Consider the following 113457-nt stretch of genomic DNA (forward strand, 5'->3'; position numbering starts at 1 on the left):
ACAATGGGCAGGGGTGAGTGGGGAGGGGACAGTGAGGAGAGGGGATTACAGGAACTACTGTAAAGGACACATGGACCAAATCAAGGGGGAGGGTGGAGGTCGGGGAGGGAGGTGGGTTCGGCTGGGGTGAGGTGGAGGGATGGGGAGAAAAGGTACACAACTATAATTGAATAACAATAAAAATTTTTTAAAAAAAGAGCATAAAAAAAAAGAAAATGAAATCAGTAACGAAGACTCTGTAGCAAATTTTGTTTTTTAACTGAATCAAACAGACCTGGGTGTGAATCCTGCGTTTGTAAGCTTAGTACCTCTGTGACCTTGGACAGAGCAACCTCTCTGAGCTTCAGTTCTCTGTAGAACAGAAGAGAAACTGAAAATGTAGCTAGAAGAGAGGACTTGGACATAGTTTACATAATTGTTGGAAGAAGTAGAAACAGTGCAAAGGGCCCACCCTGGGTGGACACCCAAGACATGGTGGCCATTGTTATTTATGGGTGGATACAGCCCTTCTCCAGGTTTCCTTTAGTCTCGGGATCAAGAGACCAATGTGCTCTCTGGGGGTTCAGCTTCAGTTTATTTGCCCAAGAGATGATTAGTTGTTGACATATCTAAGCAGGATTCTGCCTGCCAAGCCTCTCCCCATTGTGATGGTGACAAAGTTCCCCTCCTGTCATTTGTGCTGACCTTAAAGGCTGGCTGCCTGGGAAGGAAGCAAGAAGGCCTGTGTTTGTAGAGAGTGGAGCCTTTTGTGAAAAAACTTTCACTGATGACTGCAGGATCTAATCTAATCGGATTGTGTTGGGTTTGGGAGCAGTGATAAAACTAACAGAGAGGTCACAGTGGATTATGGAACTCTCTGATGAGGAGAGCAACTGGAAGGCTGCCGGGGAGAAGAGGGACACCCTCTCAGTCCTTCCTGGGACCAATGGGTCTTTGCCCTCCTGCCAAAGAATCTTCCACTCCTCGAAGCCTAGAAGCAGCTTCCAAGAGGCTAAGGAGGGAGGAAGGGCTGGGGTTCTGGTCTCAACTTCCACCCGACCTCTGCCCTTCACCAGCTGTGCCACCAGATCTTGGTCTGTCTGAGTCTCAGGTGCCTCATCTCTAAGATGAGCGTGGGAAAAACCCACCAGGAAGGGCTGGTGTGCGGGTTGTGTCAGAGGATGTAAGGTGCATAGGAGGTTCTGCGGCAAAAGTTGGTTTCCTCCTTCTACCCTTCCTCATAAACGTCTGGTTCCTACTCAGCTCTCACCTCCACTTGTTCAGGCATCCACCTCTCCTGGCTAAACACCCTCAGGGCGTGACACGTCCCCCACTCCCACAGGGCTGAATAGAGCCTTGACTTCTGTGACAGGTGGCCCTCCTCCATTTCCACTCCGTGAATACTCTCCCCATTGCTCAAGACCAGACCACACGGGCCACCCTTGCCGGACGTTAGAGCCCACATTCTTCCCAGAATACTTTTAGAACATACTGGTTACCCTGTTTTTTCTTTTTTTTGTTTTTTTTTTTTTAGCACAAATTGCGCCTTTTAGGGTAACATCTGTCCCTGACAGGTTCTTACTGGACTGTCAGAGCCGGAGGAGCAGAGTGGGGATCTGATTTACATGTCTGGGTTGGTAGTTCAATGTGTGATCCAGTGCTCTTCCCTCTTCTAGGAACAGAGGTCTAAAGACCTACTTCCTTCAACAAGCTGTCAAAGAAGAACCCCTTACCAAAGGTATCGCCCTGGCCAGTGTGGCTCACTGGGTTGGAGCGTTGTCCTGTAAACCAAAGGGTTGCAAGTTTGATTCCCAGTCAGCGCTCATGCTTAAGTTGCGGGTTCAGTCCCTGGTTGGGGCACGTGCAACTGATTGACGTTTCTCGCTCACATCAATGTTTCTCTCCCTCCCTGCCACACTCTCTGAAATCAATAAGCATATCTTTGGATAAGGATTAAAAAAAACAGTATACAGGTCTCTAGAGTGGGTGTCGAGGTTGTTGCTCTGTGTCTGTCCGCAACTTTGACACTCTTCGCATTCTAGATAGATGTGCTTCCTTAAGGGGTCAGAAGAAACTATCCCGACAGTTCGGATCACATGGCTCTGGAACAACAGAACTGGAAAGGAAGCTGGAGACTATCCAGGTCAATTTTATCATTTCATGCTGAGGAAACTGAGACTCAGAGAAGTTACAAGACTTTCCAAAGGTCACACACATTTAGCACTTCCTATACTAGAATGCAGGCCTCTTTCTCTGTTAATTTTACTCCAAGTGTTCTGCCAACATTAACGAGTCTCCACTCTGGGTCAAGCCCTAGCTAGGCCCTTTCATATTCGTTCTTACATTTAATTCTGCTTGAAGTGGCTATTATCATAATTGAACAGAGGCAAACTCAGGCCTCAGAAAAGGGAAATGACTGGTCCAGAACCTCATAACTAGTAAGTGGCCAAGACAGAACTTGAACCCAGATCTTTCAACTGTCAGCTCAACACCCTTTCTACCAAGCCTGCGGTCCCTTCTCGGCCAGACTGAAAGGATGCCAGGAGAGCTGCCATGCACCCTCGGAGGGAAGGGTAAGGGTTAATGTTCACTGGAGACACGGTGGGGCACAGGCGAAGGCAAGGGGCCAGAACAACCACCTTCTGGAAAACTGTGACCCTGGTTGGCATAGCATGCACTCAGGCCTCAGACTCCTCAGGAATGCTGCGGGACAGCTCGGTATAGTTGAGAGTAGGCAGAGCCCCTGACAAGCGCGGCTGCCCCTAATAGCAGCTGGGTCCCACACCCTCAGCCCAGGCCCGGCTCGAGTCTCCTGCTGGCAATGCAGCATCATCCACACCCAGTCCTTGGGTTAATACTTTACCTCTTTGGACCTTGATTTCCTGGTCTCAAATGGGGTGGTGATGATAGCGGTCCATCTGAAGATTATTTTCCTGAAACCACTTTGTGGAGGTCAAGGCTCCATCCGTATACCTTTGGTCCCCACGAACCTCATAAAAACATCAGTTTTAATTTGTTATTAAGCACCTAGAACATTCTGGAACTTATTTACATCTTTACAGCAGCCCATTTTGCAAATAAAACTAAAACAGAAGTTAAATCAGTTGCCTAGGTCACACAGATAGTAAATGGCAGGGCTGTGATTTAATCTCAGGATCATCTGATTTCAAATCCAGGGCTCTTTCCATGACCTCATGCCACTCTTGTTATTTGCTATTCAAAGTCCTTCCTCCAGCACCTGCCTGAACTTTCCTTTCCAATCCCAGCTTCATCTGCCCAGCCCCGCTCACTAGGCTCCTCTATGCTTCTCCATCTCTCCAATGGCCTAGATGGATGTGCTTGTGTTTGAATGTATGTGTATTTGCGTGAGTGTTTGGAGACCTGTATTTATATGTATAGGGATTTGTGATTACTATATAGGCATATGTATATGTGTATGTATAGTGAGAATAGTGCATCTGTATTTGTAACGTGTTTATGTGAACACATAAATGCTAGTGTTATGTGGTGGGTGCATGCATGTGCATAGTTAAATGCATGTGTCTACATATGTACTGTCCAGTGACTGGGTAGGATTTGACAAGTATTCCATGAAGTACCATTATGCCTAATGAGAAAGATGAGAACATCCTGGCAGCTGGCAGCTGGCCAATAAGGTAGCCAATTGTCTAGTTTGCCTAGGATTGTCTCAGTTTTAGCACCAAAAGTCCTACATCCTGGGTGAGTCCTCAGTCCCAGGCAAACTGGGGTGGCTGATCACCCTACTGGCCTGGCGACCAACCCGCTGTTTTCCCTGCTGAACATAAACAATTTCACAGAAGCTCAGCATCAGATGAGGTCACTTTGTGACCCTGATGGAACAAGACAAAAGTAAAGACAGCCACGCTCCCCTCAGCGCCTGCTGCCCAAGCCCTGCAGCCAGTAGGAAGATGGAGCTTCGTGAAAGTCAAAGGCTTTGACGAGCACACGAACGAAGGAGGAGGAACAGCTGCGCAGAAAATGGGTGCCGTGGCCACACCAGACGGTGGCCTCACTTCTGATGGCAAAAATCTCACCATAAAAACTGGGAGCACGTTGAAAATGACACAGTTGTCATGTAACCGGGGGAAGAAGTCTAAAGAAACCACAGCTGATGGCAGAAAAACTCAGACTGCTTGCAAATTTATAAACAGCACATTGATTCAACGTCAGGAAGGTGATGGGAAGAAAAGCACAGTAACGAGAAAATTGGAAGATGGGAAATGAATGGTGGGCTGCATCGTAAACAAGGTCACCTGTACTCGAGTCTATAAAAAAGTAGAGAAAAAATTCCATCATCCTTCTGAACAGGAATTAGCTGTGAGGATAAACAAGTTCATTTCAACGGAGAAATCTCTTCATGCTTTTTTTTTTTTATTGTGTTCCATTATCTTTATCACAAACATTTTATACGCAACTATTTCTGAGTGTTGGTTTAAATGGAATCAACCTCTTGGTTAGTAAATAAATATGTTCATGCTAAAAAATACATATATAAATAAATAAGGACACTATGCAATTCAAAAATGACCAAACATCTTTCTCAGCTAATAGGAGTGACGACTGCTTCATTACCAAGGACAGCTCTAGCCTTGCTGTGTTCCTCCTGCCTCCTACACAAAAATTAAGAGGCCTAATCATCAGATTTCCCTTGCTTCTTGACAGCGTCCAGCCCCGGACAAAGTTTTGCTTCCTTAAGTACTCTCCAGCATTGCCCAGCACAATCTCAAATCCTGTAACGAGGCCCTCCTGTCTCTTACTACGATGTCACACAGTTCCCCCTGGTGTGCATGCTCCTGCTGCAGGGAGTCAGTGGCCCCGGCCTGGATGACAGCTGTGCCCCTGGTGGTGGTTAGGTCCCGAGCTTTATCACTAGGTGAGAGTCTAGCAGAACCTCCTGTGGGAGAATGTAAAAAATTCACCTTTCATTTGCTCCACGGTAGCTGCTGAGCACTTGCAGCGGGTCAGGCGCTGTGCTGGGAAGTGGGAACACACCCAGCCCTGTCCTCAAGAAGCTTGCAGCAGGTGAGTGAGGCAGACTATCAAACAATGACAAAAATAAGTATGCAATTAGAAGGCATGCTAAGAGCCAGGACCCACGTTAGATGGGTTATGGGATATTTAACAGTGTCTAACTCAGCCCTGCCAGTCAAAGAAGTACCCTATTTAAATCTGGATTCCCCAGGCCTGGCCTTGCAGCCCCCCAGAGTGCCTCTTGGCTTGTTAAGAGTCTACCTGCAACCCCAGATGTACTTGGGGTAGAAGCACAAAGAGCCAGAAATCTCCTTTCTCTTCTCAAGTTTCTTCCCTAAAATTAGTGTATTGGAGCCCACGTAGTACACCGCCTCCTGGGAGGAGTTCCAGGTCCTGGTAGCAGCTGGAGACTGGGGAGTGAGTCTCTGTAAGGTAAACCCTGATGGGTGGGAGAGGTTATCAGGAGTGCCTAGGACCTGAGCTCTTCTCAACAGACTATGAAAACACCTGAGACCTGAAAATAAACTTATACTGACACCAAAATAAAAAAAATCAAATTACAAAATAAAAATGAGTAACTCAATTAAATGTTTTCCAAAAAAGTAAATTCTCAGGGCAACTTAATTTAATATGCAAAGTTTATTTATGGTGGGATGGACATCTGCAAGCTGCCCGTGCGAGGCTGGGCAGGACCCAGGGATCACTCCACCCAGGTGTGGTGTTCTCCACGTGCTCCTAGGCCTGCTGCAGGGAGGGTCGGGGGGGGGGGGGGGCGAATCCCATCATAAGATAAGATTCCTGGGACATTCTGTCACCCCTTATATCTCTGAGTCACTTCCCAGAGGCAATGCCCATCATAGGATTCCTGCCTAGGACAGCTCTGGGGTGGGGTGGGGCGTGGAGGAGAGGCCAGGGCAGCCTCCCCACCTAACACGTGAGAGAAGTACCTGGCGCAGGGCACTTGCCTCCACCACCGTGCCAGCCACAGCCAGGACTCCCTGAACAAAGGTGCGAATTCTTTCCAGACCACATGTGGACTTGTGCTGCCCCACCTGCAGGCCTTTGTGACTACAAAGCTGTCTTGGGGTCACATCCTTATGTTCCACTTTTAGTCCATCTTGGCCAGGTCTTATTCTCATTTTCAGTCTATGATGTATTCTTATAAGCCCTCCAGATTCCTTTTGAAACGATAAAGTAAACAAACTTTGGACTTAGTCTGTACTTAATAACAAATATTTAAAATTCTCTAAGGCTAAATATTGTATAAATAAAGTTGACACAGTGACCAGCTGGGGAGAAAGATATATGTATAAAATAAATGTTCTCTGTATCTGCCTGTCTGTCTATCCATCTATCTATTTATCCAATAAATATATAATAAATGTTTTTTGTATCTATGAGTCTGTTTCTCTTCTGCTTGTTCATTTGTTTTTTAGATTCAATTGTTGACAGATATGTACTTATTGCCATTTTACTGTTCATAGTTTTATCTTTTCTTCTTCTTCTTCTTCTTCTTAAAGAAGACCCTGTGGCATTTTATGTAATACTGGTTTGGTAGTGATGAACTCCTTTAACTCTTTCTTGTCCAGGAAGCTCTTTATATGTCCTTCCATTCTAAATGATAGCTTTGCTGGGTAGAGTCATCTTGGTTATAGTTCCTTGCTTTTCATCACTTGAATTATTTCATGACAATCCTTTCTGGCCTGCAAAGGTTCTGTTGAGAAATCAGCTGGAAGTCTTATGGGAGCTCCCTTGTAGGTAACTAACTGCTTTTCTCTTGCTACTTTTAAGATTCACTCTCTGTCTTTACACTTTTGCATTTTAATTATATTGTGTCTTGGTGTTTGGGATTCTGTACTTTCAGGACTTGTATGTCTATTTCCTTCACCAAATTTAAAATTTATCATTATTTTTTCCAAATAGGTTTTCAATGTCTTGCTCTTTCTCTTCTCCTTCTGGCCCTCTCATGATGTGAGTGTTGCTGCATTTGAAGTTGTCCCAGAGGTTCCTTAAACTATACACATTTTTTGTTCTTTTTTTTTCCTGTTCTGATTGGGTGTTTTTGCTTCTTTATATTCCAAATCACTGTTTTAATTATTGGCTTCATCTATTCTACTGTTGCTTCCCTTTAGGTTATTCCTCATTTCAGTTAGTGTGTACTTTCTTTTTTTTTAAGATTTTGTTTATTTATTTTAGAGAGGGGAAGGGAGGGAGGAATAGAGGGAGAGAAACATCAATGTGTGGTTGCTTCTTGTCCACCCCCTACTGGGGACCTGGCCTGCAACCCAGACATGTACCCTAGACTGGGAATCAAATCGGTGACTCTTTGGTTCGCAGACTGACACTCAGTCCACTGAACCACACCAGTCAGGGCTGTATACTTTATTTCTGACTGGTTCTTTCTTATGTTTCCCATGCCCTCTTTTTTTTTTTATGCTGTTGAAGTTCTAAGTCAGTGATTTTCAGCCTTTTTCACCTCATGGCACACATAAACTAATAACACTCTGTGGCACACCAAAAATATGTATTTTTTGCTGATCTGACAAAAAAATAGGTATAATTCTGATTCATTCACACTGGATGGCTATTGTTGTGTTGGCTGTTGATTTTTTTTTTTTAATTTGACAATCTAAGAGAAAATAGATCCGTGGCCTTGACTAAATAGTCAGGTAATTATTCATGTTTTAAAAATTCTTGTGACACACCAGTTGAAAATTGCTGCTCTAAGTTCATCTACTCTTCTCCTAAGGTCATTGAGCATCTTTATTATAACCATCTTGAGCTCCACATCTAGTAGATGCTCGTCTCTGCTCTGCTTGGTATTTTTTCCGGAGTTTTATTCTGTTCTTTCCTTTGGGACATATCTCTTTGTCTCCTCGTTTTGGCAACCTTCCTGTGTTTGTTAGATACAGCTGCTACATCTCCTGGGGGCTCACTAGAGTGGTCTAATGTAGTAGGTGTCCTGTAGAGTCCGGTGGCACAGCCTGGACAAAAGTTTTGTTCACCCTAGTTGTGCTCTCCAGGTGCCCCCCTCCCCTATGTGGACTGTGTACACACTCCTGCTGTAGTTGAGACTCCATTGCTGTTGGTACATCAATGTGAGGGATTTATCCCCAAGCCAACTGGCTGCAACCACTGTGGATGATCAGCTGTGGAGGGGCCAATCCCATGGGACAGGACTTACTTCAATGGGGTTCTGGCGCCCTCTGTGTCTGCCCCTCAAGTGTGTTGTACTCGTGGAGGTGGTTGGGTGTTGCTTTGACGTGGTCTGAAGCTGTCTACCAGGTGTGCTGACTTGGTGCCTTGCTGGAGGTGGAGGTCAAGATCAGCCATCACCTGTGTTCTGCCTGGAGCCAACCAGCATGAGTTACAAAGTGATCAGCAGGTGGCTGTTACCATGCCGGGCATGGAGTTGTCCAGGAGAGGCCAAGCTATGAGCCAAGGCTGGCTGCCACTAGTGCCAGGCCCGGGGCCACTTAGTGAGAGGTACAGGACACACTGAGGCCAGATGCTGCTTGTTTGAGAGATTTTAGGAAAGTCTAAAGCATGAGCCAAGACAGGCCATTCATATAAAAAAAGCCAATGGAAACAGCTTGGGTGGGCCTGAAAGTTGGGTGGGGCAGGGTCTCAGGAAATCACCAGGGCAAGGCAAACAGTGATAGCCAGGTTGATGGAGATCAGATATGGTGCCCACTTGCTGGTTCTTTGGGGAAAGGGCTTAGAAAAGGAATAATGGCCTTTGCCAGCACTTCTGTCTGGGAAAAAGTTGCCACCCCAGCTCTCACCCTGAAATTTCAGGCAGTTTAGTTCCTCCACAAATGTCCCTGGTGACTTTTGAGCTGCTGACCCAGCACTGGAGCGCAGAGTAAGTCTGAGTAAGTCCATGCATGGGCCCTTTAAGAGGAAATACCTGAGCCCTGGACAGGTGGCTCGGTTGGTTGGAGTATTGTCCTGTACACCAAAAGGTTGAAGGTTCATCCCTGGTCAGGGCTCATACCTAGGTTACGGGTTCAATCTGCAGTTGGGGTGTTTGGCAACCAATCGATGTTTCTCTCTCACATCAATGTTTCTCTCTCTCTCTCTTCCTCTCTCTCCAAATTCAATAAACATATTCTTGGGTGAGGATTAAACTAAAAAGGAACTGCCTGGGACTCCAACAGCCCTCTGTCTTACTCAGCCACAATCCCTGCTGGTTTTACAGCCGGCAGTATGGGAACTTCTCTTCCTGGCACTGGAATCCTGGGCTGGGGGTCCTGGTGTGGGGCTGGGACCCCTTGCTCCTCAGGAGGGACCTCTGCAGCTAACATATTTCTCCTGATTTTTATCTGCCACACATGGGTTTGGGACTAGCCCCTTCTGCATCTCCGTCCCTCCTACCAGTCTCCTTTCCTACCAGTCTCATTGTAGCTTCATCTTTATATCCTTAGTTGTAGGACTTCCATTCAGCTAGATTTCAGGCAGTTCTGAATTATGGTTGTTCTGTAGTTTAGTTGTGGGAAGATTGAGTATCACATTTACCTAGATCACATCTTGGCCAGAAGCCCCTATGTGCTTTCTGTTTTATCACTTGTTCTAATCAATTTCTGAGAGAGGAGGGTAAAAAACTTCAACTATGGTTGTAGATTTGTTTATTTCTACCTTTAGTTCTTGACATATATTTTTTTATATGTTTTGAATTTGTTATTAGGAGCAAATATATTTAACATGGTTGTGTCTTCCTGATGGATCAATCATTTTGTTATTATGAAAAATCCCCTTTACTTCTGGTAATACTCCTGTCTTGAAGTCTACTTTATCTGACATTAATATAGTCATATCAACTTCCTTATGCTTATGGTTAACATGGTATCTTTGTTTCCATCCTTTTGCTTTCTTTGTATTTAAAGTATGTCTCTTGTAGATAGCAAATAGTTGGGTTTACTTTTTTTGCCCAGCCAGACAATCTCTTGCCTTTTAATTGGAGTGCTTAGTCCATTTATATTTAATGTAACTATTGATATGATTGAGTTTAAGTTTACCATCTTGCTATTTGTTTTCTAGTGGTTTTTCAATTTCTGTCTTGACTTATTTTGGGTTAATTGAATATGTTTTTGGTATTTTATCTGCCTATCCATCCCTCTATCCATCCATCAATCTATCTTACTTGTTTGATGGATTTCAACGTAAATTGTACATATCAAAATACTGCATCCAGACAACAAACTCACAGCTATTAACAACCAAACCTAAGACAAAAACAAAAACAAACTAAGCATACAACCAGAACAGGAACAGAATCACAGAAATGAAGATCATATGGAGGGTTATCAGCAAGGGAGAGGGAGGGAGAGAGAGGGGAAAAGGTACAGAGAGTAAGAAGCATAAATGGTAGGTAGAAAATAGACAGGGGGAGGTTAAGAAGAGTATGGGAAATGTAGAAGCCAAAGAACTTATATGTACGACCCATGGACATGAACTAAAGGCATGGAATGTGGGAGGGAGGGGGTGTGCAGAGAGGAGGGGAATAAAGGGGGCAAAATGGGACAACTGTAACAGCATAATCAACAAAATATATTTTAAAAAATAATAAAAATACTGCATCCAGTAGTATGATAGTAAATGTTTAACCACTGATTCTATGAAAAAATATGTCTTGATTTGTAGTATTTATCAATTTCCATTGTGTACGTATTCCCATCAGGTCTGAGTTCAAACTATCAGTGTGGCACCACTGAACACACAACTGAGAAGAGAGGAAACACTATCATATAGTATTTCCCTCAACAGATACAACGGATGTAAGTTCAAGACCATTGATTATAGTAAAATATCATAACATTAATAAGAGGTGTTGAGTTCTAAGTACTTGTTATCTTCATTTTTAGTATAATTTATTTAATTTAAAATGTTATAATTTAATTTTTAACAATACTGCACTTTATAACTGGCTGTCTACAGAAAATGTTTGCTGACCCCTTCTATGGAGTCTCTAGATAGAATGTTTTAAAAGTTTCTTGTTACTAATTTCTGACCTAATTGCATTATAGTCAGAGAGCATTATCTGTATGTTATCCCTTTTAAAAACATTTGTTGAAAAAAACTTTATTGTCTCATACATAGTCAATTCTCAGAAATTACTCATGTATACCTGAGAAAAATTCTTGAATTTTTTATTCAAGAATTTCTTGAATTCTTGTATTCTTGAATTTCTGGTATAGTGTTCTAAATATAATGTCTATTGGATCAAGCTTGTTAATTGCACTTCTCATATTTTCCATATCTATTCATTTTTTTGTTTCCTTGATCTATAACTTAACTGAGAGATATGTGCTAAAATACCCTACAATGATGGAGATTTATCTTTGTCAGCTATACTCATTTGTCCATTTGTCCTGGTAGTTCTGTTAACTTTTGCCCCGCATCTTTTGAGGCTACATTAGGTACATATGAGGCCATAGGTGGATCTTCCTGGTGATGGAACCTTTTGTCATTACATAGTAATTCCCTTTGTCCACAGAAAGGCTTTTGTGCTCTAAAGCCTATTTTATTTGATATTTTCATAGCCATACCAGCTTTATTTTCATTGATGTTTGTGTGTTATATATATATATTTTTTCCATCCTTTAATTTCAACATTGAGGTGTTTTTATGTTATAAGCTTATCTTTTGTAAATTCCATATAACTGGACTTTAGTTTTAAAAAATCTAATCTCATACTCTTTTAACTAATGATTTTAGTCCACATATATTCACACTTAGAAATATTATGATTATTATACACTTGGAAATATTATCATATTATTTTGTCATTATATTTTCTTGATTTTTTTATGTTTTGTTTTTATTTTTTCTCTGTCATTTTAGGGCCGGAATGGCATTGCCATATTAGTTTTTATTTTATCAAAATAACATATCTCAATCGTGCGGCGGAAGCCCTGACAATTGTTGCTGGAATGCAAGTACCTGACTTAGCCTTTGGTTGCTGAGGCATCACTTCAGGAAAGGCTATGCCCACCAGATAAAGAGCGGGTGCCCGCCCCCCCCCCACCCCCCACCACTGTGGCTCCTTTCTTCTAGAGATCTCACTGATTTCAACAACTGACCATCTGGACCACTTGTTTTTTTCTTTTTTTTCTACCCTCACTTTAAATTCCTGCTTTTACTTTTAAATTCATCAATAAAGAGTGAGCCTGCCAAACCGCCAGCCCCCCAGCCTCAACCACAATAAAAGCAGACCCCAGGCCTGTCCACTTTCTCGGTACCTGTGACCTTGCTGGGTGCCCCAAGGTGCGCTGTATAATTTCCAAGTCCTATAAGTAATAAAGCTTTATTTTTTCAAAGTTTCCTGATGGTTATCGCTGAGGGGCATCTTGCAATCATAGTAAGAACCACAGGGGCTGTTCAAGCCAGTAACATCGGTTACTTGTAGGCTGAGGCCAGCACAAAACAACGGGCGTGGTTGCAGGACTGCATGACTGCCCTTGCAACTTACTGAAGGGAATGCCCTTTGCTTGCACCTTGCTTACGAACCGCCTAACTCACATGAATGACACCGTCAGGGAAAGGGGCACCGCGCGCGTGTGCTGGGGGTCGGGAGATCTGTTTCGTTTTCCTATACTGCCTCTGTCATGTGTTGCCTGCGGTATCCAACCCCAAAAGTCATGGCTTTCGTAATAACCCAACCACCTCCCCAGAGCAGTGTAATCAAGGCCCTACGGCCTAATGAGAATAGCTCACTAATCATAAAGGCCTTAATTCATGAGGGTAAGGGCCACACACTCCTCAAGGCTAAGGAGAGCTGAGGAGGGTGGATTGGCTGGCAAGGCTCCTGTCACTGCTCAAGGCGAGGCTCTGGGGTGAAGGCACAAGGAAAAGGTTGCAGGGGGTGAGGAGGGTGGGAGACCTCTGCTGTGACCACTGAGTAAATGGGTTGTGCCCCGACTATGTGTCCTGGTCTGCAAGAGTGAAATAGCCTGGCAACCCGAGACCAGTGGCACTGCCAGAGGGAAAGTGCGACAGAGGCCTATGATCTCCGTCACCACTCCACCCACTGTGTCTCTCCATCTGACTGATGGGCTATTATGGGTCCAATCGCTGGGGTGACAATGCTAAAAAATTAACAGACAAGAATAAATGTTCTGAACATCTGGTGCCAGTGTCTCCTAAGAACGTTGAAGAGGTAGGTACACCAGCTCCTTGGTAAATGGAAAACTCCATGGACACCTCCTGGGCATAGCGGTGCCACAAATACCAACAGGCCAGGACTCTTAACATTGTGCCCTGGGGGCCTAGGGGTTTTCCCAAAGACCCTGTGCACATCACACCAGCGGAAGCAGACCCCAATCACAGCGTGGCCTCCTGGGACACCTTGGAAAGGAAATTGGCCACTTACAAAGAGGACTCACAGCGACATCATCCAAAATTAAGCTTTGGTTGCCAAGGCACCCACTCCAAAAAGACATCCACTTCAATGGCGGCTCTCTCAAATGAACACGTTGCCTTTAGGTCTGTAGTTAAAATATCAATTCTTCTCAATGACCATTTTTAATGAGAATTCCCAACAACAAAAAAGCCTTGAAGTCTGAGAGGAATGACAGTCCTGGTAGGATTTCCTGCACAAGACTAGTTCAGTGGGCGCAGCCGTTTCGCCGGGAAACCTCCCACAGCCCCTAAGGCCAACTCGTTGTTAATGGTGTTCCTACCGCTCGCTCACTCTGGAGTACCTGGGCCTGCCCTGTGAAGTGGGGACGTCCACAGGTCTGAGTTAATACTGTGAAGTGTTTAATCTAGTAACTCCCTCTCCTCCTTCTCCTTTTCTTTTTTTTTAAATTAAAACAAAATTTTATTCTTGTTCAGTTACAGTTGTCCCCATTTCCCCCTCCATTACCCACCCTCTCCCATTACTCTCCCCTGCCCTACCCACCTTCAACATCACTGTCCCCATGACTACCAAGATGCAGTCCAGCCAATGGGTGACAAAGTGTCCATGGTGGATCAACAGGAAATACTACGGAATGACCTCCCACCAGCGGCGTCCCCAGTACTGACCTCATCTTGCTCTTCCCCCCACCACTCCCCACCTCTTTTGCACCCCTCTCCTTCCCCCCCACACAAATACACTGCTTTTATTTGGGGGGACATCACCACATACCCCTTACTGCTGCCAAAACCACATGGGCTGGGTGGGGGTCAGGGCTGAATGGACAGACACCTCCCCCTACCCAACACCCTTCTGGTAGGTGGTTGGAAAACTTTTCTTCTGAATAAAAAAGATTCTAACAGACAGAATTAAAACAGACAGAATTTCTTTCTTTTCCTTGCCAATAGAGAAAGCCAAGTCACACGGATGGGCTGAAGCTAACAAGGTGACATTACATGTAAGGGATATAGGCCCAAACCACCTGTACAGGGGCCGGATGGTGGAAATGGACCCAGGCAGGAGCAGAATGTGAAGGGAGCACTTGGGATTTCAGGAAAACACAGCAGGGGCCAGCAAGGCCCTTTTTACCCCAATCGTGGCTTCATTGATGGGGCCTATGCCCCATTTGGACAAGCCGGGTCACACTCACGTGGTGTCCTGCAGAATGCTCAGGAAGGCCATGATGGGGAGGAATGTGGAAATCCCACCAAATAAGAGGAAATTGAATAGACAGAGTTGTTCAGCCTGGAGCAGAGAAGGCTTGCTATCTTAAAATATTGCTTTCTCGGTCATCTGACAAGTATTCCTGGCATGTAAGGCATTGCTGGATAAGGCAAGACACACGTTGTCCTTCAGAGAACTAACAGCTTGGTACCCTGATGGGCGAAGTACAGGGCTCTGCAGCTCCAGATGGGAAGTGGGGGTGGGGGTCTAAGGCGAGTCCAGAGCATGTGTAGGAAAGAGTTACTCTAGCAAATCGGTAGGGCGGGTGGACATAGGATTGGGACCTTCTAGGCAAGGGCAGGAGGAGGCGCCCATGCTCTATGGGGAGTGGGCATACTGTCTTGCAGGGAGTGGGGACCGAGTGTGAGGGATCTGGTACCAGGTGAGAAAGAGCCTCAGGTGTTATGCCAAGGAAACCACTGAAGTTTTTAAGTAGGAAAGTGACAAAATGAGATTTGCTTTTTTTTTTTTTTTTTTTGAGATTTGCATTTTTAGAAGATCACCGTGGAAAAAGATTTGGTAGCAGAGCGAGGGTAGAACGTGTAAGAGAAGTTAGGTTAGTTAGAATAGTCTGAGAAGGGAAGGGGGCTGGCTGGTGGAGTGGCAGTGGGGACAAGGAAGGAATCAACGGGAGGGTTATTGGGGTGGTAGAACAAGGGGGAGGAGCGGAAAAGAAGAGGTCACAAAGGACCTCATTTGCCAGGTAAGACATTTGGTGGTGAGGGTGGCAGCTGGTCTTCCAAAAGAGCCATCCTGGCCACTGCAACAGAGCCTTGGGCTGCCGAAAGCCACTCGTCAAGCCAGACTGTCTGGTTGTCAGAGGCTGACACACGGTAATCACACCCGTAAAGGACAGCCTCATAGTTCCAAATACCAATGGGTTAACTCCAAGTAGAGAATCAAACTTCAAAAAATCGTATAGATCTTCCCAGAGGGACCAGACTACACGTGCCAGTCAACAGGGGCCTCTACCCAGGCAGCAAGGGCCCTGCAGGTTGCAGGGGTCATCAGAAGTCACAGCAGGAGGAAGGGAAAGAAGGGGTGTGTGGGGGTGGGGTGTGTGGAGACTGCAGGCTGTTTATGATGACTGTGAGCCGATTTATGGCAAGAACTGTGGCCCACTGACGTGTCCCCGCTGCCTGTGACGTGAGTGCTCATGTCTGCTGATTCAACGCCTCCCACCTGGGGGTGAATAAATGACCAAATGGCATCTTTGCTTTGGATCTCCGTTTTCTGCGCATCTCCCTAACCTTATTTTGGACAACTCTTTTCAACTGATGCACTTTTCCATGACAAGCAGTATCTTATTTCTTACATAATGTGGAAGTTAAATATATAAAAGCTGAGCAATGACTTACACGTCCTATTGCGGAGTCCTAGAGCTTCTACATGCTACAAAAGCCCCATTTGTTATATAAATGCCTATGGGTTATTTTTTTTACAATGTATTATTATTCAATTTCAGGGAAAACATTCAAACATTGATTTTGCAACAAGTCGATGGCGTGGAAAAAGGCCAATGTGGGGGACAGAGAGGAATGGAGAGACCGTTCTAGAACAAAAAAATTAAAGAGCCATAACATGCCCTTACAATGTATTGTGTGGGCTTGTTTGAAGTCTCATTCAAGCACACAAGTCGTAAAGAGACATTTTTGGACACAGTTATTGAATACTCAGTATTAGATCATGTCAAAGAATTGCAATTAAATTTTAAGGAGATAATAGCGTACTTATGCGAGAAAAGGTCTATATACTTTAGAGATGTAAAGTGTGGGGTACAATGACGGAACGTCGTAACATCGTAACATCTGGAATTTGGTTTAACGTGCTTCAGCAAGTGACAAAAACAGATGAATCTGTGGCCAGGTTTTCATAATTGTTGAGGCTCAGTGATGAGTCGGGAGTGTTCATTGCACTACTCTTTGTTTAGCACGTGTGTCAACATTTTCATAATCATTAAAAAGTTAAAGATAGATTAAACAGGAGAAACAAGAAAAATTAAGTTTCCAGAGTAATGTCTTACCCCCCGGGTCTCCTTCTGTCCTGTCACTTAGGAGACCAGGGAAATTCATTGTAAGGTTGGGAACGAGGGCCTGCTGACGCTGATTTTTCAACAGGGATTTTGTAGAAGACTGAGTAGGAGAGTGGGAGGTGGATAGGTTTTAGTGACTTGAACATTTTCCAGAGGCTGTTGAATGCTAGTTTCTTTGCTCGAGGGAGGGTTCTGTAATGAGCTGTCTGTCTGCCAACAGTGTACACACCTGGGAGGCAGCAGAGGGCAGAGGTGACAAGTCTGGCTTTAGAAGCAGACAGATGGGCTTCCAGTCCCAACTCTGACCCTTAATTACCCACAGGATCTTGGAAACGTCACTCAACCTCTAAAAGCCCCGGTCTCCCCCTTTATAAATGGGAACGATAATAACCACCTTGTAAGGGTTTATTAGGATTAGTTAAAATATTTCTGCGCTTGGCACACAGTAAATACTGATTAATCATTAGCTACTATTATTATTCTTGCTGCATTTGGGTCACCAACATTTCTTTACCATTATTTTTTATATGACTTTTCAGTTTCCTAAAAACATATGCATCCAGAAAAAGGTGGGGGAGGTCCCACTGTCCAGAAGCTGGGTGACTGCTCACATCAGTTTTATAAGGTCTCTGGTTCCCACGGGGCTCTCCCGGGACCTCTCCACGCCGCTGCCACCTTCCCAGACGTTGTTTCAGGGCCCACACCCTACAGTGGAAGGCGACTTACCCTGTGCTCCCGGTGGATGTTTTCGATTGGTAATTCATCCTCTAAGACATCTCTCATTTCTCCATGTTTAGACACAGGCTTGGATACACGGTCTCATCATTTCACAAGCGCTCTTTAAGTTTTCCCTTTTCCTTCACTGCAGAACTTCTGTCATCCACCCTCAGGGCAATGAACCTGTGACTCAAACCCATGGCTTTCAGGGGCCTGGGACATATTTTTGCCTGCAGTGTATAGCACTAGGGTTGGCCCGTGCTTTCTTTCTTCCCACCCAGGCTTATAAAACAGGGGCCAGTGTCAACCAAATGCCAAAATAACTGCCTAGAAAAGCTAAAAGTGGGGAAGGTGCAGTAGGAGAGCTGAAATGTTGGTTTGGCGGGGCTGTGAAGGTGTCCCCGCTTAGCTAACTGCGACAGGCGACCTAGGCGTATTGGAGTACACGTATGCAAGTGTCGGAGCTCCGGCCGTCCAGAGAAGCTGGCTGCCTTGACAGGTTAACCCTGTGGAGACTGCAAGGACACGCCTGCGCTCTCAGCCGCTTAACCAGCTGGGTTGGCTAACATCGCGGCGTTCGCTTGCTCGTTCCCCTAAGTTTCAGCCTCAGATATGCTTCTCTGGGATTCCACTGGTCACGGGATTAGGTCTGCCCGTCCCTAAAGCTCCTCAGCTCCCCCGACTTGGAGAGAGGAGCCAGTGTCTCCCCATAACGTGTTGTATCTTGCTTTTTACATTCCCCAAGGGTGAGCTTGTCAAGGGGCAGCTTTGTGTTGTTGCTTGGTATTAAATGGCCAGCTTGATACTTACATAACCCATTGTGATCCAGTTTCTTTCTCTTTTTGTTTTAAACTTTTTTTCTTTTCTTTTTTCTTTTTAATTCTCACCCAAGGATATATTTAGAGAGAGGGGAAGGGAGGGAGACAGAGAGGGAGAGAAACATTGATGTGAGGGAGAAACATTGATCCGCTCGCTGCCTCTCTCTCGCTCCCTGACTGGGGACCGAACCTTCAACCCAGGCATGCGTCCCAACCGGGAAGCAAACCTGCGACCTTTCAATTTACTGGACGATGCCCCAACCAACTGAGCCACACCTGCCAGGCCTGTGATCCCATTTCTGTGTTTTCCTCCTCTTGTCTCACTTGTGAAAACTTCTGGGGTGCCCAGCCCTGACCCTTGATTGCCAACGCTTCCCTAGACCTCTCTTTAGTGACCAGTGTGTCACCCCCTTGCCTGCAAATTCTGTTCTCTTGGCTTCAGTTGCTCTCTCCTGATTCTTCTCCCCCTCCCTTTCCGCCTGCTCTGCTTTCTCTGTCCATCTGAATCGACTGTGCTCCTCCCTGGCCCCTGCCCAGGCTCCCTGTCACTGCTCATCTGTCCACTCCTATGACTCTACCACACATGTGTGGGTGACTCCCAACCCGCCCTTCCTGACCCCTGGGGACAGATGCTTATGGGAGCCTCCCCTCCCACCACCAGGACATCACACAAGCACCTCAAGCTCAGTAACAGCCCTGTTGAACTCCCTAGAGGCGTCATCTGGTCCCTGCTGACTTCTCTGGCTTCACGCTCTCTCCATTGCTATGAGGTATAGCAACACTGGATTGGAAACTCGGGTGATTAGATCAGAGCAAATAAAATCAGCCTAATATGAGAGGAAACAGAGTGTTTTTTATTTTTATTTTTATTTTTATTTTTTTCAGATCAGAATCACCTCAACAATCAGCATCCCAGGACAGGCCTGGCTTTGTCTAAGTCATCAGTTCATCACTTCTGCAGAATGCTTTTCAGACCCTTGGAATAGCAGCTTGGCATACCGTCACGGTGATTTCACCTGCTTCACGTTCACGAAGCCTTGGCACAGGCCTTGTGGAAAGTTCGGGGTCCTATTCGCAGGCAACAGCCGAGTCCGGGAAAGGGGCAGCAAGCTCCACAGCCTACAGGGCCAGGCAGTTTTTATCTGAGTAAAGGGGAGTTGTGGGGGGTGGTGAACTGGAGGACACGTCCCACCTCAAGGCAGGGGTGGTCCCTTCCAGCTTCAGCCCGGCGTGGGCTTGTGTGAGCGTTGCCACGATTTCTGAGTTTTCAAGAGAATCCAGAAATCTGAGTTTTCATGTGACGCTTCCCATTGGCAAATGTTGGCAACTAATTCCAACGTTAAAATGTGCTGTGAGCCAACTGATTTTTTTTAAAAACACTGTGTGAATGGAACAGAACATACCCGTGGCCACAGGCAGCCCGCAGGGCGTGCGTCTGTGAGAGTAGAGTGCTCCGAGGCTGGGCAGCTGGACAGACACCCACCCCAACCAGTTCTCTGCTCTGGGGCCCTGTGTCTTTGTGCAAGTCACATGACCTCTCCAATTTCCCCAGGTGCGAAATGGGGATGACAATTCTCTCATTGGGTTGTCATGAGGACAAGAGATCATAGCTGTAAAATGGCTAGCACAGAGCAGTTCCCTCAACAGAAGCCGATTAAGGAACGCTATTGACACAGGAGCACCGTCCTGTACAGCAAAAGGTTGCAGGTTCGATCCCAGGTTGGAGCACATAGGGGGGCAACAGATTGATGTTTCTCTCTCTCTCTCTCTTTCTCTCCCTTCCACTCTAAAATCAGTAAACATATCCTCAGTTGAGGATTTTGAAACAATGACATGTTCGCCTGATCAGCACAGGGAAACAGAGTACACCAAAGGTTGTGGGTTTGATTCCCAGTCAGGGCATATACCTAGGTTGCAGGTTCAATCCCTGGTTGGGGTGTGTAGGGAGACAACCAATAGATGTTTCTTTCTCATATAGCTGTTTCTCTCTCTCCCCGCCCCTTTCCTTTTTCTCTAAAATCAATAAACATATACTTGGGTGAGGATTAAAAAAAAAAAGAACGAAATGTTTAAACTGAAAGCACAAGTAGGAGCCCCAAGACAGGAAGCGGTTTGGGGACCCTCCCCCGTGGGGCACATGGTTAGGGAGTACATCTCCAGTCCTGCACTTCTCGGGATTCCGACAGCCTTCCTCTCCAAGGCTCACGTTGGCCATGGTGTCTGCCTGACCCTCATCTTGTACAGAGACATTTCCTTCCGGTGAAATCCCTCCCCACCTTCAAGCTCAGCTCAACAGCAACTGCCACCTCTGGCAGCTGGACATGCCACACAAAGCTCAAAGCCACATGCATTTTCTCATTTGACCCTAATACTCATCCTCTGGGTAGACATTATTCCTTCACTTTTCACAGACCAGGAAACAGAGGCCAGAGATTATTTCATAGATGAGAAGAAAACAGGGGCCAGAAAGGGATTCAGCCCAAGTCTCGCAGTGAGGCGGATGTAGCGGCTACTTCCACTTCAGGGCTATGAACTCCCTCAGCGGTGACGTGGGGCTGCTTTGACTTTTAGAGCTGGCATGTGAGAAGCAACAAAAAACAGGAATTAGCTTTCCCCTCATGCTCTCTCTTCCCCTCCTCTTATTGACTGGTTGATTTTAGAGAGAAATAGAGAAGTGGCGGGGAAGTGGGGGAAAAGAGAGAGAGAAAGACCGAAACCTGGTGTATCAAGGCGATGCTCTAACCAAGTGAGCTCCCCAGCCGGGGCCTCCTCCCTTCCTCTTAACATCCCCAAACACGGCCAGCAGTTTAAAAGCGGCGGTAGGCCCTGTGCAGAGAGGAGGCACAGGCTTTGGGCCTAAGCTATTATAAGACACCATTTGAGCGAGGGAGCCATGCTGCGATCGCCTCTCTCGCTGAGGCCGTGAGGCAGTCTCCCACAGGCGTTCGTTACCCAGCTGGGAGTGGAGGAGCCATTACAGCTCCCAAGCACTTCCTCAAAGCTTTGCAACGAAACTCACCAAGCACATATTCCAGGGCTGGACAACACCGTCATTAGTGCCAGTACTTTTCATCCCTGAGACCATGGCAGACATAACCAATGGATCCAGGACTCCTTCCCACCAAGCCAGAGAAATAACCCATATCAATGCAGCAATCCAGGCAACTGCAATCATTAACAGGAGTTGGTGCATGCCATCAAACCATTGCATCTTATTGCATGCCAGGCCCGTTGCTAGGAGACATGAATAAAACATGGTTCCCGCCCTCAAGTTTGGAGGTAGGATATGGACATGGGTTGGGAGGAGACAAACCTGTAAAAACATATTTATTTTTTGTTGTTTTTAAAAAAAGATTTTATTTATTTATTTTTAGAAGGGAGGGAGGGAGAAAGAGAGGGATAGAAACATCACTGTGTGGTTGCCTCTCACACGCCCCCTACGGGGGACCTGGCCTGCAACCCAGGCATGTGCTCTGACTGGGAACTGAACCAGTGACCCTTTACTTCGCAGGCCAGCACTCAATCCACTGAGCCACACCAGCCAGGGCTAAAAACATATTTATAATCAGGTTACGTATAAAACTGGGGTTAAATGCATGAACACAGTATTGTGGAAACATATGACGCAACGACTAACTCTGCCTCGAAGTACAACACGGCGGTGGGTCCTGAAGGTTGAATAGGAGTTGAATAGGCCGAGCGAGTCGGGGAAGGTGTTCCTGGCAGAGGGACTGACTTATACTAATCTTGGGACCCAGGGAGCACCGAACAGGTATAAGGAGAAAACTATACCCAGAGCAGGAAGGAGCATTTTCCGGCACCTCCCTGAACCATAGATGCATCACCGTAAGGCTGTGGCGAGCAGTGAGAGCGGGACTCCCACAGTGCCTGGTAACAAAGTCCGCTGCCACTGATGTCTCCGAATGCTGGTCTTTAGCAATTGAGCCAGAATAGGCGTCAAGCAGACGAACATCATGAGGTTTTAAACATTTGTACAGTTTCCATGATAAAGATACATGTTTATATTAGAAGACTTGAAAATATTTTTTTTAAAAAAGGAGAAAAAAATCTCACACACCCGCCCCCCCCCCCCCAGATCGAACCACTGTTAATACTTGGTGCAGTGTCTTCCCGTCTTTCCTCAGTGCCACTCTTTGCTGCACCTAGAAGCATACCATATGAACAGAAAGTCCTCTGGCTTTTTTCATTTTCAAGTTGAAAGCTCTTTTTAATTATAATATAGTTGGCATAAAATCTTATATTAGTTTCAAGTGTACAACATAGTGATTTGACATTTAGGTACCTACGTACCTTACGAAGTGATCAGCATAAGAAGTCTATTCCCAATCTGTCCCTGTACAAAGTTATTGCAATATTATTGACTGTATTCCCTATGCTGTACTTTACATCCCCATAACTTGTTTGTGCCTCTCAATCCCCTTTACCTATTTGCCCACCCACCGCCACCCAACCCTCTAGCAACTATCAGTTTGTTCTCTGTATCTATGAGTCCATTTGTTTTGTTTGTTGATTTGTTCAGCTTTTTACATTCCACACCTAAGTGAAATTATACAGTGTTTGTCTTTCTCTGAGTTATTGCACTTAGCATAATACCCTCTAGGTCCAAACATGTCGCAAATGGCAAGATGTCATTCTCTTTCATGGCTGAATAATAAAAGTCCTCTGTTTTTTATTTCACATAAAAGTAATGACATAGCCCTGATTGGTGTGACTCAGTTGGTTTGGCATCATCCTCCACAGCAGAGGGTTTGATTCCCAGTTGGGGCACACGCCTGAGTTGTGGGTTCAGTTCCTGGTCAGGGCGCGGTTGGGGCACATACAAAAGGCAACCAATTGATGTTTCTCTCTCACATCTGTTACTCTCTCTTTCCCACTCCCTTCCCCTCCCTCTTTTAAATAAATAAAATCTTTTAAAAAGGTAATGACAAGCAGTTTTCTACATTATTACAATCTCTTTGAATATATTGTTTTACTGGCTAGCATCCAATGAAGGGATCTATTATAATTTATTCCACCATCTCCCTCTGGTCTACGTTTTTTTTTACTATTGTCAGTAATGTTATGGAGAACATCTTGGCACATAAGGCTTTTCTCTGTAATTCAGATTATTTCCCTAGGATAGAGAATCAAAGGAATTAGAGAACTTAAGGTTGTTTTTTTTTAAATTTATTGTTGTTCAATTACAGTTGTCCCCATTTTCCCTCCATTACTCTCCCCTGCCCTACTCATCCCCCAACTTCCGCTTTCAATCAACACCCCCACCCTCGTTGTCTTTGTCCATGAGTCCTTTATACATGTTCCTTGACTTGACCCTTCCCCTTCTTTCCCAAGAACTTCAGGGTTTTGATGCCATGCTACCAAACTCTTTCCTGAAAGGTGCCCTGGTACTTCTTCGGCAAAGTGTGCTTGACACAAGCCTTACCAGCCTGGGGCATTCTCATTTAAAGTTAATCTCTTCTACTGTGTTGGCCCCAAAGAACAAAAGCAAAGGCACATTTGCTTTATTGAGCATTTCCTTTATTATTGGGAAGTGGGAGAAGAGCTCACATGTGAGTCTTCTACTCGGTTCTGTGTTTCAACCTCTCAGGGCTTAACTTTTTTATCCAGTTGTCGATGGATGGGGGAGAGATCCTAAGTTATTATCAAATATAAGTAAAATACTAGCCCTTTGTCATATTTTAAAGGAGTATTTTGTTTGTTATTGCCTTTTAATTTAGGTTTCTAATTCTAATGGAGTTAAATCTACATCTTTTACCTTTCAATCACTTCTTTCCTTTAAGGATTTGAAAGGGCAGCGATGTTTAGCTTCTCCTGGATAAAGTCACCTCTCTCTCTGGACATCAATTTCCTTATCTTTTAAAAGGGCACTCAGGCCAAGGTGTGATCTCTCAGCTTTCTTCTAGGTCTAGATTCTTGGACTCTGGTCTCCACAGGTAGCTCCACACAGGCAAGCCTCTCCTTGTGCTCTGGGGCTCCAGCCAGGAAATCCTTTCTCCTTGAGGGGTTCATTTATTCATTCAACTACCACTTTCTGAACATCTACCATGTGCCAGGCATTTTTCTAGGTAGTGGAGATGCAGCAGTGAAGAAAACAAAGCCCCTGTCATCAATCAGGTGGATATCTGGGAGAAGAGCATTCCAGTTAGAGGGAACAGCAGACACAAAGACCCTGAGGCAGGAGACTGCTGGAGAAGCTGGAGGGGGAGCAAGGAGGCCAGGGTAGCTAGAGCAAAGGGAGCAGGAGGGATGGAGTAGGGGAACAAGTGGGAGAGGGCACATGGTCTTAGGGCCATCCTAGTGACCTGGCTTTCACTGAATTAAATGGAAACCACTGGATGGTTCTGAGCAGAGCAGTGACCTGATCATAGCTAGGTTTTAAAGGTGTTAGAAGGGGCCTCTAGTCTAGTGGGCTCCATTCTGGGATGAGTCACACCCATTCCCAGCTGACTGATCTTGACCTTACGTCTCTCAGTCTTAATTCTTTTTTTCTTTCTTTTTTAGAAAACGCTTGGAGTCCCACAACTCCTCTCCTTAAAGCACTTGTCGCGGTTGAAATCTTACATGGATTAGTGGGGTTCTTTGGTGTCTCTCCCTCACCATTCTGGAAACCACAGGGCCTGGTAAGGGCTTTGCCTGTTTCCTTCGCTGCTGTGTTCCCAGAGGTTCCCCAGCATGGTCCCTAACACATAAAAGGTACTCAATAAATGCAATGAACGAAAAAATAAGGGAGAAAGATACCGCCGTTCCCTTTTACAGGCGATAAAACAGGCCCTTCTTCTGGCCCAATTCCTATAGTGGGAGCTCCCAGGAACATAGGACCACCCCCAACAGCCTCCAAGGCCCTCCTCTGTCTTCTCAGCCTCGGCCTCTCCAAGGGCATCTCATAGCCAGCCCCCAGCCCCAAAGCAAGACTAATTTCCTAGGAAAGGCGGAGCTAAGGACAGCTTGTTAGTAACAATAATAGTACTTACAATGTACCAGACAACGTTCTTCCACAGCGACTCTTTGAGGCAGGTTCTGTTAGCATCTCCACGTTAAAGATGAGAAACTGAGGCACAGGGAGGTAAGTGAGATGCCCAAGAAGTAGCAGAGCCTATGTAATGGAACAGTCAGTAAATGAAGCTGGAGGGCGCACTCTGACCTACTCTGAGTTCCAGCGCTGAACACCAGCAGAGGTATCAGAAGTCAGCTGTTTTTTCACTCAGGCCTTGAGGGCCCCATGTCCCTGTTATCTCATCCCCAGGTTGGGATCACTCATAGTGGCCAACCTATAGGGCTGTTGGGTGATTGAAGCACACCGTTTAGTACAGCGCCCAGTGCACAGTGAAGGATCAATAAATGTTAAATACTGCTATTCTCGTTAATGTTCTGAGTGTTTCTGAGCCAGGGAAGGAGGGCTGCACAGTTTACAGGTCACGTGACCTTCTGAGCTTGGCGCCAGCCCTCGCCTGCCCAGACTGGGAGGGGAGAGAATGAGCGGGACCAAGGCCCTGGACCCGCCCGCTTGGACTTTAAAAAGAAAACAAACGCTTGGCGCAGGCGCAGAAAGCCCAGTCCTCTGCCTCGCGGCTGCCCTGCGGTGCATGTGCGAATGGAGGGACGCGCGAGCTCCCCGGGCGAAATCCGCATCCAGCCCGCGTCTCGAGTGCTGTTCCGCGGCCCCGTGGAGCCGCTCATCTTCCTTGCCAACTTCGCCTTGGTCCTGCAGGGCCCACTCACCACGCAGTACCTCTGGGACCGCTTCAGTGCCGATCTCGGCTACAATGGCACCCACGACAGAGGTGGCTGCAGCAACCACAGCGTGAACCCCACCATGCAGGTAGCGGCGGCGGCGGGGAGAAGCAGGGAGCCGGCCCTGAGCTAAGGCGTGGGGGCAGCTGCGGGGCGGGGCGGGCGTGAAGGTGGGGCCGCCAAGGGGGCTTGGGGTATTGGGTGGTGAGCCTGACCGAGGCCTGCAGTATGGGGATGCTTCAAGTTCCTCCAGCCTTGAGAGTTAACGAAAGGGGGTAAAAGTAAGGGAAGGGACCTAGGTCCAGTTCCCGCAACCCCCTTCCAGGGCCAGTGTTTGAGAGTTGCACCAAAATTCTCCGAGGTTTAGGACTCCAAAGAAAGCTTTCATCCCCGTATCTCCCAGGATCCCAGGGGTTTGGCGGTGGGTGGGGGGTGGGGGGTGGGCTCAGAGGGAGGACGAACACCCTGGTGAGACTCATGCCCCCACAGGAAGTGGAGACCCTTACCTCCCACTGGACGCTCTACACGAATGTGGGCGGCTTCCTGGTGGGGCTCTTCTCGTCCACCCTGCTGGGTGCGTGGAGTGACAGTGTGGGCCGTCGCCCGCTGCTGGTGCTGGCCTCGCTGGGCCTGTTGGTCCAGGCCCTGGTGTCCATCTTTGTGGTGCAGCTGCAGCTACACGTTGGCTACTTCGTGCTGGGCCGCATCCTTTGTGCCCTCCTTGGTGACTTCGGTGGCCTCCTGGCTGCTGGCTTTGCCTCTGTGGCAGATGTCAGCTCCCACCACAGCCGAACCATCCGAATGGCCCTGCTGGAAGCGTGCATCGGGGTGGCAGGGATGCTGGCGAGCCTCTTTGGGGGCTACTGGCTCCACGCCCAGGGTTATGCCAACCCCTTCTGGCTGGCCTTGGCCTTGCTGATATTCATGGCTTTCTACGCTGCTTTCTGCTTTGGTGAGACACTGAAGGAGCCAACACCCACCCGGCTCTTCACGCTCCGTCACCATCGGTCCATTGTCCAGCTCTACGTGGCTCCAGCCCCGGAGAAGTCCAGGAAGCATTTAGCCCTGTACTCACTGGTCATCTTTGTGGTGATCACTGTGCACTTTGGGGCCCAGGACATCCTGACCATCTATGAGCTGAGCAGACCCCTCTGCTGGGACTCCAAGCTGATAGGCTACGGTTCTGCAGCTAGGCACATCCCGTATTTCACCAGCCTGCTGGGCCTGCGGCTTCTGCAAACCTGCCTGGACGACACCTGGGTGGCTGAGATTGGCTTGGCCTTTAACATCCTGGGGATGGTGGTCTTTGCATTTGCTACCAACACCCCTCTTATGTTCACAGGTAATGTGTGTGGGCTCAGGGACAGTTTGTCCCAGAGGTGCTGGGTGAAAATTGGGGACCAGCCACTTGCTGGCTCACGCCCTTGGAAACATTATTGTTCCTAGCCTGCATTGGCATTGGAAGGAAGACAAGTAAGAAACTCATAAAAATGGCATCTTTGTTATAGATAAAACTTCAGTACCCAAAGTAGTCCACATGATCAATCATAAATACTGTTAGTAAGGTAGAGCAGCAGGCAAAAATATGGGTCACACGCTGATTGCTTCACTCCTCGGCCTCCCACAGCCTGCGTTCATGGTGTTCTTAGGCAAAGTCCGTGCTGCTCACTCTCTGATAATCACAGGACCTACCTCAGATATCCCTGGTCAGCTTCTTTGGTCTTTGAAAACTCCGGTCTTCTCCTACCACAGATAATCAAATTCCTGCTTGCGTTAGTTCTTCCCTTTTTTGGTGGGAGAGGGGCAGCTGGGGATGAGGAAGTTAACTTTTTTAAAGGGACAGATTTATTTTAATAAAGCTCTAAATTATGTTGTGTACAAAGTCAGCCATTCAGTAATCGCAGATTTATTAATTTAGCCGCTTGCCTGGACAGTGAGGCCGAAGGGGACCAGGTACCTTTCTCCCCTGCCTACAGTGTCTCCCCCGGACTCGGCGCTGGGCTCAAAGCCCTCAGGGCTGCAGAGATGACAAAGCTGCTGTTGTTGCTCTGGGGAGCCTCAGCGGAGTGGGATTTGGGGGCCTGGCAGCTGAAGGACCTTGGGGTGCCTCGTTGTATACCCACTTTGGAGGACCCCCTGTCCTCTAAGGCAGCGATTTTCAAACTTTTTGTTTGTTTTTTCATCTCATGGCACATATAAGCTAATTACTAAAATTCTGCAGCACACCAAAAAAATACACTTTTTGCCAATCTGGCAAAAAAAAAAAAAACAACTAGGTATAATTGTGGTTCATTCGCACTGGCCAGCTATTGTGTTGGCTGTTGTCGTTTCTCAATTTGACAGCCTCAGGGGAAAGAGGTCAGTGCCCTTCACTAAATAGCCAGGTAGTGCACGTTCTAAAAATCCTTGTAGCGCACACTGCTCTAGGGGTTTGCGGTTTTACTGAGGACGCAGTAGTCACACAAGGGAAAGAGATGGTTATGAAGGAAACAGTAAGGAAATGCTAAGGGAAAAGGAACTTGCTTTGACTGTGCTTGCTGTGTGGTGCCCTTCACAGGAGTTTTCTGATGTATCCATTTTCTAGGGCTGCTGTAACAAATTACCACAAATTCAGCGGCTTAAAACAACACAAATGTATTTTCTCGCAGTTCTGGAGGCAAGAAGTCAAGAATCAATGGGCCAGAATCAAGGCGTCAGCAGGGCCATGTTCCTTTTCAGAGGTTCTAGAAGGGAATCTCCCTCACCTCTTCCAGCTTCTGGGGGCTGCCAGCATTCCGTGGCATCCGACTGCATCACCGTGATTCTGCCTCTGTAGTCACACGGCCTTCTCCTCTGTTCTGCTAAATCTTCCTTCGCTTCCTTCTTACAAGGAATCATGTGGAGCCCAGACTGAATAGCCAGGATAATCTTGTCTCCAGATCCTTAACTTGATCACATCTGCAAAGACCCATTTGCCAAATGAGGCAACATTTCCAGGTTCCAGGGATGAGGATCTATGTCTTGGGCCATTATTCAGCCTCCTACACCCCAGAACCATCCTGTGGTGAAGACCTTGGTATGTTTTTAAAGGTGGGGGTCAGGCCCAAGGCCACACAAGGTAGTAAGCGATGGCGTTAGATTTTGAATGCGGGTCTGCCTCTTGTTCCCTGTGCCCTGCCATCTCCCCACTCTGTGGGCGGTACCTGCTAGGGCCACAGGAGGTGTTCTGACAGGACACTCATAAAAGATATAGCAGGTGGGCCAGAGCTTGAGAAGGGTAGTCTCCGTTGCTCCTTAGTCATTGTCTCCTTCACCATCAAGGAAGTTCTCTCCGTGTCTAACCTGAGTCCCACCTGGGGTGTGTGCAGGCGCTCCGCTACGTCTTGCGTGGACAGCCCTCACACTGACCCCCTTTTCCTGACGATTGTTTCTCTGCAGCATACGGGCTCCTCTTCCTGTCCTTAGTCATCACACCCATTGTCCGGGCCAAGCTCTCCAAGCTGGTGAGCGAGTCGGAGCAGGGTGAGTGTCACGACGGCCAACTAGCATCGGGCTCCTTGTGCTCCACTGGCCCTGAACAGGCCGCCCCGGGCTGCCGGAGGGCCGCGGTGCCTGGGGTGTTCAGACCGCAGAGTTGGAATCTGCGGTGAGCAGAGCACGGTATTGTTCTTTGGGGGCAACTAAAGCAGAGGGTTTGCCCTCTCCAGACCTCTGCTTTTCCGTCGGCGAAATGGACGAGGTGACACCAGAATTCCCTGCTTCACTAGCGTCGGAGCGTGTAAGCTCAGAGGGAGCGAACAAGCTTGTGATGTAGGTCTTGTTGTCTGCAAGGGACAGGTGAGGAAGCAGAGGCCCAGAGGGTTAAATGGGCTCACCCAAGGCCACTCAGTAAGTGGTGGAGCTAGGGTGCAAACCCAGGTTTGTTTTGAAGAGCAGTCGGTCTTGGGCTCTGGATTTTGGTCCTGGCTCTGTCCCCCACGGCCGCTGTGCGATCTTAGGCAGGGCCTTTTCCCTTCTCTGGGCCTGTGTCCTCCTCTGTACACGAGTGGTTTGCTCTTGATGACATCTGCAGGCCCTTCCAGCTCTGACAGTCTGACAGGCGAATGTTCTGCCCGCCTGTCTATAAAAAATAGCTTCTCTCAGGCCTCTGGGTTTTTAGACCCCCATCGGGAAACATCTGGCCCATCCCCTTTTCCCCGTCTGCCCTAGAGGGAGGGCCTGCTGCCATTTGTAGCCCACTGCCAGTTCTGTTGTCCCCAGGACCCGGTGCTTTTGTTCATTCACCTGATAAGTTTTTATCTAGCACTTTCACTGGGCCCAGAGGTGCCAGGAGGAACAGGAGAGAACAGCCCTTACTAACTGGCTTCCTCCAGAGGGCCAGGCCCTGTGATAAGGGCTATAGATGGGAATGTAATGTTGCCAAGCATCTATGGAATAGGCAGAACTGTTATTTAATAGAAGGGGCGCAGGAACCCAGAAGGAGAAGTGACTTGCTCAGTGACCACACAGCTCTGAGTGTGGAACTGGGAGTTAGCCCCACAACTAACCTCAGACAGGACATGATTCTGAAGGGGGTAAACCAAAAACCATTTTTCTCAGGCTTTTGCTAGAAGCTGTCACGTGTACTTGAAAGACGAGGATTTAATAACAGCCATTTGTTCGTGGCCCCTGTGTGCCAGGTGCTTTCCAGGCACGACCTCACCGAGTCCGTACCCCAGCACAGGGGTCGGGTTTATAGGTGAGGAAGGCGAAACTCAGAGATTGAGTGGTCCGTCCCAGGTCGCACAGCTGTGGGGTAGTAGCGCCAGGATTTGAACCTAGGCCTTCAGACTCCACGGTGTGATGTTTACTTCTTCACAGGCGCTCTCTTCTCTGCTGTGGCCTGTGTGAACGGCTTGGCCATGCTGATGGCCTCCAGCATCTTCAACTCGCTCTACCCAGCCACCCTGAACTTCATGAAGGGGTTCCCTTTCCTCCTGGGAGCTGGCCTCCTCTTCATCCCTGCCATCCTGATTGGGTAACACAGGACCCTGACCCTAGCTCAGATGCCCTTTATCCCAAAGGTTTCCTTTTCCTCCTCCTCCTCCCAACCAGAAATGGCTGCCTCGTTCCTGCGTGGTGTTTCAGCCCCAGCCTGACTGTCCTCTTGCAGACGGCTGTCTGGTCCTCTGGGAGCCATTTCCCAAGGGCAGGGCAGAGGGACAGAAGGGCAGTAGGGAAGGGGTCAGGCTAACACTGCTTCTTAGCAAGGCTGTTCTCTCCCTCCTGTCCTCCATTCGCATTTGTACATGGAACCACGGTGACAGAAATGTGCTAAAGGGAAGCCACAGAGCTTCCTTGGCTGCTTATGGCTGGGCCACAGGCTAGTCTGCCCCACTGACTTCTTCCCCCAAAGCCTTAAGAGTCCCTTTCCAGAGTGTTCTTCCCTGGACACTGTCTGAACCCTCTCTCTGGTCTATCACAGGATACTGGGCAAGGCTAATCCTCGCTCTGAGTACCAGTAGTTTACCCAGAGCCCCTGATCGGCCTGGACCCGAGAATGGAGGGCAAGAGGAGCGAAGTGAACACCGACCAACTGCAAGTGTGCACCGGGGACCCCATCCACAGCAGCTCCAGCAGCTCCCCTCCAAGGCAGTGCTCACCTTGGATACGGTGGTGAAGCTAGACCAGGGACCCTGTCTCACCCATAGCTGTGCCAGCCTGTGACTCAGGGATTGTAACCCAGATGGTCTGACTCCAGGACAGGCAGCGGGGGAGCCCTTGGGAACAGGGGTCTGTGTACCCCTCATGCCCTCAATCACATAAAGCCCTCCAAGGGAGAGGAGACGTCCTGACGGAGGTGACGCCTCAGGGACCAGTCAGAGCATGAGGGCTGGCATCTCTGCTTCCACCCAAAACTGCACAGCGCAAGGTGCCAAGTTCATGGTGGGCAGCCACTGGTCGGTCCTTAACAACACGTACCTTTCGGGGAGGAAGGCTTGTGGGAATGGAGGGGGCTACTGACTCGGTGGAATCAACCCCCTGGGCCTTGCAGTACCAATCATAATAATAAAGCAGTATAAGGAAATATAAGTATGAATCTTCCGGCACCCACAACATGGGGCTGTGGGGCCCTCTGTTTTCCTGTTCCTGGTCGGCCCCCCAGAAGTCACACAGGCAGCTGCTGGGCTGAGCAGAAGCCCTTGAGCTGCCTTGGGATTGGTACTGGGCATGGCCAGCCCAAACCTCATCTGACCTCCATTCTCTTCTCCCGAACTGCTGGGAGGTGAAGGGCTGCCAGGCTTGCATCAAGCCAAGCAGAGAGCCCTGGTCGCTCATTCCGGAGGGTCAGTCAGAGATCCGCTCCCTGAAGGCACCTGAACTAGTCTTCTGGCTGCAACAGCCAAGCAGACTCAGTTTTTATCGCTGAGCCCTCCCACACCTCCCGTCACTGGGTATTTCAGCAGGGCCTTGTGCTGCGACCACCCCACATGCATCTGTAAGTCAACGGAACCCTGGAGATGGGCCTGATTCGCATGATCCAGAGGCCCCAGGTCCCCGAGAATGAGGGGGCCATTTCTAGGGCACAATGAAAGCCTGGACCTGAAGCTGAAAGGCAAAATTGGATTCAGTGTTAAGGCATCAGCTTTGATGAGGGCCATAAGCCTCCAAGCAGACCCAAATCAGGTGGTACTTGACTCTTCAAAGCAGAATTGGCCAGACAGCTCAGCCCCATACTGCACGTGCTACCCCATTCTCACCGGCCCTGCCAGCCAGTTTTCTGGTTGGAAATCACTCGGGTAAAATGGGGGTGGCCTAGGGCACACCAGGGTCAACTGTAGCCTCTGAAGCCTGGGCCTGTGTCTGGATTCCCTTCTCACTGTCCCCTCTGTCACTGGAAGACTGAAGCAAGGAGAGGGCCCTTCACTGGCCCAGCATGAGGCAGGGGAGAGGAGGGTGAAGGCTCTGGGCCAGCCTCGGGCTCGCGGGTGACCTTGAGCAAGCCCCTCTGTGAAGGGCTAGGTCAGCGATGCCCCAAATTGTCTACTTGTGGTTGGGTTGGCCAACACTGGATTAGATAATGTTCTGAGATCCTTTCCACTTCACATTCTAAAATGAGATGCCTCTCTTCATGGGCCTGGGGAAGGACAAATGAGTTGGAGCTGCACTTTTTTCTTTTTTTATTCCTCACCTGAGGACATTTTTTCATTGCCTTTAGAGAGGGAGAGGAAGGGGGGAGAAAGAGCATTGATGTGAGGGAGAAACATCAATTGTTTGCCTGCCGTACAAGCCCCTGACCGAGAGTTGAACCTGCAGCCTTTTGGTTTATAGGCCAATGCTTTAACCAACTGAGCCACACCAGCTAGGGCAGAGCTGGACTTTTGATCTTTGGGTGTCCCTGAGTAGTTCCTGGTCCCCAGGGCCAGGCGGGGTGAGGTGGGGTAGGGACCTAGCTGACTCGGGGCAGCAGCTCCAGTCCAACCAAGTAGAAACCCTGGCGCTGCAGGCCTGTGTCAGAGCAGGCTTTGGGGAAAGGCCACGTCTCAGCCCTTTGCTTCAGGACCAGCCCTGTGAGGCCAAGCCTGGGTGGAAGGTGAGCGCCAAGGGGCCTGAGCTGGGCGGTTAGTCCCAGCGTGGGAGGCAGGCCCCAGAGCACACTGGCCTGGCTGGGGGGAGGGTCGTCGCTTAAGCTGCTGCGGAGGGGAGAAGCTGAGTGCTGATTCCCCAGAGAGACTGGCTGGGTGACAGTGGCGGGTGTACCAAACAGAAAAAACTGGGCTGGGAAACTATCTGAATACTGTCCGCGGGGGAACCTCAGGAGGGAGTGGGATGGGGACAGAAAGACAGGCAACTTCCCCCGGAGGATATTCGTCACACTGTATTGTCACTGTCTCTGCTCTGTGAGGGCAGCGTCCAGTCTGCCTCAGTCACCATCACATCCAGGGCCTGGCACTGGTGGGCACTCTGGTGGCATGAAGGAGGAAGTGCAGTGAAAGCCAGGGCGGAGCTAGGACCAGCCGAACAGCATCTTTGGCAGGGAGGGGAGTGGAAGCAAGAAGCCCTAAGCCTGGAGTGAGATTGGCGACTTCCTGACTTTGTGGCCCAAGAGCAGCAGGAGGCCCTCTGGGCGCTGAGCCAGCCTCGAGGTGTGAACCCACTGCTCTCAGGAGGGAGGAGGCAGGGCTGGTTAGCTGGGGCCTTCCTACCCTCCCGGGGGAAGGGGCAGAGGGATGGTCCTGCTCATTTATTTCTGCATGGCCCCGGGTCAAGAACCTAACCCCACTTCTAGATTCTTTGGGGTGTGGAAGAGCCAGCCGTCTGTGGAGCAGCGGCCCAGCTGGGCCCTGGCCTCCAAGGACAGTTCGCAGGGGAGCGGTCCTGCCAGCTGTGGGCGGAGCACCAGGAGGCCGGCGCTGGGTCCTGGGCTGCCACTCAAGACAGAGAACAGCACATCTTCGATTCCACCGGGCAGGGTTGCTCTGATGATTATTACAAAGACCATGGAGTGGGGCGCTGGGGCTATGCTGGAGGTGTGTGAGGGATTTATATTTCAGAGCCTTGCTACTTAAAGTGTCCTTTCTTGACCACCAGCATGGGCTCACCTGGGGATCTGAGAAATGTGGAAATTCAGGCTCCACCCCAGGTCTCCTGAATGGAATTTTAACAAAATTCCCAGGTGATTTGAACGCACCCCCTGCCCTTCTTCAGGACATTGCCTCTTCCGAGGAGCTGCCGGTTCTGCCCAGGCTGCTGCTAGCAGGGGCCGGGGAAGCCAGCTGGGACAGGTGGGGCAGGTGGGGCAGGAGCCTGAGGCACAGCACCAAGGCTTGGGTAGGGCGGCCAGCAGCCCTTAGAGGCGTGGTGCCTCCTGCCCAGGCCCAAGCAGGAGCTCCCACGCACCAGCGAGGGCTGCAAACCAGCCAGAGGGACCCTGGATGTGGCAAAAGAGGCTGTACTCAGGAAGGCTGGGGGGCGCTTGGGACCAGGCCAGGCTGGCTAAGTGCACTGAGTGATTGCAGGCAAGGCCCCTGGGTGGTGGGAAGTGGTGAGCCAAGGGACCAGGCACAGTCTAGGAGGAGAGCCATCACTGGGCTCTCATCCCCGCTGGTTCCCAAGCCCAGACCCTTGCTTGGCCGAGAGGGCTTGGCATCGCCTCCATTCCTGTCAGAGGCTGCCCGCCATGCCCCTGCTGAAGCTGGCTCATGTCAGGGCAGGACAGAGGGCAGTAGTGTGCAGTGAACCCTCACTCTTCAGTGTCTCCAGAACTGACTGGTGACCCTCCCATGCCTGAGACGGAGAACCTGGTGGCAGGGCTCAGGGGCGGTCTAACCCTTACCACCCCCAAAGCCTAGCTTTCCTTCTCTTTCCAAATACTGAGGAAGCTGGGTTTGAGGTGGCCATTGAGGTTCTGGGAGAGGGACAGCCGTTTCCTGAGACAGGCCCAGGCTGTCTTGGCCCAGGGAGCCCGGTGTGAGGGGCTGCTCCTTCTAGGGAGAGAATGGAAATGGGGGTCACGGCAGGACTTAGGAACTAGGAGCTGGTTAAGTCGGGCCCATGGGTGCAGCACCCTCCAAACTGGTGTCAGAGCCTGCAGACGAGTCCCTGGAGGAGCGGCCCTGCAGGAAGCGGATGATCTTCTCAATGGTGGCCTCCTGGTACTCGTGGGACCACCTGTGGGTACAGAGGCCGGTGGGTCGGGGGGCTGGGCAGTGGGAGCTGCTGGCTGTGGGGCCCGTGTGCCCACCCCTCCACCCCCTCCTCACTTGATGCCATTGAAGGTGAGCACGGCCTGCATGTCCTCAGGCAGGGCCTGGGGCTCGGGCCACTCGAAGCCATCGATGATGGGCACGATGTTCTTGCCACAGCTCAAAGCAGTCACGATCTCCTGGAGAAAGAAGGGAGGAGGAAGAGACCAGGGCGCCCAGCCGGGGACCCCAGGTCGAGGCAGACACTGGGGTTCCAGCAGCCGCCTGAGGCTGAGCCCGGTGGGGACACTGGACTAAAGTCCACCTTTGACTTGTCCCGCACCCTTTAGGGCTTAACTAAAAAATAAATGTTTGGTCTTAGTCCTAGGTTCTTGGCACGGAGCTCTTAAAACCCTTGTGATCTCTAGATGACTGGGGTGGGGGCTACCTAGATCCTTCAGGATGGGGACTGGTTGAAGGAAAGACCAATGAGAGGGTTGGGCTTCAAGCCCCCACCACACACACACTCACACCCAGGGAAGGAAGAAGGGCTGGAGACGGAGCCCAATCACCAGTGGCCAATGACTTAATCATGCCCACAAAACTGAAACCTCCACCGAGAACCCTAAAAGGGGGGTGGTTGGTGAACACATCTAGGTGCTGGGAGAGCAGCCTGGAGACGGCACAGAAGCCCAGTGCCTCCCCGGCCTGCGCCCAACCCCCACCCCTGGCCCTTGTGTCCTTCACGGACCGGGCCTGGCACAAATAACGCCCCTCTTTATTACAGACTCATAAGCTTGTATTTCTGTAACAACAATATCACACTCAAGCACACCGGATGACATTTTCGGTGAAATGTTCAAATTAAAACTATAAATTATTACACCCATATTATTACCCTACCAACCACACTCAGGCAGGCGTTACTTCTGCCAGGCTGAATATGTGTGTGTGTGTGTGTGTGTGTGTGTGGTGTGCTTCCCTGAGTTCTGCACATCCTTTTAGCAAATTACTGACCCTGGGCAGGGTGGAGGGTCATGGGAACCCCTGAATTTGAAGCCGAGTCAGAAGTGTGGGTTGCCTGGGAACCCGGGACTTTCAGCTGGTATCTGGAGTGAGGGCAGGCCTGGGGACAGGGCCCTTCTACCTGTGGGGTCTGACACCTGCTCTGGGTGGTTAGCCTCGGAATGGGATTGAATTGTGAGACACCCAACCGGTGCTGGTGAACTGGAGAACTGGTTGTTGGTATGGGGAAGAGCCCATACAATTGGTGTCAGAGGGAAAACATCACACCCCTGCATCCAAATTGATCCGTCGAGAGCCCTACCAATTGCACTCTAACTTATATTCAAACCCGCCCACTTTTCTCCACCTCCACCCCACCACTCTCTTGCTCCAACCGTCTGTTGCTCCTGATCTTTATCCTCTACCAGGTCTGTTCTCCCCCCACTGCTTGCCCCCTCTAATTTGTTCTCTGCATTGCCCCTTCACCCAGCTACTCTGCAAAATGAAAATTTGATTATGTCACTCTCTACTTAAAACTCAAGATTTTACATGGCTCTTAGAATCAAGTTCAAACTCCTTAGTGTGGGCTGAGCATCCTGTGTGGTTAGCCACAGTTCACTTCTCAAACTGCACGTCTGCACCGTCCCCCCAGCCTCACAGACCTTGCAGCCCCTTAGCTTTGCCCCCCTCCCTCCCTGCACAGGGCCTTTGCACATGCTGTTCCCTCTGCCTGGAACACTCTTCCCTGCCCCTTTACCTAGCTAATACCTACTCATTTTTCCGATCTGCACCCAATCAACCTTTCCCAGGGAAGGCTTCCCTCTCTTCCCTGGGCAGGTCAGATCCCCTATTATAGGCTCTCATAGCCTCTGCAGCACACGCTACAGTTGCAAAGTTACATTAATTAATGAGTAATTTATTTAATATCTGCCTTCCCCGCCAGACAAAAGGGCAGGGACTATGTCTGGCTTTTACTCACCTTACATCTCAGCATCCTTCATGAAGCCATGCCCACAGTCAGCCCTCGCTGAACACTTAATGGGTGGCTGGTGAGCAAGCGAATGAGACAACAGGGCACAGCAGTTAGCGGTGCACTCTGGGGTCGTCAGAGCTGGCTTCCCATCGAGTCTCTGACACAGGCTTTGTGATCTGAGGCAAAAACAACTGGCTCTCAGAGCCTCTGTCTTCTCATATATAAAACAGGGCTAATGGTAGTCACTGTCTCCTAGGACCGCTGGGAGGGTCCCGGTGGGAATAACTGCCATATCCCACTGCAAGTGGTGAGACCTGCACCTGGCTCGTAGGGCATGCTTAATAGCTAATAAGCACCATCACTTCCTCCTCTGTAAAGTGGGCTTAATGAACCAGCCTCAAAGGGTTGTCCTGAGGATACTGCTTACTATTAATGGGTGCTCTGGTAAGTGCTTGTTGAATTTTTTTTTTTTTCCCTTTCAAGGGGGAACCACAGGGATTGGACTTTCCTGAGTGCAGTTCACTGTGGTTTTCCATATTGATTACCCACTAAATGTGGCATCAGGGAAAGGAGTTTTAAAACCGAAGGCAATGAAACACTAAAAACAACCAAGGAAGGATGATGGAGCCTTTGGCACTGGTCCAAGGCAAAGGCTCCCCCGTCCCCGCCTGCCTCCTCCCTCCTTGCCGTCTGCTGGGACAGCGGTGGGTGCCGAGACCCTTGAGCACAGCCTTCCTGGGGAAAGTACCACATAGCTTCAACCTTGTTTGCCTTCTGGGGAACCTCTCCACTTTACAGATGAGAAGAAGGAGGCCCAGAGAGGGGAAGGGACTTGCTCCCAAGTCACACACACTTCCGGCCAGGGAGGTGACCGGCTTTGACTCATGCCTCCAGATCCCAAATCCTGGGTTATTTCAACCAAGCCCTCTGCCTTTCTGCTGAAAATTTGGATGCACTCTGACCCTGCAGCAATTTATTTGAAAACCTTTAGACATTTGCTTCATCCAGAGCTACACAGAACCAAAGACAGCACACTGCTCACCACACAGATTCAGAAGCTGGCCAAAAGAAGGGAAAAATGGCTTATTCAAGATCATTCAGCTGGTGGAGAATAACTTGATTAGAGTCAAGTCTCCCGGCCTGGTAAATCTAGTAGATATCGATGGTTTTCCCAGTCATCTCAGCTTCTTCAGAACCACTCATCTGTTTAATCATTGACTCAATTATTCTATAGAATCTTCACGAGCCTACTTTGTACAGTGCATGGTTCTAGGCATCAGGGCTATAGTGTGAATAAGGCACGGTCTGAGCTGCCCTGGAGCTCACAGACACTTGTCTCTCAGAAGGCCACCTGCCGCCCGCTCTGGGTCTTCACACGTGGTCCTGCAGGCTGAAGGATCGGCACCCCCTCCCCAAACCACGCCCAGTACTCAGCCCCTAAAACTCCCCTCTGGAGCTGGACCCTCCTTCCCACTGTCAAGCAGGACCGCACTGTCCTGTGCAGAGCCGTCTCCCTACAGCCCCCTGGCATGGCATCCCTGCCCTCACGGGGTCCCGTGTCTTGGTGCTGTGAGCACAGGTCTTTTCCCTGCCTGTGGGCACCCCGCAACCTTGTCCCATAGTTCTTATCCAGCCAGTGTTGTGCTGATAAATGTTTAGCCAGCTATCGAGGGAGAGAAAAAAAAACAAAACCCACCAACCAAACCAACCAAACCCTGATTTGCAGTATTTACTGATTTCATTGGTGTAAATACTGCCTCCATGGCTGACTTTAAGCTGCCAACATAACATCCTGAATGAGGAGTTGAGAGCAAACGCAGACAATAATCTCTGGTGTCAGCTGAGCCCAGCCCTGCCCCGTCACCTCCTGTACCCCCCCCTCAGATCTGTGCATGGAACGTGGGTCCTGGGAAAGAGCACGAGCTGCGAGTCAGAGAGACGGAGCTCAAGGCTCAGCTTTTCTGATCTCTACACCGTGTGGCCATGGCAAAAATTATTTCACTTCCCTGAGCCTCGGTTTCTTCATCTGTGAGATGGTGACGGCAACACCAGTGAGGCATGCAGGGTTCTGGCACCTTTCTCATTCCCACTTTTATCTTTGCTCACGCTGGTCCCCTGCCAGGGATGCCTCTCTTCCACTTACTTAAATTCTTGAGGCTCTTCTCAAGTCCTGTCTCTTCCATGAAGCCTTCCCTGATTATACCTGCCCTTAATGTTTTCTCCCTTCTCCATACTCCTATGCTAAGTGAGAGGTTCACCTAGCCAGCCCAGCATTGACACCAGCTTACACGTTACCTCGTCATTCTGGGCATAGTCTTGTCTCCTTAGCTGCTTTAGGACAAGACCCCCATCTCAGATCACTACTGCACCCCTCAGCCCTGGCCCCAATTCCTCTTTATTGATTAATAACGAATAACCCGCAGGTGTGATGTGGGTCCGTCCATCCATCTGTCCTACAAGTATTCAACAAGTTTCTACCATGTGTCAGGCACTGCGATACCATGGTGTGTTAAACAGCACTTATATTAATAATAGTAATTGCTACCATTATAGAACATTTGCTAAAGAGCTGGGAGTTCTGCTAAGCCCTTCACAAGTTTTAGCTCTTTTAATCCTTATAACAATATCCTAGGGAAATAGGCACTGCAATTATCCACTTCACAGTAATGAACATGAAGCTCATTGGGATGAGGTAATGCGCTCAAGGCCAGAGCCAGGATTCAAACTGTAGATTTGTGTTCTTCCCGCTTCCATCGCGCCCATCCCTATGCTCCCTGCCCCCCTTCCTGCTTGGAGGTTATTTTTCAAAGTATTTTCATATCTCTGTCCCCCTCACAACAATCCTGCAAAGCCAATAAGACAGGTAAATTATCCCCACTTTGTAGAGGAGAGAAATGGGCTTAGAGAGCCTAAGTGACTGGCTAGCGTCCTATTAGAGTCGGAGTTGTGACTCCTGACTTCCCGCCGGGCTGTGGAGGTTGCTGAGGGGTGCGGAGGAGAAGGCACAGGAGGAGAACCCTGCCCCCTGGGCCTCAGGCCCATGCTGGGCCCACGGAGGCCGGCACCCACCTTGTGCACCCAGTCCTTGCAGTCATGGTCCTGCATGCACTTGTCCAGTGCCCCGGCCGACAGCACCAGCACGAAGTTGCGGGCGCCCATGACGCTCTGGATGAGCTTGTCCTCAAACTTGCCCGCTTCCAGTTTCTCCACATCGATGAAGACACTGAAGCCGTGCAGCTGCAGGTGCACCTTCAGGAGGCTGCAAGGAGGTCTGTGTCACTGCCCTGGCCTCGCCCCAAGGCCCGAGGCTGCCCGCCCGCCCGCTCCTCCTCACCTGGCCAGCTGGGAGCCTGAGTTCCGGCGGTAGCTGATGAACACATCCGGAATGTCCCCGCTCGGCTTGCAGACAGTGCAGGGCAGTGGGGAGTGTAGCATTTCTGAGGGGGACAAGAGACAGCTTGGTGAGGGTGGTCCTTCCCCATCACTCACATTGAGGTACATCATCCCTTGCCCACCCAGCCTTCTCAGCCCAGCCCAGCGTAGCCCAGCGCAGCCCAGGCAGGATGTGTTGCTCCAAAAAGGGTTGCTGAGGTAGAGAGATGGGGGTCTACAGGAAGAAAGGCTGCTAACTCTTGGTGAGCTCCTCTCAGAAGACAAGCATTATGTTTTAGGAACCTTGAAATGCACCTTCCCCCTAAAAAAAAAAAAAAGGAAGGAAGGAAAGAAGGAAGGAAGGGAAAGAAAGCAAGAAAGCAAGAAAGGAAGGAAGGAAGGAAAGAAGGAAGGAAGGGAAAGAAAGACAGACAGACAGACAGACAGACAGACACGTCCAGCCCTGGCTTCTCTCTGTCTCCAGACCTGCACAGCCAGCTGCCCACAGCCACTCTGAACCCAACACATCCTAAATCCTCCCATGGACCCTTCCTCCTAGTTTCCCACTGAAGTCAGAAACCTGGGTGCTAGCCTCAACTCCTGCCCCTTATTCATTCATTTATCCATTCATCCACCCATCCACCCATCTATTCAACAATATCTACTAAACACGCAATGTGTGCCACTGGGATACAGCAGTGAACATAAACAAACCCTGCCTCACGGAGCTGATGTTCAGTGTTCAGGCCCAGGCACCGTGCTTTGTGGATTCTTCCTGCTAAACAACCAGACTCCAGCCTCAGGGCCGTCCCTGTTTCCAGTCCCCCAACTCCAGTCTCCTCAGGGGTCTCCCTAAATCCACATTTGTCCGCTATAATCTGCTTGCAGTTACCAAAGGGATCTTTCTAAAATCCAAGACTGGGCGTGTCATTGCCTCCACTTAAAAAACATTCCTTGCTCCCTACTCCCTGTAGAAAGAATTTGTGAACTATTTTTTCCACAGGACTCTTTTTAAAACAATGAAATCTTAAGATTTTCTTGGGAGTTGCGGTGTAAAAACGGCAGAAGCTGACCTGCTTTGGTTGAAGCAGCGGCACGGTGCCGAGGACCAGCCCCTCGTCCCTGGGAGGAGCTTAGTGGGCACTTGCTGAATGAACGTGTGAGTGAAAAGAGCCCGTGTTCTCCTAATATTCAGACTTGACATTCACAGACAACATTCGCCTCTTTATAAAGACAGGAGGGAGGGTTCCAAATCCTAATTCTGATATTTAATGGCTCTAAAAGGTTGGAGAATATATTTAAATTCTTTAAATCTTAGCTTTGTCATCTTTAAAATTAACACCTTTGATGGAAATATTCTTTATCTTTGATTATGATGACAGTTGCCGAGGAGCAAGCATTTCCCCAAACTCTTCGAAGTGGGCACTTTGAAGTGAAATGATACCTCTTTCATTCTTTAAAAAGTTTTCAAAAGTTGATTACAAAATTAACACCCGCTGCATCAAATGGATGTAGAGATTAATGAGATAATACCTCTTCCGAACTTAATACAGGACCTCACATATAGTAATTGACAACAAATATTAGCTAGAAAGTTTATTAGTAAATTAAAATAAATTAGTAGAGAGGGTTGCTAGAGCCCTAGGATCCACTCTGCCTCATGATTCCCCTAAAGTACCTCCAGAACCCATACCGTGTGCGCCGGTGGCTAATGGAGTAAACCACGTGTCTCCCCACCCATGTCCCCTGTATGAACTCTCCATGCTCGGTCTCATTCGCACTTGCATAGGCTGTTCCTTCGGTCTGCCTGCTCTTCCTGCTGCTGCCCTCCCCGCCCCCCACCCCGCGTGCCCCCGCCCCTTCCATATCCTGCACCTGGTCAGGCGTCCTCTAAATGCCTAGACCTGTGGGGACAGGATAGGCAATGCTTCCTCTAGGCTCCCACTGGAGTGCTGGGCAGGCCTCCTATTGTGGTCACCCCCCTGTTTATATGCGTGCCTTCCTCCCACCTCTCTACCCACCCACCTCAGACTGGGAACCTCTTGAGGGCAATCTTTGCATCCTCAGAATGCAGGCGGGCACGGTGTCTGGCTTTAAGGCCCCACCCTGTCTGGCCCCGCCCCTCCAGGATGGAGGTGGGGCAGGCTGACCTCTAGCGGCTGTGAGGATGCGTGTGCGGTGCACGCCCAGGCGGACGCCACAGTCCTCCAGGAGCTGCTGCTCTGACACGCGGTGCAGCAGAGAGCGGTCCAGGCCGCAGCTGACCAGGCCATACGTGTACTGGCGGAAACGTGGGTCCAGGCTGCCCAGCCAGTCAGCCAGGTTGCTGCGGTCGCAGGTAGAGTAGTTGGCGAAGGTCTTTAGCTCTGTGAGCTCCCTAAAGAATCTACAAGCCAGGGAGGAAAGGACGCTGAAGTCCTGACTCACACTGGTTAGTGGCCTAGGGGATGTTTAGACGGGGCATGGGGGAGGGCAGGGTGTCGGGCAGGCAGGAGGCTCCGTACCTCTTGCGGGTGATGCCCGATTTCATGCCCAGGTCGGTCTGGAGTTCCTCTTCCGTGAGCCGCAGAAGCAAGTCACCATCTATCTGCTGCTCCTGGGGGCGGGGTCAAAGGTAAGAAAGGAGGAAGGAAAGGGTCCCCTCCTTAGCTCTGGACCCCAAGCCCAATATGCAAGGGGAGGGACCAGGTGACGTCAGTAGGGAAGTGGATGAGACCCAGACTGGAGCCAAGTGATACTGAAAATTGCTGAGTACAGGCTCCCCATGCCAAAAGGCCACCCTGGCACTGCGGGCGTGCGGGACAGGAGGGGGCAAGGTTGCCTTTGTGCACGGCGCCCTTAGGGTCCTCGGGGATGCGCAGGTTCTGACTCCGGCTGGCAGCCCTGGGCGGCTATACCCGGAAAAGTTCGCAGTACTGGGAGAAGCCGATCTGCTGCAGCCACGTCTGGACCTCGGCCTCCTTCCAGCTGGGCACGCAGGGCAGGATGGGCCGCGGCACCTCCTCACCCAGCAGGCGCAGGGCGCGCTTGGCCAGCGCCGACGTGGTGCCATTGGTGGAGTAGGAAACCAGGCGTTTCAGGCTCTGGATGGCACCAATGTCGCTGAATACCTAGGGAGGGGCGAGGAGAGTGTGTTTTGTATCCACCAGCTTTTCAGCCAGCCACCCGCAAATGCCCCCAGGCCCTCCCCAGTGACCAGCCTCTTCTCACTGCTGAAAGTCGGACCATCTGCCCTAGCCCCGCCTCCATCTGATAAATCCCGGAGTCCTCTGGACTGTCCCTCATGAATCTCTCTCAAAGCTCTTGAGCAGGCAGGTCCTTTTCACGTCTCCCCTCTACAGTCTCCATCCGTCCTGGGACAAAGTCTGAGCTCTCAGTATGGCTGTAAGGCCTGGCACAGTGCGCCCCTTCCATCACCCCCAGCTCACCTCCCTTCATCAACCTGCACTTGTCTGACACCCACCCACAAAGGCTCACCCACCTCTGAGCCTTGACCCATGGTGTTTCCAGACCCTTAGTTCTTCCAGCCTGTTTTTGGGAATCCTATTCATCCATTGGAATCCAAATTGATTGGCACCTCCTCCATGCAGCCTGCTTTGATTCCCCCAACAGCTTGTCCCACACCTCCAATTAGACCTTGCACCACACTCTGAATGCCACTGTTGTTAGTTCACAGTGCAGTTTCCACTGGATGCTAAGCTGAAGCCATGTCTTAGTCACCCCTGGAGTCCCGTACCTGGCACACTGCAGGCCCCACAGTGGGGGCTTACCATGTCTTTTCTGAACTGTACTCACTGGCCTTGCTGGGAAAGGGGTGCCAGAGCTGGTGGTCATGGCTGCTGCCCAGACCCTATAGTTCTCTACTCCCAACTCCCCTTCAAGGCTCTTCTCCCGAAACAGAGTGCCTTGCTTTGTAAAGCCCGTCCTCCACTGGTCCAACGCTGGGGCACAGAGAGGAGAGCCAGAAACTCTAGAACACTGGATCTTGGAAGAGGCCTCAGAGACCCCCTAACACCAAGTGTCTCCTTGATCTGTGGGGACACACACTAAGTGTGACAGTCATCTGCCAGACACACCCCTCTGAGCAGCCCCAGGTGACAGCTGTGGTATAGACAGGATGGTTCGTGGGTGTGCGCCACTCCCTGTGCACCAGCTGTCACCAACCTCCCAAATTCCCAGAGGAATGCAAAGTAGGAAGGGTGACATTGTAGGGATAATCTTGATCCTGTAATATTTTTTAAAATAAAAATGCAAACTTTTGATAATGTAACTCTTACTAGTGCCACATCCAGGGTAATAACTGCTGCTGTGGCCCACTCCTTCCATTCTCCAGAGGCTAAAAGTGGGACATATAAAGACCCGGAGAGGGGAAGCCAGATGGCCAAGTTCACACAGCGAGTTAAAGCAGAGGGCAAAGGCTTCAAATCAGGCCCTCGGCATGGGGACCTCTGGGGGCTCGGAAGAGAGCGGTGTGGCTGACACAGGGACACCCTGCTCCACGCCTCTGTCTCCCACTCCGTCTCCTTCCTGGACTCCAGACCCAAATGACAAAATGGCCCCCTGAAGCTCCGCAGCTGGTCATCTCTCACGCATCTGAAATTCAGTCTCCCAGTGAAGTCACGTTCTTCTCCTCCGCCACTCCCAACTGTCTCTCACCCCGTCCACCTTATTTCACTACCTGTTGCCACCATCCACCGGGTTGCCTACGTCCAAAGTCAGGAGTCATCCTCAGCTCCGCCCTCTCCTTCACCCAGCCACCCACCAAGTCCAATTTCAGCTCCTCGGCACCTCTGGAATCTGACTACTTCTCTCAGCCTTTCTGTCCCAGTCCCAACCTCCACCATCCCAACTGCACCCCTGCCACGGCCTCCTGTCTGGCCCCTTTGCCTCCAACCCTCACCCTTGCCAATCCATCTCCACGCAGCACCAGGGTAATCTTTATAAAACCCAAGTGTCCCCTGCTTAAAAATCTTGGTCTCGCCTTCAAGGCCAGAATGACTGGCCCCTCATCCTTCTCCTTGCTCCTAACTCTCATGTGTACTTCAAGTCCCAGATGAATTGGGAAGCCTTCCCAGATGCTGTCTAACCACCGCCCCCACCACGCCCACACCCACCTTGGTCTTGCCCTGCAGACTCTTGATGGCAGCTTCAGCGCACAGATAGAAAGCCCCGATGCACTGCGCCTCCAAGCGCGAGGAATCGAGCAGTGGCACTAGGCGCTGCAGGTCATCGGGCCCGCGGCCCTGGCTTGTGTCGCTGGCGTCCACCAGGCAGCGGGCGAAGCGGCCGGGATCCAGCGAGGCCACGAGCGGCTCCACCAGTGCCAGCGTGCCGGAGCGCTCCACCTCGCGCTCCACCTCCTTGTTGGTGGCCAGTACCGCCACGGCAAGGCAGGCGTGCAGCCGCAGCAGCTCGTCCTCTTTGGAGAAAGCGAGAGGGAAGAGCCACTCCGCGGCGCGCTTCTCCACCATGCGCCGCTGGGCCGCCTGGCCCCCGTGCATCGCGCAGTTGGCCAGCGCCAGCGCACAGTGGCGGAGCAGCGGCGGGTCGGTGCGGCGGCACCAGTACAGCACGGCGTCCAGGCCGCCGGCAGCCACCAGCCGCTGGCACGTCTCCTCCGAGTGTTTGAACATGTGCTCCAAGATGCCTGCCACGCTCCGCGCCAGCTCCACGGGCTCGCGCTCCTTTGCCAGATTCAGGATGACGCCCAGCCCGATGCGCGCCACTCGGTCCCTGCGGAGAGAAAGTGGAGGGAGAATGGTGGAGTTGCCGGGCCTGCGATGCTTGGCTTGAACCCGGGTCACTTATGCTCTGTGGGCCTCACTGGGGTCATATAAGACATGAAGGAGAGCATTACGCTTCCTGCCTCCCTCCTCCCTCTTGTCTGGCAGGACCAGACTTCTCGAATTATAAGGGTGCTTCATCCTAGCCACACCCATTTCCTTCCCTATACCCTCCCCTGGAGAAGCTGCACGTGCCCTGGTTAAGAAATCTAGCTCTGGCCTTGGCTGGTGTGACTCAGTGGATTGAGTGCCAGCCTGTGAACCAAAGTGTCACTGGTTCAATTCCCAGTCAGGGCACATGCCTGAGTTGTGGGCCAGGTCCCCAGTATGGGGCGTGTGAGAGGCAACCACACATTGGTGTTTTGCTCCCTTTCTCTCTCCTTTCTCCTCTCTCTAAAAATATATGAAAAAAATCTTAAAAGAAAAAAAGAAAAGAAATTTAGCTTTGGAGCAGATCCCCTGGGTTCTGGTTTCAAATTATTTGCCATTTTCTAGCTGTGGGACCTTGGTTTATCTTTCTACCTTAATTTACTCATCTCAAATAGGATTTAAAAAATACCTACTCTATAGGTTTATTATGAGAGTGAATGTGATGATCTGTATAAAGTGCTGGACACAGTGCCTGGCGCATAGGAAAGAGTGAATAAATGATGATGTTATCATCATCTGAAGCGTCACTTGAGGCACACCACTCTTAGCCTTGCCTTCAACTTCTCTTCACTCCATGCTGCGTGACTGGGTGTGTTTATTCATTCATTCAACAGACATTTATGGAGAGTTACTGTGTGCCAGGCACTGTGCTAGGGGCTGAAGTTAAACGGTGGCTAAGAGTGCTCAGCTAATATGGAGACAACAAGCAAGTAAACAATGAATTAACTGATAATAGTGACGTGGCCATAATGACAGTAAAACCAGGCGATGTAACGGAGAGAACCAGGTGCAGGGATACGTCTGAAGCAGTGACATCTGAGGGTTAAATGTCCAGAGAGCGCTGTCTGCAAGGATCTGGGAGAATATCACAGGCAGAGAGAACAGCCAGGACAAAAGCCCCGAGGGCTGCTGGGCTCGGTGTGCTTGAGGAGTAGAAAGAAGGCCAGAGATACATGCAATGTCCGAAACCAACAAGGGATTCATATATAGAATATATAAATAAATATTCTAATCCACAAGAAAAAGGTAGTACACCCAAGAGAAAATGGGCAAAAGATATAAACAAGCAATTTACAAAAAAGGAAACCCAAAATGTTAACAAAGTGATGCTCTAAGTCTTTAGTAATCAGGGACGAGAAAATTAAAACAGCAATGACTTTACACCTTTTAGATGGGCAAAACGCAGAAGCTGGGTAACACTAACGGCCGGGCAGGTGCGGAGCCACGAACACCCTGACTCTGTGTGGGACGTGCAGGCTGGGACAGTCAATTTGGAGAGCAGGCTGGGGTGTGTGGATGAAATTAAGGTGACATATGCCCTATAAGCCAGAAATTGGGGGTCTTGGGTTTATATTCCAAAGAGATTCTAACCAGATGCATAAAAGGATATAGCCAAGGCCATTCTCTGCAGTGTTATTTGTGGTGGGAGAAACTGGGGACAGTCTGGGGTCAAGCCTGGGAGAGCAGAGAGGCGCCCAGTCTGCAGGACTACGGAGCAGTTACAGGTAACCGAGCAGACGGTAACACAGCGACCCTAACACCACACTGCGTGGGGAAAAGTGAGGAACAGAATGAGCAATATAACACAGTGCGGTCTGTGTAAATTAAAGTATATGCACCAAACAAGAACAAAGATTTTACCAGAACACAGGTAGAAAGATACACATTAAACATATTGAATGGTTGCCTATGGGGTTAAGTCAGAAAGATGGTGGGAACATTAGTCAAGAAAAGGGGGGATTCTAGGCATAGGTGCATGAAAAGGCTTGGAGACACCTGGGAGCTGATGTAGTTGGGGGCCTGCCCCTGCAGCAGCCATGCTGAAGTGAAACCACTTCAAATGGCTGAGGCGAGGGTTCAAGGGGAGAGAGAGAGAAGAGCCCTGGAGGTCGTCGGAGGCCATCGGAGATGTCTCAGGGCATTTATCTGGATGACAATAAGGAGTCGTTGAAAGGCTTCAGGAAGGGGAGTAACCTGGTCACACCCGGGTTTTAGGAAACTCATTCTGGCTGCTGTGGGGAGGGCAGGTCCAAGGGAGAAAACCTTTAGGGCAGGAGAGCACGCAGGAGAGATGCCATACTCCAGGCAAAGAGGAAAGTTTGCTGTCTTCCTGACCTCGCAAATGATGGCCTCCACAGGTGACCGAAGGCTTAGAGGCCCAGCCAGCCACGGAGTCTTTGCCCACTGAGTGCCACAACAATCACAGTGCCTGTGCCTTTGTGTCCACTGCTGAGCCCAGCGTAGTCCAGAACATGGCCTAAGGCCAGCAATGCTTTGCTGAGCTGATCACCGAGCTTCTCTTCCGTCCAAAGGAACAGGCGGATCCTAATCATCCGCCTGGGCAGTTGGCACCACGGTTGCTCCTTTTCCCAATGAGAAAGCCAAGCTTGGACAGGTTACACGACAAGCCCAGGGTTACACAGCTGTTGAGAACAGCTGGGATTTGAACTCACATCTGTCTGTCTTCAGAGCTCAAGATCCTGCCCTGGCTGGTGTGGCTCAGTGGATTGAGTGCCGGCCTGTGAACCAAAGGGTCGCCGGTTGGATTTCCCAGTCAGGGTACATGCCTGGGTTGTGAGTCAGGTCCCCAGTACGGGGCGTGCGAGAGGCAACCCCACACTGATGTTTCTCTCTCTCTATTTCTCCCTCCCTTCCCCTCTGTCTAAAAATAAAAAAATAAAATCTTTAAAAAATCCTTTGTCTGTATTTTGTGCTTCCAGAGCAATGTGACTACATGCATCTGAGAATATCAGAACCCGGACGTGCTCAAGCAGTCATCTAACACAACACCCCCACTTCCTAGCGAAGGAAAGGGCTTGCTCAGGAACATCAGCTCAGAGAGAGGCCTTTATTCCGAGTCCCTCGACCCCCCAGCCCTCGCCTGTCCCTATGCACTTGGCACCTTTACAGAACTTGAACTGTGTGCTTGTGAGAACTATTCCTTCAGCTCCCAATTCTTCTGCAGCCTGAGAGGCTGTGGGTCTGGGTTCAAATGCCAGCTCTAAAGGGAGGGGAAGTTGTACATATACACACATGTACAAGCATGTGTACATATACATTTATATGCAACTGCTTGTATATGCATAGACTCTCTCTGGAAGGAGGTACGAGAAACTTGTTTCACTGGTTTGTCTCCAGGGAAGGGGTCTGGGTGGAAAGAACTGTAAATGCATACTTTTTTTGGACCTTTGCACTTTTAAATTTTATGAACAATAGTTTCTGGGTTTTAAAAACCTGTCTCTTCTACTTATTCACTGTGTATTCTTGAAACACACACACACACACACACACAGAGCGTCTCTGAGTTAAACCATTTAACCTCATTACGGTCCCCTGATGGGCAGGCCTGTGGATTCGGAGGGCCAGCAGTCGGATGGGGCCTTCACTGGGTGCAGTGGGACCCTTGCCCTGATGGGCTTCTCCAATATTCGAGACTCCTGGGCGGTGGGTGTGGTGACACCCTGGGAGGAAGAGAGCAGCAGGACAGGGAATGGCAAAAGGAGTGGGTAGACTGAGGGAAGGAAGTACCTTCTTTAACAGAAGGTTAGTTGGTAGAGGAAGAAAAGGATTTGATAAATACAAACTATCTACATGTCAACCCCTCTTTTTTCCGTTCCAGACTTCCCCCTGCACAGTCTAGAAGGGCGAGGAGTTTCTGTCTTTCTTCGGAAGGATTTTGATCCCCACCAGTTGCGCTGGGCTCTGTCCTTGGTCCTGAAGTGATGCCAGAACCCACGCCTGAACTAGTATGTGGTTTCTCGGGACCGCGGACACTGATTAGTGTGACGCTTCTCTCAGTAATTCTGAACCATGTGAGAACTGTTATTTTCAGCCTTGAGAAATATCAGTGCTATTTGCATCTCGTAGCTCCCATCTTCCTAGGGTGCTGGCTGCTCCTGCTCCCCAGGAGTTCTAGTTCCAGCTGCCCTGGTCCCACATACCAGGACTACGGAGCACACCCACCAACAAGGCCCACACATTCAGGGAGCACCCACTCCACTTACTAGCTCTCTAAATTTACGTTCCATCCCCATCAGGGTACCTGATGTTAGGTGAGAGATTAATGATTTGCTGAAGAAGCAGAATTTTAACCTGGTTTCCCAATTTAAATGGTTTTGTTTGAGCATTTTTGAGAGTTGTATCATTTCCATCACCCACAAAGTTATTGTTGCTTTTCAAAGTGGCTTGGAAAGCCACCCTAACCTATGACCATCACACTTGTGAAAGCTGCAGGGACTGAACGTGACCCTTCCCAAACCCTTCTAAACCTGAGGGGCCCGAGGATTCAGCATAAGACTGGAGTGTGACAGCATGATCCACTCTGGCATCAGAGAAGAGACAGAGTGAGTGCTTGGGGACCATCATGTTTTAGGGGAAATCCCAAGAGCCAGGCAAGAGAGTGGCAGCCAGTCCTCCGTTGGCCCCCAACTGCTGTATCATGACTCAGTGTGGGAGAGGGGTGAAGAACACATTCTATGTCTGGTGCCTGCCTAGCTCCCCACCTCACTTTCCTCCTCCCGCACCCATGCATCCAGCAGAAAACCTTCTGATCGCTATCAGCAGCTGCAGAATGAGATCATGTCTGGCCTCTTACATGGACCAAAATGAAGAAGTAGGAAGTGGGAGGTGGAGTTGGGATGGCATGAAGGGGGCAAGTAACCCTTAAATTGGCACTCATTTCACCCTGGGGGGAGAGGAGAGGGCTCAGCCCCACCCCCCTTTCCTGAGCTTTGCATTCTCTCCCCTCTCAGTGGGAGGGAGATGGTGTAGGAGAGAGAAGGTAGCATACAAAGGCACTGGGGCCTGTGGGGCCTGTGGGGCCTGTGGGGAAGAAGGCTGTGGGCTTAGGGGGGGCATTGGCAATAGGATTCAATCTCCATCCTCAGAACATGAGACAAATTCCTGTCCTACTAGGCCATTCCTCCTCTCCCTGTCTCATTCCTCACCTCACTAGCCCTGGGAGTGAGTCCTGGCTGCACCTTTAGTTCACTGTGTGAAGCTGGACAAGTCACTAAACTTCGTAAAATGGACACGCTGGTCCCCACCAGGGATGTAGTGTGGGGATTTGGTGAAGTGAGGCAGGGAAGGCACAGGGCAAGGCACAGGGAGACCCAGACACCCGGCCGCCCTTGCTGCCCCACACCACGTGGTGCTCTCCCGCCAGCCTGGAACTCTTACCGATTCTCAGCCACAAGGATCTGCTCCAGCAGGCGCGCGGCCTGCACTCGCGTCTCCAGCTCCGTCGCCTGCAGCAGCCGCAACAGCAGGTCAAGGCCGCCGTCCAGGCGGATAGCGTCGCACAGACCCTGGGCTACCTCGCGGCCCACGGCCGGCAGCAGCCAGGCCTCCTCTACCAGCTGGAAGACCTCGGCCAGGCCGGCGCCCACGGCCCGTGCACCACCCGCCTGTTTCAGCGCCGACAGAGCCTGCTGCAGCTCGGGTAGCGCGCGCTCCAGGGCGCCCTGCACCTCGGTGCCCAGTCCGGGCGACACTTCGCGGGGCCCGCGGCCGCCCGCGGCCCACCATGGACCCGCGCCACCACCCCTGTCCGGCCCCGGCACTGCTAGCCGGTCAGCTCCCGGCCGTGGGCCCGACATGGCGAAGAAGCGGCACAGCTTGTAGGCAGAAAGGAGCAGCGTCAGGACCATCGGAGCGGGGCTGCTGGAGACATCCCTGGTCTGGAGGGGCGGGGACCGTGGGAAGGAGGGACCCGAGAGGAGGTCAGGGGGAAGAAGATGCAGGAGGGAGGGATGGAGAGAAGGGTACCAGGCAAGGGCGCTGGGCAGGAGTTTGGGGAGGGGTGAAGGCAGGATCTGGGATGAAGCAGTTAGGAAAGGGGATGCAGGCCCAGACACAGGGGATGGGCGGGAGGAGGGAGCTGGGAGGCGAGAGTACCGACTCCGATGCCAGAGGATGTAGGAGGCAGCAACCAGAACAAAGCAAGGATCCGGCTCAGGCCTGCAGAGGTGCTCGGCAGCAACCCCGCCCAGGAGAAGCTGCGGACCCCAGAACCGAAGCCCCGCCTCTGGGCCTCGCGGGGCTCCGCCCCTGCCTCCTACGTAGACCTCCCCCAAGCCTTCCCCCCACCCCCTCGCCCCGCAACACGCCCACGCCCCGGTCAGGCCTCTCCCCCTAATATCCCCCTTGCCCTTCTGGGTGCAGGGGGCCCTCGGGGTTGGAGAGCGAGAAGACTGCCTCAGTTTCAACCGTGACTCTGGAATGGGAGGGGCAGCCGCACCACTGGGTGTGCCGCCTCCCCTACTAGCAGTTAAAGCGATCCTAATAACGATTCCGTACAACTCTTGAAGCCCTTTATGCCTGTTTCTCAGTTAAGACTTACAACCTGCCTATGAGGTAGGAATTAGTGTTCCCATTTAACAAACGAACCGACTTAGGCCCATGGAAAAGAGATTGCCAAAGTCACACTCCCCTCTGATTACAGAACAGAAAAACTCAGCTGGAAGCTTTGAGGTCACTTCCTCCAGGTGGTGGGAAGACTTCAGGAGTTCTGTGGACCCCTGAAAGTAGGCACAATATCAGACGTTCAGTGTTAGGGCATTTTCTGGCTAGAGGGAGCCTACTTCCCACAAGGGTCTAGAAGGGTGGGGAACTAGACCACTCTTTACCTATGGGGACACTGAGGGTGGGGACAGGGAATGGCCCTCTCAGGAGCAGTGAATTAGCGGAAGACTCAGAAATTCAATCCAATCCGAAGGGTTAATATTCACCCAACTTACTGTGTTGTGCAAGCCAGCTTGGAGAAATCAATCCCCCAAGAGATGAAGCCAGAAACGAAACTTCGTTCTTTCGTGATAAAAAGATTTCCCCAGGGTGCTTACCAGCATTCCTCCTAGCCTCCCCCCTTCATTATCCTAAATATACAAAGGGCAGGTGAGCCACACAGCCAGGGATGTGTCTGATCAAACAGATCACGGATCAGTACGATTTATGGAGAATGAAGTTGGGGCTAGTCCAGGCACTGGATCTTTTTTTTCTGCTCAACTCATGTAATCTCCTAACGCCCCATGAGGCAAGTATTATTAGTCTCATTTTACAAAAAACAAAGCAAAAGAAAAAAAAAAAAAACACTAAGGCGCTTAGCCCAAGGTCACACAACCAGTAAGTGGCGGAGTGGACTTTCTGCCTTCCAGGCCCACTGTGCTATTCCTCTTCTGAGGTGACCCCGAAGCTCCGCCTCTGGGTCTCTCAGGGCTCCGCCCCTGCCTCCTGCGTAGACCGCCCCAAGTCTTTCCCCCACCTGCCTGCGCCCGGGTCAGGCCTCTCCCCCTAGTCTCATCCTCCGGCCCTTCTGGGTGCAGGGGGCCCTCGGGGTTGGAGAGCGAGAAGGCTGCCTCAGTTTCAACCAGGACGCTGGTATGGGGGGGCCAGGGTCCTTGGCAAGGACCCTGTTCGCAGCTCTCCGAGGCCCAGTTTCAGGAACATGACCCTGTGCTGCAGCAACCTCTGGGCGTCAGGGCACTAGGGGTTGGGCCGGAGATTGAACAAACACAGCAGCAGAAAAGGCAGCTTTTTTTCTCCCGTCCCCTCCCTCTCTGTCCTGCCTCTCCCTCCCTTTCTCAGGCAGCAGAGCAGAGAGCACAGAACCCAGTAGGCCAGGCTCACGGCTACAAGCCCTGCCATGGCACCCCCGAGGCCCCTTCTGATGCTGGCTCTGCTGGCGTGGGTTGCTCTTGCTGACCAAGGTGCAGGAGGGTGTTGGTGGCCAGTTGGGCCAATAGGGTGGGCAAGGGTGGTCTGGGCAGGGTGGTCTGGGTTTGGCTGTGCCAACTGATACCCCCTCCCCACAGAGTCATGCAAGGACCGCTGCTCGGAGGGCTTCAATGCCAACAGGAAGTGTCAGTGTGACGAGCTCTGCTCTTACTACCAGAGCTGCTGCACTGACTACATGGCTGAGTGCAAGCCTCAAGGTGCGTTTGGAATGGCCGGGTGAGCCTGGGGTCCTCTCTGCAGCTGGAGACTCACCACCCCCCACCCTGCCTGCAGTGACTCGTGGGGACGTGTTCACTCTGCCAGAAGATGACTACGGGGTCTACAACTACGCCGAGGAGACCAAAGACAACACCAGTGTACCTGCACAGCCAGAGACAGAGAACGACAACCTCAGCCCTGACCTGCAGGCTGAGTATGAAACGACTCAGGAGCAGGCACCTGTTCAGAACCCTGAGGAAGAGGTCCCAGGGCCTGAGACCACTGATCAAGGGATCTCAGAGTCCTCAGCAGAGGAGCTGTGCAGTGGGAAGCCCTTTGATGCCTTCACTGACCTCAAGAATGGCTCCCTTTTTGCCTTCCGAGGTGACTCCGGGGACAGTTCTTGAGGGTGGGGGTCTGCCCGGGAACATCCCCTCCCTCACACAGCCTCCTCCACTCCAGGGCGGTACTGCTATGAGCTGGATGAAAAGGCAGTGAAGCCTGGGTATCCCAAGCTCATCCGAGACGTCTGGGGTATAGAGGGCCCCATTGATGCTGCCTTCACCCGCATCAACTGTCAGGGGAAGACCTACCTCTTTCAGGTGCCAGGCCCAGGGGCTGTGGGTCAGGGTCAAGGGTATCCAGGCAGAAGTTACGGCTGTTGTGCCCAGGACCAGGGTTGGCAAGAAATCTTAATACCAGCCTGTGGTCCCTGTATGGGGCTCTGTGAGGAAAGGGGGGCCCAAGGTTCCAGGTCCTGGGTGACAAGCCTAGAACTGAGACTGCTGCCTTGGGTGGGGGACTCTGCCTCTCTGCCACCTCCTCACCCACTTTCTCTTTCCCTACCCCTTAGGGTAGTCAGTACTGGCGCTTCGAGGATGGTGTCCTGGACCCTGATTACCCCCGCAACATCTCCGAAGGCTTCGAGGGCATTCCTGACAATGTGGACGCAGCCTTGGCCCTCCCCGCTCACAGCTACAGTGGACGAGAGCTGGTCTACTTCTTCAAGGGTACGCAGGGGTGGAGGGGAGAGTGAGCGGGCAGTGGAATAGTCTCACTTTTTTCCTTGTACTCCACTGGGGACAGGTTTAGATGATGCCCCTGCCCCTGCCACCCGCCAGGAGCTCCTAACTTCAACAGCCTCTGGGCTTTCCAGCCTTCTTCATGTGCACTGCCTCCCCAGGGAAACAGTACTGGGAGTACAAGTTCCAGCAGCAGCCCAGTCAGGAGGAGTGTGAAGGCAGCTCCCTGTCAGCCGTGTTTGAACACTTTGCCCTGCTGCAGCGGGACAGCTGGGAGGACATCTTTGAGCTTCTCTTCTGGGGCAGATCCCCTGGTATGGAGGGAGGGCAGGTCTTGTTTTCCCTTCAAGAGGGCTGGGATTTCTGGGGTGGGGGAGGACTGGGCAGGCCAGCGGGGGCTGTGACTGTAGAGCTATTGATCAAAAGCTGTTTGCTCAGGCCAGACTTTGCATCTGTTTTCACCCTTGGGGGAAGGCTTGCCTCCACCTGGACCCTACACCTTGGACTTTGCCTAGCACAGCCAAGGGCACAGCCAGCAGGAGGAGGGACAGTGGCTGAGGCAAATGGGGAAGGATATGGTGGAGGGAGGCCAGGGGAAAGGGCTCTGCCACCAGCTTTTTGTGTGTCCTTGGGCAACTCTAAAGGCCCTCTCTGCTGGGGGCAGGGTCCAGGCTCTCAAGGCTCCCATTAACCCCTTCCCTGCCACAGGTGGTGCCAGAGGACCTGGGTTTATCAGCCAGGACTGGCCTGGTGTGCCCGAGCAAGTGGATGCGGCCATGGCCGGCAGGATCTACATCTCAGGCTCAGCTCCCCGCTCCTCCTGGCTCGAGAACGCCAAGTCTAAGAGTCGCAGCCGTAAACGCTACAGATCACGCCGTGGCCGTAGCCGTGGCCGCAGCCGTGGCCGCAGCCAGAACCGCAACGGGAAGTCCCATTCAACCTGGCTGTCCTTGCTCTCCAGTGAGGACAGTGACCTAGGAACCTACAACTATGACTACGAGATAGACTGGCTTGTGCCTCCCAATTGCAAGCCCACCCAGAGCGTCTACTTCTTCTCAGGAGGTGGGAGCCCCTGCCACCCCTTTAGCTGGTTTAGCAGTGGTCCTCCCTGATCTCTCTGGTTCCCATGAGCTGAACATAGCCCATGAGCAGTGACCCCAGAAAGCCAGGCCAGGAGTCCCTGGCTGCACTGTGATGTTCACTCATCCTTCCAGGAGAGACCTGGGTCTTTTTCCTCAGGGCAGGAGTGGGTAGGGCCAGACTGGGTCTAACACACTTTCTCCCAACCTCTCTTCCAGACAAGTACTACCGGGTCAACCTTCGCACTCAGCGAGTGGACACCGTGAGCCCTCCCTACCCACGTAACATCGCCCAGTACTGGTTGGGCTGCCCAGCCCCTGGTCAGCAGTAGGAGTCTGAGCCTGTGCAGCTGGCGCTCCTCCCCTGCTCCCTCCTCCCACCTCCTCCCAGCTCAATAAAGAGCCCTTGGCCCCGAGTTTAAGACTACTGTCCTGACTGGGGTAGACAGGCAGGAGGCAGGGAACAGATGGGGCAAAGGAGGGGAAGCTGGGCTGTCAGCTGGGTTTTGAGGTGGGGACAGAGAAGAGCCTTTCTGTGCCCAGCCCACATTGGCCTCAGGCACTCTTTGTGAACCATGAAAGCTGTAGGCTGGGGAAGGGCTCGTGAGTGCCAGCCCGCTTCCTGAGCTAAGCAGCCCCCAACAACCCACCAGTGTCTATGCAAGAGCTTGCACTTCTCTGATGATGCCAGGAGTTACCAAGCATCCCCTCTCAATCCTGAGCTTGCTTTACCTCTTGGAGTTGACTTCTAGGGTCTTGGAGGAGAGTGAGGGGGTGGAAGTGATGGGGTTCTGGATGTTTTCTGGCTGTCCTGAGCCTGAAATGTGGTCAGCTGACACCTGAGTCTCTAGGGAGCTGGTCACTATGCTTCCCTGAACCCACCCTTAGACAAGGCCTTCTTTGAGGACTCTGCCTTGGGTCTGGGGTGCAGGGCACTGAGGTTAGGAGAGTTAGGGAGGGCAGGGACTCAAAGGAAATTCAAATGTACCTACTTCTCTTAGAAAGTGGCCCAGAAGACTGCCAAGGACAAGTACACTGTAAAAAGAAACATCTTTCTTAAAACCCCTTAACGGTACCTGTGGAACCACCTCTGGTTTCAGGGTCCTGGAGTTTAGGAAGCCCACCTGCGCTTTCGAGGGGCCAGGGAGGAAGGGTTAGATGTGGGCGAAGCGCTGAAGCAGACCTGAGGGAGATCTGGTGGTAGCAGCTGCTCCCCCAGCCCTTCTGAGGCGGGGGATGGCTCCCGCTCATCTGCTGTTGCCTGTCATTCTCCACACCCTGTCCAGCCTCAGCTGTGGGGCAAGACCTCACCCACTCTCCCCTGAAGGCAGCCAGCATCAGGGCTGAGTACTCCGGAAGGGCAGCTGGGGCACTGGCAGCACTGGGAGCATTGGAAGCACTGGAGAGACGTTATCGCTTTGGCTTCCCGGAAGAAGTCCTGGGAGAATTTTCACGTAATACCAAGATTACAGACAGACTGCCAGAATTTGCAGTTCAAGGAGGGGGGCTGAGACTAGCTTCCTTTGTGAAGCCCTGAAGGAGCAAGGACCCCCCAACTTTTGCCCTACCCGTATCCCGCCAAGCCCCAACACTGCACCTGGCCAGCTGTCTTTCCTCCTGGACTTTTCTGCCTCTCTCAAGCTGGATGGTAAATCTCTCCCTTCCTGGAGGCGGGGCCAGCCCTGTGAGCCGGATAAAACCCCGAATGGAGGAGTGTGGTGTAGGTACAGCCTTGGCATGGCCCTCTGGCTCCTCACTCTCTGTCAGCTCCATGGCCAACCCTGTGGATGCATCTCCAACAGGTAATCTGCTGGTAAAAGGGTGGGGAGGGGAAGGATGTGGGGAGGGTGTGATGGGGGGCGGGGCACAGATGCTTCAGGGGCTGCTGGGGGCTTTGAAGTTGGGGGGTGCTCTTAAAGGGAGTCTTGGCCTGATCCTCACCCCGGCCCACAGGCCATGCCAGTGGGTTGGGTCCGCACCGGAGAAGGCGGACCACGTTCAGCAGAGGGCAGCTGCTGGAGCTGGAGCGGGTGTTCGCAGCACGGCCCTACCCTGATATTGGCACTCGTGAGCATCTGGCCCAGGTCACCTGCCTTCCTGAGGCCAAGATACAGGTGAGCTGTGACCTCCGCTCAGGGTGAGGGTACTCTTACACAGCCAGCTTCTGGACTTGGCCCACCGCTCCTTCTCCCTGGATATCCTGCCTCCGGGTTCTGCTTGTCTTGTACTTGGTGGGGAGAGGGTACTGGAGTCAGAAGAGACCCTTTCTTTTTCCCTTACCAGGTGTGGTTCCAGAATCGGCGGGCCAAGAGAATCAAGAATAGGAAGCCAGGAGGCCTTAGCCCCAGGCGTGAACCCCCCGACAGGCTCCGTTCTCTTCCAGATACCCCCCAGCAGCCCTGGGAGCCCCAAACACTAGGCCAGCTCCCACTCCCCAGCAGCATGCCTCAGTGTACCGCAGGGTGTCAGCACACCTGCTGTCGGGCTCCAGGCCTGGGGCCAGGGCAGGGCCAGGTGGGGGTTCAAGCTGCAGTTCCACTGGGGTCAGCTGGGGCTGCAGGGGTCCACGTTTCCTCAGAGCGAGCTACTCCCCAGACCTCACTGGGCAGCCTGTCTGACCTCATCTATGCCTCAGCCATCGTGACCAACATGGACCACTCCTAATTTAGGTCCAGAACCTGCAAACCCCACCTCTAGCTCCTGTAGCCCACCTGCCCCTTAGGACTGGACACACCAGAAGTGGATCCCTGTCCCCTTTCTTTCACACAGAAGAAGGAAGTTTAGCTCAGGGATCCCTCCCACTGTTGTGGGACAGCCTAGATGTGGGTCCCATGGAGTGACTGGGGCCTGGCTCCTGCTACCCAGGACCCTGCACCTCCTGGGACTTCTTGCCATTGTCTTGGCAAGAAGTACCTTCAGAGGGATGAGGCATGGGGCCATGTTCTCCACCTCTCCTGCCAGACCTGGTCCCCAGTGCTTCTCACCCAAGACAAAGACGCCTCCTCCCTCTGAGAGAATGGGCAGCTGCCCCTCACCTTCAGGCCAGCAACTAACTGCTAAGTGAGCGAGATGAGAGTGTGCTGATCCTAATTCTGGACTGCAAGGGACCAGCCCTTTCAAAGTTGAGGGTCTCTCCTGACCTCCTACCACCTGGACAAATTAAATCCAAACCATGGATCTGAAGATGACATGACATTGAAGTAATAAAGTAGAAATAAGAGCTTGGAGCTTATAGTGGCTTAATTTTCATCAAGATCAGGTTGGCTGCCCTCCGATCTGGGGCTGTGGAGACCGCCTGCTGGATTTAGGATGGGGTGGGGTGGGGAGTGCAAGGCAGCAGCAGGTGTCGGTATCACGGTCATCTGTAATACCAACTAATCTCCAAATAAAACCCTATCTCTGTACCTTAATCTGGATTGTTTTGTAATGCAAATGAATAGGAGGGCTGTTTGTTTTTGAAATTTATCTCCATCACCTAATCCCTAAATAGGCTGGGTGGGAGGTATTACCCAGGCTTCTGCTGGGATTAGTTAAGAGGGACAGTTAATTGAAGAGCTTAGGGCTCTTGGTGACAGACCCTGCAGAGATGGGAACCTCTGCTGGCAACCCAGCTCCGGATCCCACTGGTTCCGGGCCAATCCAGCTGCCTCCACTTCTGGAGCTACTCCGCTTCAGAGAGAAAAGCATGGAGTCTGCAATGGGATCCAAATCCTGACTTTGCTACATAACCTTGCAACTCTCTCAGTCTGTGAGCCTGAAAGTGGGGATAATACCTGTCTCTTCCCCATTTTGGAAATGAGAGCAACAATGTATGTGAAGGGCTTCACGTGTGTGACATGTGGAAGCTCTCAGCACAACCTAGTTCCCTTCCCCTCTCCATGCAGCAGGCCTCCGGGAACTGGGGAGGCCCCAAACTTCCTGTTCCTCTGGCCTCCTGCCAAGCACTCCCGTTTCCCCCTGGGAAGCCCTGGACCCAGACAGCACCAGACAGCGTGGTCCTGGTGAGGCAGAGGAAGTGACTGAGGGGACAGAATTCCATTTTCTGTGATGAGAACAGAAGACAGTCACCAGAGTCCTATTTCTAACTGTGCCCGTGCAGATTGAAACTACCTTGCACCGTGGCCATTTGCTTGGTGGGAACTAGGCCGTTTACCTCTCTATCCCCATGAGCTAGCACAGGACTTGGCCCATAAAGGTTTCAGTAAGAAAGTGCTCAATGCCATAGGAGCCTTTTGACTTGTGGCCTTGGAGGTTGGGATCAGACAAAGACCACTTTCTAATGAAAGGTGTGTGTATGTGGAATGACCCCGATCTCATCATGAGAAGGATGGGGATGGATACCCTGGCCCACAGAGTTCAGCACAGGTAAGCAGAGCCAGAAATCTCCACAAAGCATTAAAAGAAATGTTTTAAAATTTATTTTAAGGCGGGGGGAGCAAAAGAGAGAAACATCGTTTTGTTATTCTGCTTATTTATGTCCCCCACCCCCTGGAGACCCCGTATGTGTCCTGACCTGGGATTGAACCCCCAACCTTGGCACATGGGGACGATACTCTAACCAACTGAGCTACCCAGCCAGGGCCTCCATAGAGCTTTTTAAACTTAATCTTAAAACACTATAAAATACCACCTGCATTTTTCCCCTCAGTTTTCATTTGTCAACCAACAATAGATGTCCTAAGACTTCTCAACAAAGCGATGGCCTAAAACCTCCCCATCATGTAGAACACTGCCTTCAGGGGCTCAGACTTGCTTAAATCCAGAAGAAGCTGGAAACATTGCTGAGGAAATGTCTACTGAGCCAATTTCTAGGAACGGCACAGAGTGCCCGGGGTGGGGGTGCGGGGGGACCCACAGGAGCTCACGCAGTGAACAAATGAAAAAAGATGGAGTCTGCCATTAGGAGCAGACCCTGCACAATTCTCGGAGGTATAAAAATCTTTGTGCTTTTGTGTTGTCACAGCTTTGAAAGGAAAGTACAATGAACACAATAAATATTTATTGGATAACTTATGCTGACAGTTTTTTAAGTGCCTTACACAGACTCTGTCATTCCGCCACCAATCGAAGTTCTAGAAGTTTGACATCACACGGAGACTTTGTGGCCACCCAGGAGTCTTTGGCTCCATTTAACAGAGGAAGGACCACAGCAGGCCATCTGATCTCTCTCCGCCTCGGTTCTGTCTTCTGCAAAAGGGGCCTAAGACCACCTCCTTTTCCAAACTCCAGGGTTGTTGGAAAGACCAAAAACAACCCTATAAAACAACAACTGTGAGCGTTTACACACTATTTTTCGAACTTACCCAAACATGTTTAAGAACCCATATTAAACATCCTATGTTAGGCTCATGTATAAAAATGTATAGTCATGTGCATGTTTATTCATATTCATACGTACAGTTAAATCTGAAAATCGTTCCTGCCCCTCCCTTTACTAGTTGAGACAATCCACAGTAGGTGTACTCTCCCTACACACACAGTACAAGGGATTTTGCAATTACAAACAGATACAGTTTTGCCATCTAAATTGTTGTGTTTTTTTTTCCCTTAGAGATTTTGTTTATTTTTAGAAGAAGGGGAAGGGAGAGAGAAGAGAGGTGGGAGGAGAGAAGTATCAATTGGCTGGTCACCTCTCACATGCCCCTAACCAGGCACCTGGCCTGCAACCCAGGCATGTGCCCTGACTGGGAATCAAACTGGTGACCCTTTGGTTCACAGGCTGGCACTCAGTCCACTGAACCACACCAGCCCGGGCCAAGACTGTTTTCATTTTTGGAGGCAGAGCGAAGGAGACAAGGTGGGAAGTTTAAGGAGGGCTGGTGGGTGGTAGAGACAGGCAGAAGCATATAGAAAACCTGAAAAACGCAAGCAGAAGGAAGAGGATGAAGACAGAAACTAAGATTCCAAAAAGGTAGCTGCCTTACTTCCAATCCCGCCATCCTGTACCTCCCCGTCTCTCTCTTATTTCGTGTCCCTGATCAGTCCTTCTCCCAGCGTAACCTGGGGAAAGGAAATCCTTTTTGCTTTCTTGGAAGCTTCAGAACTAAGTTGTAGGTCAGCATCAAGGACGTATGGAACGAGGATGACTGATTTGTGCACTTGGGCAAGTTCAGGCAGTATGATCTATTGCTGGGAAGGCCTGGGTTCTATTTACTCAGGATGGAAAACCCCAGGGCAAGCAGTGCCCGGAATGGACTGCAGAAGGCAGAGAGGCAGCAAAACCAGGAGGAGGTACTGACAGACCAGTTCTTTTCAGTTGTTGGCTGAGTCTCCTCTACTGGCCCCTCTGGCAATTAACAGATGATGGGGCTCCCCACAGAAACAGTAGGTAGCCTGGACTTGGCCCTGACTAATCAGAGCCGAGTACAAAGAACCTGATGGGTTGAGCAGAGTCAGTGATGGCCAGCTGGGAGCCTGGAGCCCCTCCAAACTGTCTCCAGACTTCGATGATGAAGTACCAGTTATATCTCTCCCAACTCGCCTTCCATCGCCCGCACCATGACGTACAGCTCAGCCAGACCCACCACGGAGGCGACGATCAGTGCAGCCAGTACCCGCTGGGGAGGGAGAGAACCAGGCTCAGGGGATGAAGGCCAGCCACCGGCTCTGCAGTCTCCAACACCTCTAATGAGTTTGAAGAGGACCCCAACCCAGCCCATAAGTTGGGTGGGGGAGGGAAGAAAAGAAGATCTGGATTCTCTTGAGGTTACTATGTACCCCCAAGACTACTGAAAAGCTCAAATGCCCCTCTTGTTCATTGCATAAATATTTGTTCCATACCTAACCTATGCAAGGCACAGTCACATACTTCCTCCCTTTCCCACTAACGCCCCCATCTGGAGCATCCTACCCAGACCACAGTACCTACTCACCGAGGCCATTTCTGTGAAGACATACTGACTTCCAAGGTAAGTGCAGACAAAGGCAGCTGCCACCGTGACAATGAAGTTGAAGATGGTGATGACCAGAGCCTTCATTGATCTCACTTTGGGGAAGAACCCGGAGAGGAAACCTTTAGGTCAGCATCCTCCAGGAGGCCCTCTTACCTCATGGCTGCCTCCCCATCAACTGGTTCTCCCTCAAACAGCAAACCTGACTAGCTCAGGCTTACCCCTGGGGCACTGGGGTGGGAAGGAGTGCCGTGACTGACCCTTCCCAGGGAGAGACTTTAGCACCTGACATCCTAGTATCTCACCTTCCTTGCCCAGGTCACTCAGAATGCCACCATGCCTTAAATCCTGGGAACAGACAAAAGCAAAAGCAAATGATTTCAGAATGGAAGTAGCTCAGAGGCAGCCCAGAGTGTCCATTTGTTGGTCTGGGCTCAGCCCTTTTTTATTCCCCCAAACATTAACTCTTTCTTCTCCATGGATTCTCTTGTCTGGGACCAGTTGGATTCTTTTCCGGACCAAGATTAAGCATTTCAAAGAAGAGACAGAGGCTTCCAGTAACCATCTACCGCCTACTGTCCCAGGGCAGGAGCATGGTGGAGAATGGTGGGGAGCCCTGTCAGAAGAAGGCCTCCAATGCTCACTTCCCACCTCTGTAACTTTTAAGAATCAGTTACTATCTAAGCCCAGAGACTCAGTGAACGAGTTCGGGATTATACTTGGTTTTAAGTAGCACAAAACTTTTTGGTCCCTGAATAGTATACAAACCATTCCACGTTGCTTCTTTCCTCTGTGCCTCTTCCCAGGGCAGTGCCCTGCTTTCCGCAGCTACCCAGTGTTGAAGGACAGAGCCTTACCTGACAGGTTACATTGCGGGTGATCTGCTTATATTCCTCGTTGGCCAACTGTATCTTAATTTTCTCCAGACGGGCAACTAGCTCTGGGTTCTAAGGCAGAAAAATCAAATGAGAAGAATAACATTCCCAGCTTGGTTGAAAGCATGTCGCAGTCATTGGTTTCAGCAGGCAAAGCACTGCTAAGGGGACCAGGAGACCCATGTACCAGTTCTGCCTCCGCTGCTTTCTCTTTGAAACTCCAAGCTGCCAAACAAGGAGGACAATATCTGGTTCCCCCACCCACCCCAGCTCCCAAAGATTTAAAAGATAAATTTTTTTTAACACAAAAGTTGACCCATAAGTCTGGATGTATCACAAATAAGCTCAACTCAGCCAACACCCACTTTCACAAATATATTCCTTACATACCCTAGGAGGCTTCACCACCTCTGGGAGGTAGATTTCACTGCCTTCTAGGAGCTCGTGAAGGTACAGTACGGAATCTGGGAAGAAAGTATGTCCATAAATGTAATGACCCATAGAGCGGAGTTCAAAGGATTAGGATCAGAGAAGGATGTAGTCTTTGTGTTCTACTAAAATAAAGCAGGGCCATTCCTGTACCAATTCATTCAACCGCAACCTTCTGGTGTACGGGACAGCGCTCCAACCAACGGAGCCACCCGGCTTAGTTGGTTTCTAATGTGGCTTAAAAGGAAGAAACTGACCCTGTGAGGTGGTGGTACTGAGTTAGAACTTGGACTTCCTCAAGGGTCAGGTTGGTCTAATTGGGCCTGGAAGTGGAGATTCTCAAGAATGCAGAAACTGCACAAGTAAATTTTGTAACCCACGAGGAACTCCCATGGAAGTTGTGAAGGGAGTGATTTGCCCTAGGATTTCTGGGGTGACTCTTGGGTTGGCTCGATGACCGTTCTGTGGTTATCAAAAGAGAGTGATGGATAAAGATGCTAGAGGTGGGGGAAAGACTTCAGGAGGGAACAGACTCTGGAGAAGAGGAGGCGACTCCGCGCTGGAGGATGGGCCTCACCCCTTTCTCTCAGGTACTGGTGCAGATCCCGAATCAGGCGGAAGGAAACCAGGCGTGCGGGACCGCTGGGGCGATCACCACCTTTGTGCTTCTTCTCCAAAGCGGCCTCAAGCTCTGCCCGCAGCTTCCGGGGCAACTGCTCTCGCTCCAGCTCCCCGCCGGGGGCCAAAGCATGCACCAGCCGCTCTCCAGGGAGCAAGTAAGACGCCATGTCTAGCCCACTCTGCGGTCAGGTGACTCCGAGGGGACTTCCGCCAGCCCTGCGCCGGAAGGAACCGGAGCTTGCTGGGTGGGAGGAGGCGGGGCAGAGGGCCAAGGGGGCGGGACGCGGCGCGGGGCAGTGTGGGGCGGGGGTGGGACGCCGCCGGGCCGTGGGTCGGGCCCTGTGTCAGCAGCCCAGCAGGCGCTCGTGGGGGACATGGCAGGCTGTGTGGCCCGGCGGGCCCTGGCCGTGGGCAGCCGCTGGTGGTCCCGGTCGCTGACCGGTGCCCGGGGGCCGAGGCCGCTCTGTGCGGCGGGTGGAGCTGGGCCCTTCCTCCCGGCAGCAACTACGACGCGGAGGCACCTCTCGTCCCGGTGAGGGGCAGGGGCCCGGAGCCTAGAGAGCGTGTTCCTGGCCAGGGAGGAGGCTAGAAGGCCCGGCCGGAAGAGGGAATTCAACCCGGGACGGGGTCCGGGCCGGAAGCCGATCCGCGCTGCCTGGGATGTGTGCTTGGGGCAGAAAAGGGAGCGCGGTCCAGAGCCCTGGGTTATGCGGCGCTGGCTCTGAGTGGGAACTAGTAATCCTCCCAAAGTGAATCCTACCTCCCGAGTGGGAATCTCCGAGCACCGCTGTTAGTGGGTAGCCTCTTAATTAAGCCCTAGGGCTTTTGACTTCGACCCCCTGAGCCCTGGATTGCGTTAAGTCCTACCTCAGAAAGATGCTTGGAGTGGGAAACAGGGCTCTTGAGTCTGAGCCCCGCGCGGGTTCCCGGCTTCGGTGTGACCTTGGGCAGACTGCCGTTCTCTCTCGATGTGGTTTGGGGAAGAGGGCTTGAGGCATGGGGATGGTGTGAACGTTGTTTCCAGGGATGGGACAGACAGATCAAATTGGGGCCAGAGGATCAAGTGGGAGGAAGCATGATGTTTATATCTCCAAACAGTAAGAAAAGCAGTGCTTTGAACAGCTCCTATAAAGAGCACCTGTGCAGAGAGGTCGCTGAACCTTTTAGTAGCTGAGATTAGACACTCCTATTGGGGAGAGATTACTATTTGCATTTTCAGACCACTGTGAAAATTGCCATAAATCTGCACAAAAACTGGATTGAGAGACTACAGGGTGCAATGTAGGGAATACGGGAGGAAATCTAGAGAGGATGATTAAGCCCTTCAAGGGCAGGGTGAAGACTGCAGTTCAGAGGGGGAGATGGACATGGAATTATAACAGCAAATATTTTTGCTGTTATAATCAGACACAGGCATTGCTCCCAGGGAGCTTACAGTCTGTAATGGAGATAAGACGTGGGCACAAATAACTGAAATAAATGCAAGGCGGGAAGGACAGTTAAAATGCTGTGGGAGGTCAGGAGGGTGGCTTAGGGAGGGAAGGGAGGCAAGGAGCACAGTTAGGCAGGGTAGAGGGCACGGTGTGAGGAATGCTGAGAGCGAAGAGAAGAAAGTGATCTGGGAGCAGGTGGACCCGGCATGGAAACCTGGGGCCTGTGGCTGGACCTCAGAACGGGACAGGCTTGATCTGTGCAGTGTGAAGCGGTGACTTGGCAGGACCCTTACCTGTTTCAGCTGGCTCTGCTCCCCGGACCCTTCTCTGCTGTCATGGCCTTGGCCCCTCAGTATTCTAGTAGCCTTTTCTGATGGGTAAGTCCTGTTACCTCCTCAGCTGTTCAGCTGCTTGTTCTGTTCCTTCCTAATCAGAAACCGACCAGAGGGCAAAGTTTTGGAGACAGTTGGTGTGTTTGAGGTGCCAAAACAGAATGGAAAATATGAGACTGGGCAGGTGAGTGCTGGGCTGGGTCATCTTTCCTTTTTCATGGTGTGCTCTGCCGAGAGGGTCAGATTTAGTCATAGGATTGAGTGTTATGGTTTTGTGCCTTCGTGTTTGGCGCCAGATCAAAACCACAAGTGTTTAAAGGTGGGTTTCTGGGAGACTCCCGGCCAAGATGGAGGCATAGGTAGACACACTATGCCTCCTCGCACAACCAAAAGAGGACAACAACAAATTTAAAAATAAAAACAACCAGAACTGCCAGAAAATTGGACTGTATGGAAGTCCAACAACCAAGGAGTTAAAGAAGAAACATTCATCCAGACTGGTAGGAGGGGTGGAGATGGGCAGCCGAGCAGAGAGGACTTGTGGCAAAATGGCAGCTGGAGGACGAGGGTGGGCAGGGCAAGGCTGCGGCTGGCGGGCAAGGGGGTAGATGGCAGACTCAGTGAGGTGGCGGATTGTAGACTGGGTGGTCACACATTTGCATGCAGATAAACTGGGAGGAACAACTGGGGAATGAGACCCAGCTTTCCAGCCTGGGGAAATAAAGCCTTAAACCTCTGATTGAAAACACCTGTGGGGGTTGAGGCGGCAGCGGGAGAAACTCCCAGCCTCACGGGAGTTCATTGAAGAGACCCACAGGGGCCTAGAACGTACACAAACCCAGCCACCCGGGAATCAGCACCAGAGGGGCCCAATTTGCTTGTGGGAAGTGGTGGAAGTGACTGAAAACTAGCAGAGAGCAAAGTGAGAGGCACTGCTCCCTCTCAGACCCCTCCCCAACAAACAGCGTCAGAGCGCAGCGATGTGGGTTGTCCTGCCCTGGTGAACACCTAAGGCTCCGCCCCTTACTATGTAACAGGCGTGCTGAGACTAAAAAAAATGGCCCAAGTGAAAGAACAGATCACAGCGCCAGAAAAAATACAACTAAGCAGCGAAGAGATACCCAACCTATCAGATGCATAGTTCAAAACACTGGTAATCAGGAAGCTCACAGAATTGGTTGAATTTGGTCACAAATTAAATGAAAAAGTAAAGGCTATGCTAAGTGAAATAAAGGAAAATGTACAGGGAACCAACAGTGAAGGGAAGGAAACCGGGACTCAAATCAATTGTGTGTACCAGAAGGAAGAAAGAAACATTCAACCAGAATAAAATGAAGAAACAAGAATTCAAAAAAATGAGGAGAGGCTTAGGAACCTCCAGGACATCTTTAAACGTTCCAACGTCCGAATCATAGGGGTGCCAGAAGGAGAAGAGGAAGAGCAAGAAATTGAAAATTTATTTGAACAAATAATGGAGAACTTCCCAAATCTGGCAAAGGAAATAGACTTCCAGGAAGTCCAGGAAGCTCAGAGAGTCCCAAAGAAGTTGGATCCAAGGAGGAACACACCAAGGCACATCATAATTACATTAGCCAAGATTAAAGAGAAGGAGAGGATCTTAGAAGCAGCAAGAGAAAAGGAGACAGTTACCCACAAAGGAGTTCCCATAAGACTGTCAGCTGATTTCTCAAAAGAAGCCTTGCAGGAAAAAAGGGGCTGGAAAGAAGTATTCCAAGTCATGAAAGGCAAGGACCTACTTCCAAGATTACTCTATTCAGCAAAGCTATCATTTAAAATGGAAGAGCAGATAAAGTGCTTCCCAGATAAGGTCAAGTTAAAGGAGTTCATCATCACCAAACCCTTATTATATGAAATGTTAAAGGGATTTATCTAAGAAAAAGAAGATAAAAAATATGAACTGTAAAAAGACAACAAACTCAGTTATTAACAACCGAGGCTAAAACAAAAACTAAGCAAACAACTAGAACAAGAACAGAACCAGAGAAATGGAGATCACATGGAGGGTTATCAGTGGCGGGGGGGGGGGGAGGGGCGAGAGGGGGGAAAGGTACAGAGAATAAGTAGCATAAATGGTAGGTAGAAGATAGACAGGGGGAGGGTAAGAATAGTATAGGAAATGTAGAAGCCAAAGAACTTATATATATGACCCATGGACATGAACTAAAGGGGGGAATGTGGGTGGGAGGGGGTGCACAGGGTGGAGGGGAATAAAGAGGGGGAAATGAGACAACTGTAATAGCATAATCAATAAATACATTTTTTAAAAAAAGGTGGGTTTCTGTTTTCTTGGATTTGAATGCATTTCCTGTATCAGTGGCTTCTCTCTCCAAGTTAGTGTGGACAGAGTGGTTTGGACTATAGTAAGGACAGAGCCAAGTTACTGAAGAGTCCTCTAATGTAGTGGATGGTGGGAAGCGTTCAGAAAAATACCCCAGGTGCTTTGTCATAGTTCAGCTCTTAGCAGTGTAGTAAGCTCTGGGTGTGAGGCTTTTTTTCTGAATCAGCTTTGCACCAGATCCACTGGAATGGATTTAGGCTTCTTATAGGTAAGGAGGACTTTTTGTTTATCCAGCATTTTTTTCGGTGTGCCTACATTGTGCATTGGAGTTAAATCAGAAAGCACTGCCTAATGGACTTGACAGTTTAGAAAGTAATTATGATATGCAAATGGTCAACAGCTGTACACTGTGCTAAATGAAGGGGAGGTCAGGGAACACTTCCCAGAGGCCTGCATTGTGGCCTAAAGGATGAGTAGAGGCCAGCCAGGGGACGAGGGGTTAAGAGTGTTCCGAAGTTGGTCTGGGTGGATTGCAGAGTTCAGGGAAAAGAGTGGTAAGACCTGGTGCCAGAGGTCGAGAGTCTGCGCCGTTTTGTGGTCTGGGTCCCGTCTGGATGGACTTGCTGGACTGCAGGCTCACTGAGGCCTCTCTTTCCTCCCAGCTTTTCCTTCATAGCGTTTTTGGCTACCGAGGTGTCGTCCTGTTTCCCTGGCAGGCCAGGCTGTATGACCGGGATGTGGCTTCCGCAGCTCCAGAAAAGTAAGTTGCCCTGCATTGTGCCTCGCAGTGTCCTCAGGAGGAGGCCTGACTCATGGCAGACACATGTAACTGCGGTCCCAGGGTGAAGATAGCTTCCTCCTGGGCCTTAGAAACGTCCCGGAGTGCTCCCCTGGCACTAATAACCACGGAGACAAAGGTGCTGAGTGCCAGGGGCAGTGCCTTTAGGCCTCCCCAGGATAGTCTCCCAAGCTATCCTCAGTTTTTGTTATAATTACCCCAGAAGGCACTGGGGGACTAGGCTTCTTGATTTCTTGATGTTCACTTAGAATCTTTCCCTTAATCTCTTTATCATCAGTCGAGTACATTAAAAAAGAAAAGGCCCAGCTTCATTCAATGATCACAGATAGTCCCTGGGCTGTGAGAAGAATGGGGTACTCTGGGCTCTGGGGACTGAGGCCTGAATTTGGTTTTCTCAACATCTCCCCCTTCTTCCAAGAGGCAGCCAGAGAGTAGGACAGATGATGACTCTGTGCTATGGGCCCTCCATGTTCCTTTGTTTGTCCCGGACTGGGGACTGGGGAGTGGCGGGGCTGTGATCTGAAGCCCATCAGATAAGGCACCAGTCTGTTTAGATGAAGAGGGGCTGGGGCAGGGGCTAGGGCAGGCACCACTTCTGTTTCTCTCTGGGTGATCTTGGGTGTTCCTACCCTGTAGAGCAGAGAATCCTGCTGGCCACGGCTCTAAGGAGGTGAAAGGCAAAACTCACACTTACTATCAGGTGCTGATTGATGCCCGAGACTGTCCGCATATAGTAAGTAAAATGATGGCTGGGCCTGGGGTTCTGCTCCAGGGGAAAGGCCTGAACCCCAATGGGGGCAAAGGGAGGGAGAGGGGTCAGACAGACCAGATCAACACTGGGCCCCAAGACCTTAGGACTGGATCGTGACTAAGAAAGTCTGACTCACCCTGGCTGCATGGCTCAGTTGGTTGGAGCATCATTCCTCCAGCCAAAAGGTTGCTGGTTTGATTCCCATTCAGGACACATGCCTGGGTTGCATGCCAGGTTCCCTGCTGGGGGCATGTGAGAGGTAACTGATTGATGTTTCTCTCCCTCTCTTACCTCCTCCCTTCCCTTCTCTCTAAAAATAAATAAATAAAGTCTTAAAAAAAAAAAAAAAGGGAGGAAGAAAGTCTGACTCACTTCTTGCTTAGTCTCAGAGATCTCAGACAGAAGCTGTGACTTTCTTGGCCAACCATGATGACAGCCGGGCCCTCTATGCCATCCCAGGTGAGTACACGCATCTGAACGGCGCCTGTCAACCAGGGGTCCCGAGTGTCTCAGGGAGGGTTCTGATGCCTTTCTGATGTCTTTAATCGGCTGGGAGGGATTACAGACGCTGAGAGCAGTGGTACCAAGGTCATCCCACCCTGGGACAAGACCAGGAATTGCGTTTCTTCTCAGCTCTGTTTCTCCCTCTGTCCTACACGAGTTGCACTGTCTCTTTGTCTGTCTGTGCCAGGCCTGGACTATGTCAGCCATGAAGACATCCTCCCCTACACCTCCACTGATCAGGTTCCCATCCAGCACGAGCTCTTTGAAAGATTTCTTCTCTATGACCAGACAAAAGGTAATCTCTCTCAAGAAGAGAAGCTGGAAAGGGAGGGCCCTTTCTTCAAAAACAGTATCATAGAAGTAATTTCAAAGCTGTTTCCACAATCTCATTCAACTTCCCGTTAGACCTGTCAGGTCAATGGCTGTCACTTCCTTCACATATGGAAACTGAGGCTCAGAGGGGACGAGAAGGGACTCGAGATTATAGTTAGTGGCAGAGCGAGGCCTGACAACCAGGGCTCTTAACTCCAAGTCCAGTTCTCTTCCCACGATGCCATATACCTCCCCAGGGCTTATCTTTGGAAGCAGCTCTATGCCTTCTTCCAGCCTATGCTTTTGCTTCACGTTTGGGTGTCTTGTTTCCCTGGGCCACCACTGGCCAGGGTTTTCTAGGAGGGGCAACTGGAAAGTGGGAGTAATGCTGTGGGCTCTGGCCTGGACTGACCAGTCGTCCCCTTCCCCAGCACCCCCTTTTGTGGCTCGGGAGACACTACGGGCCTGGCAAGAGAAGAACCACCCCTGGCTGGAGCTCTCTGATGTCCACCGGGAAACAACCGAGAACATCCGCGTCACCGTCATCCCCTTCTACATGGGCATGAGAGTACGTGCCCAGCGTGGGCTCCTTCCTTCAGGGCTGGGCCCCCAATTCTGTGGCATTCCCAGTGTGACTGCTGGAGCAGGTTCCACATGTCAACCATGTGCCGGTGGTTCTGCTTCCAAGCCCTCCTTGTATGGGGCGGGGCTGAGCAGCCTTTTGGCAATGGCTGACACCAGGACCTAGAGCAGGGAAACCTTTGTGTGCCAGGAGGAGTCCTCCATGCTCCAGGCTGACTTTGCCTTCTCTTCTGGCTCAAAGGGAGCCACACTTATGGAGAATATACACGTTTAAATTGGTGTAGGATAGGATGATCTTTATATTTTTATGCATTAGTCGAACATTAATTGAGCTATTTCTTGCCTGGCTATAAGCTAGGTCCTGGGGATACAGATAAGAATGAAACACTGTCCCTGCCTTCCTGAGCTCACAGGAAGGAGAGATGTCAATATACACCATACCCAATATTGATAAGGCTGGGCTATGGCAGTGGCCTGGGCCAGCAGTGAGGGGGGAGTATCAGCTGACAGGAAGAGGGTGGCCCAGAGAAAGGGAAGAGCCCTGTGTCTGGTAGGAGAAGGAGGAGGGAGGCCAGGGACAGACCCAGGCGAGGCTGCACTCCGCAGTGGGCTTGTGGGCCACAGTTCAGTCGTCATGACCCACAGACATTCTCAGCATTGTTCAGTCGCTGCAGCCTTCCCGGAACGCCTCTCCTCCTTTGGAGAGGCGCCAACTGGAACAGACTTGGTTCTGCCCTCCGCTCTGGGACTTATATTCTTTGTGTGTTTTCCCCCCAGGAAGCCCAGAATTCCCACGTCTACTGGGTGAGTGTCTCTCTCCAGGAGGTAGAGCTCAGGAAAGGTTGGCAGGTGGGGGACTTGACCTCTGGGGAGTGGGGCCTGTGCAATGCAGGGGTTGACCTTTGTTGCCTTTTGCTCTCTTAGAATTCTGGGCAGGCTAGCCCAAAGTTTACTTTCCTCAGATGAGAACTCTCTTTCCCTCTCCCACAGTGGCGCTACTGTATCCGCTTGGAGAACCTTGACAGTGATGTGGTCCAGCTCCGGGAGCGACACTGGAGGATATTCAGTCTATCTGGCACCTTGGAGACAGTGCGAGGCCGAGGGGTGGTGGGCAGGGTGAGCATTTTCATCATTGGGCCAATGATGCCCAGTTCCTGGTGCTGCCCAGCAGGCTCGGTGTGTGGCTTCCTCGTCCTCTGTGCTAGGGACAGAGGCTCCGCGTCTGAAGGGGTTGGTGAGAAACCTTACAACCCCCCTGGGAGATAGCTTTCTCACGGCCCATTTCACAGATGACGAGAGTGAGGTTACAAAGTTAAATACCTAGTCTAGTCCCGTAGCTAGCCGGGGCAGGACCTGGATTTGAATCCAGGTGAGTCCGACATCAAAGCTGGTGGAGAGTTTTTGTTGCCAGCACAGTGCCTTTTAAAAAATCTGAATTTGAACGCTCTTAGGTGGGGCAGGCAGGCCCCACTACTGCTGGTTGTCCTTCCTCTGCTTCTTTACGTGCTTACATCCTCTGCTGGTTCTTGAGGAGACCTGATTTTGCAATTCCTGTACTACCCCACTCTGTCTCCTGAAATAAAGTCGTAAGAACTGGCCAGAGGCCACATTTAACAAGCATTTATCCAAGTCAGCAGGGCCAGACTGTAAGTGAGAACAGGGGGCTTTGGAGTTAGATAATCTGGCTTCTAATGCCAGCTGTGTTCTCTACTCACTGCATAACTTTGGGTAAGTTATTTAACCAAAGTCTCGGTTTCCCAATTTACTTCTGAAATGGGGCTCACACCTATTGCCTTGTGAGTACTTGGAAACGTAAGTCAGAAAGGGTTTACAGAGCACCGCCATGGTGCCTTGCACTCAGGTACTCAGCGAATGGACGCTGGGAGGGGTATGTGCAGAGCAGGTTCTGCGCCTGGCATCTTGGCCCTCATGCCCAGTGTCCTCAGACATGCAGCCTAAGATTACCTTTCCTAGAGTCAGAATAAAAGGCCCAGGACCGAGGCTGTGCAGTAGAGGAAGCACGGGTAGGCAGTTATCATGGGAGGCATGAGGGGGTGTGTAGTCCCGAGGAACTGGCAGTCAGCGTCTGGCCCCAGGGAACAGGGAGCTCATCTGGCCTGACCCGTTTTGCCTGAACCCTCACAGGAACCAGTGTTGTCCAAGGAGCAGCCTGCGTTCCAGTACAGCAGCCACGTCTCGCTGCAAGCTTCCAGTGGGCATATGTGGTGAGTGCGCGTGCGCCTAGGTAGGGCAGCTCAACTCCGCAGACTCCAGCTGCAGGTCAGAAAAGTGGGAGCTCCCAGCTTGCAATTCATTTTGGGCCAAGTTAAGTCCTGAGATTGAGACTTGCCTGCTTTTTTTTTTTTTGTCTGTTTCCCAGTTCTCTGTGGTTTTGTGGACTAAGGACTTAAACCAGAGAGGTCTGGTGATTTGATGATACAGAGCGGCCTACACAATTGGTTTTTCCCTGGTGTTTCACTCCTTAACTGGAGAGTGTAGTTGGGTTTTTTATGCAGTGTGTATCTAAGGGTCAGAGGCAGGACAGCTGTATTTTTTTCTTTTCATATAGGGCCAGGGAGGGCTCTTGGGTCCCTGGACCAGCGTTATGTTGGCATGAACCAGGCAGAAGAGAGCCCAGGCCTGCCTCATCCTGCTGTGGTTCTGGAGCTGGGGACACACGGCTGTCCAGGTCCTCAGGGAGGCTGCAGCCTGCACTCCCTCTAAACTAGCTTCTCTGACTCATAGGGGCACATTCCGCTTCGAGAGGCCTGATGGCTCCCACTTTGATGTCCGGATCCCTCCCTTCTCCCTGGAAAGCAATAAAGACGAGAAGACACCACCCTCAGGCCTTCATTGGTAGGCCAGCTGAGACCCTGAACGGCCAGGCCCGGTCCCTGAAGAACGGCTCTCATCCCACAACTGCTGCAGAACTCTCTCCATTGCGGGACGCAGTGGGTCTCTTCATCGTTTGCGCCATTTGAACGTGGGGTTCTTTTTTTGGTGGGTGGGCTGTAACCATCTCCTCCGGAAGATCCATGTAGGACTCCTCCAAGGCTGGCCTCCCCTGCAAGCCCTGCCTACACTGTGTTCCAGTAGACCTTTCCACCAGGAACTCTGTGGTCAGCTGCCGCAGGCGAGGAGGAGTTTCCTGGCCTGTTTGGAATGTGAGGTTTGGTCAATAAACCAGTGCACGCTTGGCCACCCTCGCCATTTCTGCCCCCAGGGCCTCAGGCCCCCTATTTGACCTGGTGGGGGTCCTTGATCACTTCCCTTGCTCTTTCCAGGAAGGTCCCACTCCTACTAGGGTATGTGTGTTTCCCTCCTGAAGCTTGGGGTTGGCTGGGCCTCTCCCAGAGTCACTGTGCCGCTCAATCGGTGGGGTGGGGGCTGGGCTGGACTCTTGTTCTGTTCTTTACCTCCTGCCAGCTGCAGAGTGGGAGGCCAACGTCAGGGTCGGAGGAGTGGCCGGGCTCTTTGTGCTGGCCAACCACTGGCGCCTCTGGCCTCCCTGGGCCGGGGAGAGGAGTGAAGCAAGCCGGGTTTCCTGGAATGATGGGCCTGCCAGCCGTGAGCACAGGTGGCCAAGCCTCCAGACTACAAATGCAAAAATTCAGCCAAGGTTGACGTTATGGGTGGTGACTAAGCCAAGCTGCATTCTGAGCTGTTCACAGATCTCCAAGAGCCAGAGATGAAATATGCTGCATTTTGCCCTGTTTCTTAGGGTTCCTGCTTCCCTGCTACCATAGTGATTGTTAAAGAGGTTGTTTTATTCTTGAATTAATATTAAATCTCAGTTACAGCCCTTATTACTGTTGTCCTTAATCCCCCACTAGGGGGAGCCTGGGTTGCAGGACAACTGAGCGCCAGGGGACTTCTGACAGGGAGGACCCTGGTCGGTGGACACGAACACAAGAGTCACGTGCATGGCAGCGAGCTGACCAAGCTGTACCCACAGTAAGCACGGCTCTGCACACTGCAGTGTAACACAGTTTTATTAGAAATTAGTGTTTCCATCACCTATGCCAACAAGGAAGAACTGTAGCTGCGTGCTAAAAAAGTTCTCTCATGCCAGCACCTCTGCTGTCCTGTAGGCAGACCTCGGTCAGACGACAAACTGAATAAAACCCAACACCGGTACGTGTCCTTAATAGCAGGCGTCTGGTTTTCTGAGAAACTGACGAGAAGGTTCGAGTTCATCCGCGCTTTTTGTTTACTTTTCCCTGGGCTGCTCAGAGTTGAAAAATTCATGTAACCAAGAGTTGCTTTTTGAATGGGGCTGGGAAGCTCAAAATCCTCCAAGCCCTTACACCACAAAGTCTGATGTAAAGAGCTAAGATTGTTTCAATGAGCTCAATGTTAGCAGTTTTTTAAGAATAAGGAGATATTTTCAATCAGAGACAGTGTCTAGAGTCCCAGACTATCATGCTTTCTCGGGAAGACTAGTCACCGAGCCAGCAGAGGGTCTGAATGTCACAGCTGTGAAGAGGCCACAGGAGCTGTGAAGGGTGAAGGACACTCATTAAAATACTCCAGGGGGGCCCTGGGACTTTGGGTGTCAAAGGGCTTCGGGAGGGCGGCTGAGGAAATAGGCCATTGGCCTCAGAATTATTCCAGGCTCTCTGAGAAAGGCACAAAGCCAAAGCCAGAATCTGGCCGAAGAAATTGATTTGTCTTCATGTCATTACTCCATTGAATGCTGGAAGAACCGTTTATAGCTGATCACCAGGGTGCCTCATCTGAAAGTCTTTACACATTCAAGACTGTGACACATGTAAACTACCTGATTAGAGTCACATTTCTCTTGCCCTCTCATGTCATTTCAGGTCCTTGCTGAGTGTCTACTAACCCTTGCCTGGCATCTGCCCACAGGCTGTGGAGTCAGCCATGAATAGCCACTGAGGGGCTTACTGTAAGAGCAGTTGAGAGATGAACTTGATAACCTGTGTCTATTCCTGAATGAGTGAGCACTGCTAAGTGGCTATGCTGCTTTGTTACTTGTTAAACTGGTTGAACATTCCCTTCCCGATGGCATTCCTTTGGAAAAGAATTCAGATAAGCAGCCTTCTGACAGCCAAGCCAAACAGAAGTGAGCCAAAACCAAAGACCTGAAGAGGAACTCGCATCCTTGCCTAAGAGCTGGTGCTTGGCATTGCCATGGCCAAGTTACCCAACAAGAAAGTAATGAAGAAACCTTTCCAGGGGCTTAGGCTGCTCACAGTATCCTGTGTCTAGAGACTCACCCTGGAAAGAACCACCCGCCCCAGCCAGGACACAAAACCAACAGCATGAGTGGAGGGTGGGAGGATATATGGCCAAGCACATGCCACCTCTGCGCAGGGCCGCTGGGAATGCAGGGCTCTGTGCCCAGCACCCACGGGCTCCACAGCCTTCCTGCGGTAGCTCACGCTCCTGCTCCCTAGATGGCTCTTTGGCTTTACAGTAAGGGCAGTGTGCCTTGGAGCTGAGGGTGAGAATCAGTCAGTTATGTGACTCTTAAGAGTTTGGGGTAAAACGTCCTTTCTCCAGGAGCATTATTGGGACCATGGCCCCAACTTACACATCCTCCTTCAGCGCTCTGGGCAGGCTGCTTGGCCAGCCTCCGGGCAAGGCCAAAACTAGTCCGTGTTTTTATTGCTGCTTCTATCCCCTCCCTCAGATTGATTCTGCAAGGAAGAGGGGAGTAGGGTCAGAAAAAGACAACATGGGTCAAGGAGAAATACAACTCTCCCAAACAAAACTACAAAGTGCTTTAAAGTCTTGGCATCCTGGAGGGGTAGTAGGAATACCCAGTCCCCTCAGTATTAGACCTATAACTATTCATTTCCTAGATAATTTAAAAAACAAACTCATCAACCCTGTGCTTAAACACCTTAGGAAAAAAGGAGCCCCACCTTCTAAGAAACTGGGCCTCCACAGCACCAGCAGCCACCTTCTCCACAGAATGGCCCCGTTCCCCGGGGGCCTCAGCTGAGGCCTAAAGCAGCCCTTCAGTAGGGCCGAGGGGGATGCCCTTAGCAGGAGGTGGGCGGACTGATCCACTCACCCCAGGGGCAGAAGCAGCTCCCTGTCAGGCAGGCAGGGAGTCACTGAGCAAAGGGGACGGGACTCAGTCATCTTGAAGTGCTCGGGGAGTAGGGTGAAGGAATGGGGTCCCTCCCCTACTCGGGCCCTCTGCCCACCCCAGACAGGACCTGTCGTGCCTCTGGGTGCTGGAGCAGAGACCCAGCCAGCAGCAGTGTGGGGTGGCCAATGGGGCAGGGTTCCACAGGAGGAGAGACAGGGTGCCCCATGCCCTGACTCCCTGAGGGTCTTGTCAGTCACGATGAGCAGACTGGTGGCCGAGCTGCCGGTCATCGTAAGTGCTATAGCGCTTGACATGGATGCGGCGGACACGGTCCCGCAGTTCAAAGGTCTCCTCGTCTTCGCTGGGGGAAGCCTGCCTACGGCTGCGGCTTGTGGCCTCCAACAAGGAGTTGTCAGGGACACGGGGGGTCTCGTAGAGTAAGACGTTGAGTGTCTCCTCGTAGATTCGGGCCTCTGGAAATTCCACCTGGGGCGAGGGGGCCGAGAGGACGGACTGAATGGACGAGGTTCCATCCCAAAGACAGAGCAGCACGGCAAGGCCCCTGACCCCGCGCTGGCTCATTCGGCCTCCTGAACTCTCTCGGGAGACAGTTGGCTTTCTGTGTCCTGAGGCCGAGGGCAGGTCCCCCTCTGAAGGAGATGTGAAGAGATGTACCCTATGCACGTGAGGGAGGGTGCAGAAGACTAGCACCCTCTCCACGTCCTTCTGGATCCCAGTCCATTGGACTAGCACGTGCAGAGGTTAGGGCCTTGGCTTTTGGTTAGGCCTAGGTGTTGTACAGATACAGTGCAAGTCCTTAATAGCTGTGGGCCTGGGAGTAACCCTGCCCGGCCTGTTTCCACCTGTGTGAAACCACAGTTAATACCTACCGCAGAGAGATGTTGTGGCCATTACTTGGAAGATGGATAGGGAAGGCATTCAAGGCACCTGGACTCTGGCCTAACTTGTGTCATCTTGAGCTTCCGTTCCCTCATCTGCCACACGGGGGGACGGTCTAGCCCCGCCTCCCTCATGGGTGTGGTGTGTGGGGTCAGAGTTCATGAAAGAGAAGGCGCTTAGGGAGGTGGCAGGTGCTGTTGCTGCTTCCCAGCATAACCAGCCCCTGCAGACACCTGCCCCTGCATCCTGACTCCACTGGTACATGCACACGGGAGCTCCCACCCCCCAAAATGACGGGAGGAAGCAGGGCAACTTCCTTAAGCTGCCCTCCCCTGACCCTCAGACAGCCCGGCTATAGGTACTCAGTAGTCCAGGGCCCAGAAGGTCACACATGAACTTGCTGCTTCGAGCCCTTCACACGCACAGGACCGTCCCTGGAGCACACACGCAGGGCAGGCAGCGACTCTCTGGGGAGGGCACTGGGAAAGTGGGGTCGGTGGAGCTTATGGTAACTACCACCTGGCAATCCCCTCACAGATGTCCGGCACTCTTGTCACTGCAGAGCTAAGCTGACTGAGCAGGGATGCCCAGCCAGCAGGGGCCAGAGGAGAGATCTGAACAGCCACTGCCACTACACTGCAGCGCTTCTCTCAGAACTGTCTCATTTCACAACTCTGTGAAATTCCCACCATTATCCCCATGTTTGCAAATGAGGAAACTGAGGCCTAGATGGTTCAAATGGCTTATCCAAAGTCAGAAAACCGGTCAATTGTGGGGCCAGCATTCAAACCTGAACTGTGCCAACTGCAAAGATCCAGTCCTTCCCGCTGCACTGGCCGTGCCCTTCCCGACAGCCCCTGCCTGTCAGCGGACCAGCACAAATAGTTCCCTGCCGTTCCCCGAGCCCCTTGCACTGGCCTTGTTCCTTGCCCAGCAAGTTTGGGAAAGACAGGAGTGCAAAATGGACGCCCCCCTCAGCCCCCGGAGAGTATCCTGCCCCCAGCCATGCAGGGGAAGCCCCCCATACCTTGGTCTGCTTCTTCTCCGTGGCGTACACGATGGAGGTGCAGCACACCTCGGCCAGCTTACGGCCCTGGCCGTAGAATGACCAGCAGCAGATCTCGTCGCCGATGACGTCCTTGATGAAGAGCACGCGGCCATTGAAGCGCAGGGAGAGCTTGTCAAACAGCTCAATGTTTTTCAGGAGGTGGTCATCGGAGTTGCTGGAAAACCCACGGGGCCGCAGGCCTGAGAATGCGGTTCCAGCACAGGGAGGGTGCTAGGTGGGCTCCCCCCACCCCTCCCTTAATATGCTGGGGTGAGGGAGAGTCAAGACGCCAGAGGGGACAGGAGGAGAAAGGGCCGCGGGGCACCGTGTGGGTTTGTGGGCCTGCGTGGAAAAGCAGTTGAGCTGGTTTCGAGTTAAAGCAGAGAGAACTGAGGGAGGGAGGTCTCCTCTCATTGGGCCTGGAAGGAAGGAGGCTTGCCGCTAGCTCGGCAGGATTCTTTCCCTTGCTGTAAGGGTGACGCTAGCAACATGTCTTGTCACCAAGAGTCACTGAGAGGATTGGCACTCTGAGCCTGCAGCTTCCTGCAAAGACCTGAGGCCTGTTGAGAGGACACTGGGGGCAAGGGGGAAACTGGCCTAGGACAAAGGCTGGCCTAGGAGGGGTCCCAGCCCACTGGCTTCCCAGCGTCCCTCTTCCACCCGGTAAGGTAATGCTCGGAAAACACCTGGCTCACTGCCGGACATGACATGTTAAGAGGGTGTTACGTGTTCTGTCTCGTCTATATCCCAGCCAGTGCCCTGTAGCAAGTTCCAACTACCTCTGCCCTGATTCCCCTTCTACTCTCCTCTCTTCCCTCCTAAGACTCAGGCCCGTGCCAACCATGCCAGGGGTGCAGGGGTGCAGGTGGCTTCCCTTGGGTCTGCCGCCAAACTTCCACTCTGGCTGCTCCGCCCTTTTAGCTGCGCCCTTCCCCAAGACGCCCTGCCAGCACCCCACAGACGCCCACCCTACCTGGTATAGGAATACTTGTTGTTGCTCCTGTTGTACAGCAGCTTCACCACTGGCTGTGAAAGAGGACAGCGTGAGGTCCGGCTCGGGTCCCAGAACCCCTGCCTGCAGCCCTCAGAGGTCCTGCAGAGACCCAGTACCTTGGTGGAAGATTCGATGAGCTTCTCCTCCTCCTTCAGGGACGTGATGACGGGGATGTTGCACACCGGCTGGTAGGAGTCCTTCTTGTCCTGGGTGGCACACAGCCGAGAACCCTTTCTGAGGTCCTGTTTGCCAGCCTCGGCCAGGCTTTCCCTGGGACCTGTCAAAGCCCCTCTGCCACGGCCAGCCCTGCTTGCTGGGGACGCATCAGATGGAGAGGAGGGGGCCCCTGGTAACAGAACTGCCAGCTGGCACGCAGACTCCCCTTTCCAGAAAACCAAAAACCCAGACATCCGGGCTATACACCAGAGGCAGGGCCTGGTCATACTGCTTCAACCTGTCACCGTATAAACCAACTGGCTGCCCGCCCGCTCAGCCTGGGCAGCACCTGATGCGTCTAAGCAGATTTGGACTCCTCAACCACACCTGCTACGCAGCCTTCCAGGAACTGGACCGTCCGTCCCGAAGGAGGGGGCCAACTCCCAACCTCATCAACCAGCCCCAACTCGGCCTCCGTACCTGCAGGGCGGTCTGGCACATGTTCACCAGCCCCTGGATGAGGTAATATTTCGCTTCAGCCATCAATTCCTTGATTTCTTGACGGCTCTGAGGGAGGATGATGGTGTCATCACGGAGGTAATTCAAAATGGTGCCAAAGTGCTTTCCACACCGGTCTATGAGGATCCAGCCTAGGGGTGCAGATGGGCCCCGGAGGGTTACTGTTTACCTCCAGGTACCTGGGAAGCAGGCAGTAGCAAAGGCCACCTGATGAGCCTAGTGACAGGTGGCAAAGAGCATACGAGCACAGAGCCTGGAGCACAGGGTCACAGAAGCAGGAACAGAATCTCAGGCGCGCAGGTCCAGGGTTTCTCTTCACTGCTCCTCCCTGAAGCCGAGAACTGGCACAGGCCGTGGGAGAGACAGGCCCTCCAGGCTCTGCGGAGGCCTAGAGGCCTTGGCCCAGGAGCGCTCAGACCCACCGCCTGACAACACAGACTCTGCCAGGCCCCACTTGCCTTCTGTCCGCTGCCCAGGCACTACGGTGATGCTCCATATTCATGAGAACCTAGTCTGATATGAATTTTAAAAAGTCCGGACAGCCTCCCTGGAAAATGCGTAAGCATACAACAATCTATGTACAATTTCAAAGAATCCCGAAGCTCGACTAAGAACTCCAGGTGGAGTCCAGTGTTAGGTGAACTGGAAAAATGAACGTAGATTCTAGATCTGCTGGGCTTACGCCCTGCCCCAAAGTCATGTCCCCAGAAACTCCTTCCCCTCCCACCTTGCTCAGCAAGCCCTGATACCTCACCTTCTTTGTCAGTCAGCACCTCCATGCGCCCGCTGAACATGGCCTTGAGCATGGTGTCGTGCCGGGTTAGTGCCCGCACAGTGGTGTAATACAGGGAACCACCTACATTCAGCTGGACATATTTGTTGCCCAGGCTTCCTCCCTTGAAGCCGCTTAGCTTGGGCTTGGCCCCTGAGGCTGGACACAGACAGGTATCCCCCGACATCTCCCGCTTCAGGTAGATCACAACACGGCAGGAGGTGGGCTTGCAAGGTTCCGCCGTGGTGGAAGGGTCACGGGTGAGTGGCCAGTGGAGGTGAGAGCCTCATACTCTCAATGCTGTGAGCAGATGGGAGAGAAGATAAGAGTCAGCAGGGGACAGCCCTCCGCCACGAGGGGACAGAAGGAGAAACACTGACCATCCAGTCACTCTCTCCTTGATCAGCCCTTGACAGGGTTCCCTGGCAGAGCCGAAGGCCCTAGGAAATGGGAAGAAAGATGCTCCTGCTGTTCTTTATGGTACCAGGAACCAGGTCTAGGAGCACAGTCTCTTCACCAGCCTCCCTGAGACTCAGCTCTAGGTGGCAAGGAAGGCCAAGAAGCCCTTGGAGCCAGTCGGAGGAACAGGCTGGGCAGGGCAGAAGTCTCCACCCTGGGGACCTACCAGCCAGATTCCAGTTATTTTCTTCTCAAGGTTCCCAGGGTCCAAGACTTCCAGCCAAACCTACTGGGAGTCCAGCCAGCCTGGGAGTTTCCCAGGAGCCTGAGGGACAGGATGCACTTCCTTCCTAAAGATTCCAGGCTCAGAAGCGGTCTGCACCAGTGCTTATTTTGAGTAACTAACACGCGGAGTCTGGCTTCAGGAAGGCACGTAAAAGCTGCTCAGGAGACTGAAATGAGCCAGGCTGCAGGGAACCAGCTAGTGTTCTTGGCAGAGGTGACCCCGGCTCCAGCCGGGGTTTCCTGACATTCCCCTTTCTTGGCACTAGCCCTATCCTAAGTCACCATTTTTCAGGGCTGAACAACTACAGGATGGATATTTTTGCTTCTTTTTCCTGAGAGGGGGCCCAGCCCTATCTTTTCCTCTCTTCCCTCTCAATAAGAATAGGAAGAAAGGTTTAGAAAAGACATATGATAAATCTGAAGTCAATTAAGTGATTTGGAAACTGAAATACTAACAGTTCATGGGAGGGAGGAGCAAGGAATGCGAAGGAAGGCAAAGCCAGGTCACCCCTTGTGACTTAGATTGTATATGTTTTGGTTTCCTAAAGAATCACTCAAATCTATTTATTGAAGAAAAAAAAAAAGCAAACATGCATTGCATGTTTACTATGTTCCAAGCATTTAATATTTATTAGCTCATTTAATTCATTCAGCAATACAACAATAGTGGGTGCCTATTATGTTAAGCAGTAGGGATAGAGAGATAATAAGATACCATCCTGTCCTGGCCTGTGTGGCTCAGTTGGTTGGAGCATCATCCCACAGGACGACTGCAAAGTCATGGGTTCCCGGCCCAGACACACACTCAGCTTGCAGGTTAGATCCCTGGTCAGGTCACATACCCCGGTCCCGGACCCATAAGAAGGCCATCAATCGATGCTTCTCTCTCCCTTGCCCTCCCTCTAAAAGCAATGAAAAAATGTCCTCGGATGTGGATTAAAAAAAAAAAAAAAAGTGCCCTGGCTGGTGTGGCTCGGTGGATTGAGTGCCAGCCTACAAAACAAAGGGTTACCAGTTCGATTCCCAGTTAGGGCACATGCCTGGGTTGCGGGCCACATCCCCAGTGGGGGCCACGTGAGAGTCAACCACACATTGATATTTCTCTCCCTCTCTTACTCCTTCCCTTCCTCTCTCTCTAAAAATAAAGTAAAATCTTTAAAAAATATATATAAAAATAAAAGAAGAAGATATCATTCTTGCCTTCATGGAATTCAAATGTTAACAAGAATAAAAATAGTAAGAGTTAGCATTTGCTATGCCCCTGCTGTGTGCCAGGCACTAGAGACACAGATGCGAACAAGGCCTCACGGAGCTCGCACTCCAGTTGGTGGATACAGACAACAAGAAAACAAATAACTATGCAGGTAATTACAAAAGTGAAAAATGCAATAAAAGTAATAAAACAGTGATTAAGAAAGTAACTAGGGAGCGGTGCTAATCTCGATAGAGGGCCAGGGAAAGCCTCTTTGGGGAGGTGGCATTCTAGCTGAGGTCTGGAAGAGTGTTCTAGACAGATGGAAAGGTAAGCGTCAAAACAACAGCCAGACACATTATTTTAGGAACAGAGCTGAGGGCTCAATGGCCGGTGCACAGACAGGGAAGACCAGATCATATTAAAGAGTTCATACCTTACCCCAATTGCAGTGGGAATGGGTTGGAGAGTTTTAAGCAGGGGGCTGATATGATCTGAATTATTTACATTTTAGAAAGATCACTCTGGCTGCTGTGTAGAGAACGGATTGGAAGGGTACAAGAGAACGAGTGGGAAGACCAGAGGAAGCAGTACTCTATCTAAGAGAGGGTGAAGGCTTGGACTACAGTGGTGATAATGGAGACACAAAAAAGTGCTATTACTTCATTTAATCACACGACATGCAGAAGTTTCCAGGTGTACATCATCTCTTGTAAATGTAACCCAGAAGCAGTGCACTAGTTTCCCCAAGTTCACTGCTCCATTCTCCCAACTTGGCACAGTGCCACACACACTTTGAAGTATTTAATATATGTTTGTTTGTTACACTGAAACTGTCCCTGATGAGATTTAGGTAGGTCCCTGGGAAGAATATCCAAGGAAGGGCCAGAGCAGGTGCTGCATGAGATATGGAATTCTTTCCATGGCTTGTCCAGGAGATGCTCATTTGCTTCAAGGATAGAATGAACCCTCACCATAAGACTGTCCAATCAATAAATAACACTACTGTGAGATCACTTTACCTTCCTCAGCCCACCCTACGGAAATACAGCCACCCCTTAACGGCCTTAACAGGTTTTAACACGTTCCTATGTCTTTTGTATCTAGCACCAATTTCCCCTGGATCAAAGCACACGTACATATTCTCCCAAAGCAAAGGAACTCAAAGGCTGGGTTGTTGCCAACAGAAAAAGACAAATCCAGAGTTAATCTATTCCTGTCCCACAAAGCAATTGCCATGAGCCCCTGGATGACGTCAGCTCCGAGTCTGCCCATACCAATGAATTCCAGGAATTCTTTGGCAGGTGACGCCCAGAAAGTACTTCCAGTGAGAATGAAGTTTCCCCTGGCAGCCTCCGTGCTCTTCCTTCCCGACTTTGTGTGTGGCTATCTGGGGATGCCTGCAGCTAGGGGCGGAACCGTGTCAATGAAGCTAAGGTGAGCGAGCCCAAGCAGAATAAAGGGCAAACCACCGGGGCGGTGGAAGGAGGTGGGGGTCCTAAAGAAGACCCAGAAATCAGTTACAAATCAGAGGAAATGGGAGGTGGGGAGAGAGTCGATCTGGATTAGAGAGGGAGGGTCTAGCAAAAATCCTAAGTGTAAAAGTCTTAGGCTTCATCCAAAGGATCTGGAGAAATTCAAGAACCAACCTTTTTGTGGCCAGTGTAGTCTTCCCCAGCCCCTACCCCTCCATACTACCGAAAAACCGGGACCGACACACACAGACACCCCCAGTAGGAGATCTGAGCTAACTCCCATACGCCGTCCACGCCGTTTCCCCAGGACCAGGTGGGGCTCTCTCTGCTCCAGCCCGGGGTCCATCCATCCCTTCCCCGAGGGTATCGGCAGGCCCAATTCTCACCGTCCCCGGCGATGCCTCTCCTCTCAGGAGGGTGGCAGGCCCACACTTTACCGCCCCTAGGCTGGAGCCGCCTGTCCGACTGCAATCCCAGGCTGTGAAATCACATCCTCCCACCGCGGACTCCGCGGGGAGTTGCCGCCCAGCTGGGCGGGCCCAGGAGCCTAAGACTATAAAGCTCGGCGTGCTCAGCACCCAATCAGGCCAGAGGAAGCAGCCCATATTCCGCAGGGAGCGCTCGACTACTTCCGGAAGCTTTGCCGGTGCAAAAGCCTCTGGATTTTGTAGGCAGCTGGCCCTTTTCTTCGGCCTTTGTTTCCCAGCAGGCTCTGCAGGTTAGTGGGGTGTAAATACTTCCGGTGTCACGTAGTGACGTTGTGTGTAAACAGGTCTTGTAGCCGTGGCAGCGGCTGTGTCCGGCTGGCCGAGTCCAGCTGTCCGGGACCGGAAAGAGACGCTACCTGCCGACGTCAGCCCGGGCTGCAGCCTCCGCCGCTACGGGGTGGAAAGGTAGGCCGTGACTGGGGTCGGGGGGCGCGGGCGGACCCGGGGCGAGACGGGCCCGACAGGCTTGCGCCCGGAGGCAAGGCAGTCCCAGAAACGTGGAAATTTCCCCCGACTCTTTGGGAGCGGTATTATACACAGTTTGGGCCTGGAACTTGACGCGTTGATGCTCGCAACGATCTTAGGAAGCTGCTTCTCAGATAAGTTCAAGGAGTGTACGTAGTGAAGACAGCCAGCTCCATCACCCACATCTTCCTAACTTCCGGTGTAGGGCCCGTCCCCGCACTCTGAGGATGGAGCGTGCTCACAGGCCTAGAGTGGATCTGGGAGAGCCAGAGGCCGAGAGAGTGTCACTGCCCTCATCTCGAGGGAGCTCCGTCTGGCTTTTGTGCCCGGTGTTTCTCTGATGCGCAGACGCGCGAGTGGGGCGAACTGGGAGAGAATCAGCTGATAGTCAGCTGTGAACCCACTCTCCACTTCTTCTCTGGTCTTACCCATCTCATTCAACCATACAGTTGTCTCAAGCCAGAAACATGGGAATCTTGTCTGACTTTTTCCTTCACTCATCCCCAAACCCCTACTACATCCAGTCAATTCTTTACTAAGTCCTAACAACTCAACTTACAAAACATCGCAAATTGGAAGACTTTTCTGCAGCCCTAAGCCTTGGCTACTGTAATAACCTCTTCTGTTTTTACAGTCATTCATTCCACAGGCAGTTGCCGAGTGCTGGTTATGTTCAGATCCCATGCTAGATGGTAGGGTTACAGTGATGAACAAGTAGGCGCAGCCCCATCCTCTTGTTTCCTCCAAGCCATTCTCCACCCCGGGGTCAGCGTGGTCTTTCTAAAAGACAAATCTGATTATGTCACTCTGTTGAGAATCCACTGGCTGCCCAGTATTGCTCTGATAAAATCCAAGTTCGTTACTGCATCTCTCCGGCCCTTTATAATCCAGTTAGCTCTTAGCCTCCCTGTGTAGCCTCATCTGCCCCGACCCGACCCCTGTGCTTGCTCACTGTTTCAGCCACATTAGCTTTTCAGTTCTTGTGATGCGTTTACTTTGTTACAGCCTCAGAATATTCTCACCTGCTTTTCCTTCTGCCTGGAATGCCTCCTCTCCCCTTCACTTGGCAAACTTTTGGACATCTTTTAGGTCTCAGCTTAAGTGTCACTTTTGCTTTTTGTTGACATCCCTGTGCCCATCAGAATTATGTCCTCCTGCTGCAGCTTCACCTAGCGCCATGAACTTTCCCTCATAATACCCCAATTCGTGATTGTCTGTGCTGGCCAGGAACTGAAGCGTCACAGCATTTTCTTCATTACTCCATCTCCAGAGCAGGTTTCTTTCTTTCTTTTTTTTTTTCAACATGTGAGGGGAGCTCCATTCTTTTTTTTTTTTTAAGGTTTTATTTATTTATTTTTTAAAAGTTTTATTTATTTATTTTTACAGAAAGGAAAGGAGGGAGAAAGAGAGGGAGAGAAACATCAATATGTGGTTGCTTCTTGAGCACTCCCCCATGGGGGACCTGGCCCGCAACCCACACATCTGCCCTGACTGGGAATCAAACCGATGACCCTTTGGTTTGCAGGCGGATGCTCAATCCACTGAGCCACACCAACCAGGGCCAGAGCAGGTTTCTGAATAAATACATGCTCTCAGGGAAGGGAGTGAAAGTTGAAGAAGGTCAACTTTGCTTCCTCAGGTTACTTGAAACTTCATAGAGCAGTTGGTCTGATTAATGGCCCAGTTAGGTGTTAAATGCTCAGACTGTGCCTGCATATGTAACAGAGTTGGAAAACAAATCTTTTTTTAAAAAAGCCTGATCAATCCATGGCCATACCACCCTGAACCATCCCAATCGATCTTGTTTGATCTTGTAAGCTAAGCAGGGTGGGGCCTGGTTAGTACTTGGATGGGAAAAAGCCTGATCCTAAGGAGCTCTGGAGGATTAAAATGTTTCAAGAGGAAGATGCTAGCCTACTTACTTCAGTGGATTCCAGGGAGGCCAAAGGCTCTGGGCCACAGTCATACACAGACTACCTGTAGGCATGTATTAGTTAGTCCACACAGAGTTGGATGTGTTTTTCCCCTTACTTTAAAATTTTAAATTAGATACTTTCCTTTAACAATCAGATTCGATATACAAATCCAGATTTCTGGCACTCGGTCCACTGAGCCACACCGGCCGGGGGTCATCCTTTGCCCTTCCATCTAGGCAGGATAGGCCCTTTCAGTGGCTTCAGGCTCTATTCAGGCTGTTCTTTCAGGTCGGAATGCCTTCCCTGACTTCCCTGCGTGGTACGTTGTGGCTGATAGTTCATTCCTTTTTGTGTTTTCTGCTAGAAGTAGACTGACCCCACTTTGGGTCCCAGTTCAGGCAAGTGTAGAGTCCTGTGGCACACATTTTGGGTAATATTCTTATTCTTGGTTTCTTATTTTTTTTAACCCTAATGCTGAATTCACTCTGGTTTTCTCTTTTACTTGCTTTTTGTGTTAATACAGTATTGTATTTGAAAAGCTCCTTCGTGTCCTTTTGAGTATATAAGTCGGGATAAGTAAATATGCTTACGGCTTGCCTGACAACTTAGTTTCAGTGTCAGCTTCCTCACCCCAGGTTAACTGCTCTGTTCTCTGCTAGTGCTTTAGTGATATTTCTGTAAAAGCACTTAACAGCATAATTTTTCAGTTTACATGTCTGTCTTCCTCCAGCTAAACTGTGCTTCTCCGGGGCCGGTACCATGTTGCACTCATCTTTGTACCCCCAACATCTAGCAAAGTTGGCATGTCGTAGGCACTCAAGAAATATGTGTTGAATGAACGATGCCCGTGACAAGCAACTGGACTTTATTCTTTCCTGACCCTTGCTCCTCTGACACACCTCCTCCTGGCTGCCACTATCCTTCCTTCAGAGCAGATCTCTAGAGAAGCTGGAAGGGAAACAGGTGAGGCTTAGAAAGGTGGAGGCAGAAGGATGGGGGGAGCCTTTGGAACATCTGGGTTTTTGGTGTTGGTATCTGGGGACAAGAGTGGGGTTGGGCTGGAAGCAGGCATTTCCTTGGGTGGCTGGGAAGTGATCAGGGATCGGGGTTGGTTTTGCTGCAGCTATGGCGAAGGACATCCTCGGTGAAGCAGGGCTGCACTTTGATGAGCTGAACAAGCTGCGGGTATTGGACCCAGAGGTTACCCAGCAGACCATAGAACTCAAGGAGGAGTGCAAGGACTTTGTGGACAGTGAGTATCATCTGGGGAGACATGTTGCCACTCAGCTTTGAGCTTTTCCAACTGTGCCCCACCCCGACCTCCCAACTGTTGCTCTTGGCCCTGCCGGAGGTGCTGCTGGCTCCCTGGGGGTTGAGCCTAGCCTCTGTGGATTCCCATGTGCCACCCACCTTGTCTGCCCGCCCTCTTCTTATGCTCTCATGTGGTCCCACACAGAGCACGGGTCAAAACAGACACTGGAATGCAGAGAGGAGACTATTTTTTGAGATATGCCATCTTTGAATTTTTTGCTCCCAGGAACCTTAAGCTTCATGGAAGCAGAACTGTGGTTGGGGGTGGGAAGTAGTTATGTACTGACGATTTGATTTCTTGGGAAAAATCGTATTCTCCGTGGTAGGCTTGTCTGTATTGGGAGTGAAAGTTGATTAACTGGAGTCTCTAGAAGCAGCTCAACAGACTGCGTTTAGTCATTTTTTAACTAGAGACACCCAGGGTACCTCCTGTTCCAGCAGCCAAGCAAGCCCAGTGGCGGTGAATACAGAGCAGCTCTAGCTGGAGTAGGGATTTCTGAGCCTTCTGGGGATTCTTGGCTGTGGAGAGAGCTTCCCTGGTGACAGGTAGCATAAGTTCTATTGCCAGCCTCGCTGGGCCTTAGTTTACTCCTCAGTGGAGTGGATTGAATAAAAGGGGATGGGAGATTAAGCACTTAAATGCTTTGAGCTCTTCATTAGCTGTGGTCACAAGTGGGTGGTCACGGCACCCTACCAACTAAAATCTAGTGTATCTGTGGCTGGTCAGGAGGCAGCGTTCTGTCCTGAGGAAGTCCTTTCGTGTACGTGGCCCTTTGTGCCTCCTGTCACTCCTGGGAAAGTAGGATGGGGTCGGTCCATCCACAGAATGGACCCACCGGGAGCCTTCATAGCCTGATGTAACAGCAACCGGCTGGCTCAGTGGGGACTCAGGAGCAGGAAGTCCCCAGGCTACTCTGGACACCTGGCTCCTCATCTGTAGGTTCAGACCAAGGGTGGCAGGTTTGGGGCCAACAGGCACAAATTGCTTTGACACAGATTAGAAGGGCACTTAGCTCTACCGTCTTGCTGAAAGGGAATGCTGAGAGCCATGACACTGAGAAAATAAAAACTTCTTTTTCTTTCCCTAAAAGAAATTGGCCAGTTTCAGAAAATAGTTGGTGGTTTAATTGAGCTTGTTGACCAACTTGCAAAGGAAGCAGAAAATGAGAAGATGAAGGTAAGATCAGCATGTGTTTTATCTAAATCTTGGCCTGGGACCCTGGTCACTAGCCTGCCATCCGTCTGCCCCTTGACTTCTCTGTGTGTTTGGAGGGAGGGAGGGGAGAGTCTTTTCATTAAAACACGGTTTTAAATAGCATTTCCTGTACCAGTATTAACTCATTATGTCATATACCTGAAACATTACATGTCAATTATACCTCTATTTTTTAAAAAAAACCCCAACAGTTCACGGTCCAGTTAGCCTACTATTGAACTCTCACATGCCAGTACACTTTCGGTCATCATTTGCTTTAACCTTCCTGACATCATAACGGCGATACATGGTTTTATCCTCATTTTATAAATGAAGAAATGAAGGTGTGTGCAGTCTAGATGACTTGGCAGAGGACACAAAGCTAAGTGACACACCACATGGGCCACTGAACACCTGTGTGCCACACTCTGGGGGTACTCCTAGATCTATCTGCCTCAGAGCTCCAGGCCAGTTCCCACTTTGGAGTCGTGAGGTTAACCCTCTGTCTCTCTCCCAAAGCTCTGGGGCTCAGCGTTTTCCCGCTGGGCGGTGAGCTCGCCCCCAAGAGGCCCTTACACAGTCGAGGACTGAGTGCTGAAGGTGGTTTAATGAAGCCATGACCTTCTTTGGCGACACTTTTTCTAGGCCATTGGTGCTCGAAATTTGCTCAAATCTATAGCAAAGCAGAGAGAAGCCCAACAGCAGCAGCTCCAAGCACTAATAGCAGAAAAGAAAATGCAGCTCGAAAGGTAAGTCAGGTAAAGCGAGGTCTCTCCTCAACTGCAGTTCTCCTTTTCCTTTTTAACAGTCACCGCTGGTCCTCATTCTTCACATTCTTCGCCCAGGAATAGTGTCATTTGTCCTAGTGTGGAGGTTTTAAAAATGAAATTATATTTGATGGGGAGGAAAAAGAAAATGTGTTAATATCAAAACACCTGTAGCGGGTGGGAGCATGAAAGCCCAAGTAGCGAGTGTGCACGGAGCTGGCTGGCTGGCTCTCTGAGGAAAATACTCTCTCAGGGCTGAGGATTTTTCACGTGTGGCCCTGTGCAGGGCTTCACACATATTTTTTCTCTTCTTGCCCTACTTCATTCCAAACTAACACTTTCTTGGAGTCATTTAAATCACCTATATTCTTCTCCAGAATAATTAAGTGCATAGTTTATTTCATTCATTTTTAGGGCTTCTAACAATTTTGTTTTTCAGGTATCGGGTGGAATATGAAGCTTTGTGTAAAGTAGAAGCAGAACAAAATGAGTTTATTGACCAATTTATTTTTCAGAAATGAACTGAAAATTTCATTTTATAGCAGGAGGGCAAAACAAAAGCAAACTCTCTGTACCATTCCAGTGACCTTGACTAATGACCTCGTGTGTCCTTTGAGATGGTGTGTAAGGCAGGCAGCACCTCGGAAGGCAATAAAACGAATCTGGGGGAGCTCGTTTCAGATGCCCGTGGGCATCTGGTGAACACCTGTGACCACGGCGACCCGGGTTTTCCTCACCTCTTGCATTCTTTGTCTGAAATAAACAGTCTGTAAACGTTGATTTTTTTTTTTTTTGTAAATTCATAAAGCTTTGGAAGAAAAAGCAATAAATTGTTTTCAAATGGTTTATCTACCTCTTTACCTGGTGCTCTTAAAATGTACACTTATGCCTTACAGAAGAACCTTGGACCCTAGTCCCCCCTGGTCCACAGAACAAACCAGGCAGTGGTCAGCAGCTACCTTTATTTGGACTGGACACGAGTCACATGATACTCCCAACAATTAAGAGCAATATAACTTATGAGCAGAAAGGCAAAGACAGAACTGGGACCAATTTCTACTGTTGTTTGTGTTCACAAGTTTTTAAATTTTTTTTCATTTTTAATTTTTTAAAAAAGGTTTTATTTTCAGAGAGGGGAAGGGAGGAATAAAGGGAGAGAAACATCATTGTGTGGTTGCCTCTCACCCGGCCTGCAACCCAGTCATGTGCCCTGACTGGGAATCGAAAAGGGACCCTTTGCTTTGCAGTCCAGCGCTCAATCCACTGAGCCACACTGGACAGGGTTTCTTATTTTTATTTTTTGGAGTTAGCCTTGAGTATGAATTTAGAGAAAGCTAACGGAACACCAAGCACTAACGGGAAGGCACCCTACGTGCACACACCGGACGTGTTAGGCCCGGCTGTCCCATTCTGACCGAGAATAAAATGGGAAGGCATGATTAGACAATTTGTAGGGGTGAAGTTACTTAGTAGGAAGCATACTTTCTGATCAGGTTTGAGACACCAGACCTCACAGTAAAGAAACTTCTGTCATGTGGTAGATACATGACTAAAATACAGGACTAAGGTTTGGCAAGAGGATGAACAAGACTTACAAAAATCTCTCCTCCTCAGATGTTGTTAAAGACAGAAGCAAAACATCTCATGTCCATATTGACTGAAAGTCATGCCAGGGCAGAAGCTTAAGGAAAACTAAGTTTAAACCTCGCAGAATCAGATTACTCTCTCTCTCCTGTTGTCCCCTACCCCGCAGGGTGGGGGCAAGAAAAAGGTAGTTTTTAGTGAATGTTGAAGAGCATAATTTCAAACTTAAAAATGCCCTGAAACATCCCAGTATTCACATTTTACTGAATAGTGATAGAATCATGAGTTAAGGGATTAGTCACATGTATATTGTGGATCAAATGACGCATGAAAATGCCAAGCAAGACGTGTTTCTTAGAAGTTTATCCAGTTTCCTGGTCTGGTGCTGCTTTTAGTAATTCTGCAGTGGAACCTGGGCACCTAGTGAAGTACTTGGCACCGCTTCCGCATTACCAAGCCCACACCCCCTGCCCACCCTCAGGTGATCAGGCTGTGCCGGCGCCCTTGGAAGGTTCGATGTGGCTCCTGCTGCCAGTGTGTTTCAAGTGCTACTGAAGACGTGGGTTCCGAGCAGGTTTCCTTGTACTGGGTCCAATAGGAAACTCCTGTGGGCATGTCTCTGCTGGGCCAGTACTTCTCTCTCTCATTTTTTCTTTCTTTTCTCCTCATACCTGTAGTAGGGGCTCCGCAACATGAGAAGCAGAAGCATAAGAGGGATCAGAAAGTAGGGGGCATAGACACACATGAGGGCTAGTCGTTCATGGAAAGTCTTGGGTCCTTGCCCTTTGAAAGCACTGGTCTTGGAGAAATCCTCCCATAGGAGTGTGGAGAGAATGGGAATGAGACTTGTCATGGTGTGGACCGAGTAGATGATCGCAGGGGTGCGGATCCACTTGCAGCCTCCTGAAGTGGTCGCGGGGAGGGAGAGAGAAGCATTAGGTCTGCCCCACTGCAGGGTGCCCATGACGTCCCCCATGCTGTCTCTGCCTGCTCCCTCAGCTGAATCATTCCACCTCCTTTTCCAGGTGGAAACAAATGGAGAAGCGGATGTGTTATAATGCTGCCTAACTGTGCAAGTTCATGTGACAGTTGGGGCCCTAGCACACTGACTGCCAAGGAACCGAGGGTGGGGGTTGGACTTTAATTCTGAAAAACTCTAGGCCAGTAAAAGTTAAACCTGCTTGGTCTAAGTGTGTGGATGGGGGTGCTGCCAGCAGCATCTCTTAAGTAATCACAGTATATGTAGGTAAGGAGATCAGTAGATGCTGCCAAGAGATGGGTTTGGGAGGCTCCAGTGGGAAAGAAGTTGTACAAGCTTAGTTGCTACGTACGCTGGTATGACCACCTTCTTTATAAAAGCATCACTCATATGGGGACACTGTAAGAATAATTTTTAAATAAGAAGTTAAGCCTTTTAGGAATTAGCTTGATGCTACTGCTTATTATACTACCTAAGGCAGGAAAATAAAAGCCAATGATAAAAGAAAGAAACTCAGTGATTAAAAAGAAGAAATAAAAGGCAGTAAGTTCAGTCTTTCAGCAGCCTCAGGTTTCGCATGTCTGAGAGATGCCCAGGGGGCTGAGGCAGTCAGGCAGCCCCGCTGACCACAGGCATTAGTGGAGCCGCACTGAAGTCCCTTCATAGGAGCTATCCTGGCTATTCCCAACAACCAGATCCTCGGTCACCCTCACTCAAACTACAGGGACCACTCCTCTCTCCCTGGGAGATCACTTTCCCCTAAGATTTTTGGGACCCAATTTCAGAGCACAAATGGGATTTCCCCACCATTTACCAACCTTTGAAGAAGGCGTATGTTGCAATGGGAAAGAAAGGCAGCTGCAACACAAGCTCACAAAACAGGAAGGATTTAAACCACATTGGGGGGTACTGCAGCAGAGGGTCTTTGAACTCTTTAGCATACCACTTCAGCAGGTTTCTCAACTGGAAAAAGATAAAGATCACAATGAATACAACCACTTGGCAGGGATGGGCTCAGCAGCTCCAGCCCACTAGAAGAGTCTTTCATTACCCAATTTGGCAGCAGATGGCACACCCAGCTGGCTTTTGAGATGTAGCCGAGATAGTCATTTAATAAAAACTCATGCCATGGCTGATGTGGCTCAGTGAACTGAGTGCTGACCTGCCAACCAAAGGGTCGCCGGTTCAATTCCCAGTCAGGGCACATGCCTGGGTTGCGGGCCAGGTCCCCAGTTGGGGGTGTACGAGAGGCAACCACACATTGATGTTTCCCTGGTGCTCTTTCTCCTTCCCTTCCTCCCTCTCTAAAGATAAGTGAGTAAATAAATAAATAAAAACTGACTAGCTCTAACTCAAATGGTAGCTTCTCCAAGCTTTCTTCAGCTCTTCCAGCACCTTTGTGCTACCCAGAATTTGTGACTCCATGATAACACTTATCCAGATGTGTTGCCCATTGTCAAAAGCAATATCTGGCACTTAAGAGTAGGCTCTTGGGTCCTGGCTGGTGTGCCTCCGTGGACTGAGTGCTGGCCTGTGAACCAAAAGGGCTCGATTCCCAGTCAGGGCACATGCCTGGGTTGCAGGCCAGGTCCCCAGTTGGAAGTGCACGAGAGGCAACCACATGTTGATGTTTCTCTCCCTCTCTTTCTTCCTCCCTTCCCCCATCTCTGGAAACAAATAAAATCTTAAAAAAAAAAAAAAAAAAAAGAGCAGGCTCTTGGTTTGCTGAATGAACACACAAACGTGACATGTCTGCTAACAATACCATTCTTCATACAGAAATGACAAAACTACCCTGACATTTGCCCTTTCGAGTGCACACTGAGCTCTGAGGGCAGGATTGCTTCAGCTACAGAAATGAACTGAGTGTGACTGCGGGGGGGTGGGGGGGGTGATGGAAAGGAGGTACAATAAATCGAACCTCTATGAAGAAGCAATTTTAGACGATTTATTTATTTATTTTTTAATTTGTATTTTTTAAAGAGAGGGAGAGAAACATCAGTGTGTGGTTGCCTCTCATGCGCCCCCCACTGAGGACCTGGCCCACAACTCAGGCATGTGTCCTGACTGGGAATTGAACCAGCAACCCTTTGGTTCACAGGCTGGCACCCAATCCACTGAGCCACACCAGCCAGGGCCAATTTTAGACAATTTAAATAACCCCAAAACTTCAAGTTCCTTATCGTTCTTAACTCCCTAGTTCTCAAGTCTGTTTTTTTTTTTTTTCCCTTCTTTTAGGAGACCTGGAGGATATTTGTAGAACAAGCTCTGCCCCAAACCACAAACTATATAGCTTCCGGGCTATGTCAAAGCTTGGGATAGCAGTCTTAGTTCTAGCTTGGGCCCCACCCTCATAATTATGCTGTCAAATCAAAAGATACAGATCCATGCTGACCTGGCTACAGGCGGGGAGGGGAAGTAAGAGGGTTGGAGGCTCTTTAAGGAGCCCAGACGAAGCCTTGGAATGCCCTCATGAAGGTCTGTCGCATTGAACCTCCTGGAAATAGCACTATTTCAACACACCTGCCTTAAATGCCAAATATGTCTTTATGTTACAATAAATGCAACTTCCAAAGTAAAAATTTAGCTTACAATGGAAAATCCAAAGATACTTTTCCTGTTAATTTTTAATCAAAAGATAAAGGCTAGCTATTGTTAAATAGAGGCCTCACTGCTGTGAGTGAGCTTTAAGCAAATACCCGGAGACAAACATTCTATTATTAGCATATTAACTTCAGAAAGGCTCTGGCTAGATAACCAATTTATTGACCAAGTGCGTTCTTAATCTGCACTTGACTTGAAATTTAGGTTTACAGCAGTACCCTTAGCTTCCTTCTGAGCACTTTTCAGGGCAGTAATGCGGTCGACAATATTCATAAAGGTTAGGTCACTGCACCTCTTCTGGGCTCTATTCACTTGTAAAACAAGCAACTCGGACTAAGTGTTTTTTAACATTTTTTTTCTTTCTAGATTTTACTGCAGAATTTAAAAGGCACTCTGGTTCATGTCAACTTCATTTCCTATTCAATTTGAATACAATCTCTCTGGTCCTCCTATTTCATAAATCCAGGTAGATTTACACAGTACTGTAATTTCTAAGGGCTGTATGGTGAGATTAGCAAAATTTAAAATAATCAGCCTGTTCTTGTAATCAATAGAACACAACCACCTGCCCACTGTCTCCTAACAGCCACCTGATGCCAGAAGGCTGGTGGAAGGCAAGGCACAGGCCCTTAGCAGAGTGAAGAAGAGCGTGGGCGCTGGTGGCAGAGCGCCTGGCTCGGAGTCCCGGCTCCAGGCAAAGCACTTGATCTCACTAAGTTTGGTTCCGCTGCAATCACAGCACCTACTGCACTGTTGGCAAGATAAAACGAGTTACTGCATATGGTCTCCAGAACAATGGCGAGCACAGAAAGATTACTAAATTGATTGTAATTATATATATTTGGAGAGGTTCAAGTTTAATCCTATTAACATCTTGGCATGCAACTGGTCATTACTAAGAACTATTCTTTATTCTCTCTTTTTTTGAAGATTTTATTTCTTTTTAGAAAGAGCATAAGGAGGGAGAAAGAGAGGAAGAGAAACATCAGTGTGAGAGGGAAACATCCATTGGTTGCCTTTTGCGTGCCCCCAACAGGGAACATGGCCCACAACCCAGGCATGTGCCCTGACTGGGAATCGAACTAGAAACCTTTGGTTTCGCAGGCCAATGCTTAATCCACAGAGCTAGACCAGCCAGGGCAAGAACTTTTCTTATTAGGTAATAAGACCCCCCAAAAGGTAATAAAACTGTTTCCATTTATACCTGAGTCATATTGGACTCAACTTAGCATTGTTATCCATTAAAAACATTTGGCTGTGCCTGTGCTCACGGGATTCTAAACCAGGAGCTGCTGAACAATTTTGCACTTCTCTAACTTTCCTGAGAGCACAGACTGATTTCAGACCCAGATGCTGCCTGTTTTCCTTATTTTAGGAGAAGCAATGCTACCCAGCCGCAAATGATACTACAAAATGCTTCCCATCCTCTCCATGTTCTAATCCAGCGATTTTCTACCTTTTCCATCTCATGCCACACATAAACTAATCACTACAATTCGGTGGTGCACTAGAAAATATATTTTCTGCCAACTGACCAAAAAAAAAGTTATAATTTTGATTCACTCACACCGGACGGCTATTGTTGTGTTGGCTGTTGTCATTTCTTGTTTTGGGTTTTTTTTTTTTTTTTTAAGATTTTATTTGTTTTTTTAGGAAGAGGGGAAGGCAGGGAGAAAGAGAGGAAGAAAAACATCAATCAGTTGCCTCTCACACACCCCTAACTGGGGACCTGCCCCGCAACTCAGGCATGTACCCTGACAGGGAATTGAACTGGTGACCTTTCGGTTTCCAGGCTGGCACTCAATCCACTGAGCCACATCAGCCAGGGCTGTTGTTATTTATTTGACAGTCTAAAGGAAAAGAGGTCAGTGCCCCTGACTAAATTAGTTTGGTGTTGCATATTTTAAAATTTTTTGGCCCTGGCCAGGTAGTTCAATTGGTTAGAGAGTCATCCCAATACATCAAGGTTCAGGTTCGAACTCCAGTCAGGGCACATACGAGAATCAACCAATGAATACATAAATAAGTGGAACAACATATCAATGTCTCTCAAAAATCAAATAACTTTTTAAAAAGATTTCATTTATCTTTAGAGTGAGGGGAAGGGAGAGGGAAACATTGATGTGCGGGAGATACAGCAGTGGCTTCTCACATGCCCCCAAATGGGGACTTTACTCGCAACCCAGGCGTGTGCACCAACCAGTAATTGAACCGACAACCTTTCAGTTCACAGGCCGGCACTCAATCCACTGAGCTGCATCAGCCAGAGCTAAAAAAAAATGTTTTTTTTAACTCTTGCGGCACACTGGTTGAAAATCGCTGTTCTAATCCAGACTAATTCTTATTGTTTCATTACAATTTTTCTAAGTGTTGCTCTGGTTCAAACCAAGAAAGATTTAATTTGCAAATTTTAGCCCAAATACATGGGCTTTTTAGTTCTAGGGAAAAATTCCTTCTATTTAAGGAGAAAAAAACAACATGTTAAGTTTTGGCATATTTTCAAGGAGAATCTGAGAATAACAGAAGGCTATCATTATTACTATTTTACCCAAAGAGAAGCAACAAAAGTATCATTCCTCACTCCAGAGCAAGAAGAATGACTAGAAACAACAGGCCTTCCAAGCCAGGATGCCCATGTTTCTAATGCCTTCAAAATAGCATCAGACACTAAGATACACGCACACAGTGTTTCTGGCCAGATCCTACCCGCATTGACCCTTGACCTTTTATAATAAGTCAACATTAAATAAAGCTGCAAAATTTAAATGGAGTCGTTATGCTGGACACATTTTAATTGTTTTTTGTGAGTGGTGAGCAAAGACTTGTGGGAATGGAACATTCAGAAAGGATAAAGAAACCAACAGCTGTTAAGTCTGGAATAATCTGGAGTAACATATTTGTCTAATATTGAAAGGGTTCTTAACATCACAGATTGTAAACAGGTCGCCCGCCTGAGTTTTGCTGGCCACGCAGACTTTGGAAACCACAGACATGGCTCTCCTTTCTTCAAAGCAACTAATGGCTAATGCAGAGCTCTGATGACCTGCGTAGAGTGCGCATTACTACCTGGACCTGTGTGGTAGATTGAATAACGTCTCCCCAAAATATTCACGCCCTAATCCCTAGAACCTGTGAATGTTACCTTGCTTGGCAAAACAGAGTTTGCAGATGTGCCCTGGCTGGGTGGCTCAGTGGGTTGGAGCATCGTCCCATACACCAAAAGGTTGCAGGTTTGATCCCCAATCAGGGAACATACCTAGGTTGTAGGTTTGCTGACAACTGACCTGATGTAAACATACCCGGGAAACCACTGGTTTTACAAGGAACAAAGTGTTTGCCCCCAGCAACGTGGGGAAGAGTGTGAGATATACAAAGAAAACCCCGAGGAAGATGTCGAATTTAAGGGTAAGGAAAGGCCGGAGCACCGGCAGGACCTAAGGAAGGAGGGTAAGGGAGGCAGAACTAGAACGAGGACAGAGAGAAGTCGTGGAGAGGCCGGGCGTCACCGCAGCGCGCAGACGGGTCCCACACTCGGCGACCCGCGGCCAGGACTGACCGGCGCCCTTACCTGGATGGGATAGAATTCGCGAGGCAGCACCGACTGCATGTCGAAGAGCAGGGTAATGGGGACATGGGAGAGGAAGTAGAAGCCCAGCAGCCACTCCAGGCCGCGCCGGGCGCCCAGAATCCCCATTATCCGTTGGCTGAGCAGGGATGGAGCCGAGGGAAGATGCACTCGCCGGGGCCGCAGACGTGGGAAAAAGGCCTAAGCTCGCGCGCGGTCCCGTCACCCAGCGCTTCGCCGCTCGCCCCGCCCCTCTCCCCTGCTACGTAGGCCTCTTCCATTGGCTGTTGAGGAGAAGCGCGTGTCCATTGGCTCGTCAGAGAATAGCGTGTGAGGCGAGCAGGGGAGGGGCTTCTCGCGGCCCAGCGGAGTGTCACGTCGAGGGGCGTGCCCCCGGGGGCCGCCGGGGGCCGCCGGGGGCCCGGCCTCTCACAGCCCACCGCGAGGGGCGCTGGGCTCAGTAGCGGCTGCTCACTGTTCCCACTTTCGCTCATTACTCCATTCATTCACTCTCTCCATTTAGCGCTTACAGAGCGCCTCCAGGGTGCTGGGCCTTGGGGGTTTATGGAGATGGAGCCCCCAGGGCAGCGGGAGTGTCTCAGACCACAGCCGTCCGGGCAGTGCGTGGTGATCCGCGCCACGAGCGACAGTTTCGGACTGTGGGAACACCGAGCAAGGTCTTTGTCCGGTCGCTGTTTAGGGGTCCTGGAAGCCTCCCGAAGCATGCAGAGGAGGCAGCCAGCCTCAACTTAAAAGAAGCAGAGGGTTATAGTAGGAGGTAAAATTGACAGGTCTTGGTGATTGGCTGTGCAGAATGAGGGAGGATGAAAGATTCATTTATTCGTTCAGCAAATAGTGATCTTTATGTTCTGGACCCAGGCCCGCTCTGGGATGGAATGGGTGGGGCTGCCTTTCGCGGATAAGAGGGACAGAAACGAGAAGCGAGTTGAAGGGAAGGTAATTTGGTTCTGGCCTTGTCGACACTGAGCAGTCCCTGCATCATCTGAGAGAAGTCTCTTAGGCATTCGGACGAACGTGTCTGGAGATGAAGATGTGTGAGCATTCGCTTTTGGTGGGAGTTGAAGTTCTGGGACCAGAGAGCCTGGAAGAGAACTTAGAGGGGCCCAACCTCAGGATTCATGGGAGGAGGGAAATGCGATACCGGTGGACAACAGGAATGTCATGTCAGAAAAACAGGGAGACAGAGGTAGGGTCGGCTGTGTCAACAACACTGAGTGGTACCCCTGGTGGCCCTGTGAAAGCAGCTATGGCGTGGTGGACGCAGGGGCTAGATGACAGCAGGGCCAGGAGTAGGGAAGTGGGGAAGTGGAGGCAGGGAGAGTAGGCGCCTGGTTATGAAGGGGAGAGATGGGGCAGTAGCTGCAGGGAGATGTGCTGGAGCAGAGGACTTGTTTATTTTCAGAAGAGGGAGACTAGAGCACTTTCACTTGTTTAGAGGCTGTTGGAAGTTTCTGGGACAGGGGAGAGGTTGTCCCTACAGGAGGAAGAGAGCAGGAAATGTGGCTCCAGCCCCCCCCCCCCCCCTGAAACTGGAGAACGGAAGGATTAGGTCAGAGAAGCTCCGTGCTCCCCAGGACAGAGAAGTCATTGGCAGTGGGGAGCAGCCAGCTGAGGTGGGTGGCCATTGATCTGGAGGCCCCTATCTCCTAAGCTGTGTGCTTTATTCTGCTGTGAGACCTGCTCAAAAGAAGGCTGTTGGACTCATCCAGGTTGGGGTTCATTCCGAAAGACAGTGGTGATTTTGAGGAGTTGAACAGTGATCGAGCATTCAGTTCAAAGAGATGCAGCATTCAGTTCAGGCTGGATTGGGAGTGAGTGACATGAGGCCCAAAGGGCTGGTAGAAAGTGGAAGACAGAATGGATCTGAGGTTGAGGAGGCAGCGCTGGTATGATGGGAGTAACTGGATAAGGGAGATTGATAAGGGGGTGCAATGCCTGAGTTCCTGGGGTCAGGAAGAGGTTCTGTCCATGGGAAGGTGTGACTGAAATGAAGTTTTTGGAGGTGAGGTCAAGGGACAGAGAGCCCAGACTGTGGGATAGATTGACTGCAAAGACCTGGGATGGTGGTGGCAGTCAGGGGGAGAGAAGACTGTGAGCCTGTTGCTAAAGTTTTGGGTGTATAAGGGGAGTAGCCAGCAGGGAAGTGGGCATGGGCTGAGGTATGGCTCAAACCTCAGAGAGTGGAGGGGAAATGGGTGGATGTGGTCTTGGGGAGCAGGGAGGTTGGTAACCCCACCTCCTGACCCTGAGCTTGTGGAGTGTGAGAAAATGAACAGCCTGCCCTGGAGAGCGCTGTGGGGAAGCCGAGACCTTGAGCAGAAGGAGCCAGGTGTCAGTCACTGCAGGAGATGAAGGCTGAGGGTGTGGAGAGGCTTGTTAGCTCCATAGCAGAGGAGCTGGGGCTATGGAGAGGAGAGGGGGTTTACTAGGGAGGACAATCAGAGCAGGGTGGAAGGAGAGCGAAGCAGGAGAGGGAGGTGGAGGTTCCTTTTGGGGCACTGAGCAAGAATGAAGGTCATGGGTGGCCGATCATTGTCAGAACACAAAGTTCTGGCATCCCCAGGGCATCTCAGGGGCAGCCTGGCACGCTTGGTACACAGCTGTACTCAGGAGGGACCCGGCAACGGTGTGTCCCCCCTTCCCTCCCGAATGGCTTTCAGGACATGGCAGCACCTTTAAACTGTGCTGCTTGCTGCGGGGAGGGGGTGTGGGATTTGCCCAGAGAACGTGGTAAGTGTACAGCTGTTAACGTGGCTGTTCCCAAAAACCATCTCACTCGGCCAAGTTTGTTATCTGTAGATAAAGATTTTCAAGGCCAAGCACTTTCACTGGAAGGCCCCTCCATCCAGATTCCTCTAGTGGGGAAACCAAAGCTCTTAATATCATGAAGTCAGATGAGTGGTAGAAGGCAAATGGCCCTGGGGTAGAGGACGTGGCTAATCCGATTCCAGACCCAAAGCAAATGTTAAGTGAAAGGATGAGGGAGAAGAGGCAACACTTAGCACCTTCTGAAAATTATTTATATTGTGATGAGCAAACACCACAAGCCCCACAACAGACCCCAGCTAGTCCTAGGCCCACCGCTTTCCGCTTTGGCAGCAACTCTACAAAGCTTTTACCTCTCCTCTTTGCTTTTGTTACACTTTTCTCTCTTTAAAAGGCACCTACCCTTGCCCAGGCCAGGTAGTGTCATCTCGATACACCAGGGTTGTGTATTTGATCCCCCGTCAGGGCACACACAAGAATCAACCAATGAATGCATAAACAAGTGGAACAACAAATTGATGTTTCTCTCTCTCAAATATATAAAAATTTAAAAGACTTTAAAATGCACCACTCTTCTCACCTCCCCACGTCCCAATCTCTTAAAATACTCTAAGGCTCAGCTGAAGGCCGCCTCCCCTAAAGGCCCCGATTTGGTGGCATTGCTGCCTTCTCTGAACCTCTTCTCTGACAGGTTTATTCCTTTGACTTTGAGCAACATTGACCTGAGGACCTTCCCTGTTACACTGTAGGTTCCCTGACAGCAAAGATTGTCTTTGGTATCTTTATTTGACTAACACAGAGCTGGGGCCCTTGTTGAGTGAACTAAAGACGGAACCTGCGGAAGCAGGTTCCTCTGCCACACGGAGACTGCCAAGCAGTAAAATTGTGAAGGGAACACAGGGTGTAAGCGCAGCCAGCCAATGGCGAGATGGAGCTATATCAAATTTCAAGAGGTTCATGGAAAATGACCTCTTCAAATGACCTGGAAAGCTGCCGAGAGTCTAGAATCAGCAGATGGCTTCACACCTCAAAGCCAACACATTACACATATATTCATTAGCAAAAGCTAAGGTCCTGTCAGTCCCGGAGGAGCAGCAAGGCGGCTCGAGATCTGTGGGCTTCACTGAGGCAGAGGGCAGTGGACCAGCTGTCTTGAGCGATTACCTCCTTCTCATGTTAAAGAACCTGTGAACTTGGGTGGAGGGACAGTAGGTGAGCGTTAATCCTGAAAAACTTAGCTTTAAAATTGGATATTTTGTGGTTCATAGATCTTTTTGCATTTTGATTTTTTAAAATATCGCATGAAAATATTTATCCTGATTACTGAGTTATTTTGGTGCCCACCTGTCTTGCCTCATCCTCGTAGCAGCCCTGGTTGTCAGGTAGTGGGAGGAGGAGTCCATTACTGGACCTGGAAAGCTAAGAAAGAGCCAACAGATTTGATATCAGGGCAGTGGGAGGTCTTGAGCAAGGCAGTTTGGGATTACAATAGTGTTTTAGGAATACAACATCTGTCCAGAAAAAGTCCAGCCGTCATTAATATAACAAGAATGGTTTGTGTGACGTTGATGTAACCTGGCAGCCAAGGAGAGTGAACTAGAACGCGCATGTGTGAACAATGATGACTTCACTGTACTAGTCAGAGGGCGGTAGATGCCATTGAGTGAGCATGTATACTGGGTGGCCATCGCATTAAAAATGACTGAGTAGAGCAGCAAATCTGCGTCAAATTTTGCGTTAAGCTTGAACATTCTCCCCCAGAAATAATTTCTGGGGATTCAGAAGGCCGCAGCTGCAGGCTACTGGTGATTGGCAGCTCCATCATGACAATGTGCCCGCTTGTGCAGCTCGCCTCATGCAGGGTTTTTTGGTAACATTAAGTCACCCAGGTGACTCAGCCCCCCTACAGCCCAGGTTTGGTGCCCTGTGATTCCGGCTTTTCCCCAAACTAAAACCACCTTTGAAAGGGAAGAGATTTCAGACCATAGATGAGGTTCAGGAAAATACAATGGTGTTTGGAAAAACTGTGTGAGGTCCCAACGTGCCTACTTTGAAGGGGACTGAGGCGTCATTGTCTTATGTACAATGTTTCTTGTATCTTTTTCTTTTTTTTTTAAAGATTTTATTTATTTATTTTTAGACAGAAGGTAAAGGAGGGAGAAAGAGAGGGAGAGAAACATCAATGTGTGGTTGCCTCTCACATGCCCCACACCGGGGACCCGGCCCGAAACCTAGGCACGTGCCCCAACTGGGAATTGAACCGGTGACCCCTTGGTTCACAGGCTGGTGCTCAGTCCACTGAGCCACACCAGCCAAAGCTTTTTATTTATTTATTTTTTAAAAGATTTTATTTATTTATTTTTAGACAGAAGGGAAGGGAGGGAGAGAGGGAGAGAAATTGTATCTTTTTCAATAAATTTCTCTGTCTTTCATATTACATGGCTGGATACCTTCTGGACAGACCTTGTATTCACCGGGCCCCAATGGGTGGGGAGGGAAGTCTGGAAGCAAGATCTGGAATTTGTATACTAGGATCATGTGTTTCCAGTTTAGCAGCTAAAAAAGGAAACAACTAGAAGTATTAGGGTCAGGCTTTTTTTCAAGATAGATGTGTCTCAAATTCATTTGGTGGTGGAAGTAAAGGGGCCCATTTAATGGAAGAGTTAACAGCTGTCACTCACTTAAAAAGTGCCTACTATAAACCAGAGCCGGCATTGGCACACTTTTACTATAAATGGCCAGACAATAAATATTTTAAGCTTTGTGGGCCAGTCTTTGTCCCAACTACTCAATGCTGCCATCTGTTGTGTGAAAGCAGCTTAGACAATATGTACGAGAGTGAACTTGGCCACGTTCCAATAAAACTTTATTTACAGAAACAGGCAATGGGTCTGATTTGACCTGTGGTGGTTATAGTGTACTGACCCCTGATCTAAGGCATTGCTATCTTCATGTTCAAGGCCACGTGGCCATGAGTTTAATTAGTAAGTGAAAAGAAAGTGCAGTCAAGATGGAGGTGTAAACATGGCTCGCCTCCTTGCACAACCACAGCTACAAAACAACTACAAAACAACTATCACCCGGAACTGTCAGAAAGTCAAGCTATATGGAAGATGACAACCAAGGAATTAAAGAAGTCACGTTCATTCAGATGGGGGGGAGGGGGACGGAGACATGGAGATGTGGAATGGGCTGGTCCCACACTCATGTGTGGTGGATAAAAATTGGGATATCTCAGGAGCAAGGGATCCCAGCCCCACACCAGATCACCCAGCCCAGGGTTCCAGTGACAGGAAGATTAAGTCACCATAACTTTTGGCTGTAAAAACCAGTGGGGGCTGGGTGGCAGAAGAAACTGCTGATTCTCAGGCATCTCCTCTTAAAGGGCCCACAATGGACTTAGGACTTACTCAGACTCACTCCCTTTGGGCTTCAGCACTGGGGCAGCACCTTGAAGGGCACCAGTGGCATACGGGGAGAAACTGAAGTGTCTAGTATCAGGGCAAGTGCTGGGGGACAGCTCCCTTCTGAACAAAACTCCAGAGGCCAGGCAGCAGCCACTGCTCCTTTTTGCAGCCCTCCCCTACACAGAGCCACAGAGCTGCGGCACCATATCTGAGACTCCATCGACCTGGTTCGCACCGGTTGCTCCACCCTGGCGATTATCTAAGGCTTCACCCCATCCAACCTGTGGGTGTGATTTTCTACATTAGGCCACGCTACTAAGACACAGGGTCAAAGCAGCTCTACCTAATACATAGAAACAAACACAGGAGGCTGCCAAATGAAGAGACAAAGAAACATGGCCCAAATGAAAGAACAGAACAACACCCCAGAAAACCAACTAAACAAAATGGAGATAAGCAATCTATCAAGTGCAGAGTTCAAAACATTGGTTAGCAGGATGCTCAAAGAAATCACTGGGTACAGCAACAGCATAGAGAAGACCCAGGCAGAAATGAAGGTTACACGAAGTGAAATAAAGACAAATTTACAGGGAATCAACAGTTGAGTGGATGAAGCGGAGAATCAAATCAATGACTTGGAACATACGGAAGAAAGAAAAAAAAAAAAAACAGAACAGCAAGAAGAAAAAGGAATCCAAAAAAAATCAACATTCGAATCGTAGGGATGCTAGAAGAAGAGAAAGAGCATGAAATTGAAAACTTATTTGAAAAAATAATGAAAGAAAACTTCCCTAATTTGATGAAGGAAATAGACATGCAAGTCCAGAATGCAAAGAGAGTCCCAAACAAAATGGATGCAAAGAGGACCACACCAAGACACATCATAATTAAAACATCAAAGGTTAAAGATAGAGAATTTTAAAAGCAGCAAGAGAAAAGGAGACAGTTAGCTACAAAGGAGTTCCCATAATATGATCATAGAGTTGACTTCTCAAAAGCAAACTTACAGGCAAGAAGGGGCTAGAAAAAAGTATTCAAAGTGATGAAAAGCAAGGACCTACAACCTAGATGACTCTATCCAGCAAAGCTATCATTTAGAATAGAAGGGCAGATAAAGTGCTTCCCAGATAAGGTAAAGCTAAAGGAGTTCATCATCACCAAGCCATTATTATATTAAATGTTAAAGGGACTTATTTAAGAAAAAACAGATCAAAGCTATTAACATTAAAGTGGCAATAAACCTACAACTATCAACAACTGAATCTAAAAAACAAACTAAGCAAACAAGCAGAACAGAAACAGAATCATGGGGGTAGGGGGCATAAGGGGACTAAATGGTAATGGAGAAAAATACAATAAAGATTAAAAAAAAAGAAACAGTATCATAGATATGGAGATCATTCGGATGGTTACCAGTTGAGAGGGGGAAGGGGGAAAATGGGGGAAAGGTGCAGGGATTAAGAAGTACAAATTGGTAGGTACAGAATAGTCAGGGGGATGTTAAGAACAGCATAGGAAATGGAGTAGCCAAAGAACTTAATATGCATGACCCACGGACATGAACTAAGGTAGGGGGAATGCTGGAGGGAATGGGAGGTGTTGGGCGAAGGGGGGCAAAGGGGAAAAAATTGGGACAACTGTAAATGCATGATCAATAAAGTAATTTTTTTAAAAAAGAAAAAGCATAGAGGGTGTGCACTCACCATCCTGAGGCTTATGCCCAGAAGTGGCACACATCGCTCCCAATCATACTCCACTGGAGACTAGTTAGACACGTGTCCACACCTTAGCACCAGGGGGTCTGGGACTCAGTCTAGCCTTGCGCCAGGGAACAAGGGGAGATTTCAGTGGTCCGTGAACAGTCTTTGCCAGAGATTCCTTTAGGGGCAGTTTCCGGACCTCCATGGAGGGTACGTCCACATATTCAAAAGAAATTTTCATGACCCCTTCAACATGAGTGAATCTGTTTGGGGTGGAAAAGAAAATGCCAAAGATAGAAGGAATGATAGAATTAGGAAATCACTATTTTCCAACCACTAATGTAATAAGTAATTGGGGCAAAGATTATCAGTGGATGGCACTGGATTAAAGTTTGTTGAGTAAGATGTGGCCTCAGAATCTCTCTCTATAAATTACTTATTGATGACAAAGGAAAAAGGCACCTTTACAATGGAAAGATCTGGCAATCACAGCCTTGACAAAATGACCAAACGTGGTACCACCCAAAACGGGACATTTATGCCCCCTGAACTGGAGGACTGGGAAGTACCCCCTATCATTCTGTAAGTCTTTCTGACCTGAATCTAATCATGAGGAAAACTCGGGAAAATCCAAATCTTTGTAGGACAGTCTACATGACAATTGGCTTTGCACCGTCACTAAGCCCAGATGCCGTGATGGGAAAGTCAGATTCTCCTGCATCAAAGGATGCCAACAAGACATGATAACCAAATGTACGATATGATCCTGGCTATATCCTGAATTGAAAAAAAAAACCCAGCTCTAAATATCACTTTTGTCAATTTCACTTTGTCGGAGAAATTTGAGTATGTCCTGTGTATTAGATAATGTAGCAACTGTTAAATTTCGTAGGTACGATTATGGAACTAACATTATGTAGGATAATGTCCTTGTTTTTAGATGTAGTAGGGGTGAAGTTTCATGTTTCAGCAAAAGTGAAAAGTACACATTTATATATAATATACACATATTTGTATATAGACTAATAAAGCAAATGTGGCAAATGTTTAAAAACTGATGAATCTAGGGGAAGGGTAGATGGGTTTTCATTACACTATCTCTTTCTACTTTTCAACAGTTTGACATCTTTTTTTCTTTTTAACTGAGGGAGAGAAACATTAATATGTGGTTGCCTCTCATACGCCCCCTACTGGGGACCTGGCCTGCAACCCAGGCCTGTGCCCTGACTAGGAATCAAACTGGTGACCCTTTGGTTTGCAGGCCTGCATGCAATCCAGTGAGCCACACCAGCCAGGGCAGTTTGACATCTTTTACAATAGTTTTCAGCCAAGCCTAACTGCCCTAATGAAACAAAACCAAAAAGGTTTTGTAAATAAACGTCGTCACCAATTTTTTTTTTTTTTAACGTAACTGGAAACTTCATTATTTCTTTTTACCCTCAGGGAAAAACACATAAGCTTTATATGTAACTTTTAGATTAAAGTGTTTTCCAGAGGATGTTAAACTTTATTATAAAACCATAAGGGGAACACATTAAAAAACTATTAGAACTAATCAAAGAGTTCAGCCAGGTGTGGGATAAATGTCAACATACAAAAATCAATTATATTTTTACTTATTAGCAATGAACAATCTGGAAATGAAATTAAGAAAACAATTCCATCAAAAATAATTACTTGGGGATAAATTTAAGGAAGCACAATACTTGTACACTAAAAACTACAAAACACTGAAAAAGACGAAAGAAGAGATAAATACATGGAGAGACATCCCACGTTCATGGATCAGAAGACTGAATCTTGTTAAAATGGCAGTGTTCCCCAAATTTATCTACAATGCAACCCCTATCAAAATCTCAGCTAGCCTTTTTGAAAAAAGGCTCTAAAATTCACATGGAAATGCAAGGCAGTTAGAAGTGCCAAAATAATCTTGAAAAAGAACAGCCCTGACTGGTGTGGCTGGTCACTGGTTCGATTCCTGGTCAGGACACAGGACAGCTTTGTGGGTTTGTTCTGAGTCAGGGTGTGTATGGGGGCAACTGATCACTATTTCTCTCACCCACAGATGTTTCTCTCCCTCTCTTCCTCCATTCCATCCCCTCTGGATAAAAATACATAAATATTTTAAAAAAGAAAAAGAACAAATTTGGAGGACTTACACTTCCTGATTTCAAAACTTACTGCAAAGCTAATTAAGACAGTGTAGTAAATGGCATAAAGACAGCCATAGATCAGCGGGGTAGAATCGAGAGTCCACAAATAAACCTTCGCATGTACAATCAATTAATATTATGTCCTTAAAATGTTTTTACTACGTAGAAAAGAATGAAAATAATGACCTATTGTGCAGCTTTCCATTTCTGGCAGAGTACAGCATTGTATATATTTTTTAATTGTGGTAAAATAGAGATAACAGAACATTTACCATTTTAAGCACAGAGTTCAGGGGCAGTAAGCACATTCACACTGTTGTGCAACCGTCTCTGCTGTTTATCTCCAGAACTCTTTCAGCATCTCAAACTGAAACTCTGTATTAATACACTCCCACTTTTAATGACTTTTTCATTTGTGTAAGTTGATTATTTTTCAAACTTGCCTGATCATCTCTCAATGACTTTTATCCCTTGCTTGGTGTTGATACATTTTCCTAAATTTTTAGAGCACAATCATTTTGTATTCTTCACCCAATACTTTCAGTATGCCAAGTACTTGGTTTGCAATGATCTGTTACGTATAGTGGCTTATTTTCTTGTATATTGTAACTTGGGGTGGTGAGGTCGTTTTTGAGTGGGCTTTATCTCCCGAAACCTCTGCAGTGGCAGTTGAGTAGGCATTGCCCAAAGGAGAATGTTTGCTTTTGCTACGCACCCCGGGGCGCTGTCAGCTGAAGACTTTAGTATCTTGGTTTCCCAGGCTTTGATGGTAGCATAGATCTGAACTCTAAAGACATGTGTCTTGTGGTTTAAAATTCTTGTAGAAAAAAACCTTCTTGTGGAAGACTGCTCCCTGCTCCCCACTCCCTCCCCAACCTGGAGCTAATACTTTAACAAATTTCCTTGTGGCAGGTAGGACATTTTCCCCCCGACAGCCCTTTCACGGAAGGCATAGACCTTTGAATGTCTTGTCTGTACGTGGGAGTGTTTTCATTCTGTCTTGCCAAGGCCATGACCCTCGTCTCACATGTGGCTGTTACCACCTAAGGTTCTTGTTTCTGAGCCTCGGTTTCTTCTTTTGAACGATGGAGCTTATAAAGCACCCACATTACAGGTTGTTGTAAACTTAGTATTTGTAAAGTACTTAGAGCAGGGCCTGGTACATAGTAATTAGTTAGTAAACATTAGCTATTAGTGGTAGCCATCATTTTTACCAGTTGGCAAATGACCTTCGGGAGGCAGTGGCTCCAGTGCCTTTTGTTGTTGGTACTTGGAATTCCCTTTCTGTAACCTCAGCTGTTTATTGAATGTTTGTTGTACTTCATTAAGAATTCCCAGGGCTAAGCCCTGGCTGTTATAGCTCAGTGAATTGTGGGCTGGCCTGCAAACCAAAGGCCACTGGGTTCAATTCCCATTCAGGGCACATGCCTGGGTTATAGGCCAGGCCCCCAGTAGGGGGCATGCAAGAGGCAATCACACATTGATGTTTCTCTCCCTCTCTTCCCCTGTCTAAAAATAGTCTTTTTTTTTTTTTTTTTAAAGTAATTCCCAGGGCTTTAAAGAATATCTAATCACCTCTACTGCTGGAAATAAAAAGTTCAAATATTTTTGCTGTACTTAAAAAGACATACGAACACAACTGGTTGCGAAACTCAGCTTAACCTGGTTCTTGTTAGATGAAGGCATGGATATTAACAATTGCGTCATTCTATTGGTGTTTACTTGCCGTATGTATGATGATGTATGTAAAGTCTTAGTAATTTTTAAGGCACTTTTGGTTAAATAGCTGAAGAACTCTGGAATGATACAAATTTTGGTTAAAAGTACAGAATGAAAAGTACATAAATGAGAATATAGATCCATATCTGAATCTTGCAAAAGTGAGGAATTTTGTACACCTAAATGCCTTTTTTTCTCCAGTGTTTAGTGGGATTGGAAAAAAGGTTAGTTTCTTAAAAATGTGGTATGAATATTTATCTCATAAGAAAACTTATAATAAGATAAAGTAAGATTTAAAAAATGTACTACTACACATA

The 113457-nt window shown here is 49.9% G+C and overlaps 9 protein-coding genes and 1 non-coding gene across 14 annotated transcripts; 5 read left to right on the forward strand and 5 right to left on the reverse strand.

Annotated features, from left to right (window-relative positions):
• Nucleotides 1-19042: 19042 nt before the first annotated feature.
• On the reverse strand, nucleotides 19043-19118 carry LOC112309011 (small Cajal body-specific RNA 2). Its single transcript, XR_002975214.2, has one exon. It is a non-coding gene; the product is annotated as a small Cajal body-specific RNA 2 (non-coding RNA).
• Nucleotides 19119-25707: 6589 nt separating this feature from the next.
• SLC46A1 (solute carrier family 46 member 1) lies at nucleotides 25708-31978 on the forward strand. Its single transcript, XM_024565158.4, has 5 exons — nucleotides 25708-26000; nucleotides 26402-27254; nucleotides 29330-29413; nucleotides 30752-30908; nucleotides 31356-31978. Exons 1-5 carry the CDS (start codon nucleotides 25773-25775, stop codon nucleotides 31393-31395), a joined length of 1362 nt encoding a protein of 453 aa, XP_024420926.2. The 5' UTR covers nucleotides 25708-25772; the 3' UTR covers nucleotides 31396-31978.
• A 1482-nt stretch (nucleotides 31979-33460) lies between these two features.
• On the reverse strand, nucleotides 33461-52857 carry SARM1 (sterile alpha and TIR motif containing 1). Of its 2 annotated transcripts, XM_053911647.1 has the most exons (10): nucleotides 52018-52857; nucleotides 49293-49358; nucleotides 46021-46639; nucleotides 43804-44016; nucleotides 43411-43502; nucleotides 43057-43292; nucleotides 40869-40971; nucleotides 40604-40793; nucleotides 35635-35756; nucleotides 33461-35542 (listed from the first exon to the last, which is right to left on the reverse strand). In XM_053911647.1, the coding sequence occupies exons 1-10, from the start codon at nucleotides 52485-52487 to the stop codon at nucleotides 35413-35415; spliced, it is 2241 nt and encodes a 746-aa protein (XP_053767622.1). In that variant the 5' UTR covers nucleotides 52488-52857; the 3' UTR covers nucleotides 33461-35412. The 2 variants fall into 2 exon arrangements, with proteins under 2 accessions (XP_053767622.1, XP_024420603.3); XM_024564835.3 differs by lacking the exon at nucleotides 49293-49358.
• Nucleotides 52858-54156: 1299 nt separating this feature from the next.
• On the forward strand, nucleotides 54157-57285 carry VTN (vitronectin). Its single transcript, XM_024565186.3, has 8 exons — nucleotides 54157-54542; nucleotides 54648-54767; nucleotides 54844-55152; nucleotides 55231-55370; nucleotides 55622-55778; nucleotides 55952-56104; nucleotides 56499-56852; nucleotides 57089-57285. Exons 1-8 carry the CDS (start codon nucleotides 54479-54481, stop codon nucleotides 57199-57201), a joined length of 1410 nt encoding a protein of 469 aa, XP_024420954.2. The 5' UTR covers nucleotides 54157-54478; the 3' UTR covers nucleotides 57202-57285.
• On the forward strand, nucleotides 57285-60251 carry SEBOX (SEBOX homeobox). Its single transcript, XM_024564672.4, has 3 exons — nucleotides 57285-58671; nucleotides 58823-58983; nucleotides 59153-60251. Exons 1-3 carry the CDS (start codon nucleotides 58515-58517, stop codon nucleotides 59531-59533), a joined length of 699 nt encoding a protein of 232 aa, XP_024420440.2. The 5' UTR covers nucleotides 57285-58514; the 3' UTR covers nucleotides 59534-60251.
• A 1595-nt stretch (nucleotides 60252-61846) lies between these two features.
• Nucleotides 61847-65900, reverse strand: TMEM199 (transmembrane protein 199). Of its 2 annotated transcripts, none has more exons than XM_024564809.4 (6): nucleotides 65641-65899; nucleotides 65025-65098; nucleotides 64617-64706; nucleotides 64065-64107; nucleotides 63742-63854; nucleotides 61847-63426 (listed from the first exon to the last, which is right to left on the reverse strand). In XM_024564809.4, exons 1-6 carry the CDS (start codon nucleotides 65849-65851, stop codon nucleotides 63331-63333), a joined length of 627 nt encoding a protein of 208 aa, XP_024420577.1. In that variant the 5' UTR covers nucleotides 65852-65899; the 3' UTR covers nucleotides 61847-63330. The 2 variants fall into 2 exon arrangements, with proteins under 2 accessions (XP_024420577.1, XP_024420578.1); XM_024564810.3 differs by having other exon boundaries at nucleotides 63371-63493; nucleotides 65641-65900.
• An 88-nt stretch (nucleotides 65901-65988) lies between these two features.
• POLDIP2 (DNA polymerase delta interacting protein 2) lies at nucleotides 65989-76502 on the forward strand. The gene is made up of 11 exons (XM_053930596.1): nucleotides 65989-66216; nucleotides 67552-67633; nucleotides 70411-70508; nucleotides 71184-71280; nucleotides 71682-71757; nucleotides 71990-72097; nucleotides 72546-72682; nucleotides 73474-73500; nucleotides 73687-73812; nucleotides 74842-74921; nucleotides 75442-76502. Exons 1-11 carry the CDS (start codon nucleotides 66059-66061, stop codon nucleotides 75554-75556), a joined length of 1104 nt encoding a protein of 367 aa, XP_053786571.1. The 5' UTR covers nucleotides 65989-66058; the 3' UTR covers nucleotides 75557-76502.
• Nucleotides 76503-76670: 168 nt separating this feature from the next.
• On the reverse strand, nucleotides 76671-87100 carry TNFAIP1 (TNF alpha induced protein 1). The gene is made up of 7 exons (XM_024564817.3): nucleotides 86887-87100; nucleotides 83132-83449; nucleotides 82339-82508; nucleotides 81819-81908; nucleotides 81682-81734; nucleotides 80688-80883; nucleotides 76671-79246 (listed from the first exon to the last, which is right to left on the reverse strand). The coding sequence occupies exons 2-7, from the start codon at nucleotides 83334-83336 to the stop codon at nucleotides 79010-79012; spliced, it is 951 nt and encodes a 316-aa protein (XP_024420585.1). The 5' UTR covers nucleotides 83337-83449; nucleotides 86887-87100; the 3' UTR covers nucleotides 76671-79009.
• A 155-nt stretch (nucleotides 87101-87255) lies between these two features.
• On the forward strand, nucleotides 87256-93488 carry IFT20 (intraflagellar transport 20). Of its 3 annotated transcripts, none has more exons than XM_024565120.4 (6): nucleotides 87266-87393; nucleotides 90100-90332; nucleotides 90493-90621; nucleotides 91772-91857; nucleotides 92521-92624; nucleotides 93082-93488. In XM_024565120.4, exons 3-6 carry the CDS (start codon nucleotides 90495-90497, stop codon nucleotides 93161-93163), a joined length of 399 nt encoding a protein of 132 aa, XP_024420888.2. In that variant the 5' UTR covers nucleotides 87266-87393; nucleotides 90100-90332; nucleotides 90493-90494; the 3' UTR covers nucleotides 93164-93488. The 3 variants fall into 3 exon arrangements, with proteins under 3 accessions (XP_024420889.2, XP_024420888.2, XP_045054803.2); XM_045198868.3 differs by having other exon boundaries at nucleotides 87277-87393; nucleotides 90163-90332; XM_024565121.4 differs by lacking the exon at nucleotides 90100-90332 and having other exon boundaries at nucleotides 87256-87393.
• Nucleotides 93489-93586: 98 nt separating this feature from the next.
• On the reverse strand, nucleotides 93587-101599 carry TMEM97 (transmembrane protein 97). The gene is made up of 3 exons (XM_024565136.4): nucleotides 101378-101599; nucleotides 96024-96168; nucleotides 93587-95129 (listed from the first exon to the last, which is right to left on the reverse strand). Exons 1-3 carry the CDS (start codon nucleotides 101501-101503, stop codon nucleotides 94870-94872), a joined length of 531 nt encoding a protein of 176 aa, XP_024420904.1. The 5' UTR covers nucleotides 101504-101599; the 3' UTR covers nucleotides 93587-94869.
• Between the last annotated feature and the right edge of the window lie 11858 nt (nucleotides 101600-113457).

The sequence above is a fragment of the Desmodus rotundus genome, chromosome 9 (genome assembly GCF_022682495.2).
Source record: "Desmodus rotundus isolate HL8 chromosome 9, HLdesRot8A.1, whole genome shotgun sequence".
Lineage (NCBI taxonomy): Eukaryota > Metazoa > Chordata > Mammalia > Chiroptera > Phyllostomidae > Desmodus > Desmodus rotundus.

Excerpts from the sequence above, each read along its gene's own strand:
- POLDIP2 (XM_053930596.1), top strand. The coding sequence starts at position 66,059 with ATGGCAGGCTGTGTGGCCCGGCGGGCCCTGGCCGTGGGCAGCCGCTGG. Across the intron at positions 70,509-71,183 it reads GCTTCCGCAGCTCCAGAAAA|AGCAGAGAATCCTGCTGGCC; the intron begins GTAAGTTGCCCT and ends CCTACCCTGTAG. Across the intron at positions 71,281-71,681 it reads CCCGAGACTGTCCGCATATA|TCTCAGAGATCTCAGACAGA; the intron begins GTAAGTAAAATG and ends CTTCTTGCTTAG.
- TMEM199 (XM_024564809.4), bottom strand. The coding sequence starts at position 65,851 with ATGGCGTCTTACTTGCTCCCTGGAGAGCGGCTGGTGCATGCTTTGGCC. Across the intron at positions 65,099-65,640 it reads CCAGTACCTGAGAGAAAGGG|ATTCCGTACTGTACCTTCAC; the intron begins GTGAGGCCCATC and ends CTTTCTTCCCAG. Across the intron at positions 64,108-64,616 it reads CCCGCAATGTAACCTGTCAG|GATTTAAGGCATGGTGGCAT; the intron begins GTAAGGCTCTGT and ends GTCTGTTCCCAG.
- TMEM97 (XM_024565136.4), bottom strand. The coding sequence starts at position 101,503 with ATGGGGATTCTGGGCGCCCGGCGCGGCCTGGAGTGGCTGCTGGGCTTC. Across the intron at positions 96,169-101,377 it reads GCGAATTCTATCCCATCCAG|TTGAGAAACCTGCTGAAGTG; the intron begins GTAAGGGCGCCG and ends ATCTTTTTCCAG. Across the intron at positions 95,130-96,023 it reads AACATACGCCTTCTTCAAAG|GAGGCTGCAAGTGGATCCGC; the intron begins GTTGGTAAATGG and ends CGACCACTTCAG.
- TNFAIP1 (XM_024564817.3), bottom strand. The coding sequence starts at position 83,336 with ATGTCGGGGGATACCTGTCTGTGTCCAGCCTCAGGGGCCAAGCCCAAG. Across the intron at positions 82,509-83,131 it reads GGTGCTGACTGACAAAGAAG|GCTGGATCCTCATAGACCGG; the intron begins GTGAGGTATCAG and ends CTGCACCCCTAG. Across the intron at positions 81,735-81,818 it reads TCATCGAATCTTCCACCAAG|CCAGTGGTGAAGCTGCTGTA; the intron begins GTACTGGGTCTC and ends CCTCTTTCACAG.
- SEBOX (XM_024564672.4), top strand. The coding sequence starts at position 58,515 with ATGGTAAATCTCTCCCTTCCTGGAGGCGGGGCCAGCCCTGTGAGCCGG. Across the intron at positions 58,672-58,822 it reads TGTGGATGCATCTCCAACAG|GCCATGCCAGTGGGTTGGGT; the intron begins GTAATCTGCTGG and ends CCCGGCCCACAG. Across the intron at positions 58,984-59,152 it reads TTCCTGAGGCCAAGATACAG|GTGTGGTTCCAGAATCGGCG; the intron begins GTGAGCTGTGAC and ends TTCCCTTACCAG.
- SLC46A1 (XM_024565158.4), top strand. The coding sequence starts at position 25,773 with ATGGAGGGACGCGCGAGCTCCCCGGGCGAAATCCGCATCCAGCCCGCG. Across the intron at positions 29,414-30,751 it reads GGTGAGCGAGTCGGAGCAGG|GCGCTCTCTTCTCTGCTGTG; the intron begins GTGAGTGTCACG and ends ACTTCTTCACAG. Across the intron at positions 30,909-31,355 it reads ATCCCTGCCATCCTGATTGG|GATACTGGGCAAGGCTAATC; the intron begins GTAACACAGGAC and ends GGTCTATCACAG.
- IFT20 (XM_024565121.4), top strand. The coding sequence starts at position 90,495 with ATGGCGAAGGACATCCTCGGTGAAGCAGGGCTGCACTTTGATGAGCTG. Across the intron at positions 90,622-91,771 it reads GTGCAAGGACTTTGTGGACA|AAATTGGCCAGTTTCAGAAA; the intron begins GTGAGTATCATC and ends TTTCCCTAAAAG. Across the intron at positions 91,858-92,520 it reads CAGAAAATGAGAAGATGAAG|GCCATTGGTGCTCGAAATTT; the intron begins GTAAGATCAGCA and ends CACTTTTTCTAG.
- VTN (XM_024565186.3), top strand. The coding sequence starts at position 54,479 with ATGGCACCCCCGAGGCCCCTTCTGATGCTGGCTCTGCTGGCGTGGGTT. Across the intron at positions 55,779-55,951 it reads GCTGGTCTACTTCTTCAAGG|GGAAACAGTACTGGGAGTAC; the intron begins GTACGCAGGGGT and ends CTGCCTCCCCAG. Across the intron at positions 56,105-56,498 it reads CTTCTGGGGCAGATCCCCTG|GTGGTGCCAGAGGACCTGGG; the intron begins GTATGGAGGGAG and ends TCCCTGCCACAG.
- SARM1 (XM_053911647.1), bottom strand. The coding sequence starts at position 52,487 with ATGGTCCTGACGCTGCTCCTTTCTGCCTACAAGCTGTGCCGCTTCTTC. Across the intron at positions 49,359-52,017 it reads ATCCTTGTGGCTGAGAATCG|GCCGGCACTCAATCCACTGA; the intron begins GTAAGAGTTCCA and ends TTTGGTTCACAG. Across the intron at positions 35,757-40,603 it reads GCAAGGACTGGGTGCACAAG|GAGATCGTGACTGCTTTGAG; the intron begins GTGGGTGCCGGC and ends TTCTTTCTCCAG.